This window comes from Cololabis saira, chromosome 1, assembly GCF_033807715.1.
Source record: "Cololabis saira isolate AMF1-May2022 chromosome 1, fColSai1.1, whole genome shotgun sequence".
Taxonomy (NCBI): domain Eukaryota; kingdom Metazoa; phylum Chordata; class Actinopteri; order Beloniformes; family Belonidae; genus Cololabis; species Cololabis saira.
Genome location: NC_084587.1, coordinates 18,736,165 through 18,879,500, shown reverse-complemented (window position 1 = coordinate 18,879,500; position 143,336 = coordinate 18,736,165). Strand labels below are relative to the sequence as shown.

The following is a 143,336-nucleotide window of genomic DNA, read 5'->3' as shown; positions in this document are numbered from 1 at the left end:
GAACTGCAGTTCCTCCACTGACCACCAGGGGGAGGCTGAACCAGTGAGTTGATTTCATCTATTGACCTCCATGTTAATGTTGAGCTGTGTAGCCGTTATTAAGGTGAGTTTTTATGCACCGCATTGGGGTAACTAAAGGATTAAGTGTGTGCATAATTACAGAGCCGGCGGCTCGCGCTTGTCATTTCAGCACGTAACACGTTTGACTCGACTTCTGATCAGTGAATAAACGCTGAGTAGAGCAGTTGTGGAAAAGCCTGTCAAACCTCTTTAATAGGTTATTTCCAACTCAGTGAATAACTGGACTGAAAATTGAGTGTCTAAGTTACCAAGAATAAGACTTGAGAGATGATCCAGATTTGGTAGATTTAAAGGGGACCCATTATGAAAAACATGTTTTCTCTTGCTTTAACATATATAAAGTGGTCTCCCCTCAGCCTGCCGACTCAGAGAAGGAGGAAAGCAACCAAATTCTGCAGTGTCTGTACAGCCGCCCGGATGAGCCGTCCAGTGTGATGTGGCTTCTACGAGCCATTCAGATTCTGCTCCCGTCGTTACGTAACGACGGGAGCGATGCGTGAAACCACGCCCACAACTAACTCTGGACGGAACAACAACAACAACAACTCTAGCCGGAGCTTCCGCCATTTTTTCGTAGCGGTGTATCGTGATGGCATCTGTTCGAACTAGACATGCGAATTGCTCTGTTGTTGGTTGTAAAAACCAACACAAGCGATGCTTTGTGCCCTCCCTTGCTACGCGTCATCAGGCAGCCAATCAGCACAGAGCCTCATTATCATAGCCCCGCTCACTCAGAATCCTGCATAGAGAATGAGGTTAGAGACTGGGAAGATAAAGACATGGCTCAGAGGCTGAATTTCTTATTTATTTAGCAAAAAAAATCAAAAGCTTGTTTTTAAGACATTCAAGGCCTGTTTAAAATAGGTATTAGATGCCATAATAGGTCCCCTTTAATAAAATAGCTGCATGCAAAAGGGTCAGAACATACATGAGGCGTCTCGATGCAGAATGACGATGAAACAGAGAAGCATACTGATTTTAAAGCGTAGAGGATGATATATTGTAATAGACAAAACATTGGTGTTCCCACCGCTAATCTTTTTTTGGGCCGAGGACTAATCAAGGCTATATTCTGAGCTTCTCAAGTATCTCTTATCAAGTATGGGAAACACTTTTTTCCCATCACAAGAGTGCAATCATTTTAATTTCAGATAGTTTTGACAGGTACTGCTAGAGTTTGGGTAGAAAGATAGCCAGGACTAACCGGAGGGACACCAGTTTCTACCTCTTGTAACAGCCATTTAGTTAAACGACCTTGGCCTCAGACAGTTTCAGGACCCTTTCAAGTTGACTAAGTGGAGAGCTAGCCAGCAAGCTGAAACGTCCCGCCAGATCCCCACTAGTCCGGTCTGGCAGCAATCGATTCAGGGACATTTAAAAATGAGGGTGTCTCTGAACTGATTTGATCAGAATTAATGTAAAGTAATAGTTAGTTAGCCTCATTAGTTAGTTATTGCTAAATTGTGGCATCTGAAGTAGGGGTAAAAATCAGTAGGAGGCTTCAAAATGACTCTTCAAAGAACTTGTAGGTGATGTCACAGGGGGGTTGTCCATTTCTTTTTAGACAGTCTCCATTGAGCTTTCCATTGATCACTTATGTCATCACCATCTGGTACAACAGCTGCACAACGAGGGACAAAAAAGCCACTAAAGACAGAGAAAAACATCATCAAGACCACCGGGAAAGTTGTCAACTTCCTGCCTGGACCACAACATTCAGCCAGGGTGTCATTTTTTTCCACACATCTGCCCTCAGGGAGGCGCTGTAGAGCTGATTGTTAACAGGTTGGATCCAGGTGATCCAGCACAGCTTTGTGCGCCTGATTTCCATGTATTCTTATTCATGCAATAAGAATAAAGATAATGTAAAGAAAGTATGGAGAATTAAGACGTATGAACATGTACGTCCCCACAGCTCGGTGCAGGTGTCAGAGACGGGTCGGTTTGTTTCTAAAAGCTGCTTCTAAAAACCGTGAACAGAAAATCAATAAAAGAACAGTCTGGATTCCCTTTCAGACAGACGGCAGAAGCCGCTGATGGAGTGACGAGGTCTTATCTGATGCATCCAGGACGGTACGGCTAATCCCTCAAAGTTTCTGGAGCCGCACAAACAAAGCAGACGCCTCTGGCGTTGACATAAATGATGACATAATTGCTGCACGATGTATCACCGGCACAAATGAGCAGCACAATCCATCAGCGCTCTCATCCAGGATGGGGACCGAATTCAGACAAAGAGATTTAAAGGCCTGTCTCAGTGGTCGCACTTCCTCTCCCACCGCGTCGTAAAAACTGGCAAGTGTATTGGATTTGTGAACGAGAGCCGGATAACTCCACAACTCAACTGGCTCCATGAAAACTTCTGAGACGACTTTACTCTGACTTCCAACAGCAATACCAGACCTGGAGGAGAAGGGAGGTCGGATCTGGGGGGGGGACTCACCCGCTGCTTGAACTCTTGCCTCTCCTCGATGGTCATCGCGTCTGCTTTGGCGATGACGGGAATGATGTTGACGGAGTGACTCAAGCGCTTCATGAACTCGACGTCCAACTGCCGGAGACTGGAACACAAAGACGGAGAATCAAACTGACTCAATTTGTTGATTTACATGCTGTGATTCTACAAGAAAGCTAATCTGCATCCTCCTAAGTGCTTAAACACTTTTTGGTCACGGTTCACCTCTCCGTATCTGTCAGTAAAAGATTCCCGAGCTGTTTAAAGTTTCCTCGAGTTCGATACTGAGCCCTCGGCTGGTCAGCCAAACCAGTCCACTGGCACCCAGAAGCAGTTTCTTCGAGGTAGTAGTTATCGAGACCGGTCTTGGTCTCAAGACCCCTTCTTTGCGGTCCTGGTCTTGTCTCAGACTCGGATAATTGAGATGCCGTTGCACACCACGGTGACAGAATCTGGTGATCAGCAGTTCTTCCTCTCATTAATGTACAGTTACTAAACTATTTGTATTTTGCATTTGATTGAATGTTTTGGTGCATCTGCATGTGTGTCTGTATTTAATTACAGTACTGTGTTTATAAAGGCCTTGTTTGAAGAAATATATGAATAATATTTGCATGCGTTGTGATTGATTAAGCATCAGGTCTATTTCAGTGATGCTGTTATACGGTGTAATCTGATTACTATAATGGTAAATAATGTAATTTCAAGTCGATAATTGTGTGTATCTTTAATATTTAAAATTCAGGTTTCATCTCCAAATTAAGTCCAATTTAAATCAGTAACATTTACTATTCATGACTTTTCTGAGGTGGAGGGGGGTGTTGGAGGCTGGTTATTCTGGTAGAGGACTTTGGGACTAGTTAGTCGTGTCAATCCCGCAAAGTGTAGAAATAGCGGTAGTGTAGTCGCCACACATATCTGATCTCAGCTGATGGATGGAAACATTTATAGTGAGTTCAACATCATCATCCACTTCTCTGTGTTATTGTGCTGCAGTTGAATACAACCTCATATGGAATCTAGCTGAACCAGGATGGTGCTGATGTTCTACAACTCACGCAAGATGATGAAATAACTAGGTTTGTTTTTGGTCTCGGTCTTGAGCTGAACTAGTCTGATCTTGATACTCTCTGGTCTTGGTAGTGTGTTGGGGCCTCATTTATAAAAGAGTGCGTAGGATTCATACTAAAAGTGTACGTGCGCTCAAAAGCCGAAAATGCCGTGCGCACAAAAAAATCCTGATTTATAAAACCGTGTGCACGCACACCTGCACGCAATGTTCTCTTTATAAATCACAGTCCATCTGGAAGGTTGCACACGTGAATTCGCCTCATACCCCGCCCTCTACATGCCCACTTTATACCATGAATGGTCAATGCAAAGAACTTCATGACTGTATTTGCATATAAATGAGCCTGCTGAGCATGCGCAGCGGCTGCCTGCAGTCTGTTTCTGCTGTGCGTCAGGATGAATGAGATGTGTCGAGCCACCGTGCCACTAAATTTCACGGAGACCGAGATCGAGATGTTGTGGATGAGGTGGAGGCCAGGAAAACCACATTATTTGGTGGTCAGAGTAGTGACATCACTAACAAAAAGAAAGCGAGTGAGTGGCAGCACGTCGTTGCTGCGCTAAACGCCGTGAGTGCCACCGACAGATCTGTGGCAGAAATAAAAAAGAAGTGGTGCGATCTGAAGGTGGAGGCCAAGAGGAGAGTGGCCCGGCACTTATTTGTTCTGTCCTCAGTCACTCTACAGTTGTCGCGGGGACGAGGAGGCTCCTGCACCATGGTTGAAGCACCAACAGCACCAGAGTGATCCAAGCGCATGGCGCAGCTGGAAGTGGTCGTGTCCTGACTGACGCTGAGCTTCAAACACAGAGGGATCAGCACTATTATATTATAAAGGTGCGTCCCAATACTCCCCCTCGCCCTCCTTTTCTTCCCTAACCCTAACTTTTGCGCGTTCCCGTGAAGGTAGTGGTGTCCCAATTCCTCTTTTCACCTAGGGGGAGGGGGCATAACGAGGGCTAGGGGCTGAGAATAGCCCCTTCAAATCGAGGGATTTCAGATGCTGACTTGGCGAGCGAGGGGGTATGAAAAAAAGAGGCTCTGCGTCGATTTGACTCGCCGACCGAAGGCAAACAGGCAGACTGGTCTCAGAGAAATAGAGAGAAATAATCCTGTGACTCGTCAGATTTGTTTTGGATGTTTCTGATATAATAGTCTTCAGAAACCACAAAGTAATCCAGCTGTTATCTGGGTAATTTACACACTTTCAGATAAAGTTGCGGAAGATCACGCCAGAATAAAGGGATTTATGGTTCCGCGTTACACCAACGCAGATCCTACGGCGGAGGTTACGCAACCTACGCCGTAGGCTCTGCGTCGATTTAACGCGGACCCAAGCTCCGGACCCGGCAGACAGAAATCTCTAAATTTCGGAGCAAATTTCTTAACAGGCGTAGCTACAACTGTTAGATTTAATCTATTAAACCAACATATTCCTAAATGATTTATTTCAGCCGGCGTGATTCTCAACAGAGCTGCGTCCCGGGAGAGAGTGTCCCTCCCGGGGCTGACGGAGCAGCCTGACCCAGCGATCACGTCTCTTCTCGGGCTGTGAGCTGAGGCTGCTCCCCGGGGGCGGCGGCTCTTCTCATCTCCGAAAACATCGGGTCAAATTTCTTAACAGGCGTTATTTGGATAAACTGAGCCCCGGTTGGGGATCTTAAGGTTACCATTATACCTGAAAAAATATTAAAACTTAATAAAGTGCCATATTAACAGCGCTACAGCTGAAATTAAAACAGCTTTTGGCTCTCAGCTTCCTGATCAGGGAAGGGATGAAAACGAGGGGTAGGGGGAGAATTGGGACAGGCACCTGGGCCAAGTGCCCTAGATCTCAAGTGCCCTAAAATCTCCCCCTTCTTTTTTAGGGCTTAGGGAAGAAAAGAAGTGCGAGTGGAGAAAAGAAGGGCGAGTGAAGGAGAATTGGGATTGGGCCTATGTCTGATATGTGATGACATTAAAAATATGACATGAATCTGGCTTCATTTCACTACCTCACCGTCTGCGTCGCCAGTTCAACCATATCTTCAAAATGTTTGTGTGCTAGGATCAAAGTTTGCGTAGAGATACGCACATTTTCCTGTTAGGTTTTTTTTTTTTAAATCCCAACCTTTGCGTAGAAGGTGGTGTGCGCATCTTTCAAGCCCTGTTTCGTGCACACGCAAGCTTTATAAATGAGGCCCCTGGTCTCGGTTTAGGCGGTCTTGACTACAAGTCTACTTCTAGGTTCAAGTGAACCAGACTAACTCTTTCTGTCAAAGAAAATAAAAACATCAGCACTTCTGCCCCCACATTGCCCCTAAGTGGATCCCTCGACTGTTGAGTCGAGCACATAAGCGCATCTCTTACTGAGTGTAACGTAATCTGAAAGTCTCTTGGCTCTAACTGTGTGGCAGGAAGTTTCAGGTTTGAAAGTCACATGTGTCGACGATGACAGCCGCCGCAGTTGACAACGAGCCAAAGAGCCCAGCGGTCAGTTCTGAGCTGAAGAGGCCGCAGGGATGATGCGCGTATCGTCTTTCAAGGCTTAGACTCTGGGAATTGATTTGCCATATGCCGCAATCTCGCTGAGATCTCATCGTAAGACAGAGGTTGCATTAAAAGTTTTATTGGACACTACACACTGTTGGTTTCGGTTACCCGGGCCTGGGAGGACAACAGAGACACACAGAAGGCTGTATCTGTTTATCCATTCAGGAGCAATTTCACAGCTTTCAGCAGCTGCTAACTGTGAGGTCCTCGGAGGATGTAAATAAAACGGGACATTTGAGTTTTGGCTTTATTTTTTTGTGTCTCTCGTTCTGCAGAAAGCTTCACTCACGAGTGTCCGGTCGGGGAGACGAAGTAGAGGCAGCAGTGCACTCTGGTGTCCGGGATGCGCTTCTTCCTGGTGATGTTGACCTCCTCCTTCAGGAACTTCTCAAACTGCTCGTTGATGTACTTGGAGATGGGCTCCCAGCTGCACAAGCAACGACAGAGAAAAGGAACTGTCATCACGTTCACGACAGCCGCCACAAGAGCTGCAATCTAGCGGAGCTGTCGCTCAGAGAGTCGGCTGTTTATCGTGAGGATTTAAGGATCTCACCAGTTGTCGTTGTTGATCTGGTCTCCAAACCCGGGCGTGTCGACCACCGTCAGCTTCATCTTCACCCCACCTTCCTCGATCACTGCACGAGAACACAACAGCTTTTGAGACTGGAGGTCGACTCGCGTTTGGAGCCAGAGGAACCAGAACGGATCTCGGTTCAGCATGAGCCTCTGTCAGTGGTTGACATGTTTTGACCTGTTTTGCCCCGCCTGTCTTCCATCTGCCCTGATTGTTCACACCTGTGTCTCGTTACCCCCTTGTGTATATCTGGTCTTGTCTTTCCCTTGCTCCTGGTGGTTCCGTACTGTTTGCTCCCTCCATGTTGTCCCATAGTTTTTGGATCCCTGTTTCTGGTTTTTTGGTCCTGTTAAGCAGCGCTTTGGTTTTTGGTTTCTGCAAAATAAACCCTGTTTTTTGCTGAACTCCTGCCTCTCGCTCTCCTGCATTTGGGTCCTCATCCAACCACTCCGTGACAGCCTCAAGTCAGACGGCCGGCGCTAACTGCGTGTTTGAATGAATGAATGAATAAATGAATGACTGCTTTTCCACTGGCGTTGTGTCGCCCAATCGCCGTTATGAACAAACAGCCACAGTTTAACTCTAACTCCCTTTTATTTTTGATAAATAGAGTTGAATCTGATCCTGAGATTACTTGACATTTACTCTTTTGCTTTGCTTCAACCAGTGGTGGACAGTAACGGAGTAAATTTACTTGAGTACTGTACTTAAGTACATATCCAGAGGATTTGTACTTTACTTGAGTATTAGATTTCTTTGGTACTTATTACTCTTACTTGAATACATTTCCAAGACAAATATTTTTACTTTTACTCGAGTAAATAAGGCTGAAAAGTACTCGTTACTTTCAGGTCTGCTCTTTTTTCTTCTTCCCTAAAATCCTGTTGGACAGAAGCTGTTTTTGTCAAAGGAGGAGACCTATCACAGTGCACGCTCTCCACTGGGATGTACGTAAAGCGGAAATACGTCAAGCCTCCTCAAAACGATACCGCCAAAGTAGCCTGCGTTTGTCAGGTTCATTTGGTTTCAGTTCATGATTGTTAATAAACTCTGCATCATCTGCTGTCGTCTTATGATCCCATTCATTTGTTTTTGGTGTTTCTGCAGGTTTTATATAACATTGTGGTTCTAAAAGCAGCACATCAGTGCAGCTGGTTTCAAAGAGTTAATTCTCAGAAACAAGAGTTAAAAGATCCTTAAATTAATTTAGAAAAAATATAGTAATTTACTGATGTGGAAAATAAGAAATGTACTCTTACTCTTACTTTTACTTAAAGTAAATTTAAAAGCATTTACTTTTGGATACTTAAGTACCTTTAAAAGCAAGTACTTTTCTACTCTTACTCGAGTAATATTTTGACTGAGTTACTTTTACTTGTAACGGAGTAAATTTTGACCAGTAGTATTTGTACTCTTACTCAAGTACTGGGGTCGAGTACTCTGTCCACCTCTGGCTTCAACTATGATATTTAAGTTTGCCGTTCAACCCACCTTTAGTGTCCCTGATGCATTTTTCAGCAACTAAAATGATAAATTTGAACAAAACTGATCAAAACTGTAATTTTTATGAATGATTTCTGAGGTGTCAATGATAAAAATCTGAGGGGATCACCGGCGGAAAATGTTTTACTACCTCTGATTGTGGATTTATTTCAGTCTGGCAACAGATGAATGATCCCAAAACAATAATCAGCGATAAAGTTTCACTCCTCAATAAAAGTGAGGGCTTTCTGAAGAAGAAACAAACACCTTTCAATCATGATGGAGATGTCATGATCATTACTTCGCTGGTTGTGGAGCTTGCAGTCGGTGCTTTTTACTTCAGTTCTGCCATAAATTAATTTCTGAGTCCATCAGTCGCAAACATTCCAACAGGTTAATCATTCCGAGCACGAACGCACCCAAAATCCAGCAAGGAATGTCTCCAACAGAAGCGGAGGAAGGATGCGGAAGTCATTCGTGCAGGAAAATCCTCTGACATCTTTGAAGTGGAGAAATGGTGCATGGAGCGGGGACTGATGAACAGCAGCACAGACAGAACGAGACGTTACTTCTGCCTCAGAGAACAGCGATAGCTGAGGCCGAAGGTTTCATGTCTCCCTTTCTGAGCACGACAACATGCACAACGCGGAGCGACAATAGCAGGGGTTGACGCATCCTCCCGCTTTCCCTGGTGATGGACAGCTTCATGAGCACAAGCTGAGAAGACGATACACACTGAAGTCAGATGCTTTCAAATTCCAAATTCAGTGGTGTTGAATGAAATTCATTTCCCCAAGACTGCAGATAAAACATTTATCAAACCGTATCGTGGCAGACTGTCGCCTCGCGGCTCCGCTTATCTCAGCAGGAAGATTGAACATTACCCGGATATTTGACCAGAAAAAGACTCCGATTCACAGCTCTGCTCCAAAACTATCCAATAAAATGCATCTTTGTTACCATGGAAATACAACTCCTGCAGATCCTTGGCTTTGCAGCCACAAATAGTTTTGGTTTTAATTCAGATCATATTAACAATCATGCCAAAAGAAAACTTGCATGATTTTAACAACAGTTGAGATTTTTTAATTAGTAGGGTCATAATGTTTCTCGCAGTATTTCAGCCGTGAAACCTTTTCCTTTCCCCTGAAAACTCCTCAGGGATTTTATATCACATGATCACCTGTGCCAATTAACCTCATTCGACTACTGTGAGATTTCCCACCAGGTACCTTTTCTTTTTTAGCATCACACACTTTCTTCTGCGGTCTCCAATTCTCCCTGCCCAACGAATCCAGGAGCTCGTCTACAACCTTTTAAACAAACAACAAGAAACTTGTTCTGATTTTATTGTATTTAACTCAGACTACTGACATCTTATATGTTATTTGTAAATCAGCTTTAAAAACACACTTTTTCTCTTTTTTGGCAAAATGTTATTTCAAACATATTCTAATGTTTTATTATTTTTTTAGTTTTAGTTTTATTTTTATTTTTTATTTCAATGTAGTTTTGTATTTTGTACTCATCTTATTCTATTTATTGTATCTTTATAATATATGCCTTTTATTCAGCCGTTTTTAACTGTACAGCATTTTGGTCAACTTTGGTTGTTTTAAACTGTGCTGTATAAATAAAGATTGAGTTCAGTTGAGTTGAGTTTGAAAGAACCTGAAGCTGCTTCATATCTGAAAAGAGTGAACTCCTCCTTTAATAGCTTCATCTTTTACTTGTCCTCCTCATCTGTCACTCAGCACCCCCTGACCTCTACCTGACCTCTACCTGACCTCTACCTGACCTCTACCTGACCTCTAGCTACCTGCGTCTGCAGTCCTGACCAGCTCCAGCACATATCCCACATGTTCCTCCACCTTCCTTCCCCTGACATTTCTGTCATGTCCTTTATTCTTTAGTGTAATTTTAACTGGACCATTGTGACTCCATTTCATCAAATCCTGAACTTTACAACAAAAAGTTCACAACTTCTAAATGTTTATTACCACATTGAAACGACCCTACTTAATGGTGTCACAGGATTCGTGATTCATCCGACGTACTTTCATTTCTTAAAAGACATTTTAAAAACGGGTGTGGATGGAAAAATGTTGTGCTTTTCTTCTCCGTTAGTTTATGTAACTTCTTAAAAGGCAGTCTGGATTTGTGAAATTATATGTTAGTACATATATATATATATATATATATATATATATATATATATATATATATATATATATATATATATATATATATATATATATATACATAGAGAGAGAGAGAGAGAGAGAGAGAGAGAGAGAGAGAGAGAGAGAGAGAGAGAGAGAGAGAGAGAGTACAGACCAAAAGTTTGGACACACCTTCTCAAACAAATGGGCAACTGTGTCCAAACTTTTGGTCTGTACTGTATAAATACTATATATATATATAATTATTAAATATTAGATGACAGGATCTGTTTCGTCGTACTCACCATGAGAAACTGACTTGATATCCACAGTTTTGGGGATCTTGTCGTCACGGGCCCAGCCTGCACTCTTCCTGCTCACCTGAGACTTGAACAAGGTGTTCACCAGAGTTGACTTCCCAAGGCCACTGTAACCTGAGGGAAACAGGAAGTGAGGTCAAAGAAACAGAGGGACACAAAGCACGACAGCGTAAAGGAAGTCCAGCGCGACCTACCGACTACCATGATGTTGAAGTCAAAGCCCGTCTTCATGGTCTTCCTCCTCATTTGCTCGATGATGGTGTCGATCCCGATGTACCCCAGCAGAGAGGACCCCCCCCCAGAGGTGTGGGAGCCTCCGTGGCCGTGACCTCCGCCGTGTGCGGGGGGGTGAGCCCCGGCGTGACCCGGGCCGCTGAGACCCAGAGCGTGGCTGGGGGCGTGGCTGGGGGCGTGGCTCCCGATGGGAACCGGGATGGCGCTGGGAGGGGCGGCGGAGACTCCCGGACCCTGGGGTGGGAAGGGGTTGGACGGGGAGGGGACGCCCACATTCGGGGGCTTGGCGGGGACGGCTGGCTTGGGTCTGACCTCCGGTGGAACTACGTCTGACATGTCTGCGAGGAAGGAGAAAGGCAGGGATGAACGACAACGACAGAAGATGGAGGAAGTAGGCCAGTGGAGCGGCGGCGGCCTCGGGGCTCGTTACTCAGGAACAGCTTTGTCCCTGCTGCTGTCTCTCTTTTAAAGGGGACCTATTATGGCATCTAATACCTATTTTAAACAGGCCTTGAATGTCTTAAAAACAAGCTTTGATTTTTTTTGCTAAATAAATTAGAAATTCAGCCTCTGAGCCATGTCTTTATCTTCCCAGTCTCTAACCTCATTATCTATAATTCAGTATTGTATTGCACCAATCACCACAACAAATTCCTTGTGTGTGTTTAACAACTTGGCAATAAACCCTTTTCTGATTCTGATTCTGATTCTGATTCTGATCTATGCAGGATGCAGTGGGCGGGGCTATGATAATGAGGCACTGTGCTGATTGGCTGCCTGAATGACGTGATACACCGCTACGGAAAAATGGCGGAAGCTCTGGCCGGTGGAGTTAGTTGTGGGCGTGGTTTCACGCATCGGAAAAAAGAAATCGCTTTTCCGTTACGTAACGACGGGAGCGGAATCTGAACGGCTCGTAGAAGCCACATCACACTGAATGGCTCATCCGGGCCTCTGTACAGACACTGTAGAATTTGGTTGCTTTCCTCCTTCTCTGAGTTGGCAGGCTGAGGGGAGACCACTTTATATATGTTAAACAAATCCTAACGCATTTTATTTATTGCTGAGGTCTATCCTGCTATTGTATTAACTTATGGTATTTATTTCTATTTATTAGAAACCCTGACCTTGGTTCTACCTCTATTTATTGTTATTTGCCTTGTGGGCAATATTTACTTTTATCCTGTTCAGTGAGCATTGTGGGTACCTGCCATGTCTGTCTTGTGCTGCCTTACCCTGTTCTCTGTATTTGTCATGTGTCAAATTAATGTCTGTAAAGATTGTGTGTGAGATTCCTTCTCCCATCTACTGCAAAACAAATCTACCTACGGATACTAATAAAGTCAACTTGAACTTGAACTCGAACTTGAGCTTGAACTCGTTCCACGCTGAGGAAACGGGTCGATTTCAAGAGTAAGCCCACTCGGAGATCCAGCAACGCAAAACATGTGGCTAATTTGTGTTGACATAATAGTCAAGATGTTTTCTGTTGAATTAATAAAGATAACTGTGCAACCTAATAAAGCCATATGTGGACAAGAGAGTAAATTCATATTCTAAGGTTTCATGTTTGCCTCAGTGAACAAAACAAACACAATATATCAGGCTATAAAAGGCTGCTGGGGGAGGGGTGATGGCGGCCGCCAGAGCAACAGCTCTTCTGCGTAAGAAATATGGCTGAGGGTGAAACTGCAAAAGGACAACAACCCTGAGGATTGCAGCAAATCTACAACAGACTCAGTACATTTACATGCACTAACAGAAATTGTTGCCTTAATCCGACCGATATTGAAGTTTTAAAATCCTTGTTTACACCTTAGCCAGGTTGTAGTCAAACTTAATTGAAGCTCTTGAGATCAAGCTGTTAGCGCCAGATAATGCGTCCTAATCAGAGTTATTCCAGCTTATACCACGTTCTGTGTGAATACTCGGTTCTGATTGGCTGGCAGGTGGAGGTTATAAGTGATAACCTACACCTGGAAAACAAGTCTGGTCAAATTGCCTGATAACTTTAATATCATTGCGCTGGATCAACTGCCAGAAGAAGAGCCGGCTACCGCAGGACGGCGACATGAGTGATTTTGTAAACTGGAAACTCGCTAGATCATGTCGGTGACGGGTCATCGCTGTGAGAGCAGCCTGCAGGCTGACTGGGCTCCATCAGTACAGGAGAGTACAACGCTCCGGGAAGCAGTGGCGAGGATCGCGACCCACAAACTTTAAATATTCGGCCATCAAATGCAACAATGATGGACATGCCAGTATCTCTTTCCAATTTCACAATTAATGGAAATGTAGCATTCAATTTTAAGTAGTTTCTACTTTGGGATAGCCGACCGTCTTGTTTCGTTTATTTATTTGAATGATTGATAATATTTGTAGCTTAATGAAACGTTTATTTATTTGAATGATTGATCATATTTGTAGCTTAATAAAAACAATTTAGGAAACTATCTGTGGACTTTGATTCTTTGAAACAAATATATTTACTGTTTGTTACTGATCTCCCGTTGCTAAGTCGTATCTCTGGTCCGTCCTAGTTACTGGAGTGTCCATTGCATAAGGACCTTATGGGACGGTAGTGATAGTTCCAGGTATTAGTCAGACCCTCAGGTGTTACTGTTAAAAACTACCAGGTTCCAACAGCTGCGGACGAGAGATAAAATAGTCCGCTCAGCCACTCAGCTGTGGCTTGTTATAAAACTAATGATTTCAACTGAAAACACATTAAAGCATGAATAACTGATTTAATATTTATATTTTTTGGTAAGTAACCGTGGTATAAACGGGTTAATGCCCTTCGAGGTGTACATTATCAGAAATATATGGGAAATATATGGGTGAAATATATGTGTGTTCACACCCCCGCGTCGTCCATATATTTCTAATGTACACCTCGTCGGGCATTATCCCGTACATGTGTACCAACCCAGCTTAACCAAGCTACTAACTGCCCCTTCTGGAAGTGACGAGCCGCGAGAGCGGGAATAACAACAGTCACGGCATCACAAAAACACGGTAGCAGAAGAAGAAGAGGGAGACTTTGCTGCATCTTACGTGCAACATGATCAGATTAGTATGTACGACATTTACAGAGCTGCTGCATCGTTAGCATCCAGTTTTTCGCATGTTGTTCTCCTCCTTCGCACTTGTTTACTAATTGTACCGGAGAAACGCCACCTAGCGTTGCGGAGTCGAACGCACTTCACTCAATAATCGATTTTCTTCTCACGCACCTATACTCAGATTTCTCTGAAACTCTGGTTTAGTCCTGAGCTAGATTATTGTCAATAGCTTGATTTAGATGTGAATGTAACCGCACTGAGAGAACCGCCCAAAGTCCAGCTTTCAAACTTAATTAAAATACTGTGGCGGGACCTCAAGAGAGCTGAGCATGAAAGAATACCCACAAAACCTCAGTGAGCTGAAGTAACGCCGTAAAGAAGGGGGGACCGAAACATCCCCACAACGACGCAGGAGGATGCTCACAAGCTAATCCTGCTTAGATAAAGGTTAACGTGGTTGTACAACCTGTTTCCCCCGCCAGGTTGAGGAACATGTGATATTACCTTGTTTATCTGAGGTTGTATTTACTACAGCTTAAGACCGTTTACAATGTCCTGATACATGAGAGCTGTTTTGATGATGACAGGCTCAGCTTTACAGTGTAAGTGTTATTATGCAACAGATGTTGGAGAATTAAAGTGTGAACACAAGTGAAATTAGCAAACTCTAACCATCTGGTGCCGGTTACGATGTTTGTGCGCAGCAGGAGGATTTTGCTCAATATAAAACCATTTAAACCCTGAAAGATGGTTAAACAGGGAAAAGTCAGCCATTTCCAACAAAAGCAGATACTTTAACTTAACTTCTCTTCTCTGCTTCAGTCGTATGTCTCTAGTTTCTTGGCAGGAGAACTAAAGGTTTTTCTGTAAAAAGTTTCCAGGGATATCTCAGTGTGTTGACCAACTCGCTTCAGAATCATCCACCAGAGAGCAATGACAAGTTTATGTGGTACAGATTTAACTGTTATTGTACAAAATAAAGAATCTGGGTAACGGTATCAGTATTATTATACCTGCAACATTTACCTAAACGTCAACAGATAATGAAACTAATAGAAATGCGACGGTTTCGTTACTGTGTCCACATAATTTCCTAACATTTGTGACCTGTACTTCTGGTCTGGATGAATTTTTGCCAATGTTTCATCTATAGGTGCTTAACTTCTAATAGTCAGCTGGCTGCACGTTCATGAGCCTCCTCTGACAGAAATGTCATGGATTTGGTGGCAAAGCTGAACCCCACAGCGCTGCTGAGGACACACTTTGGTTTACGGCCAAATGTGAAAGTGGAGCGTAGCTCAGAGGAGCGGATTTGACAGATTTGCAGCAGAAATGGACGTCACAGGCACATGACGCACAAAATGAACTGAATCAATCCTTACTCCCAGTTTATACAACAATAACTGCATTATTTATTGACTAAATGATCAAAAAATATATAAATAGGCAACAATTCAGTATTTTGTTAATTTTTTTTTTAAATAAAGAAAATTGTGAGTATTGTCAAAATGTCCAAATGTCTTAGGATTTGTCCCATTTGTCAAAGAAAACAAGACATTTAAAGAAGAGATGGGCCGATTGATCAGCTGGTGATGTAAATATGTATATATATATATATATATATATATATATATATATATATATATATATATATATATATATATATATGTGTGTGTGTGTGTGTGTGTGTGTGTGTGTGTGTGTGAATATATACATACATATATGTATACAGTATATATATATATAGAGCTGAGTCCCAATAAAATCACTATGGTGTTCAGTCTTCCTTCATAAATTCAAGAGAAGAAGAAGAAGGCGTATTGTACTTGCATGTCAATCACAGTTAGAGTTCTGCTGCATATAAACCCTTTATGCTGAGTTTACAGACTCAGCTGGGAACATCGGTGGGGAGTTGGCAGTCGCCTGTCTGCGCTTGATCATTATGTGTGAACAAGTCAAAGACTTGTCACTGAGCCATCGCAGATTGTAAACAAAAATCCATCCGTCCATCCATCCATTTTCTATACTTGTTTTATCCTTTGCAGGGTCATGGGGGTCTGCTGGAGCCTGTCCCAGCTAATTACAGGCGAGAGGCAGGAGTAAACAAATATCTAGCCTGGCAAATATCTGATGTTGCTGCCTGTCTTGGCCAGGACTCTCTTGTAAAAGAGATTATTAATCTCAACGAGACTTTCTCCTGGTTAAATAAAGGTTAAAAAAAAAAAAAAAAAAAAAAAAAATCTAATCAAGGTCAATAAGTTCACCGTGTGAAAGACAATTCAATAAAGCAACAGGGAAAAGCTGTAAACTTAAAAAAAAAAAAAAAAAAAAAACACTCCCTACCATATGTGACTACTATGTCATAACAAATGTTTGTTTGTCTTTTAAAAATCATCCCTAACTTCACCCTGGATCCTTTGAAGTCAATCCAAAGCAGATTGTAGCCATCTGTTAGCACAATAATCTCTTTTATCTGTAAGACATTAGTTATTATGCTCTCTTATCTTTTAATTCGTAGGTCTGATGTTAAATTAACCAATAATGTGTTTAAAGTGTGCTCAGAATGTAAAGTGATGACAGCTAGGCATTAACAAAATTTAAAAAATGACTCAATTTTGAGGCTTGCTTCTAGGTTTCATTTGGGAAACCACATGTTTCTGCACTTCCTGGATTGGGGTCAGATGACCAAGCCGGATGTAGCCCCTTAAAAACTGACACATTCCCTTCCACTGACACATTTAAAGTCCACCTCTACGGAAATCAGAATTGGCAGTCTCAAGTAATCATTTTGAAAGCTTCTGGGAACAATTTTTCACAGTTACTTCACATTTTAGAGAAACATAACCACAGCAATCCACTGTGACAGTGAGCCGTGGCTGAAATCCCACGTCTGCCCAGCGTGGAAACAGGAATCTCAGGCATCCCAACCCGGGAAGAAACCCAAGAACAGACCACTTGTGGTTAAAGATGTTTGTTCTGGGAGCCGAGCCCTTCGGTGAAACGGGCAGATGGAGAGTGTGAGAGATGTGATGCTGAGCCGATGTGCACATAACCTGCTTCCTCCAGGCTTGAGCAGCACGGAGCAGCCTGCTGCTGCTGCTGCTGCTGGGATCTCAGGCAGACTACACCTGTAGGTATCCACACCGGTCTTGGTCTCAAGACCACTTTTTTGTGGTCTTGGTCTTGTCTCGTTCTCGGGTCTCTCGGTCTCGCCATGTCTTGGACTCAAGATAATTGAGATGCCGTTGCACCAAGGTGACAGAATCTTGTGATCACCAGTTCTTCCTCTTGTTAATGTACAGTTTTGTAAACTATTTATATTTTGTATTTGATTTATGTGTGTCTGTATTTGATTACAGTTATGTGTTTATAACGGCCTTGTTTTTATAAATATATGAATAATATTTGCATATCGTTGTGATTGATTAAGCATCAGGTCCATTTCAGTGATGCTGATATACGGTGTAATTTGGCTACTATAATTATAAATAATGCAAGTTCAAGTCAATAAATGTGTCTTTAATATTTAAAATTCACGTTTCATCTACGAATTAAGTCTAATTTAAATCAGTAACATCTACTATTCATTACTTTTCTGAGGTGGAGGGGGGTGTTGGAGGCTGGTTATTTAGTTAGATGACTGTGGGACTAGTCTTGGTAGTGTCTTAGTCTTGGTCTTGAACTGAAGTAGTCTTGGTCTTGATACTCTCTGGTCTTGGTCTTGTCCTGGTCTCGGTTTAGGACGGTCTTACACTACAGGTTTGGGTCAAACACAGATGCAGATGTCTCCCATCATGGGAGACATCAAGTGAGATGGGAGTCCCATCTCACTTGCAGACTAACACATGTCACTGACGATTTTTTTGGTGCTTTCCTTAGTAATAATTATTAAAAAAAATACTAATAACGGTCACCAAACGCTTAAATCAAAGGACCCAGGGTTTTTTATATGCAGCATGGAGAAAAGGGCGACTTTCATGCATTTATTGGAGCGGATCTCCATCCCAGCCCCTCATTGTTCCAGCCCGACGGTAACGGCTAACTGCGGCTAAGCGGCTCCCTATTAACGGCCGTCGCACTCACCGTTAACCGGTTTAATCCGCTCTCTGGTGGGGTGGCGGGGGCAGCAGGGCTGGTTCTTCCCCGCACCGGTCTACAGTCGCTCCGGACCCGAGAAACAGCAATAAAACACTCAGCAGCGCGATGAAAGAGACGGTCATGTGATGAGCCTGGTACCTTTCCTCTTCAATGACCCCCTCCTCCTTCTCCTGTTGCCAAGGCGACGCGGGCGAGGGAGTGGGGAGATGCAGTGCACATGCGCAGTGAGACTTTACCTCAAACGGGCTTTTTGTACAGTGTCTGTTTTGAGCGGGGCAGGCTATTAATAGGTTCGTACTATATCACAATTAGATAAAAATAAGTCATATTGAGTCTTGAGATGAATTACATTTGGAGGTGAGGTGAAGAAAATGGGATGAAAGAATAAGAATAAGCTTTATTGGCCATGTATGAATATGCCAGACAGGGAATTTGTTTGGTTTTAGTTACAAACAGTAATAGACAAATGGCTCTTATTGATAATAACAATAATGATAAATTAATAATACTATAAAAAGTGCCTTTGCTGTTAACATAAAACTCAACTTATCATCATAACTAATTCAGGCCAATAAAGGTCAAGTACTCAATACCAAGTCCGATGACACCACCCATGACTCTTTATGTCAAACCATTCAAAAGTTATGGCAGAAAAGAGGAACTATCAAATATCGACCAATCAGAAAAATAGGCGGGGCTAATTTGCACCAATTATGGTCAAGGACTCAAAACCATGTCCGATGACACCACCCACGAGTCTTTATGTCAAACCATTCAAAAGTTATAGCAGAAAGTAGGAAATATCAAATATGGACCAACCAGATGATGGGGGGGGGGGGGGGGTGTCTAGCGTCGCCACGGTAACGCTTTTGACTGAGAAAAGTAATGCCCTTCGTCGCAGGATGGAGACGCACATTTTGATGTATAACACACCTGGGTGTACGTTACGGTTTGGGCCGCATTAATGGACGAAGGAATGGCATAAATTGCGCCAAAATTACACGATTAATTCAAAATGGCCGACTTCCTGTTCAGTTTCAGCCATGGCGCTACTTTTCTTTAAGTTGCGACATGATACAGGTATGTACCGATTTTCGTGCATGTACGTCAAACCGTATTGTGGGGCTTGAGGCACGAAGTTTTCTAGGGGGCGCTGTTGAGCCATTAGGCCACGCCCATTAATGCAATCCATTAAATATCACATTTTTCGCCAGGCGTGCAAAATGTGGTGACTTTTGGGACACGTTTAGGGGGGCAAAAAGGCCTTCATTTCGTCGGAAAAAAAAAAAAAAAACAAGGAAAAAGATTCCTACAGATACAATAGCACTGTAAGTGCTCGGGCCCTAATAATAATAATAATAATAACAATAATAACCACTTAATTCGTCAGTATATACATGGAAACACACTGAAATGTGTCCTCTGCTTTTTAACCCATCACTATTTAGACTAGTAGCAGTGGGCTGCCTTTATTCTGGCGCTGGCGAGCAGTTAGGGTTAAGGGCCTTGCTCAGGGACCCAAGGTGGTATATTTTGGTTGCCATCTTCAGGGCTTGAACCTGGATCCTCCAGACCCAAGCCCACCTCTGTAGTAACATATATACAATTTAAAAGTGAAAGGGGCAGCAGTGTGAGGTAGACATGGTTAATGAAAGGTGCATTGTTACAGCATATGATTGTGGTTATTATTATTATGAATTATTATTATTATTATTATTATTATTATTATTGCACAGTGATTGATCACTCTGAGACTCTATGAGTGATGAGAGTTCATCAGAGCAACAGCTTGGGGGAAGAAACTGTCTCTTACTCTGGAGGTTTTGGCGTACAGAGCTCTGTAGCGCCGTCCAGAGGGCAGGAGTTCAAACAGACTGTGTCCTGGGTTCATGGATGTATTATATTAAGGCCTGGGTGTCAGGGGCCTGCAGAGATGCTACCTGCCCGTTTCCTGGTCCTACAGTATGCGTTTGCCATTTGATGTGCAATTTGGTGTGTTAATTTCTTGCTGTTCCGTACCGTGGATGCATCAGAGGACCTTGTTTTTTTTTAATTTAGAAATAACTACAGTTCACAAATGCTAGATATTGAAACACATGCATGCATCCATCACTAATGTCATAACAGTTTTCAAGATTTTTCTTTTTGTTTGTCTTTGCTGAGAGTTGTCAGAGAAAGAACACATAAGTGTAACCTAATTTTGTTTGATTGTGTCTCTTATACCTTCATAAACAGCTTTGCGAGACATTTGGATGGACACTTGGCCATGGAAATCCTTGATCTGTGAATATGTTGTATACCAATTTAGAAAAAAACAAACAAAACAAAAGTTAAACAGTGACGCAAAATATACTTGAATGATTCAGTTATTATTATAGCATCACACTTCTTTTTTCTTTAAACCAGTCTTTTTAAAGCCTACTCATTAAAAAAAAATAAAATAAAAATAAAATAATGTACTATTAAGTTACACTTATAATCTCAACTTGTTTGGTAAATGCTGTGGGGATAAATTCAGCTAAATTCAACTTAAATATGATTTTCAATGGTGTAGTCAAATTATCCATCCATCCATCCATCCATCCATCCATCCATTTTCTTCTGCTCATCCGTTACCGGGTCGTGGGGGCAGCAGTCTTAGCAGAGTAGTTAATTTAATTTGAACTAAATGAAGTTTTAAATGCAGACGTAAAGAACATTAAAATTACAGTGAGATGCTTCCTACTCAGCAAAATGTACTTTGAACCATCTTAATTCAACAAGCAAAGCGTATCTGAATGGTAAAGAGTCCACATGGGAAAAACATGGCCCATGACCTGGGAGCTTCCCAGGTTTCCCATCTCAATCCAGTCATCCTTTTCATTTGTCTGCAGGTTACATTGTGGTCCTATATGGGACCATTACCATTTTCCCATTTCTTAACTTATACCTATACACTTTTATCCCTCATGGCCCCGTATTTGGCCCACTTAGGCTTCCCACCAAAAAAAACCCAAACCATAAGGGAGCCACACCATTTGCCCATTTCAAGCTCAGGCTCGCTCCGTACCCAGGTAGCCCAGTTTTAATCCAGATGTATCTCATGTGGACATGCAGGCAGGGCCCTTAGATAAAAATGATGCAATACAAACATTTATGAAATTATAAAATGACATGTTGTTAAAGATTCTCCAGGTGAATAAAAAAACACCAGGCAGAAATCTGCAGGTGCCAATCCCAGCTCACTAATACCCCTTTTCCACCAAACCGGTTCCACGGCTGGTTCTGATTCACAACTCGTTCAACTTGCTAAGGATGCTAAGGGCAGCCACATCATTACGTTGCTGCAAACGTCAGTTACGTTGCTGCGTTTGCATTGGCGGAATTGAAGCAACAACAACATATTTGCTGTAATACGGACTTGTTCCACGTAGCACCTCCATGGACCACATCTCTAAAAGACAGGTTGTCTCCTCTTCAGACCACTGCTGCTTTTCTGCATCCAGATTAATTCGTTGCCTATTTGAGAATGTCTCCGTCTCCCAGTCTTGCTATTGCCGTTGGTCTTAAAGCAGCACAATGTAACTTTCAGCTTTTGTTGAGTTTGGCGGCTCCTTTGGACAAAAGCGGTAGTGCTTTACCAGAAAGAACACTACATTTCCCATGAGCACCAGTGTGTACTGCCGGAAAACTCCTGTCCCTGTCGCATGCATTTGTTTTGATAGCGAATCAAGACGGGACGGACTTTAAAAACTACTTTTCTGTTTCACCAAGTGAACAGACGGAACCCAAAAAAAAGATGTTAAACTGCTGGAAAGGAACTGGAATTTACCGGGATACCTTAAACAAGGAAGCCAGGGAGCGGTATATGGAGAAAATAATGATTATTAACGGTTTGGGTTCATATGAAATCCCTATCAAAGAGTGGAGCTCCGATGAGGATTTACTGCCGCAGTTCTGCAGAACCCACATCTTAGGCTACCTTGTTTAGGAGTGTTTGGCAGCTGCTTTGGTAAATGTTTGACTCGCCATGTGTTTCAATAAATTAGTATAATAGTACAACATACATTACATGTTTTGTATTACTCTTACTTTTCGTTTCTTTTTTTTTTGACTGCTATATTATGCTGAAGAGGCTCCGAGGCGTGAGCAATATTTTTGTTTTCCTCGTGAGATTATTTTTTTCCTCTGCAGCTACAAATAAGAGTTAATATTCTTTCCTCAACAAACTAGTTTTATCTGAAGATTGGGGTTAATCGCAGCGCAGAGAGCTGGCCAGCAACTGCGTTTAGCTGGAGAAGAATCGGGAATAAAACCCGTGCGAATGATCCGACCCCGGTCTGTGTGAGTGTTTGTTTGTGGTTTACTGTGGAAGGTTATGTTTGGTCGTTACAGCCGCGATCCAACCGAGCCGACGACTCTTTGTTATCTCAGATACTCGGCCTCCGTGGTTCTGCCTCCGAGCAGGAAAGCGTTGAAAAGTTAAACCATTAGCGATCTTTTCCCCACGTCTGTTATGTGGAGCTGCTGCAGCCACAACGCAGCAACGGGTTACCAGCTTCTGCGGAGCTGCGCTCCACGCCCCGCCCATTTTCGTCTCGACTACGAATCGGGAAGGAGGGGGAAGTGACGTATGCCGTAAAGCAGTCAAAGCCGTAAAAATTTGTAGTTTTTTAGTGTGGCAGTTACATAGTGCCAGTGAAGGCGATACAGACCCCCTCAGATCATGACAGAGGTGTCATTAAACCTGTTGTAAGTTGATGTACCATCACAATGACTCTGGAAATATGATTAAGGTGGAAAGGTTACATAGTGCCGCTTTAATAACGCCGCCCCCTCCGCTGACGTAAGCGGTTCTTTCTTCTAGCCCAGCAAAAGCGGTTTTTCTGGCCTGGAGCCAGCCCCCGAATCTCGCGCTCAGAAGGCACGCCGATTTTTCCCAGTGGCCAGCCGCGGTACTGCAACAAAAAATCCCATGTGGCCCAGAAAGCTTTTTTCCCATAGACCGCAATAGTAAAAGAGAAGCCTCTAAAACTGTTCACAGGACACCTCCAGCTGTAATCACTGGCAATTACTAATCTTTGTATTCCATATTTTTAAGTCATGGACTTCATATCCGTCAAAAATGTTTTATAACGGCCAGAAAAGTCAAAGAAAAGTCTCTTTCTGGGTGTGACGTCACGGCTGATGTCACAGCCCTGTCCGTGCATTCCACGGATGTTTATATTAATATATATTATGTAATTATATTATATTAATACATTAATAATATATGTAATACTATACATGTAATAATATACATGAATTAATCTATTATATTAATACATATTATATTAATATTCGCGTCATTGCCCCGGGGCATGATGAGAGGCCCCAGAGCATGATGGGAGGTGACTCAACTGCGCATGCTCTATGGGCCCGTTAACACGGAAGTAAACCCGGAAGTCAGGAACTTTTTCGGCGTATGCGCTAGGTGAGCAAATTGCATTGAAATGAATGGGCGGCCATTTTTAGTGTCCCATCCAGTTCTATAATACATCCATGCCTGGAGCCAGTTCTTTGTCCGTGGAAACAGAAAGCCACGTTCCAAACTCAGCACTGGCCCAGAACCAGAACCAGAACCAGAACCAGAACCAGCCCTGGACCCGGTTTGGTGGAAAAGGGGTAAAGGTGCCAAAGATGGGGATCATCACCTCTAGAAACGGGTGCCGTGCGCCTCCGGGTTTGGAGTGGGAACGTCCACGTCTTGCTCAAGGGCAGTGGAAGACACATGCATTTAGTTTAACTGCTCTCTGCTGGTTGATGAATTCGTCAAGTTTTTCTTATCTTTGGAAAGTTGCAGCGTCTCTGAAACGAATCCAAATTCACTATTTTTCCCAGCTGACATTTTGGACAGGGGCGCAGCAGGAATGATGAACGACGGACACACGGATGGCTGAGTTTCTTAATGTTTTTCTGTTACTCCTCCACCACAAGTGTAATAAAAGTCGGTTGTGGGAGAAAAAAAAAGACAGTTTCCTTGAGAAATGCAGGAAAACAAAACTGAGTGACGCCTCATAAACGCAGTGGGCCGAAAATACAAGAAAAGACTGACCTTGTCTTGTCTAATGTCGCTTTATTTTTTATTTACGGTCATATTTTGGTTTTAAACACCAACTGATCCACCTCTGGGGCAGCTCCCATGTTTACTTTGTTGTGTAATCACTAAGCAGTTTGTACTGAGGCTAAATGTGAGGAAGATGCCTCATTTCTCCTCTCTCGCTTGTTTCCTTTAAGTCCATCCTGTGAAACTACATACTTCTTACGCAGCTTTGCAGAGTTTCTTTAGGGCATTAGAGGCAGAGCATTTTTTGTCTGTGCCACGGTACTCACATTTTATCTGAGAGTCGCTCTCCTTCTTCGCCTCTCTCTCTGCATATCGCCGTCGTGTTTCTGCGCCTCGGTGGAAACCCGCTCTGACATGTTTCCTCTGCTGTTCACCTCTGAAACCTACGCTGTCATGGCACTCTGGGGCCCGTCTGTTCCTCTGCTGATAAGCAGCCACGTCTTCGACCACCCCCCTCGTCTGAGCCCCCCCCTCACTCCCCCAGAGACACAGATAATTACTGAACATAGGCATCGTGATGATCCACTCACCCACGTACACCGAACCCGGGCAGCACATGGTGACGTAGTCGGAGTCGCCGGGTTCCTCCGCCACGAAGACTCTGATGTGTTTCTGCATCTGAGGTTGAGCTGCGGGTGTTGCCCCCCCCGGCCTCTGGTACGTTCTGCGCTGCGGCGGGTCGCACAGCCTGGCCGGGCTGCAGCCGGAGCCGTGGCTGCGTGCCACCGACGGGGGCCAGGAATGTTCCAGCGGCTCCGCCGCCGCCTCACAACAAGCCGGTGTTTCCAGAACCCCCGTTGGATTCAGACAGCCGACCTGCCCCTCTCTGTGGCCTTCCCGTTGCCCTGGAGACCCCCGATTGAAGCTGCGCTCGTGTGATCGAGGGTCGGGGTTCGCGAGGGGCCCGCTGAGCCAGGCGGCGCAATCAGGAGACAGGAGGGGGGTCTGAGCTGGCACCAGACACGTCTGCGGTCGATTTAATCTGTGTGCGCAGCGCGGAGCCTCTGTGTCCTGATCGATCTGTCCTGACTGGCAGCTGGGATGCTTTGATAAACAGCCAGGCCGACTCTCCACAGGCCTCGCATCCGTCTCAGCAGAATAACTCTGAGGCTTTAATGACAATCTGGGTTTCTGGGGAGGACTGAGGCTCCGAGGAGCGTTTGCTGGTGATGTCTGTGAATTGTTTTCCTTCATTAGTCTCTGGTGACCGGAGCTTTCTAGAGGAGGCGTGGGATCGTATCCCGTTTGATTGTCAAATCGTCTGTACGTCGGTACGGGACTTCTCCCGGCATGCATTGGCTCATGTGACTGGTTTCTGTTGGCGTGGTCTGAGGTTTGAGTGTGGCCTCCTCTTCTTCTTTGAAGGTTGGAAGAGGCAGTCTGCCCGTCACTCGACTGCTGTCTGACCTTCGGGGTCGTTTCGGGCCTCGCAGTGTCTTTAGTTTCACCAGCTGGCAGCCGGCAGGATTCGGTCTCTCTGCCGGTCCCAGGACGAACTCTTCTCAGCCCGGGGTGAGTAAAGTCCAGCAGAGCTTCCTGGTCCAGGACGTCGCGCTTCGACTCGCTGGACGGCTCCAGTCTGCTGTTGGAGATGGAAATGGACCGAGCTCGTCTCTCTCTGGCGACGGGAGAAGGCGTCCTCCCTCGTCGGCCGTCCGAGCTCGGGCCTCCGCCGAGGGACGTGGGAGACGGGCTCAGTCGGGGCGTGGGGACGGTCAGAGTAGGAGACACCCTCAGCTTCGGCTCCAGCTCCGGCCGGTGCAGCAGCGGTTGGAAACCGGTCAACTGGGAGGCGGCGAAGTAACGATAATTACTCGGCTCCAACGGGGAGATGGTGGGCTGGGAATCCAGCTGTGGAGCCAGAGAGATGCAGATGTTGGGCTTTACAGAGAAGGACTGTGTTTTGGATTTGGTCCTCGGAAGAGTTGAAGCTCTTTCTCCACTGTTTCTGCAGGAATCCCAGACAGATGTATCGGAGGAAACCGACTCCAACGATCTGGGAAGGAAACAATGGAAACTTTAAATAAAAAAAGTAAATCCACATCCACAAGCCATGTCGGGAATCAAACCACACGACAACCTACTTGTCAGCTCTCGACAGCTTCATGCTGAGCTTTTCAAGGATGAGCCCCTTCTCCTCGAACGATGGGATACGAATGGCTTTTTTCTTGATCACAGGAGACGACAGCGGAGACGACAAACAGACTTTCGGATGTTCATTTGTTTGTCTGCAGGAGGCCGATGCTTCTGACATCGACGGGGCCAGACGGCGAAAAACACTCATTCTGGTTGGCATGAGCTGCAAAGATACATGGGAAAAAATGGCTGTAGTGGAAAAAGATGAAACGATACAGTGGTTTTATCTGTGAAAATACTCTGCAAGTACGTATAGCTGACATATAGCAACACGCCCTTGTAACTAATCTGCAATGAACAGAAAGCAAACTTTTTTTGATATATTGCAGTTGAGGAAAAGCACAAACCTGATGCTGCGTCTCCGCTGCTGCTGAACTGAGCGAGTAAACAAGACGAGGAGGTCGCAGGAGACGGGGAGAAGCAGTAGGAAGCAGTCGGCATACAAGTGCCATTCTCTCCATTCCTCTGCACTGAGGCTCCTCTGTTTCCCTCCCACTCCAGTGGCCCGTTTGATCGGCTTCATGGGACGCTCCGAGGGCCAGATGCTGCTGTTTCGGGTCGCGAAACACGCTCGCATTGGAAATCCTACTCAAGCAAAAGCACGAAAGCATCCGCCAGGAGGTCCTGGAGTAGCGAGGGGTCAAGCCTCTGTGTATTGTTGCATTGAACAGGCCGTGCAGGTCGCAGCGGCAGCTGGGGGTCGGTGGGAGTTGGTGGCCCTCCAGCTGTTTGAGGAAATACTAAGTACCCCCATTTAGAGCTGAGCGATATGACTTCAAATCAATATCACGATAAATTGGACAGTTTTACCTCGATAACGATAAATCTACAATAACCATTAACCGGCAAAAAAACATCTATTTTCAGATTGGCTGATTGGTCGGTAACTCCAGACAGAGTGACTGTGCGCTGAAGTTAATTTCTTAGCGTGGGAAATGCCATGTGTGGCGTGAGAAAGTGTGAAGTTATTGAAATGCACGAGTCTCAAACTAGACGGCCCTGTTATGTCAGCCGCTTCTTTTTTTTCTTTTTAATACAAAACAGGTAACAGTACAAGTGCGCAAAACATAAAGGCATACAGGTACAGGACAAGAGGGGACACTAGAAAACAAACAAAAGAAAACAGAACAAAAAAACAAACAAAAAAAACAGTACAAAACAACAAAATCAATGTTTTTGCTCAGATTTCTTCTATGTGGCCGTGTATGTGGGTGTGTATGAGTATGATGGTTTCCTAGAGTGATGGTTATTTTAGGAGAGAGAGACAGCAGCCAAAAAAAAATAAAGCTAAATAAATAAATAAATAGGATAAATAAAATTAATAAATAAATAAATAAATAAATAAATAAATAAGGAAAAAATATTTTTAAAAAAGGTTTAAAAGGGGGGAGTCATTAACGCAGGAAGAAATGAGAGAGAAAGGGATGAGGGGGGAGAGAAGAGAAGAAGAAAAGAGAGAACAAAGGGAAATGTACACGTACAGTGTGTATGTATGCACACATACACACACACACACACACACACACACACACACACACACACACACACACACACACACACACACACACACACACACACACACACACACACACACACACACAGTGAAACTTGGCTACAACACGAACGATTATTTATTGTATGAACTTGAAACTAAGTTGAAACAACTCACATAATTACATTATGCATTTGAGAAAACTTGCTATCTTTTGTCAAAAGAACATAAAATTATACTTCAATTCAGATTTTTTAAGTTAGAATAACCCAACTATATTTATACCACTTACCTTTATAAGTTACATTAACTCATGTTTATAAGGCAGCAATTGAACTTAAAGTTGATAATTCATTTAACTAATATTATCAATAATTTATTTACTGGTCTCAACTAGTAAATTGAGACCAGTGGCCCTGCGATGGACTGGCGACGTGTCCAGGGTGAACCCGCCTGAATACGAGCTGGGATAGGCTCCAGCAGACCCCCGTGACCCCGCAAAGGATAAAAGCGGGTATAGATAATGGATGGATGGACGGTCTCAACTATTAATAGTAATTAATAAGTTCACCAGCTTCCACAGTACAAGCGCACCACCATCCACCATGTGTTTTCAGTTCTGCTCACAGCAGCTGGTTTAAGGAGTCAGCCGCTCAACTCCACTCCTACTTTAGTCCTGTGACCTTTTCTCTTTTCCATCTACTGGTTCGTGCAGCGAATGCAACGAGACGTGGCACCAGGTGGAGATGAAGATCAGGAGGAGACAGGATTGTGTTTGATGTCGTCTCCACTAACAGAAATGTATGCCATTGAGGACAGAAGAAGTTATTTCCTGCATGAACGTACTTCCCGGGAGGGTTCAGGAAGTGTAACCCGCCCCAGGATCTGCTGATCTGATGTCTTTCCTCTTCCATCACTGCCTGGTTTGTTCAGACTACTTTAGTTAGTAAAAAAAAAGGGAAAAAAATATTCAGCAGGTGCTGAACATCACGTAATCACCTCGTGTCCACCTTCCTACTCGTAGAGCATCATGGGTAGTGAAGATCCATTTTAATTTGCCTCCAAATAAATGAATTCAGTCGGATTTTAATCCCCTATACATCACATGAACTGCCTGTCTTAATATTAATGTTAATTTATTTATTCATCTATAACAATGTTATAACAAATAAACAAATATAAGAAATAAATTCTCAATAATACCAAACAGGACCGGTTCAGACCGCAACGGAGAGGTAGACCTGCAGAAAACATCACCTGTACCGGTCCAGGGTCAGGAAACCAACACCATCCACGCAAACTCTTCAATATTCCCCCGTCTGCCCACCGAAATCACCCGTCACATCTTTATTTATTCATTTCATTTTACTCCTTTTATTGAACCCGAGCTGCAACGTCTGGCGAATCAAATCCCTCGCTTGTCTGCACGAACCTGGCGACTAAAAGCTGATTCTGATGGTCCCCGTTAGGGCTCTTCGGGGGATCATCTCCTCATCGATCTGCCCTTCGTTACCACGTGAACAAGCCTCTGCTCGGAGGGTTTTTTAATTTCTCCCAGAGGAACAAATGAAAGATCAAAAGTGATGCAATATTTACAGCCAAGAAGAGGAGCTGGCGGAGAGAATCAGGTCAGGTGGCCTCTTTTAAACATCTTCTTAAACATATTCATTTGAAAGCTTTTAATGATTGTAACTCTTGAGTTTTATTGACTGACTGGAACGCCGCCCTGATGTCTTGAATCATATTTTATGGCTGTTTGTTTTCTTTTTTTGTTTCAACCAAGAGGTCCTACTTGAAGAATACTTTCATCCTCTGTTGTCTGATGCTGTTCATGTGCTCAGACATGTTTCTTCTATGATTGAATATTATTGCTTTTGATAACAGTGAGGTAAGTGATGATGAAATATGGAGCAATAGAAAAGTATAAAACAGTAAAAAGTTATTGAGAACAATAAATCTTGAGCTTTTTTTTTTCTTTTTTTTTATAAAGAAAATGCAGTAATTCACTGAGGCGTTCACTGAATCGTACACAAACCAAACCTGAAGAAGTGCTGCATTGGATTAAAACAGTTTTATTTCTGTATGAACAAAAGGGAGCATATGATCAGAAAATAAAGGTTGTTACACACCCAGTTTCCTCATCATGCTGTTGAGTGAAAAACAAACACTTTAAGCGTCACAATGTAGTATTTTTCAGATGATCCCAACATCTGGAATGAGTCGCTCGTGTTTATTCAGAGCTGTTTTACTTTTTTAAAGTTGTGACCCCCATTTTGGCACGGCGGTCCTCGGTAGCTGCCATGCCAACATCAGGGGAAATGGTGGGGGGTTTGAAACCCTCCCCAGTGGCAGCAAAGACATTTACTAAGAGTATTAGTGCCATGCAGGAGAAAAAAATATTTGAGAGGGGAAGATTTTTTTTTTAATTGTGCACTTCGAGAAAAAAGTCGAAATGTCAAGAAAAAAGTCGAAATGTTGAGATTAATGTTGAAAAACAATTTCGTGAATAAAGTCGAAATTGTACTTCAACATTAATCTCGACATTTCGATTTTTTTCTTGACATTTTGACTTTTTTCTCAACATTTCGACTTTTTTCTCCAAGTGCATAATGAAAAAAAAATCTTCCTCCTCTAAAATGTTATTTTTCTCCTGCCTGGCACTAATACTCTTCCGTAGACATTGCACTCGTATCGACTCACATAATTAAAATGCACATTATAAGTCACATGTCAAATGATTGTCAGACTACAAAAAGTATGTAAAAGTTGGCATGAGTAGAAGATGTCACGAAACACAACCCCACAACCCCCCCATCCCTCCCTCCTGCAGTCACTTCGCCATCTCTTCCTCCTCTCCTCGGTTTTGGCACGGTTTTGAGGCCCCCCGGTCCTGGCCTGGTCCCTGGTCCTGGTCCCTGGTTCCTGCACTGATACAAATATTGTACTTGATCTACTTAAAAAAAATAAGTCAACTTTTTGTATGAGATTATTATGTAGATCAAGAAACACTAGTCTTTGTATAAACTACTTAATTTTATGTATGTAAATGTTACATTTTGCAAGTACAGTCAACTTAATGTGTTAAGTTTACTTTATTTATCAAAATTAAGTTGACTTTAAAAAGAAAAGAAAAAAAGAAGAAAAAAAGAGAAAAAAAAGGAAAAAAAAAAGAAAAAACCAAAGGAAAAAATATGAAAAAAAGGAAAAAAAAGAAAAAAAATTAGGTTACTTTACTTGCAAAAATTAAGTTGACTTTACGTGCAAATGAATTTTGTACATACTAAAAATTGAGTAGTTTATACAAATATAGTCTTTCTTGATCTACATAAAAATCTGATGCGAAAAAGTTGCCTTAATTTTTTTAAAGTAGATCAAGCAAGATATTTTTTTACTGTGGTGTTCTACTTCAACAAATAAATCATGTTTCATCTAAACGTTGGTCAATCTGCCCAAGAGATTAAAATTGTTAAAGGAAAGGTAAATACAACAAGATCATGGCTTGTTGTTTGTGTGTAAATGAAAAGATTGCCTGGGATTCACATAAATACTGCTTGTTAAGGAAAAAATGCACAATATCTTGTTTTTTGAACAGATGCAGATTAAGTTCAAAACTAGATGTATTCATGTAAAGCAACAAACTTCATTTTTAATTGTTAATATCACAGATTTAAATATGTTATATTTACAAGCGCTTGGATTGATTTTTTTCAGTGTGGTCCCTGGTCCTGGTCCCTGGTCCCCCATTTCCATCTCCATCTCCATCTCCATCTCCATCTCCATCTCCATCTCCATCCTCAGATCAGGGCATTGTTGTCGTCGTCCCTGCAGTTCACGCTGGCCACCAGCGGGTGGTGCCGCACCGTCTTGCTGCTCCACCTGTGCGCGTCCTGCAGCCCGGGCTCGAGGAAGTACAGGCAGGCGCCGAAGCCCGCCAGCACCAGAACCGACACCAGCAGGTACAGGGGAACGAACCAGTCCAGGAACAGCCACGACATGGCGGCTGGAGGTGATGGAGACGGAGGAGGAGGAGAGGGATGAGGAGGATGAATGAGGGGGGAAGAGAAGGAGAGAGGATGGATGGACAGTTACTCCAGACCTCACAAACGCACATCAGCTGCAGTGAAACCTCAAAATAAAGCAAGAAAAGCCCAGGTGTGGCGGTGTTTACCTGTTACCTGCGCAGCTCGATCAGCGGGTCGCCTGGCTGTGTCTCCGACAGACAAGCAGCTGCATGCGGCTTCATCCTCCAGCTCCCCATTCACTCTGACGTCCAGGGGAGGAGGGGAGCGGGTTGCCATGGCGACGCCCAGGATGGAGATGGAGGGAGTGGGAGGAAAACTTATATAACTATAATCATTTTTTTCCCTCCCTGTTTTCATGGGTGGAGGGGGTGGTTTTTGGGGAGGTGGTTTAGGGTGTGGGGGGTGTTAAGCCCTTCAGATGTCTCTGCTCGCCGTCTCGCTGCATAAAATCAATTCACCTCCATTTAACACCAGGGCGATCACATAGTTTATGACATTGAGGAGGAGCCGGGAGAGGGTGGGGGGCTTTTTGTGTCGTTATGATTGGCTTTGACTGACAGCGGCTGCAGTATTTCATTGAGCCCCCCCTCACCCCCCTAGTGGCCTACATAATCTAAAGTTTTCAGTTGAGGTAGTTTTTTCCTCTAAAGTGCCGATTTTAGTTTATTCTGGCATCAGATTCTTGAAAAGCAGATGAGATGACATGAAGCGCTGAGATGCCCGTGAACATGTCACGCCCTGTTTGATATGATCATATCAATGGGTGTAGTCTAGTGGCTGCAGAGGTGAGCTTGGCTCTGGAGGACCCCGGTATGGCAACCAAGATGAACCACCTGGGGCCCTTGAGCAAGGCCTTAACCATAATTGCTCCATGGTGTGTGTCTCAGATGTAATTACAGTAGTAGTAATATAAACATCTGGCCTGGTGCTGCTGACTTGGCTACTTGATTTAATGGCTCATCTGCAAGTGTGAACACCTCGTAAGAAAACAAATGGAGAAAATTAAAAAGCTGAAGTTTTCCGTTCAAGTTTGTGCCACACAATGACAAAGAGGAAAGAGACCAGAATCAGAATCAAGTTTATGGCCACGTCAGGTCAGACAAGACATGGAATTTGATCTGGTTATTTTCGCTCACTCTACAGTAAATAGACAAACAGACAAATGACAGGAAGGTGCATTGTTACAGCATATGATTGTGTTATTATAATTATTATTATTATTACATGGTGATTGATTACTCTGGGTGTGAGGGGTCTGCAGAGATGCTACCTGCCCGTTTCCTGGTCCTGGACCGGTACAGGTCCTGGATAGATTGGAGGTTAGTCCCAACTACCGTATTGGCCCGAATATAAGACAGTGTTTTTTGCATTGAAATAAGACTGAAAAAGTGGGGGTCGTCTTACATTCGGGGTCTAGACGTTATACCCATTCACAACGCTAGATGGCGCCAGATATCTTTTTTTTTTTTTCTTTTTTTTTTTTAAATATTTTTATCCCGGTTTTTTTCCCATTTTTACCACCCCGTGCTCCTACCTACTGACAGTCCTGGGCATTGCCATCCTCTACCAACCCCGGGAGGGCCCTGCACTGAGCTCAGGTCTCCTCCTTAACCTGAGGAGTGAGCAGGCCGCATCTTTTCACCAGACAGGGTGGGGTTTCTCCGGCCGAATGTAGCGCGTGGATCCTCCCCACCCCATCTGGCGCCCCGGTCGGCCAGAGGGGGCATGTATAGCCCAGTACTGTGTGCATGTTTTTGTGAGGGTAGCTCCCATTAGCTACCCAGGGGAACACGGGGAGAACATACAAACTCCACTCAGAAAGATCCTTTCGCCAACCCCACCCATGGTGTGGGCACTGAAGTCATGGGGGGAACTAACACGCACTTCAGCACCCACAGCGTCCCCCGGCGGGAATCGAACCCAGGACCTTCTTGCTGTGAGACCGCTGCACTACCTGCTGCGCCACCGTGCCCCCTCGGCGCCAGATATCTTTAAAGCGAATGCTGAACTAAACTCCCCAGGCCAAAGCGAACCCCTGTCACGAAGAAGAAAAATAAAAATAGCGGTAGCACAAAGAAGAAAAATAAAAAATAGCGGTAAGAAAGAAAAGAGAAGAAAATAAGGGAAGAGATAACAGAAAAAGGAGAAACATAGCGACAATCTGGAGAAAAGTGAGTGGAAGTTCGGCAGGCTAACCGGCAGCTGAGGAGAAGTTATGATGCAAACTTCAAGATGATGATTTGAATGAGGCAAAATAACATGCTTTTTCTCTCAAATATATTTGTTTCAGATGTACTGTAATTATTTTCTGTATAAAAATTGAATTTGGTGTTCAAAAAGTGTTTTTTTAAACTTGAGTCTTGAAAAAGAGGGGGTCGTCTTATAATCAGGGTCGTCTTATATTCGGGCCAATACGGTATCCTCTCTGCAGACCTGATTGTCCGTTGCAGTCTGTGCCTCTTCTCTATAACCGCTCCAGATCAGCAATGGTTATATAGAAGAGCTGTCAGGAAATGGTGGAGTAGGACCCAGATGCAGAAGAGATGCAGGAGTTCCAAAAAAATAGTGATTTATTAGTTTATTAGTATTAGATTTATAGTCTGCTGAGCAGGATCCAAAAACCGGAATATGAATGTGACAAACCTGACCAGAAACATGGAGGTTAGAAACAGTACGGACCAGCCGGGAGCAAGGGAAAGACAAGACACAGAGGGGTTATCGAGACACAGGTGCAGACAATCGGGGCAGATGGGACACAGGGAAGTCAAGACAGAACTGAAACACAAAGACAAGGGGTTCAAAATAACTTCAAACAAACAACTTCACTCTGCAGTGAGGAAGATTATTAATGAAGATTATTCCCAAGTGGAAACCCAAGCAAAGAAAACCTGCTTGCTTGTTTTAGGTTTGAAAGAAACCCCAGGTCTCCAGGAACAAGGATCTTTGGACAGATGAGAGCAAAGGGAAGTTTTTCGGCACATCTGATGAAAGCCAAAGTCAGAATATCAACATTACACCAACTGTCAATCACAAAGGTGGTGACGTGGTCAGCCACGGGGCTGTGATGAGGAAAGCTGCTTTCGTCAATGAAAATTTTGACTAAATATCGTCGTCAGCGAACCTTTATCACCTGAGGAAAACGAGACGCAACGAAAATGCTGGTCATGTGATAACGATAACTAAATATATAATGCAATATCGTAGAGGAATAAAAACCAGACTAAAATGTAGATTACAAATTAAAAACTCTGCTAAAATGTGTCTTCATTTTCGTTGACCAAAATAACACGAGACGAAATGTTATAACAAAGATCCTTAATATCCATTTTTTAAGTTGTTTCCTCTGGTTTAGTCTTTAAACCAGTTTAGTCTTTAGATACACTTTCCTACGTGGAAAAGAAAACCAAATGTGTCGTTGGAAAAAGAAAAAGACGGGGAGAAATGTGGAAAAATAAATATGTTGTAAACTCAAATCACTGTATTCTTTAGTCTATAAGACTAAAGAATACAGTAACAATATATATAATAATATAATAAGATAACCTTGTTTGAATTGTAAAATGGGTTTGGCTAAATACAATCTTTGACTAAAATTAGACTAAAATGGACAATTCTGACTAAAATGCTCAGACTTTTAGTCGACTGAAACTTGAAACGACTAAAAAGTATGAACGTGACTAAAACTAATAAAAATTAAAATGATAGCTGGACCCAAAGACTGGACTAAATTGAAACAGGCTGCCAGAAACAACACTAGTGATGAGTCCAACATGAACTCCTTTGTACACCAGACTATTCCATATGGGGGAAATGTATATTATTTGGCCAAAATATTTACATTCAGAACTTAAGGAAACATCTGGATCAGACGTTTTCCCATCACAATTTTACCGAACTTACCAGGGATTTTTGTGAAGATTCAGGATATTAACAGAGTGGAAGTGGAACATGACTTTGAAGCTGTACAATAAAGTCAGAGTACAATAAATGGCCCATTTAGTCCTCCGACCAGTCGGATGGCCCCCCTGTCCAAGTCCGGCTCTACTGGAGGCTTTAACCCGTGTAGATTTGAAGTTTTCGTCTCCACTGTCGCCTCGTGCTTGTTCAGCACCAAAGTAAAGACTCGGAGCAATATTCTGGGCTCCTTGGACTGTTTTTATGAATTTTGAAGGCTTGGTGACCTGCAACCTCCCCCTCTGCCTGAAGGAAGCTGGTAAAACCTCCATGATCCTGAATATGAAGAAGCGTAGATGATGGATTTCTGAGTTTTGAGTCTGGACTCTACTGAAACTGGACGTGTCCTTGGTGTGAAGCCTTTATTTTGACGGGGCACAGACGGAGGTGAATTCAGATGAAGTCCAACACATTGATCATTTCTGTTACCTTCTTGACTCCACATAGTAAAAAAGCTTTGATGTCTGGATGTGCCGACTCTGACCTGAGCCTGACTGCTGCGTTTGATTTTATTTGATGTTCACAAAGAGATTTATTCATTTATTCTCATCCAGTGTTTATTTATTCCAAGTGCATCAGTTACCCGAAGACCTTCCCAGTAACATAAAAGTATGACTTTACGAGTGTTTTCCATTAATTTCCCTTAAAATATGATGTGATCTATATCTAACTAACAAGTAAGCTGATAACAGTTATAATTTCCTGTGCTTTTAATGAATGCTGCAGAGTAAAGTAAGATATTTACAGCTGAAGGTCTGAAGACATCTCTGACCCTGTTTATGAGACTATTACACACACAAAAAACAAATAAATGCAAAAAAGAAGTACATTCGAAGGGGTTCACATACTTTTTCTTGTCTCCATCACCACATGTTGACACCTATTTTTTATTTTTTTATTTGGATCAAGTACAAAATAAATCACATCCGCTGACTGATAATAGAAAACAACACGGCCTTGAATTTAGGTTATTTAATGAAAAAACGTCAAGTTAATCATTACGAGTCAAACAAGAGCTGACAACACGTGATAAATTTGGTTAAACACATAATTTAACGTTGTTCACCAGCTTGTTTCAAGGATCAGTCCACGTTACAGTCGTTTTCAAGATGAACAGATCCCGCTACACGGACAAGGGGAGCTACGCTAAAGCACCTGGAAGAGTGTAAACAGTTTAGTAGCAGCAGTTCAGTAGTTTTAACTTAGAAAAAGTGGATTAAATACAGGATATGTTTGCTATAATCTGGAGGTCTGAGCACCTGTTAGTTCTGCTGAGTTGGCCGGTGCTTTGGTCTGCAGGAAGTTCGACACAAACGGAGCCACGACCTCGGGCTCGTTCAGGTGGACGTGGTGATTGCCGGGAACCCTCACCACCTCGTTCTGGAGGGAGAGAGACACAAATATTCAAAGTTCAACCGGCTGCAGGTGACCTCTATTGGCTTCTATTGGGTCAAACTGACTTTTAAAGCAGATTCGTGGAGGAAGTAGTGACATTTTGTGGCCAAATTGTAGAATGCAACTAAATAAATACCAGCCCTCCAAAAAAAAAAAAGTTTCAAGGTCGCAGACACATTTCCACGGTGAGAGGTAGTGTTGTTTTTGGCAGCCTGTTTCAATTTTAGTTTTAGTCTAGTCTTTGGGTTGAGCTATCATTTTAGTTTTTATTAGTCATGTTTGTTCTCCTTTTAGTCGTGTCAAGTTTCAGTCGACTAAAAGTCTGAGCATTTTAGTCTTATTTTAGTCAGAATTGTCCAGGACCATTTTAGTAAAAGATTGTATTTAGCCAAACCCATTTTTCAAACAAACAAAGTTATCTTATTATATTATTGTTACCTTATAGACTCAAGAATACATTCATTCCAGATACAGAACAACATATTTATTTTTCGACATTTCTCCCCATGTTTTTCTTTTTCGATGACACATTGGGTTTTCTTTTCCACGTCTATGTAGGAAAGTGGATCCAAAGATCATCTCTTCTTCTTCTCCAGCCCCAGAGCAGATCCCCGCGTGGCCGGCCATCGGCCCCTTTCTCTATTTAACTTTGTTTTTAATTGACGTGAACCTGGAGCTCTGCGTTAACGGCATCAGCCTCTAACTCTGCAGCTGCATCTTCTGGATCTGATTCCCCGCTGTCGCGACTGGGATGGAGGACGTGACGTCACCCAGCAGTAGAACTAAACCAGAGGAAACTACTTCAAACAAGGATCTTTGTTAGAACATTTCGTCTCGTTTTGGTCAACGAAAATGAAGACACATTTTAGCAGAGTTTTTATTTTGTAATCTACATTTTAGTCTTGTTTTTATTTGTCTACGATATTGCATTATATATTTTAATTATCGTTATCGTCGCATGACCAGCATTTTCGTTATGTCTCGTCTCGTTTTCCTCAGGTGATAAAGGTTAGTTGACGACGATATTTAGTCATAATTTTCGTTGACGAAAGCAACTTTAGACACAACTGGTGCCAGCGACCCATCAGGAGTGTTGCTGCATTTGAATCCCGAGGGAATATAGTTGTACGTGGTCATCAAATCCTCGTGAAACCTTAAAGGCCTTTCAGGTGAGACATAAGTATGTTGAGGTTGTCTCTGCTCAGGAGATAAAAGGTGCACCAGGAGCCCAGAAGTTACTCGGTGACTGAAAAGCTTTCCGATAAGTGGTTAGCAGATGTCAAGGAAATTTTTCCACATTGTGGAGGTGAATACATTCATTCCAACTTCCAGGAAAAAAGGATGGAGGACGAGGGTCCACCATGTCCTCATACATGAACAGTTCACGATAGAAAAATAGGGGGAAACAAACAGCCGCTGTGAATCGCCACCATTCTAGTCAATGACAAATGTCGCCCAGCAGGGGCCGTGTCGCGGTTACGGACCGACCCCGAAACAACCTCCCGCTCTGCTACACTAAAATTAGATATCTATTTTGGCGCCAGACTGCATCAATTTACACACGACAGGTGGAGCTGTCATGAGTAGAGAGAAGGCAGTGGACTTTCAAAATAAAAGACCAACAGTGGGCTCCGACTCGTACATGGACCACCGGGCCCTCACGAGTCCAGAGGGGGCCCCTGAAGTCTGGGTTTCCCTGCTGCCTCGTGACCTGACCCCGGATCAGTGGTACTGGATGGATGGATGGACCCCATAAGGTATATATATTAATAAAGACCCTTTTCGGCATCTCTACAGTAGTCAGAGCTATCATTATAATTGCTATTATTATTATTATCATCATCATCATCATCATCATCATCATCATCATCATCATCGTCATTATTATTATTATTACTACTATTATCATTATTTAGGAGACTTATGATACTTCATTTGTTCTTTTTGTATATTCTATTCTGTTAAAAGGTGGGCAAGATAAGCTCTATGCTTCAAGCCCAGACCTTTTCGGTCAAAATAATCAAAATGTTGACCAGGGAAAAACCTGTGTTATCTTGTTTGTTGATTTTTATGTTTGTGATTGACGGAAATAAATATGAACTATCTAACTATCTACCTCCAACACACTGGTTCAACAGAGCATTTTATACTTCCACTACGCCACACTTAGACATCTGCACCATGCATCTTAGCATTTGTGCATTTATAATATATTCCCTTTACTGCAAAATAATATTTGTCAAGTGGTTTTCTTCACATCTATATTTCTGATGCTGCTGACGAAGATCACACAGTCCTTTCACGCATTATTGAGGACAAGACCACATCCTGTTCTCCGTCCTCGAGCGCTTTTATTCTTCTCCTCAGAATCAAAAGGACAACTGCTGAACTCGCTCATCAAGGATTTAAGCATTCATCTTCTAAAAAAGATCCTTTAAATGGCAATTTGGTTCCACACAATGTGCTTAAAGGACGTGGGATGACTCCCTGACGTCCGCTGAAATGGCTGATGGGAAACCGAACCACTCAAACTTGAATAGTCAGTTACTGTAGTGGCCATTAGTCGTGAAAAGATTACTGGATGGGAACTTTTTGCAGATTTAAACCCAGAAGTCTGAATACATCCTCAACTGAGGTTACCATGGTGATCTTTTTAAGTTAAAAGGAGGCTTTTCAGAGACAGAAAACTCCAGTTTTTGGCCCGCTAGCTCACTAACGCACAGTTCACATGCTGCAGTACATCAGAGCGATGTCCAAGTCTGCAGATTTTCTTTTGATATCCGAGTTGTAGATAAGAAATGCACTTTTTTTTATCTGCAGCCGACTTGAATTGAAAAAAGAAAAAAAACAAAGCAAACGATGCCCCTCCGGAGTTGCTCATCCTCCGTTCTCTCTCATCAGCACCACTTGACCAGGTTCCAGTATGTAGGTCAGTGTTTGGATTCACCGCTATTAGCATTTCTGCTGCCTCGGAGACGTTCGCATGCAGACGCCGCTGCCAGCGTGCAGCTGTCTGTCAGCTCGGCATAATTACACACAGGCTCTGCTGCCAAAAATAAAAACACCAGGACTCAAGAGGACCTATTTTGCTATTTTGCACAAACGGACTGGAAGAAAGCTGGACTCACATTTCCGTCCTTGTAGGCCTCAAGAAGTGCAGACACCAATTTCTCCTCTGTGTTGGGAAACATTCTCCCAAAGCCGCCGTCTGCTCTGTAAAAGAAACAAAAGAAACAAATATCGTGTGCAAGTTTAGTCTTTTGTGTTGCTGAATTATACATACGAGGAAATCCGGAAACAGAGGTGCGTCTTACAGAATAATCAGGACCGAGGCCCGTATCCTCGACCGCATCTCCAGACTCTGCTCCAAACTTATGCGCGCTATGTTTTTCTGGAAAAAACGTGAAACGATACTTCGTAAGCCGCAACAGCTCAGGGACTTCAGAAAACAGCTCCGATACTTCAGCAGCAAACTCACCAGATTAATCCGGAAATCTCGGGAGAACATCACTCCTGCAGGAGAGAAGGAAATCCATTACACCTCCGGCACCAGAGGAAGAGACGGATCAGAGAAGGCCGGGATAAACACGCGCCCATAATGTGTCCAGCATGCATAAGAATCTAGGCTGGTTATCTATGAGACAGAAGGTCTACTTATACTTTGTTACATTTTCTGAGGAATATACTGGTAACACGATCTCCGAAACAACTGTATGACAGATTATACTATAATTTTGCTCATTAATATCCCTATAAATATATATATGCTACATACCTAATAAATATATAACATATATTACATAATTATAACTATCCCTCTCATCATATAATATATACTACATAAATATCCATATAAATATCTAAACATATAAAATGTAGGTAGCAAAAATTTGTTTAAGATTCAGTTGAAACAATATCTTCTAAAATTTAATGAATTATGATTAGACATTTTGAAAGGAACAGAATGAAGTTTGAATAGAATTACAGGTAGTGTAAACCACATCACAATAAAGGTGAAAAGGGGTCAAGAATTCTAAGATAAGGTCATTTCAGGCAGGTTTTGTTTATGAAGGTGTTTTATTTGATTTCATTTCTATGTATTTATGTCTGAGAATGATGGTGATTTAGTTATCCTCTGTGTTGTTTGTGACTAAGGGAGTTGTGTCTATTATTGTTTTGTTTGTCATGTATAATGTATGTCTGTTATGTATTAAGTGTTTAAATGTGTGTGTACGTCGGACCCCAGGAAGAATAGCTAATGGGGATCCTAAATAAAACAAACCTCCTTCCACTTGGACTAAGGCTCGCTCCAGAAGGATCGTTGCAGACTCTTCTGACAGACTCTTGTTTCCAGCCAACAGCCTGGGGGGGTCACACACACACACACACACACACACACACACACACACACACACACACACACACACACACACACACACACACACACACACACACACACACACACACACACACACACACACACACACACACACACACACACACACACACACACACACACACACACACACACACACACACACACACACACACACACACACACACAGAGTGAGCGGCTGTGCGTCTTTTACGACTGCTGCAGCAGGAAGGTGGATTACCTCTCCACGGCCTTCTCGTGGGAGTAAACTCTCTTCTGCTTTCCTTCCATAGTTTTTTCAAACTGAATCATGTCCTCCAGCCCTTGTCGCAACACTTCAGGCATTTCTTTCTGCGGGGGAAGAAGGACGGAAATAATAAAGGACGGCGGGTGAACAGACAACAGCGTGCCGGCGCGCCGCTACTCTGTGACGGTTATTGGAAAAACGTAACGCAGAGGAATGATGGGAATCGTTCAGATGGGCCCGGAGGACAAAACTGCACCTCAACTCAATTTCATCGGTGATTGAAAAAACCTTTATTTAATGGAAAGTGTTTCAAAATGCCAAAACAAACATAAAAAAAAAAAGTATATATTTTGCTTTTGGACGACGCAGAATTCAATGTAATGAAGTCGTGAACCCTTTTAGTGTAAATCAAAGTAAAAGTGGCTGCAGGTCGCCGCCGGAGCTGCTCCAGCACTCAACGGAGAGGAGAAAAGATAGAAAGCAGAAACGCTCGATTTATTATTTTCCAGCAAAAACTCAAGTGTTTTTATTTCCTGAGATCAAAAAGAAGCTTTGTTTTGGCATAAATGTAAAATAAAGACTAAATTAAAGCCAGGAAAGACTAAATACACTCATAAAAATGTGATGATTTTGGAGTAAACGAAACATTTTCTGCATCATTACAGAAAAAAGCAACATCATTTTCTTCACTCTAAAAAAAGAAAGATTAGGTCGTAAAAACTCTTTAAGTGGCACAAAAATGATGTAGCAAGGAAAATGTTCTCACACTTCATTTACAGACAAATACAGTCTCTATGAAATATTGAAACAAAAACACTGGGGAAGACGAGTCTAGTTGTCGGGAGCTTGGCCAGCCGTCGGCATCGTTGCCTGCCGGATGAAACCAAGTGTCATTTCGCCCCGGGTGACATTACCACCTCCATCATTGTTCTTTTAAGGTATCCTAAAAGGTAATAGTTGGAGCTAAATACAGTGGGGCAAAAAAGTATTTAGTCAGCCACCAATTGTCTAAGTTCTCCAGCTTAAAAAGAGGAGAGAGGCCTGTGATTTTCATCATAGGTAACTTCAACTATGAGAGACATAAATGGGGGGAAAGAATCCAGAAAATCACGTTGTAGGATTTTTTTACCGAATTCATTGGTAAATTCCTTGGTAAAATAAGTATTTGGTCACCTACAAACAAGCAAGATTTCTGGCTTTCACAGACCTGTAACTTCTTCTTTAAGAGGCTCCTCTGTCCTCCACTCGTTACTAGGGCTGTTCGATTAATCGATTTTAAATCGTAATCGCGATTATGTAATTAGAACGATGTTAAAATGTGAAAATCGTAAAATCGATTTTTCACTTTTTTTTTTTTACCTTGTCTGCACACATATTAATGATTGATACCATATTAATGAATGATGGAAATACCTCTCAATACCTGCGACAAGTGCCCCATCGGAGAGGCTCTTTAGTGTAGGAGGGGGCGTTGGAACATGCCACCGGGCATCCCTCAAGCCAGATGCGGTAGACCGGCTCGTGTTCCTTGCAAAAAACTTGCAAATGTGAACAGCAAATGTAATGACTGACATTACACACCTCTACCTCCTTCATGGGTTGCATTATCATTTAGCATGCAAAGACCCAGTTTAGTTTAATTAGAAAATGTCTTGTTTTATTTAATTGGAAATATAACTAACTGTATGTTTGCAAGTGCTGATTTGCTGATTTTTTTTTTAAGAGATAAAACTTTAAATTTTATTATATTTTTTAAAACTTTTTTTCAACTTATTTTACAGAGTTTTGCACTTTATTCATTCATTTTTGGTTTAATAAGAGCAAAGTTTACACTTAAAGCCCAATGGGGCAAATGTTCAATAAAAAAACAGCATATTTGAAATCATTTTTTTGCCTTTTGTCAATTCACAAAATAATCGTAATCGTAATCGAAAATCGGATTTTGAGAGAAAAAAATCAAGATTTTATTTTTGGGCAAAATCGAACAGCCCTACTCGTTACCTGTATTAATGGCACCTGTTTTACCTCGTTATCAGTATAAAAGACACCTGTCCACAACCTCAAACAGTCACACTCCAAACTCCACTATGGCCAAGACCAAAGAGCTGTCAAAGAACGGGAAAAAACTAAATTGTAGACCAGCACCAGGCTGGGAAGACTGAATCTGCAATAGTTAAGCAGCTTGTTGTGAAGAAATTAACTGTGGGAGCAATTATTAGAAAATGGAAGACATACAAGATACTGATAATCTCCCTGGATCTGGGGCTCCACACAACATCTCACCCCATGGGGTAAAAATGATCACAAGAACGGTGATGATGATTTTTTTTTTTTCTTCATTTTGTCTCTCATAGTTGAGATATACCTGTGATTAAAATTACAGGCCTCTCATCTTTTTAAGTGGGAGAACTTGCACAACTGGTGTCTGACTAAATACTTTTTTGCCCCACTGTACAGGTTTTATTTTCTTTCTTTCCTTATTTTTGTGAAGCGGATGGCCTTGTTCAAACTAAACTGTTGCTATGGTAGCTGATTGATACCTGGCAGTGATGGAGGCCACGAGGAGAAGGCCAACCGCTTTGGACCGTGGCGTGGTGTCAGATACGAATCAATATGTGGGGTATTTTTGAGTTTGTGATCGACTGAGCAGGTTTTAACATTGAACATCTGTCATTTTTTGGAGTACGATACATATTTTTGTCTCGATATGCAAATAAATGGACTCGCAACTAAAGTTGCTTTCGTCAAGGAAACTTATGACTAAATATCATCGTCAACAAACCTTTATCACCTGAGGAAAACGAGACGAGACGCACCGAAAATGCAGGTCATATGACGTTAATTAAATATATAATGCAATATCGTAGATGAATAAAAACTAGACTAAAATGTAGATTACAAAATAAAAACTCTGCTAAAATGTGTCTTCATTTTCGTTGACCGAGACGAAATGTCATAACAAAGATCCTTAATATCCATTTTTTAAAGTTGTTTCCTCTGGTTTAGTCTTTAAACCAGTTTATTCTGTACATCTTTGGATACACTTTTTTACATAGACGTGGAAAAGAAAACCGAATGTGTTGTTGAAGAAGAAAAAGACGGGGAGAAATGCGGAAAAATAAATGTTGTAAACTCAAATTAGAGTCTTCTGTATCTGGAATGAATGTATTCTTGAGTCTATAAGGTAACAATAATATAATAAGATAACCTTGTTTGAATTGTAAAATGGGTTTGGCTAAATACAATCTTTGACTAAAACTAGACTATAATGGACAATTCTGACTAAAATAAGACTAAAATGCTCAGAGTTTTAGTCGGCTGAACCTTGACACGACTAAAAGGAGAATGAACGTGACTAAAACTAATGATAGCTTGACCCAAAGACTAGACTAAAACTAAAATTGAAACAGGCTGCCAAAAACAACACTACTGGCAACTCTGGACTTGCACGCGTCAAACTTTCATTACGGTAGTCATGATGTTGATACGGGGCTGCAGGGTTCAGTGTTCAGGGAGTGACTCAGAGCGAGTGGGACGCCGCAGAGAAAAGCAGAAAGTACCGTGTCTGTCGGTAAAAACCCGTAGGAGTCGAGCAGCACGAGGGCGTCCACCATCTCAGGATACACGGCGCTGAACTGTTGAGAACACACAGATGATGATGATGATGATGATGTTGCTGCGATGCCACAGCGAGACCTCTGCTACGCGTCAACTGGAGTACAGTGAATCATTTACCATCCCGCCTATGTTGCCCCCTGGAACGAAAGACAAAGAGAGCGGACGCGTCACGTAAAGCCGAGCAAACATCTGCCAGCATTAAAGCCTCCCCTCTCCAGCGGCACTCACCCATGCTGTGGCCGATGATGGAGAATTTGCTCCACTGCAGAGCTGTGGGAGTAATTTCACACATCATCAAGCAGGTTCAGCATCTCATCTCTAAAACACAGAGCTTTTTGCTTTAGTTTAAGGGGAAGCGTCGCTGCTTCAAATGCAACAGAGATGTTTTACAGCTCTCCCAATATGGATAAACTTAAATCAAATATTCATATTGGGGATTTTTCAATAGTAATGTATACTTTTGTAGTTGGAAACTGTTCGCCCAGCCATGCTGCGCGACTTTCAGCAGCCTCTTCTCCCCGGGACTGAGTTTAATTGAGCAAGCGTTCATCGCAGCGGTGGGCAGGCTCCGAGATCTCTGGGCGTTTGATCTCCGTTACTCCGGCTGTGAGAGATCAATAACTGATGTGTGTAACCGTAAATGTACGAGCGACACGCTTTTAATCATCCTAATTAGAGTCCCCCAGGGGCACTTAAGTTATTTTAATTGTGTTCAAACACGAAGTAGACACTATTACACACACCAAACCAAATAAATCTATTTCAGATGAACAGAACGTTTCATTGAAGTGGTTTTCTGAGGACGTAGAGATCTACGATCCATCGTCTCTCCTCGGAAAATTCTCTGATGATGCTTTTAAATTTAATAGATTTCATCGGCTCCTTTCAGGCGAGACTACGAGCTGACGTTAAAGTCCATCTTCTCCGTGAAGACAGTCAGTACGTGCACATGCAGCGATTCAAACTGGTTGGAGATCATTTGCACACATCGTACTGACTTTTAAACTGCATGTGAACACCTTAAGTCAGTCAAGTAATCTGATCAGACTGGATTCATCAACCCGCTTGCAGCACCTAGATAAGCCAGTCGCAACCGCCTTGTTAATGCCATGTGTACGGAGACATGGATATTACAGTCTGCGCATGCTCGAGAATTTCCCCCGGGTGGGGTTTTCCCCCGGGGGAGGGGATCCACCTGGAAGTGAAAGGAGACGACGCAGGACGCAACGCTGCTCAGTAGTAGCACCTTGGGGTGTCGTGTGACTGCTTCAGGGGTGTCGTCAAAATATTTCCTATTCTGACATTTCATATATAAATACTGTATTTTCGCGACCATACGGGCGCCGTGTGAAAAGGCCAAGCCTCAGTCTTGTGTCATATTTCTGTATTTAAAACACACACGGCGCACCGACCGAAACGGCACACACACAAGAACACACACACACACACACACACACACACACACACACACACAAGCACAGGAGTGTGCGTATTTAAAAATACAGCGGGAGCAAAACTTTGTTTGATTGTAGGCTACTTTATTTCAGTTTTTACATTAATCAAACCCATTAAGTCTCATCCTCTGTTTCTGCATTAAAGAGCTCCGCTAAATCAGCTGTGCCAGTCCGAATTCCTCGCTGTCAGAGTCACGTTCCGTGCCGTGCGGTGCCTCGGAAATGCACGCTTTTGCAAAAGCTCGCAAAATAATCCCAGCAGACACGTTAGCCCACGCATCAACAATCAATCTGCAAACTGTGGCATTAAAAAAACAAAATACGCCGTACCCTACGCCGTAGGCTGCGTCTATTTAACGCGGACCTAATGCCGCGTTCCATTTATCCTCGGAAGTGGGGATTTCCCAGTCCCCAGTCGGAATTTTCAACTGGAACGCCCCTCGAAGTGGGGTTTCCCACTGGGAAAGTGGGAGAGTCTTCACCACCCCCGAGTTACCATTCCAAGATGGCTGCCATTCCCAGTTCCCACTTCCGATTTCCGAGGTAAATGGAACGCGGCATAAACTCCGGAGGCGGCAGAAAGAAATCTCTAAATTTCGGAGCAAATTTCTTAACAGGCGTAGCTACAACTGTTAGATTTCATCTATTAAACCAACATCTTCCTAAATGATTTATTTCAGCCGGCGTGATTCTCAACAGAGCTGCGTCCCTGGAGAGAGTTTCTCTCCCGGGGCTGACGCAGCAGCCTGACCCGGCGGACACGTCTCTTCTCGGGCTGTGAGCTGAGGCTGCTCCCCGGGAGCGGCGGCTCTTCTCATCTCCGAAAACATCGGGTCAAATTTCTTAACAGGCGTTATTTGGATAAACTGAGCCCCGGTTGCGGATCTTAAGGTTACCTTTATACCTGAAAAAATATTAAAACTTAATAAAGTGCCATATTAACAGCGCTACAGCTGAAATAAAACAGCTTTTGGCTCTCAGCTTCCTGATCAGGTTAGGGATGAAAACGAGGGGGAGTAGGAGAAATGGGACAGGCACCTGGGCCAAGTGCCCTAGATCTCAAGTGCCCTAAAATCTCCCCCTTCTTTTTTAGGGGTTAGGGAAGAAAAGAAGTGCGAGTGGAGAAAAGAAGGGCGAGTGAAGGAGAATTGGGATTGGCCCTTAGAATGCACTTTTTCCTTGTTGTTAAGCGGAGGTCAACCGGAAGTGGCTCTTTGTTGAAATGGTTACCATGGTTACCTCGGGTACAGCGCCACCTAGCGTCACGGAGTCAGCCATGCTCTGGTTACAGTGGCTTATTCAATCTGATTCAGTCTGATCTCAGAACAGCATGTGTGATCAGATAAGTTGATCCAATCTTCTGCATGTCATTATCTGATCAGATCTCCAACCACCTTGAATCGCTGCATGTGCACGTACTGAGTTGATACGTGCTCTCTTTGATTATTGCAGAGGTTTATACGGGTCTGGACCGCTCATCCGTCACCACCTGCAGCTGGAGTAAAATGATGCTGCTCGTCTTTAACCGGGTTAGAGGACGAGGGACCGCATCACAAGTTATTATTAGCTTTAAAAGGCCTTCGACTGGTTTTTATTCAAACTCGTGCTCCAACCTTGTGGAGGGGCCCAAAACACAACTTTTGTGTCGGTTGCTCCTAAAACTACAGTCTATATACAACAAATTACAGTTTATATATAATAAACTATACTGAAACAAACACCACACAACATAAAAGGTCTGCTACAAACACAGACCCGCTATCAGATTACGGTAAATATGAAACGCTGCCGCTTCTAACAGGGTCAGGAACTACTGAGCCAGCAGTCCAGGAAGAGCCAATAAAAACTTTAGCCCAATTTGAGAACGGCTTTTAATTTTAGTCACATTCCAGTCTCGATGTTTGAGAGTTGTGTGATTTAAGAACTGCAGGTAAAATCTTTTCTTCGCTCTGATTGGATAACGCCTGAAGTGACACAGGTCTGTGAACCTTTACGCTGGCTGTGGAGACTCCACATCCATCTGTCTGGCCCTTCCTGAGATACGGCCTTGCACATTCACCCACGGCTCACCTGGACCGTCACGTGTTACAAACTGAAGACGCTAACTAATACAAACCCCCCAAAACCTTTATATTCTAAAGGATTATGAAGGCAAATAAAACAAAGTTTAATAGTTTGGTACCTGAAAAACTTCACTAAGGCTTTAAAGACTGTTACACAACAGGAAAACCCGTCATTTTTGAGCAGGAATCTTAAAAATAAGTCTCTTTAGAGAGAAAAGAGTTAATCAAACCAACATAAAGCCACTTGCGCCACCTACAGGCGGGGAAAAGCAGTTGGCTCAGGAGCCTTCAGCTGATATGTTTTTTTTTATTCATACTTATTCATACTTTTATTCATACATACATACAAACAGACATCAGCACCAACATAAATAATATATTACAACCAAAAGGTAGCAAGTAAAAATTATACAGTAATCAAAAAGCATATTGTGAATTTTGTCTTTCACGATCAATCAGAAATATTTTGAAGATGTAGCAAAGTGAGTTCTACTTTCCTATTTGTAGTTAACTAACTAACTAGTATTTACATATGAATAGAAGTCAATTAAGAAAACAGAAGTTTGGGAGAGATTGGGAGTTCCTTGCTTTATGAATATGAAATCTCCCCAAAAAGGAGCATTAGATTCATTATGAAGTTAAAACTAAATCATTACATTCAAACTTGACTACGACATCCTTGGGCCTAATTTGGATAGTGCTTTAGATTTATCCATGATACATTTCTCCAGTCTTCAGCTGATATAACGTCATAACTAATCCAGCGCTGATGTTGGACCATTATTTAACGAGCAGTAGGTTGTTTTGAGAAGGCTATTAAAAGATAAACTCAGCTTCTCCTAAAGGCTGAGCAGGTGATGATGTGGGATTCTGGTTTACTCTCAACTTTGATGGGAAATCCTAAACATAAAATAAAGGGAGGGGTGACTACAAGCTTCACTCCTGCAAAGCATAATAATGGAGAATAGAGGAGGACTGCTCCCCAGAGCAGAGAACGGGCCGGACAGCAAGAGGATGATGCCGCAACAAGATTCTTGATCATAATATAAGATGTGGGATACCGTTAAATAAGCCATGAAAAAAAGTCTTGTTTTTTAACAAAATAAAACAACTAAACATTAGATAAAGTTAAAATAATTAGGAAGGTTTAAATCATTTATATTATATATAAACTTTATATAGATAGATAATTAATTCAAGAGAAATTCACCAGGAAAACTTCCACATGGCGATTTGGTTTTAAAACATTGCTTCTCTAATCTTTGCTCATTTGCAGCGCCGAGCGCACTGTTGCACGCAAATAAATATGTTTGTTTAAACTAAAAGTCTCACTGTTCTTTGGTAAACGGGAACATTTGCACAGTAGTGATCATTTAAAGAGGGGTTTCTGATTGTCTGACCTTCCTAGAATAGACAAATTATTATTATTATTATTATCATTATTATTATTATTATTATTGTGTAATATTGATGCCTCTTGTGTTTTGCACTATCCCCTTTGCTGCTGTAATCTGGAAATTTCCCCTCTGGGGGACTATTAAAGGATTTCTTATCTTATCTTATCTTCTTATCTTATCTTAAATAAGCGTTCCTATTTTATATCTTTCTCATCAACAATAGTTTACATTAGAAACCAAAAGAAATTAAATTATCCAGGTAATCACAAGAAAGACTCAACGTTCTCCCCGGACACATGCCGATGCTTGATCTGGTGTCTCAACACACCTTTCTGGAGCTCACTCACCATCAATGACTCTGCGTATGTCCATCACATAGGAGGGAAAGGCGTACAGGACCCCAGGGGGCCGATGCGATGAGCAGCCGTGACCCACCAGATCCACCGCCACATATCTGCAATCTGGAGGAAAGACAAACAACAGTTTGTGAGTTTGATGGCGACGGCGTCGGCCGAAGGGCCAGTGCATCAATGCTTACTGTAGAAACCCAAACATCAAGCAGTTATGCAGGCTGGACACTAGGGCTGGGCGATATCACCTCAAATCAATATCACGATAAATCGGGCAGTTTTACCTCGATAACGATAAATGTACGATAACCCTTAGCGGGGAAAAAAACCATGTATCTTCAGATTGGCTGATTGGTGGGTAACTCCAGACAGCTGCTCTGAGCTGAGAGCTTAACCACGGCATCGTGCCGTGACTCGTTTGTAAGATAAGCTGTTGGAGTTACTGTGCTGTGAAGTTAATTTCTCAGCATGCCACATGTGGCGTGAGAGTGTGTGAACTTGTGTGTGAACTTGTTTAAATGTCTCTCACTAGAAAGCCCTGTTATGTCAGCTGCTGCTGTTTGAACCATCAGCCATTTTCTTGAGTTTCCCTTCTCTTTCAGACTGGATGGATGGAGTCACCTGATTACAGACATGCCTTCTTAAAAGGGGAATGAATCTAGCACACAGTCAAAACAGACAAAAATACATTTCTTTTTTTTTTATCAAAACACCAAATTTACCAACATGGGAAAATTGTTGTTGGTAATCACAGTGAATGTCGGTGATTATTTTCCTCCACTTCACCACTTTATGTGTTTCTGTGTTAAAGGGGTAAACTTGTGGAATAGTCTCTGTGATGAGATAAAAATGTGTAGTTCTATCCGCAAATTAAAAAAACATTTTAAACTTAGGGCAATAGATAAATATAAACTATGACCAAGAGCAGCTTTTCCTGTAAATCCTCTATATCACATGCTTTTTTGGTAATTGATCACTGTAATACTTTTTATTTTGATTTGTTGTGATGTGATGTATTGTAAAAAAGGGTAGGCATTAAATAAGCTACGGCTTCAGTCTACACCTTTTTTGGTTCATTTATTTATATATCCAGCTTTACTGTGGTGCATGTTTTCATTGACTAATGGACCAAAATAAAACTAACTAACTAACTAACTTTATCGATTACCTTTGGGCAGAAGAGGAAGGAGGGTGTTGAAGCTGCCACAGTTGTCGGCCCAGCCATGCAGGCAGAGAACTGGCCGGCCGTGATCAGGACCCCAGACTTTACCTCTGATCTCCCCCCACGGCACCGGTATGGAGAGCTCTGAAACTGGACACACAGTAAACTGAGAAAAAAAAGAGGTGGTTTCTCACTAAACTGACACAATTAGATGCTTCGCAGAAATGAAAACAACACATTTGATAACTGATTTGTTGATTAAAGAAAATCTCATCCTCTCAAAAGTATGAGATTTAAATCTTTACACCCACACTGAATGTTTTGAGTTGGTATTTTGAATATTTTGCTGCATTAGAGCTGCAATTAATGTCTTTTTTCACAAATTAAAAGATCATTTAAGTGGTCCCATCCATCCAAATGGCGCCTTATAACAACAATGGTGCCAACGGTGTTAACCGATGTCAAATTCCCTGTTTGATATGTTCAAACTTTGTCATTAAAGCTGATTCTGATCCATGCAATGATTTTTTTCTTTTTCCTTTTTTTTTAAAGACTTATCTTCTGCTCCTCTTGTTGTATATTCATATAATATTTTGTGTCATGATGTTTCAGGTGTAAATAAGTGAGTAAAGTTTATTTAAATAGCACTTTTAACGCGTCACAACAACCACAGATAAGAAATAAATGACAAGGATGCTTATTTCACTTCTCTTCAGTAATTAATGACGTAATTAATCACGTAAGATTCAATTCAGTTCAATTTAAGTCAAATCAAAGAAACACATCTCTTTTAAGGGAAAACAGATGGACCAAACTGTGCAGCTCTTTCACTATAAAATACTATATAATAATAATAAAAACACATTTTCTTTTCTAAAACTTAAACAACAGGAGATATTTTAGATGTTCTCAACGACAGAATAATTATGATAATTTCAGCTCCGCCATCTTTGCTATAAAAGGTTCTAACGTTGAACTAAATGACAACTAAAGCCACGAGGATGCAAACTTCATGAACATTTTAAATATGCTTTTTAATATAAATGTATGTCCTGGGACTTTATTCCCAGTTAGAAAAGGAGGTTAGAAAACATGCTTGATCATGTTTGATCATTCATTCCGCCACCGGCGGCTGCAAAAGTTACCTGCTTGCTTCACTGTGGTGGTTGTCATGTGTCTGACGCCTTTCAAGGCTCGAATCATCCCAGAAAATTCGATGAAAACTAAACTTTATTATTCAATATCCACAAATATAAACTTCCCTGTTTCTTCTACAACGTTGTTGACACACGCCCCGCCCACTCGGGTCAGCTTGAGCTGCTATTGGCTGGACTGGTGCGGAAGTGTGGCTCGTCCAATCAGCGTCCAGAGGAGGCGGGGTTTACCTTTCACCCAATGTGATGTCAGGAGACGCCGGGACCAGCGCTTCATCACACGCTGCTCAAAGGATGTGTTATATAACTTTAAAGTCTACCGTTCACACTTCCACAATAAACTACCAATTAAAAAAGTAATAAAAACTATGAAATAACCAAAATGTGTTATTTGATAATATTTTGTAGACTTATAATCTTCCATTCTGTCAGGGTATTGTGTTTCTCTGTGGCAGTACCGGCAGGCAACCACCAGAGGGCGCCCGGGAAGACTGCTGCAGGGCTGAGGGCTGATTCCCTGCAGGTGTGTTGCACACCTGCAACCCCTCAAGCCTCATTACACCTGCCAGTCACTCTCTACCTGAGTGTTAACCACAAATAAAAGAGGGAAAAAATTTATATTATACTTGCTTAAGATATGTTTAGATATTTATGTGGATATTTATGTAGTATATATTATATGTTGAGAGGGATAGTTATAATTATGTAATATATGTTATATATTTATTATGTATGTAGCATATGTATATTTATAGGGATATTTATGTAGTTTATATAGTGTATATTTATATATATTTATATAATATATATGTCTATATATTGATATAATATTTATGTAATATTTGTATTTTCTATATACTTTTCTATATACTTATATGGATAATTATGTAGTAATAGGCATGTTTACGTAGTATTTATATAGACTATATTTATATGGATATTGTGTAGATATAATAATAGCAATAATGTAAATTCATAGAGTTATAAAGGGGTAGGAATTAGGAAAAAGTGTATACTTCTTCCTACTCCTTTTCGAACGTATGTGCATATGAAGATGTTACTGTTTCTTTATTTTTTTAATTTTTTATATACATGTTCAAAATAAATTCATTCATTCATTCAAACCCCTCTGATATCCACTTGTCGGAAACCTCTTAGAACCACCAAGTCAGAACCCTCTGTCTGGATTCCTGTGACTGGTAAACTTCAAGCTTCACCACCGTCTTCGTCGCACTACCTGTCTGCCCTCCAACAGTCCTACACCAGTTTTCCTATCCACTTCTCCAGCTCTCAGCAGTCCTGACAAAACCACTCACCCTCCCTGGCGGACCCCCCATCACCCCATGTCGTTTACCGTGGACCACCACCGTTGGACTTTTCCTCCACTTCTTCTAAATAAACACCTTTTGAACGGATTTCTGAATGTTTCTCTACATGTGGGTCAGAGGCTTGAACACAAACATGATGCATTCAATGTTTTATTTATTTTTTAATGTTTCATCTTCATAAAGGAACAGTTGACCAATGACTATAAGTTCAAAAAAATGTCTTACAATATTGTAAAACATTACCAGAGTTCACAAAAATGAGAACATATATTATTTTATGACAAAAATGAAAAGGCTACAACAATCAATGGCGAAGATGATTATAAAATTATTGTGAATTCAAATTTAACACATACATTTACCCACAATCTCTAGTGTCCATGGTACCAGTAGAAGAGAATTAAAAAACATGCATTACCTGACTATCCTTGTGTGTGTTAAACTACTTGGCAATAAACGTCTTTCTGATTCTGATTCTCATATATCACATCATTCGGGACATTTTACTAGTACCGGGTTGGACCCTCTGTGGCCTTCAGGACTTTTCTAGTTCTTCCTAGAATAGATTCAACAAGGTGTTGGAAACATTGATCAGAGATTTTGCTCCATGTTGACGTGATAGCGTCACATCTATGATGTCATGGGAATCTCCCGGTTGGACTGAGATGGACTCACTGTGGTCACAGAGGGATGAATATGGTCGGCACTAAGCCGCCAAAAGTTTGCCAAGACAATATCTCCCACACCATTACGTAATTTGTAGTTCTTAGTTACCAGGAATGCACAGTGTAAACATGTATACGGTGGCAGGACCGGCCGGCTGGGCTGCGGTGCTGATTCGTCCCAAACACAGAGCGAGTGAATCATTTTGCAAATAGAAAAAAAAAAAAAACATTTGGGGTCAATGTCCAGTGCTTTTGAGAACCATAAGTCAAAATGGGGCAAAATAACACCTGAAACACTTTGCTTCGTGTCGTCAATGCCAGAATATTTCATGTGCCGTGAGGTTAAAAAAAAGTAACAAATGAAATGAAGCTGATGATGCTAAAGATGAAAGAATCTGGGTTGATATTGCAATAATGAGATAAAAGAATCCCAGCTTTGTCCTTCATTTGCATTTTATCTCCATTTCAACATTTTCTCAGTTTATGTTTTTTATGGTGTAGTTGTTTTTTTTAAAGTCAATGTCCAGAGGATATTTGATGGTGCTGGTGGTTTTACATCACATTGTCTTGTTTTCCATGCATGACTGATGATCCGAGTAAAATCAGATTTTAATACAAAACATGCCGCTGGTATTTTACATCAGAGATGAAAATAGAATGCTAATCTTTAAAGTGAAGCATCTGCATCAGAGTTTTATGATGTCAGGTAAAAGAAAACGAGACAGCTGGCTCCTGAGTTCAGGTACATTTATGTTAAAGACCCCACAAAGGAGGAAAGACTCCAACTTGTGTGTTTTATACCTCCTTTTGTCCATTTTACATCTTTGTTTTCTTTGCATCGTTCTCCAGTCACATGTCTATTTCTTGCCATTTTGACCCCATGATTTTTTTTGTTGCTTATTAAGACATTTAAAAGTCTTTGTCAGTAAGAAGATTGCCAAAGACATGCAGCTTTGGCAGATAAGAAAGATGAAGTCGCTCTGCAGAAAGCTTTGAAAGGAACTCGCAGCCAAGAGTTCAGTATCCGGGGTCCAAAAACGCTCCTGCACTCTACCAAGTCTGGGATTGAATGGTTTATTTTTTTAATGTTTCATCTTCATACAGGAACAGTAGATCAATGACTAAATTTAAAAAATATTTCTTACAATATTGTAAAACATTATCAAAGTTTACAAAAAGCTACATTGAAAGGAACACTACAGAGTCTGAGATCACACGGTTCCTCCTTCTGTTCTACTGAAAGGCAGGTGGAAAGGCACAAGAGTCTGAGTCATGTACTGTAATAAATGACAGTCGTGATTTGTAATCGTAAGAACTCCAATCTCTTCCATTTCATAGGCCAGTGATCTTGTATTCTCTGTGACAGGTAATGGAAGAAATGGTTGAAACGTTATCTTCCATGCTTTCTCTTTTAGTCCTACTAAACATCCTCAGTGTCTTCTCTTCAGTCCGTCTTAATCTGAGTGTTAACTTGGACTTTAAAAGCTATAGATAAGCCAACAAATGTGGACAAGTGCCAGAATCACCAGCAGATATCCTGAAAACAGCTTCCAAACGAGTTACTGCAACTAAAGGATAACTGAAAGGGTATCGTAGAGGAACAGGATGGACGCTTGTTCTGGAAAGATTGTAAATAATTATGTAATAATTGCTCGGGGGTCATGTTCTGGGTCTCTGGAAAGCGTCTAGAGACAACATCTGTTGTATTAGATGCTATACAAATAAAATTGAATTGAATTGAAAATTGAATTAAATAAGGTCATATTCATCAGAATTAGTTGTTTGACAGAGATATGGCTCGGCGGACATATTCTGGAGTCCACCAACTGGCTACCTGGCGGCTTTCAGATGATGCAAGAAGGCTGATTGTAAACAGAGCAGTGAGAGGAGCTGCAGTGCTGAACAAGTGATGGTGTAATCCAGAACGTTGTGAAGGAACGTTCCTGCACCCCGGATACTCAGCGGTTCTGCTGTCATTTAGTGTGCAACAGTATAATTTCCTTTTGGCGATTAATTAAACGGCCTATCGAACACGTATCCAGCCCCTTGTTGCCAATGACGATACCCATGTGACCTTGAGTGTTATGAAAAGAGCTGGAGAATAGATAGAGTTTGAGGAAGTATTCAATTAAGCTCACTTTAATTCAACTGATTTCTAATCAGTTCAGTTCACTTAAACTGATTTCAATTCAGTTCGGTTAAATTCAATTCAATTCAATTCAGTTCAGCTCAATTCAATTCAACTAAGTTCAATTCAATTCACTTAAAGGTAGTGTCCTTGATGTTGGAGAGCAGCAAGATTTGAAAGTGGCACCTCCTCTAAGCCCCGCCCCCTCCTCCCCCTCCCGTCAGCGCTCCGTCCAAAGCCACTCCCCCACAAACTTTGGGGAACGCGCATTTGCAGGAGTCGAATTTTCCAGGACATTTTGGACAACAAATTTTCAACAAAACTACCCCATGTCTCATTCAACTGTAAGCAAGGCCGGTTTTCAGGGGTGGGGGGCCCGGGGGGGGTCGTGGGCGTCATGAAGGCATCTGATTGGTTCTTTCCCCCCCTGCCAAGCCTCTGGTCCTGGACCAATCCGTTTCATTCGGACCGAATGAAACGGATTGGTTAGAGTTTTTACATGATTTAAGCTGGGAGGGGGAGGAGGGGGCGGGGCTTAGAGGAGGTGCCACTTTCAAATCTTGCTAGCTCTCAAACATCAAGGACCCTGCCTTTAAGTTCAGTTCACTTTAATTCAACTGATTTCAAATCAGTATAGTTCAGTTCCCTTAAACTGATTTCAATTCAGTTCATTTCAGTTCAATTCAGTTCAGTTCAATTCAATTCACTTAAGTTCAGTTCACTTTAATTCAACTGATTTCAAATCAGTTTAGTTCCATTCCCTTAAACTGATTTCAATTCAGTTCAGTTCAGTACAGTTCAGTTAAATTCAAATCAATTCAATTTGGTTAAGTTCACTTTAATTAAACTGATTTCAATACAGTTCAGTGCAGTTCACTTAAACTGATTTCAATTCAGTTCAGTTCAATTCAGTTCAGTTCAGTTCAATTCACTTAAGTTCAGTTCACTTTTATTCAACTGATTTCAAATCAGTTTAGTTCCATTCCCTTAAACTGATTTCAATTCAGTTCAGCTCAGTACAGTTCAGTTCAATTCAACTAATTTCAAATCAATTTAATTCAGTTTAATTCAATTCAATTCAGTTAAGTTCAATTCACTTTAATTCAACTGATTTCAATACAGTGCAATGCAGTTCACTTAAACTGATTTCAATTCAGTTCAATTCAATTCAACTAAGTTAAATTCAGTTAAATTCAATTAAGTTCAGTTCACTTTAATTCAGCTCAATTCAATCAGTTTAGTTCAGTTCACTTAAACTGATTTCAATTCAGTTTGGTTCAATACAGTTCAGCTCAGTTCAGTTCAATTCACTTTAATTCAACTGATTTCAATACAGTACAATGCAGTTCACTTAAACTGATTTCAATTCAGTTCAATTCAATTCAACTAAGTTAAATTCAGTTAAATTCAATTAAGTTCAGTTCACTTTAATTCAGCTCAATTCAATCAGTTTAGTTCAGTTCACTTAAACTGATTTCAATTCAGTTTGGTTCAATACAGTTCAGCTCAGTTCAGTTCAATTGAATTCAACTAATTTCAAATCAATTCAATTCGGTTAAGTTCACTTTAATTCAACTGATTTCAATACAGTTCAGTGCAGTTCACTTAAACTGATTTCAATTCAGTTCAGTTCAATTCAGTTCAGTTCAGCTCAGTTCAATTCAACTAAGTTAAGTTAAGTTCAATTCAGTTAAGTTCAGTTGACTTTAATTCAACTGATTGCAAATCAGTTTAGTTCAGTTCACTTAAACTGATTTCAATTCAGTTTGGTTCAATACAGTTCAGCTCAGTTCAGTTCAATTGAATTCAACTAATTTCAAATCAATTCAATTCGGTTAAGTTCACTTTAATTCAACTGATTTCAATTCAGTTCAGTTCAGCTCAGTTCAATTCAACTAAGTTAAGTTAAGTTCAATTCAGTTAAGTTCAGTTGACTTTAATTCGACTGATTGCAAATCAGTTTAGTTCAGTTCCCTTAAACTGATTTCAATTCAGTTCAGTTCAATTCAGTTCAGTTCAATTCAATTCACTTAAGTTCAGTTCACTTTAATTCAACTGATTTCAAATCAGTTTAGTTCCATTCCCTTAAACTGATTTCAATTCAGTTCAGTTCAGTACAGTTCAGTTCAATTCAACTAATTTCAAATCAATTCAATTCAGTTCAATTCAATTACGTTCAGTTAACTTTAATTCAACTGATTTCAATACAGTACAGAGCAGTTCACTTAAACTGACTTCAATTCAGTTTGGTTCAATTCAATTCAGTTCAGTTCAGTTCAGTACAGTTCAGTTCAATTCAACTAATTTCAAATCAATTCAATTCAGTTCAATTCAATTCAATTACGTTCAGTTAACTTTAATTCCACTGATTTCAATACAGTACAATGCAGTTCACGTAAACTGTTTTCAATTCAGTTGAATTCAATTCAACTAAGTTAAATTCAGTTGAATTCAATTCAATTAAGTTCAGTTCACTTTAATTCAGCTCAATTCAATCAGTTTAGTTCAGTTCACTTAAACTGATTTCAATTCAGTTCGGTTCAATACAGTTCAGCTCAGTTCAGTTCAATTGAATTCAACTAATTTCAAATCAATTCAATTTGGTTAAGTTCACTTTAATTAAACTGATTTCAATACAGTTCAGTGCAGTTCACTTAAACTGATTTCAATTCAGTTCAGTTTAATTCAATTCAATTAAGTTCAGTTCACTTTAATTCAACTGATTTCAATACAGTACAGTGCAGTTCACTTAAACTGACTTCAATTCAGTTTGGTTCAATTCAATTCGGTTAAGTTCAGTTCAATTCAATTCAATTCAACTAAGTTCAGTTTAATTCAATTCAATTCAGTTAAGTTCAATTCACTTTCATTCAACTGATTTCAATACAGCACAATGCAGTTCACTTAAACTGATTTCAATTCAGTTCAATTCAATTCAACTAAGTTAAATTCAGTTGAATTCAATTCAACTAAGTTCAGTTCACTTTAATTCAGCTCAATTCAATCAGTTTAGTTCAGTTCACTTAAACTGATTTCAAATCAATTCAATTCGGTTAAGTTCACTTTAATTCAACTGATTTCAATTCAGTTCAGTTCACTTTAATACAGCTGAATTCAAATCAGTTTAGTTCAGTTTAATTAAACAGATGTCAATCCAATTCAAGTGATTTTGATTCGGTTCAGTTCAATTCAGTTCAAAATGCCTTCCACTTGGATGTCGGCCTAGTGTTTCATGAATTGTTAAAAGTAAAAAAAGTGTTTAGACTTTAGTCTGTCTTTTATGAGTCTACCCTAAAAATAAACGTATCATCTTTGCTGGACGTCATCGTAGAGGACAAAAACATCATGTTTCTCCTTTAACTTGGTCATGCAGCTAAATTTAATAGCCGTGACAACATGAGTCCTAAACACAAACACCTCGATATTTCTGAGATATTTAATAAAGGTTTTTTTTACTACCATTACAGTTAATGGCGTCAATGACAGATGTTTTACTGATATAAGGTTGCATCAATCATGCGCACGTATCCCTCAAACAGGTGTCTGCATGAGTGGGTCAGCAAAGAAAGACAGAAACAAACTCAAACATTGTCGTATGATCATCTGCATCATGAGTGCAGGACGTCGTCTTTTGTGCAGGACAGAAAATAAAAGTGACACGGAGTCACATCCGAGACGACGGTCGCAACAGAATGAGAGGTTTCCAGGTTGAACCCGGAGCTGCTGGAAACATTTTAAGAGACGTGCAGAGAAAGAGAGAGAGAGAGGTGGACTGATGGGAGAGGTGGAAAAATTGGATGTCTGGTCAGAGGGAGGGAGTATAAAAGGTCAGCTTTGAGGGGGAAAGTCAGGCCAAGGAGAATTTGGATAACCACACAGGATATTTTACTGCTGCGCAGGTTGGTGCTGACTCTCTTACTTGCCTTGCAGGTTAATACTTTAATAAAATGTGCTAATTTCAGTTATAAAGGAGAATAACAAAACTGACAAGTGGAAAAGTGAAGACAAAATTAAATATTGCTCAGATAAAGAAAAGATTATTTTCAGAAAATTGGACAATTTGAATGTTCTTGATATTCACTTTAAGGCCTTTTAAAGTAGAAAAGATGCTGAATTAAAACAAAAAATCGTCAGTATTTCCAAAACTGTTGTTTGCTCAATAAAACAAACAATAAACAATAAAATTAGGAGACAATTAAAAGAAAATATTAACATCAAAGGTGAAATAATTAATTGCGCCGCAGCTTTAAGAGCACAGAAATGAGCCGTGCGTCTGGTTTCCATTGCATGAAGTTTACCGGGCTGCATGGAGTTGACATCAGGCGCTCGCCGAAGGGCAGAGTAGCCGCCGTCCGGCAACGAGCCGCCCTTGAACGGAGCGGCTCTTGACCCGAGGCCGTCAAATCAAAGCAGTCCCAAACAACACATCACTTTATCCTCCTTTCATGAGTGTTTTCTGATGTTTCCATTCAACTCATTCCCACCAGATCGTCTCTCCACGCACCAATGGCGGACTTTGACATGGTTCTGAAGTGCTGGGGTCCAGTGGAGGCCGATTACACCACTCACGGCGGGCTGGTTCTTTCCCGGTCAGTAGAACTGGAGGGATAAGGTCGTTCCCCTTCCTATCACTTGGATGCTTCCCAAAGCTTCAGATACAGGAGACCCTCCTAGTGATTGTTTAAATGCTTTTGCTTCTGTGTATGCACACTTCCTCTCTCCGGTAACCTTTCACGACGCCACTGATGTTGTTGAATTATTTGTAGATTGGTGATGCAACAGCTCGCTCTGCATCCAGACGTGTTAAAGCGTCTGCATTACCACCAGCGTGATTTCAATTGTTAACATAACAGATTCATCTTCCTACGTTTCTGTTCAAGTTGACAGAAGCAGGGCGCCGTGTGACAAATGAAACTATGAGTGATGATGCGTTTGAACAGGTGCGGGACATAAACCCAGTTCGGTCTGACCTTATCAAGTCTGCCAGGAACAAAGTGGCCGGTACCGGACTGCTGGACGGAAGTCTGCGGCCATAAAACAGGCTCACGGGTGTTGTTGTTTTATTTTAAAGTTTATTCACAGAGCACCCGGACACCCAGGCGCTGTTTCCCAAGTTTGCCGGCATCGGCCAGGGCGACCTGGCCGGCAACGCGGCTGTTGCCGCCCACGGCGCCACGGTGCTGAAGAAACTGGGCGAGCTGCTGAAGGCCAAGGGCAACCACGGGGCCATCCTCAAACCCCTGGCCACCACCCACGCCACAAAGCACAAGATCCCCCTTAAGAACTTCGAGGTGAGGCTTGGCGACCGGCGCCCTCCACGTTGCTAGGTGACCTTCGACCGGACTAAACCCGCCCGTTGTTCTTTCACCTCCAGCTGATCGCCGACGTGATCGCTAAGGTCATGGGGGAGAAGGCCGGGCTGGACGCCGCCGGGCAGACGGCACTGAAGAACGTGATGGGCATCGTCGTCGCTGACATGAACGTCACTTACAAAGAGCTGGGATTCGCCGGCTAAGCCGGAGTCCCGACTCCCGAGTCATGCTGGGAATAAACAACCTCTTATCTTCATTTAAAAGCAACTTTATAATCTTCCGTATGAGTCACAACATAGATCATTGTTAGATTACTAAAATAACATAATCAATACTATTATTTATATATATCTATATATAGATATATATAAAATAATTTCTTAACTTGACTGCTTTGAAAATGAATAGATTTTCTAGGTTTTTCTTCCAAATTACTGGCAAACAAGTTTAATGTGGCGTAGGTCGTTGTCTTGTCTTATAAATCCTTCTGTTGCTCTTTTCTCTTCCTATATTTGGTCACATCCCAGTGTTTTATTTGCTGAATTTAATAAAAATCATACATAACAACACAGATGGTGTGGTTTTTTTCTTTTTTGTTCAGTGACCCGAGTTCAGAAAAATCATTGAAATGATGCTTCGTCATCACGTTTGATGCATAAAAATTCACACACGTCTCTTTTCAGTCACGTGACCTTCAGATGTGACTCTGGCCGTTAATACACGGGACCATTGAGGCTCTTATCATTCCTGCATCCTGTGGGCTTCCGAACCTCCGCTTAAAAAGCCTTTTCTACTTTAAATCTCACCCCATATTTAAACCAAGAGGTTATTTCTTTTCCCATTTACAATCTTACATAAATAATTCCAGCTTTTACTTGTATCTTCTCGTCCGTTTTACAGGCAATTTAAGACCCCCATATTTCAGTATTGTTGCTAATACTCATAGCTTGATTGATCGATTGATTTAACCGCGTCTCCGGGAGGAAATGAGGCCAAATTCTGCAAAAACACATTTGGCAGAATTAGTCACGCGACGCTTGAGGTGGTTTTCATCGTCACCTCTGTAAAGCATGAAATGGTTTCTGGTTCACACGTGGGTTGGAGAGTGTCCGTTTGGACCCCAGCACGGGTCTTCTCGCTACAGTCCAAGAACATTCATCACCAGTGACAGTAAACTCGGGACTGCTGACTTGTCCAGGATGTACCCTTCCTCTCGCTGGACGACAGCTGGCAGCTCCTCCCGCCAACTCACAGGGATGCAGTGGAAGTGGAGCGCGGGAAGAACCTGTTCTGGTAGGAAAGCCAACCACAACAGCAGTGAAAAAAAACATTGGACCTTTATACACCATAGACGGGAGACTGTCCTTGGATGTTTTTGTGTCCTTAGCAGAACGCTCTAATCACATTTCCACATGGTGATCACATAATTTATCTCAATAAGTGGAAAGAAATGATAATTTCTGTCCCGAGTGGTCAAGTGTTTGGTCCTATAAGGACAGACGTGGGAGAGAGAGTCGGTGATATCAGCGTTATCGCTGACATTCCCGCTTGTTGTCCTCCCAGTTCCTCACTTGATGCCAAAACAGTGTTTGGTTAACTCGTCTGATGGATGATAACCTTTTATTAGCGCGGGGGTGTGTGTTAATGCGTGCATGCAGACGTGACAACAGACACGCTTTTATTTCCCTCTGAGGGAGACGCCCCTTTGACGACCAAGTGGAGGTCGAACGCTTGCTGTCACTCGACAGGACAACATTTGTCCATTTGAGGGTCAAGAGGACAAACGGTGGAGAGAAAGACAGTCAGGACTGAGCTTTGCAGTGGGATTAAAGTTTGATTCAGCTGGTTTTCCTTGACACTGTTTGGCTTAAGGCTTTTCTACCACTAGGGGAGGTTTTACCTGCCATTGTTTGTGTAATACTTGGTTGGGGGTCATGTTCTGGGTCTCTGGAAAGCGCCTATAGACAACTTGTATTGTAACAGACGCTATATTAATAAAATAAAGGTCATAAATGGAGGGTTCATGACAAAAATAATCATTACAGATATTGCTGTGGCTGCTGGAAGATTTGTTGTCCAGAAGACGCTATGACATGAGAATATGGGTTATAGATGACTAAATTCATTTTTTACATTTATTTCCTTGCAATGAACTATAGATATCTGATGTTTTGTCGAGTCAACTTCGTCCATCCATCACCTACTGCATCTTCTGGAGCCTATCCGTGCAGGCAAGGCAGGCTTACACCGAAAAAGAACCAAGAAACCAACAGTGCAACCAACCATCTAAGAAACCAACAGAGCAACCAACCAACCATCTAAGAAACCAACAGAGCAACCAAGCAAGCAACTATTACTGCTTTAGGACTGTGGAGAAAAAACACAAGAACATACTAAAAACCAAACAGAAACCTAACTGCTGCAGCTTCGTTTATTCTCAATTGATAAAATCGTCCACTTTTGAATTTCACGACGCAAAACACATGTAACAATGGTTGATTTGACGGATTCATAATTCCCCCAAAATGATTGTTGCTTAACCTAATGTAACTGGTGGTGGTTAGCTTCTGCATTGTGTATTATAGATGACTGGACTCAAATGTTCAATTATCCAATTTTATTTCCGTTCCCTTTCCCCGAATACATCACAGAAGAAAATACAAAAAATATTCAAAAATACAGTTTTAGCTTGCATTTTGACATACTATCCCAAAGTGTGAAAAAAAAAATACATACATATAAAAAAAAAGGTGCAATTACAATTTATTTTACGTCATTTTGCCATTGCAGTTTGTAGACTTCTATCACAACAGACATAATTAAAAAAAAAAGTTTTTGAGTTATTTTTCCTCGAGTTTCTATTTGCTTACCGGTATACTTTTTAATTTTTGTGGTTAATTCTTTTTTTTTTTTTCTAAATGAATGGCATTGAAGACCAGGTGAGAGAGAAACAGCATTTCTATTCTTCTGTATGTCAAACACATATAGTTCAGTTCATAAACATGTGTAGAAATAAATAAATAAAAAGTCAAACAAAAGAAACAAAAAGTTCAATTTAACACAATTAACTGAATAAAAACACATCTTTGAATCATCACTTTTCCAAATTAATATATATTTCTTTAAATGTTGGACGCCCTTCCTGACACAACCCTCTGGTTTATCCGGGCACGGTACCAACACTATGAGAGCACAAGCTTGTGACCCATTAATGGGCACAGCAACGGGGGCTCCGGTGTCCTGCTCTGTCAGGCGACACGATTGATCCCTCCGATCTACATTTACGCAAAAATATGGAAATATTGACTTAACACAAAATATACCGTTTCATTTTAAGGTTTCAGTATAACTAAGATACATTTCATAGATGATTTTATTGACCAATGGTCATTTATTCTATTAGATTGAGACAAAATATACCCTAAAGTATCTACAAACCACAAAAAAACGTTATATGCACGTATAAATTATTACAAAGCTAAAACAGTGCAATTATTAATATCGACATCCAGACGTAACGTTAGCAGGGATGCAGAAGGCTGCTGAAGGTGGATGACATCAAAGCAGGAATTACAGGAATCGTTAAACTCCTCTGCAAACATCGACCCCACATGAAGTCCAGAGAAAACTCCCCCGCCTCCTCTCGTCTCCCGGGCCCGACCATCCTTCACCTCCTGTCTTGCGAAGCTGTCTGTGGACAGAACATCAGCAGATATTTATCAAAAGGTTAAGTTCTTGCTTCAGAGCCATCATTGTGAACTGGCACCAATTAACTGGGACACAGCGCATGGCTGCACCAGGTGTCCATTCGCCTGCACCAGCAGTTTACGACCCGTCTGTGTTTTTATTTACAGTTAACTCCATTTATACCCCGGGATAACGTCCATCGCGGGTGCCAAGATGCTTTTGCACAGAAGACAAGCAGCCTTACTCTCAAAACCATGTTCATTCGTCATTAAATGTGATCTGATCTTCACCTAAGACACGATAACAGACTTAAGCTAAGTGATTGTTTTTAATAAATCATTCCCCTGCACAGAACCGCTTCAGCTCATCTATAGGATTTCTGGTGTGAACTCCGTCCAAGGTCATCTGGGAAACTCCAAAAGGGAGATGATCTCTTTCTTAAACCAATCTCTGGTGGATTTACTAAAATCTGGGAATAATGTGATCCCACACCATGATGCTCCCTCAACCGTACTTCCCTGTTAGGATGATGCTTTAATGTAAGTGAAGTCTATGAGGGATGAAAAATGACAAAACAACAATATAAAAACAAATAAATACACATCTAAATTAAGGCCTATTATGCATAAATAAAAATTTTAAACAAAAATTACTAAATGTATTATACATAAATGTATAAATGCATAGATACATTAATAACGTTTTGGTCATGAAATAGGCAAATTCTTTTTTTGTATTTGTCTATTTATGTATTTTATCATTTATTGTGTATTTATACATTCATGTGTATTTATTTTTAAATGTGTAATTATTTATTTTCATATTCATTTATTTATGCATTTATACATTTTTATATTCATGAATATATATGTGTATTTGATTTTTTTAATTTATTTGTTGTTTTGTCATTTTTCGTCCCTCATAGAACTATACCCTTAAATGTTGTGGCCATCTTGGAAAGTATTCTTTCCAAATGATTCAACTCTTATTTTATCAGTTCAGAAAACATTTTCCGTGATTGTGAAGATGCTCTTTGGCAGACCTCGGCCGAACAGACGCAGCAGCTTCCTCCTGCATGCGCTGCCCCGGACATCCTGCCCGTTTGCTGCTTACATATGGTAGACTCATGAACGCAGACGTTCGCCAGATCTAATTATGTCTTTAAGAGGCCGTTAGCTGTTACTCCTGACTTGTTGAGGATCCTGCGTTGAGAGTCATTTTTGTTGGCCATCCACTTTCTAGGAAAAGTAGCCAAACTCGCCGTTTGGCGATGAATACTTGAACACTCTGAGACGACGCTATATGTCCTTTTCCAGTCTTCTGCAGATCAGCTAGTCTTGATTGCAACCTGCATCCTGAGACCTTTTTCTGGCAATGTCTCATCAACAGATGCTTATGAACAGAAAACATCATCAAAGTACTTATGGCTTCATTAACTGGACTTCAGGTTTAAAAACAAATGACTCCAACCAGCTTGACACTATTAGTATGAATGTCTAAAAAGATAATCAATAAAAACACAATAACATATTTTTGTTGATTGCTATCTGCTGAATGACGATCTGATCACATTTTAGGTCACAATAAAGTATCACCTCCTTCAGGAAACCTTCTTTGTTCGCCTCTTGAATCTAATCATCCTTCAGGATGTTGTGCTGGGATCAATTTCCGGATCAAACACAAAGAAAGCGTGTCGGCAAACGGGAAAAATCTCAGTTGTAATCACCTGTAATAAAGCGGTCGGGTTGAGAGTGAATGCTGCCATTTGTCTCAGATAAATGTTCAAGTAGATGTCAGAGTGCAGCGGTTGCTTTAATAATGGCATCGATGGCAGAGACGTCTGTAAACACAAGCAGAACTAATATCACTAATGGACTTTTATTGGGGGGGTTTGTGTTAACAGTAGACGCACTGTGACGTCCCCACATCATCGGAGAGGGGCTGGAACGTGTTATATGAGCAAGTAGCAAAGATAATGAGTGGGCACTTTCACCCACCGTGAAGTATTGGGACACGCACACGCACACACACACACACACGCACACACACACTTCCTGCTATGAAGGAGGCGTGGACAATGTCAAATCCAACTGAATCGGACGATCGCATTCTAGCACACAGCTGCGCTAGAAAATGTCAGGGCTGAAATTAACGTGTGAAAAGAGCTTAAATGCTTCACGGGAATCAAATGTAATTGGCGTTCGGGGTTGGGGGTGGTTGTGGGGGGGTTTCCTGCCCTCGGCTGACTCCTTGTCCTCGTCTGAAGCCACGGCAGTATTCGGTTAAGCTGTACTATTGCACTGATGATAACCTGGCTATTAATAGTGCAAGTGCGTTAGCGGTCGCATGCAGACGTGACACCAGACACACGCCTCACCCCCCGGCGCCTCACCCCCTTCTCAAGAGACACAAGTGAGGTCATGCGGTCACCGCTTCTCAACAGAGCTGCGCTGCTTTCATTTTTAAACATTAAATCTTTGGCATAAAGGATTGTTAAAAATAACATTGGTTTCTTATACGCAACTCTTAAGTACAGAAAATAGAGACAACGTTTACATTCTAGGGGACGTCATACCTGGCCGGAGCTAATCGAAGCTCGGCTGCTCGAAGTCTGGCGGCAGAGTGCATCGGGTCAGGTTTGACAGGTACAGGGCGGTGGTGACGGGGACGAGGCCGGACGCCGCCTTCAGGATGGTCAGCAGCCTCCCGGCAGCGCTGTTTACGCCTTCCGGTGTCTGCAGACAACACCAGATTGAAGGGTTAAACACAGATAAAATATAAAAATATATAAATACTGAGCTGCATTATAAATAAGAACAAGCCGTTAGTTTTGGGTCTGCAGAGTTGAGGCTCGTTTTAATGCTTTCCAGACTTTTCTTTCAGCATATAAACTGTGATTGAACATCTGCATGAAAAAAGGTCATGAAAACAACAACGGATGACTTGGGTTTTAATTCTTTATAGCTGTGTATTCTGTCAGCGCTAGGCCTGTGTTGAAAAAAGTCGATTCTAAATCAATTCTCATTAACTCCTAAAAATCGATTCGTACGTCTAAAGATCTTATCTTATCGCCCAGTGAACTTTAATCCCAGTAGTTGCATCATTTAATTCATGGATGCATGAATCAAAGTTCAATACTAGTATTATAGTATATACTAGTATATGTTGCATAACTACACAGTCATAATTCAGGTAACAAAAAAACATTTTTAATAACACTAACCCAAATTGACATCAGATTGAATTTAAATGAATTGTGATAAATTGATTCTGAATCTTAAGAATCAGAATCTTGACATTTGAATCGATCCCCAGCTCTAGTCAGCAGCTCCCAGTAGTAAAACACACGAATGTAAGTCACCATAAATAAAATCCATCAGTTGACCGAAGTTTGAGTCGCATACTTGGACTCTCTGGCTTTCATTTTTCTCTGAAGTTAGATTTAAGGAGTCTTCGGCGTTTGTGGCACAAACCTGATCCTCCGCGAACAGCAGGGGGCAGTGGAGCGACGCCGCCAGCTTCCGGACCGCATCCAGGCGCTCAGTGGGGACCAAGGAATTACGAGCTACGAGACAGCAGCATAAATAATAATAAACAACAACAATAATAATAATAATAATAATAATTAAAGCTGCAAGCAGCAATGAACGGGCCCTTGCACCCTTGTGCACGTTCAGGTGTGCTGCAGTGGAAATGCTTGTATGACTTGCATGTAGATGTCTTCAGGCCTGGACATTTAGCGGATGACACCACCCACGACTCTCTATATCAAACCATTTAAAAGTTATGGCAGAAAGTAGGAACTATCAGATATCGACCAATCAGATGAAGGGGCGGGGCTAATTTGCACCAATTATGTTCAAGGACTCAAAACCGAGTCAGATGACACCACCCACGAGTCTTTATGTCAAACCATTCAAAAGTTATGGCAGAAAGTAGGAACTATCAAATATGGACCAATCAGGTGAAGGGGGGGGGCGCGCTTTTTGGCGTCCATCGTCGCCACGGTAACGTTTTTGACTGAGAAAAGTAATGTGCGTCGCCGCAGGATCGAGACGCACATTTTGATGTATAACACACCTGGGTGCACGTTACGGTTTGGGTGAGGAAGCGGTCGAAGAAATGGCATAAATTGTGCCAAAATAACACGATTAATTCAAAATGGCCGACTTCCTGTTCGTTTCGGCCATGGCGCCAAGAGACTTTTCTTTAAGTTGCGACATGATACAGGTGTGTACCAATTTTCGTGCATGTACGTCAAACCGTATTGTGGGGCTTGAGGCTTGTGGCCATTAGGCCACGCCCATTAATGAAAACCATTAAATATAAAAATTTTCGCCAGGACTGGCTTGCGTGCAAAATTTGGTGACTTTTGGGGCACGTTTAGGGGGGCAAAAAGGCCCTCATTTCGTCGGAAGAAAAATAAAAATGAGGAAAACCAGAATAAACAAAAAAAAAAAACATCTCCTACAGATACAATAGGGCCTTCGCACTATCAGTGCTCGGGCCCTAATAATGTGTGTATATTCAAAGGGATTTTAATTGGCTGCTATACCATTAGTGACCATGAAGCAGACTTTTCCAAGGAAATATCCTGGGTCCAAATATTTCCGGGCCTCTTCTGCCGAATGGAGACTATGAAGATACAAAAGTAAACAAAGTTAACTCTGGAGCCTCCATCATAATGAAACCGTGATACATCATAGTGCAAAAGAGTGTTTTAAAAATTGGGTTTGGCATCCAGAGAGATCTGCGCTGTAACCTGCTCTCTTTATCGAGCGTCATCCCCACAAACGTGTTGGAAAGACTCGGGGAGAAAAGTATGGACTGGGAAGCTACCTGAGCTCGGAGGTCAGATTGATGATGAAGGCGACCAGGTCGATCCTTGGACGAGTCTCATTGTTCTCCATCGGCAGAGGGAAGCTCTTCGCCAGCCTCCTGATGGTCACCACAAAAAAAACAAACAAAAATTATGTCGTCCGTGTTTATTTACGGTTTTATTATCAGCTGGAAACGTCTGATTTCATTAAACAGTCTGCCGCTGAGCTTTAAACTTGTAATGACAACAACTAGGGCTGTTCGATTAATCGATTTTAAATCGTAATCGCGATTATGTAATTAGAACGATGTTAAAACGTGAAAATCGTAAAATCGATTTTTCCCCTTTTTTTTTTTTTTTTTACCTTGTCTGCACACATATTAATGATTGATACCATATTAATGATTGATGGAAATACCTCTCAATACCTGCGACAAGTGCCCCATCGGAGAGGCTCTTTAGTGTAGGGGGCGTTGGAACATGCCACCGGGCATCCCTCAAGCCAGATGCGGTAGACCGGCTCGTGTTCCTTGCAAAAAACTTGCAAATGTGAATAGCAAATGTAATGACTGACATTACACACCTCTACCTCCTTCATGGGTTGCATTATTATTTAGCATGCAAAGACCCAGTTTAGTTTAATTAGAAAATGTCTTGTTTTATTTAATTGGAAATATAACTTACTGTATGTTTGCAAGTGTTGATTAGCTGATTTTTTTTTTCCAGAGATAAAACTTTATATTTTATTATATTTTTTAAAACTTTTTTTCAACTTATTTTACAGAGTTTTTCACTTTATTCATTCATTCATGGTTTAATAAGAGCAATGTTTGCACTTAAAGCCCAATGGGGCAAATGTTCAATTAAAAAAAACAGCATATTTGAAATCATTTCTTTGCCTTTTGTCAATTCACAAAATAATCGTAATTGTAATCGAAAATCGGATTTTGAGAGAAAAAAAAAAATCGAGATTTTATTTTTGGGCAAAATCGAACAGCCCTAACAACAACTGTTTCTCTCTCACAGGCAGGCTGATTAAAGCGAGCGTTTTCCAGGAAGGACGGTTTGCAGGATGAGATAAGAGCTACTCACACATTCACCGTGATGCTGGTCTTCTTCACCAGAGCCTCAGCTAAACGCTGCTGGAAGTTTTCCTCGCTCTCCACCAACTGGAGAGAAAATAGTAGTTCAAGGTCACGATAGGAGCTTTTTAACAGTCAAGCATTCGTTCAAGTGTACTTTAGGGAGTTTATATTTGAACTAAAATTCTTCTTCTGCCAGTTTTTTGTCCCCCTTTAGAAGGTCACTAGAATAGATCACCTGTCTCCATCTCCTGACTTCAGCACCTCCTTCTGTAGCACCAGCCAACTGCATCTCCAGCATCTTTCTACCAGTGTGTACGAGCTAGGGCTGGGCGATTTTGGACAAAAATAAAATCCCGATTTTTTTCTCTGAAAACCCGATTTTCGATTTCGATTTTTTTGGTAAAACTACAAAAGACAATGGAATAAATTGTTTAAAATATTTTATCTTTTTTTTTAAAGAAAAATAGCAAACAAATTTCCTTATTGGGAATGAAGTGCAATTGAAAGATACTGTTAATCCTCCTTGAGTAAGTAAAGTGACAACATTTACAATTTTCTTGACCAAACAAAGATGACTAGACGAGCTCTGTCTGTAATGCAGCCAGCTGCAAAAAAGGAAAATCGATTTTCCGATTTTCCTTTTTTAACATCGATTTTGATTAATAAACCCGATTTAGATTTAAAATCGATTAATCGCACAGCCCTAGTAGGAGCCATTTCTTAATTATTTGTTTTGCCACTAGAGGAGGGAGTGTCAGTCACACAGGTAATCAGCAGCTGCACACTCACAGGTGTTAAAGTTTGGTGATTATTAGCGGTCAGGGCAGAGCGGTGGTGAAGGCACATGTTTTTACCATAACTCAGGATTTGTGTTCAAGTCAGCTATTTCTATTTTTCTGAACTAAGCCTGTGGAATATGGGAACGTCACCCAAAGAGAAACAACGTCTGGACAGTGTAATTAATAGGACTGGAATATGCTTAAAGGACCTTCCTAACCACTGCTCTAATTAAGTTTTGTTTTGAGATAGTCACCACTAGTGCGTTCACCATTCCTCTTCTTTATGTGTTCGAACCGCCTCGATCTAGCTTCCCTCCCTTTGCCTTCATGGCGTCTAACTCAGGCCGCTCCTCTGATGTGTTAATTTTTAATCCCGTCCTGTCTCGTAAAACTTAACATCTTCATTTCTGCAAGACCTAGAGAGGGACTGGTCTCACTACTATACTATATTATTTTTAAATAAGTTATCTGAGAAACAACGGAGGTCCTTCAATGTCCACTTTGCAGCAAATTAACTTCAGCTTCATGACATTGTTCAAGTTCTTTTTGCAACAGCTACAGTTCAATTGTATTTATATAGAATCTATTACAACAGAAGTTGTATCTAGGTGCTTTCCAGAGACCCAGAACATAATTCATAAGATACAGTTGTGTGAAAAAGTGTTTGCTCCCTTCCTGATTTCTTTTTTTCATGTTTGTCACACTCATGTTTCAGATCAAACAAATTTAAATATTAGACAAAGATAACAAGTTAACACAAAATGCAGTTTTTTTCCAGACCCCCCCCTTAATAATAAAAACCTTCATTTAAAAACACCACCCTCCAAAAAGTACCACAAGTGTTATATTGATTTCAATTTATTTCAGTCTAATTCAGTACAATAATACTTTAATACTCCCATAAGGGTAGGCCTGGGCGATTTTGGACAAAAATAAAATCCCGATTTTTTTTCTCTGTAAACCCGATTTTCGATTTTTTTGGTAAAACTACAAAAGACAATGGAATAAATTGTTTCAAATATTTTATCTTTATTTTTAAAGAAAAATAGCAAACAATTTCCCTATTGGGAATGAAGTGCAATTGAAAGATACTGTAAATCCTCCTTGAGTTTAGTAAAGTGACAACATTTACAATTTTCTTGACCAAACAAAGATGACTAGACGAGCTCTGTCTGTAATGCAGCCAGCTGCAAAAAAGGATTTTCCAATTTTCCTTTTTTTAACATCGATTGTGATTAATAAATCCGATTTAGATTTAAAATCGATTAATTGCACAGCCCTACATAAGGGAAGTGATATTTCTAAGTTTCTAAGCCCCAGGTACTCTGATAACCACTGGCATGTTCCACATCCTTTGCTCTTCCTTTAACTCTTAGTATTTGTCAATTTTCGTGTTTCTTCTTCCTGATTTTGCCGTCTCAAGGGATTACTACAGCTACACTAATGTTTCTTTTGGATTTTGTTGCCCATCACATACACAACTGGTCAGCCATCACCCCGTTTATCAGTCTGTACCTGGAAGTCCTGCAGGATCTTTGCTCTTTCACTCATCAGCACTCTTGGATGTATCGCCCATCTTGACTTTGGGATTTCCAAGCCAAAACACAGTACAGATGTTCCTCTACACAGTTTGCCTTTTCCTGCCAGCATCTTACATCCCACTATGAAGCACCAGATTGTCTCCGGGGCATCTTTGCAGTCTGCAGCATCTCGGTTGCTGATGTAACTTTCACCAGTTTACACAAAATATGTATGATTGTAACACATTCTGTGGCCACTATTCTCCCATCATTCCAGCAATGGGTCCTTTAAACTTTTGCTCTTATCTGACCGTAAAACCATATGTTGTGAACTTGAAACCCCTCAGGACTAGACTTGTAGTTCTCGAGGCCGGTCTTGGTCTCAAGACCACTTTTTTGTGGTCTTCCAATCCAATCCAATCCACTTTATTTGTATAGCACATTTTAAAAACAACAAGGTTAACAAAGTGCTGCACAATGAGTAAAATAAAACATGATAAAATAGTAAAAAACTAAAAACAGAGTAAAATAGTTAAGAGCACAGAAAAGCACAAAATAAAAACACACCAGACAGACAACAACCAGTGATTCATAAACATAAAAGACAGGACAGAGACCACACAACTCTCACGCTGGATTAAAAGCCAAAGAATAAAAATACGAAAAAAATACGTCTTGGTCTTGTCATGGGTCTCTCGGTCCCGCCATGTTCAGACTGCATTTGTAAATCATTTGTTCTTAAATTGCTTGCCTGTTGTTCATGTTGTTAATGTACAGTTTTGTAAACTATTTATATTTTGCATTTGATTTAATGTTTTGGTGCATGTGCGTAAGTGTGTGTGTGTGTGTGTGTGTTTAATTACAGTTATGTGTTTATAACGCCCTTGTTTGAATAAATATATGGCATCATTGGCCAATAATATTTGCATATCATGATTGCTTAAGCATCAGGTCGGGTGTAATTTGGCTACTATAATTATAAATAATGCAATTTCAAGTCAATAATTGTGTGTATCTTTAATATTTAAAATTCAAGTTTCATCTACAAATCAAGTACAATTTAAATCAGTAACATTTACTATTCCTGACTTTTCTGAGGTGGAGGGGGGTGTTGGAGGCTGGTTATTCTGGTAGAGGACTTTGGGACGAGTTAGTCGTGTAAATCCTCCAATAGTGTACAAATAGCGGTAGTTCAGTCGCCACACATATCTGATCTCAGCTGATGGATGAAAACATTTATAGTGAGTTCAACATAAGACATCCTCTTCTCTGTGTTATTGTGCTGCAGTTGAAAACAACCTCATATGGAAACTAGCTGAACCAGGATGGAGCTGATGTTCTACAACTCATGCAAGATGATGAAATAACTAGGTTTGTTTTTGGTCTCAGCTTTGAGCTGAACTAGTCTGATCTCGGTCTTGACTTGGTCTTGATACACTCTGGTCTTGGTAGTGTCTTGGACTTGGCGGTCTTGACTACAAGTCTACTCAGGATGTCTGGTTCTGTCAGTAGAGTTTGGGTTGAGCTATACTGTACTTCAAAATAAAAGCATGTTTTGAAAAACAAAGCTAAAATAACAAAAATGTAAATATGAACTGTGAACTGGAGTTACACTAATGGACTGTATTGTTTAAGGGAAACAAAAACTTTTAAACAGACTAGACATTATTATCATTGCACACTTTGTTTATGTAATATTATTCAGTCAGTCAGTGAAATCAGTGGAAAATGCATGCTAAATGTGGCTAAAGCTTTTATTAACCACTATCAAAATGTTTGCGAAAAGGAAAGTCCTCATTTTTAAAATCTAATACTTTGAATCCAATTTGACTGCAGATAGTTTCATATATCGTTTTTTTTTTTTTTTTTTTACACGCAAAAAACAGCAAGTATATGTGGGCTCCTAGTTTCATCTAAAGCCTGAATTATGGTTCTGCGTTAAATCGACGCAGTCCCTACGCCGTAGTCTCTGCGTCGGTGTAACGCGGAACCATAAATCAGCCTTAAGGGCTCAAAGACGGACTGCAACCAAAACAAACTCACCAAAATGTTGGCCGTATTCAGTCCAGGGAGTTTACTAAACGGCTTCATCAGCGACATTATCTCGGGCAAAACAGCCTCTTGGGCGGCGTCAGATCTGCGAATTTAAGGAAGAAAAACTAACTTTGTTGGGAGTCTCACGTCTCCATCCCGCGCTTCTTCCTTTGAACGTGCGTCTGACGTCATCACGTTCGCGGCTATAACCGGTTGCTGTAACATGAGCTCCATCTAGAGGCCGAATGCGGAACTACAACTGAACATCACGGTCTGCTGCATGATTGAGATTTATGTTTTATTATTAATGTAAGAAAAGATATATACTAGCTTAAAGTTTTTTAAAGTAAATATACAAAAACTCCTAGTCTGACTTAGTCTGCCGCCAGAGTGCTTACAAACACCAGGAAACTGGACCATATTTTGGCCATGGTCATGAAATCACTACACTGGCTTCCAGTGAGTCAAAGGATAGAGTTTAAAATCTTACTGCTGGTCTACAAAGACCTGAATGGTCTTGGACCAAAATACATGCTTGATCTGTTAGTTCCTATGAAGCTCCCAGACCCCTGAGGTTCATCTGGATCTGGTTTGTTGTGGTTCCCAAGAACCAGAACCAAGCAAGGTGAGGCAGTTCAGTTATTCTGCTCCTCACCGGTGGAACAAACTCCCTGTAGACCTGAGGTCTGCTCCAACTGTCAGCTCCTTTAAATCAGGCCTAAAAACATTACTGTTTACTGAAGCTTACTCCTAAATTAAATACTTACCTGCTGAACTCTACTGCCCTTACTTTTTAACAACTTGTGCTTTCTATTATTTTACCTCTAATCATTTTTTTTATTCTATCTTATTTCATTGTATTATTCCTTATTTCTTTTTCCCTTTTTAATTGACTTGTTACTGTTTAATTGTCTTGCTGCTTTTCATGTTGATGTAAAGCACTTTCAATTACCTTGTGTTGAATTGCGCTTTACAAATAAACTAGCTTTGCCTTATTACCTAAACACCTTGTGAGTAACGTATATGTTATAATATAATAGTGAACTGTATGTGAGAGGCAGTGGGATAGTGCAGTGGCAATGTATTTGGATGTTGTCCAGATTTACCTCTGTCCCAGGAGACACTGATGTGAATGGACTACTGGAAAAAGACATGCAAGGACAATATAGGACTACTGGAATGCAACCATGCGTGAGGATACATGCAGAGGATGGGGGACCTATGGATATCCCAGAACAATCTGGAAATCAAACTTCCAAATCAAATATAACTGGAGATCAATGGGGGTACACCACTGCTACAGCAGGGGAGAGCCAGGATGCAAGCTCCCAAAATACTAAACCCTATCAAAATATCTCAAGCTGGATGAGTCCCTTATTTCATCCACCAGTAATAAGGTACTCTATAGCAGTGTTTCCCAACCCTGGTCCTCGAGGCACCCCTTCCTGCATGTTTTAGATGTTTCCCTTCATCATCACACCTGATTCTAATTAATTGTCCTAATTAGCTTGTTATCAAGGTCTTGACACTTCTGTTGATGACACAGCCACTTGTATCACGGTGTGCTGAAGCAGGGAAACATCTAAAACATGCAGGAAGGGGTGCCTCGAGGACCAGGGTTGGGAAACACTGCTCTATAGTAATAGGGCCACAGAAAGAGGTGGACGCCACTGGTATCAAGACAAGGAAGCATAGTATGAGGTGCCGTGAGGGACATAATTCTGAATTAGCGTTCATAAACACATGAAGCCAACTCTTTTACACACTATACTGAAAACCTCTCACACTCACTTGTGAAATCTCTCATACACACAGGTGAAATGCTCTTATACAGGGGTGTCCAAAGTCGGTCCTCGAAGGCCGCAATCCTGCATGTTTTAGTTGTTTCCCTGCATCAACACACCTGATTCTAATTAACGGTCGTCACCACCTTGTCAGCAAAGTCTGGATAGTTCTGTTGATGACCAAGCTCCTTGTATCACGGTTTGATTAAAAATAAATAAATAAATTACATCTAAAACATGCAGGACACCGGCCCTCGAGGACCGACTTTGGACACCCCTGCTCTAATACATACAACTGGAAATGTATCCACTCACATATACAACTGAAATGTGCTCACAGATAGGCTACTACTGAAACGCTCTTATACAAACTAGCGAAATCTGCTCATATATACACAGTTGAAAATCTTTCCCTCATACACAAACACTGGTGAAATTCTCACAAACTGAAAATCCTCTCTCTCTCTCACACACACACACACACACACACACACACACACACACACACACACACACACACACACACACACACACACACACACACGTGAAATTCTCTCACACTCTCTCTCTCCCTCCGCTCTAATTCGTTGCAGACTGTGGAGGATCTGCTGCTAGAGAAGGAGCTGGAAGTTGAACTTTTATGACTTCCTGGGGGATCTTGAAGCAACATTTGAAATGCTGTCATGGGGTTCAATCTGGATCTCCTCTTCCTCATCACCAGCTTTATTTTGAGCCTCCTCTCCATTTTGATTTTCATCATCCTTTTGATCATGGGCTGCAGCTTTATTGCCTACAGCAGGAGTTTCACTTTTCACTCCATCATTGTCAACAAATTCATCTTGAACCTGTTCATTTTGTTCAGTGTCATCAAGCACAGCACTTTGAACTTCAGTCAATCACTTTGTTGTAACAGCAATTAATCACAGACATTCAACATTTTAGCTTGATACCATATATCATGCTTTTGTGCTTCATCATCAGGCAATAAACCCAACAAAACCTTATGCACTTGATGTGTTTCTTCAGACAAACCCAAATACTTGTTAAATTCACCTTTAACCTCATTTACCTGCTTTTTTTCACTCATCAATACCATAATAGCTTATTTTAGTTTAGACAGTTTATTTTAGTCTTTCTTTCCTTTTACAACTTGTCTATTTTTTCCAATAAAGCCTTGGCTGTTAATTTCACCTCACGCCTTTTCTCTTTCTCAGTATGTGTTTTCAACTCTCCACCCACATTAATATCAGTTTCACTCTCAAAATGTTAGTCCATATTTTTCTCTTTCGTCATGTAAACCGCAAAAAAAGTTGTATGAGCGCAACAGCAACTCTTGACGCGCAAGTTTATTCAAGGCCGTTGCGAGTCTGCTACCAGTGCATTGGATTTACGCATACCGTACCATTATGTGTGCACACAAACACAATATTTACAATGGCCATTCACAGACATCCGCGCTGATCCACATACCCCAATGGTGCGTCGGTCGGCATTTGATGATCTGACAGTCTTTATCAACGTAACAATATGTGTAAATAAAGTAGAAAACCCGCAACTTAACACAAAGCACAGTCAAAAACTGTTTGCTTCCCCTCTCATCAGCAACACCTGTGTCAAATTATAATCAATTTAAATAACCTGGCATGCCTCCGCTGTCAGTGTCAGCTCTCATAGATAAATAAATACAGCCCCCTAGCCGTTTGGAAGAAGAACTTACCAAAGAATAAAATAAAATATGATTCCTACAGTTATATAATATTTATCCATCCAATGAGCTGTTAAGTTAAGAAAGAAAGAGATTTGGCATAGATCATAACTATCTTCTGTGAAACTGAAATTGAAACAACTGATCATTTGTTATTCCATTGCAAATAATCTGGGACATTTTGGGAAGATTTGCAAGACTGGTTGTCAACCAAAATCCAACTTGCTCCCCTCACAAAGGAAAATGTTGTATTTTGGTATCAACATAAAAGACACTAACTGTGATCTGATTGGGAACAACCTGATACTCTTGGGCAAATTCTTCATTCACGCATCCAAATAGACAAAAACAAAACCACTTTTCTCTGTTTTTTAAAGGACTCCTCTGGATAATCACTTCAGTTCTTTGAAACTTGTGGAAAAGAAACATGCAATACCAATACGGACATATTATGCTCTTATTATACTCTTGTGGTGCCGAAGAACGGGAGTCGGAGGCGGAGTATGAATGTTGAAGGAAGGCGCGAGCCGTTTATTAACATCAGCCATTCAAATCACAACAACACTGAACCGGAAGCGTAACGTCCGTCACCGCGCCCTATCCGGGCGGAACCACATTAACCCGCAGAGGGTTCCTAAGTGAATTATGTAACCCACTACACCAGCCCCCCCAGAATTCACCCATAGTCAAAATCCCCTAGCCGCGGGGGAACGACAGCCCGACCCCTACGGGTGCGAAAAACCGGGGTCGAGGGGGGCGGGGTCGAGGGGGGCGGGGTCGAAGGTGCGGCCGCACCAACCGCCGAGCCGGGGGGCCAACGCGCCAACAGCGGCGCGGGCCTCTCAACCGGGGGCAGGGACGAGGGCCCAGGGGGGCGGCCCCTACGAGGGGCTTGTGCCAACTCCAATGGCCGGGAAATGTCCACGTGGGCCGGCTTAACCCTATCCACCGAGACAGTCTCAGGCCTACCGCCCATGTCCACAACCAAGCTCTTAACCCCGTGCTGCAGGACCCTAAACGGCCCGTCGTAGGGAGGGCGCAGGGGGCCGCGGTGGGCATCATGGCGAACGAACACGAAATCCGTCGAGCGCAGACTGGGGGGCACCTTGAAGGCGGGGGAGCCGTGCTGTGATGTGGGGATGGGCGTGAACGCCCCAGCGGCCTCCAGCAGGGCGGCGCGCTGCGTGGCTGCCGACCAGGGGGCAGTGGCGCTCGGGATGAAATCCCCCGGAACTCGCAGGGTCTGCCCGTAGACCAACTCAGCAGAAGAGGACTGCAGGTCCTCCTTGGGGGCACACCTCAGGCCCAGGAGGACCCATGGGAGTTTATCCACCCAGTTGCCATCCGTTAAGCTCGCGCGGAGGGCTGCCTTCATCGAACGGTGGAACCTCTCCACCAGGCCGTTCGCCTGGGGGTGGTAGGCCGTGGTGCGGTGTAGTTTGACCCCCAAACCGTCCGCGACCGCGTTCCATAGCTCCGCAGTAAACTGCGGGCCGCGGTCCGAGGAGAGGTCGGAGGGGGTCCCGAAACGCGCAACCCACGTCCCGATGAATGCCCGGGCCACGTCGGAAGAGGTTGTCGAGGCGAGGGGAATGGCCTCGGGCCAACGCGTCGTCCTGTCGACCACCGTGAGGAGATAGGTGAAGCCCTGCGAAGGGGGCAGCGGACCAACCAGGTCGACGTGAACGTGGTCGAACCTCCGCTCGGGAACAGTGAAGGTTTCAAAGGGGGCCCTGGTGTGACGGTGCACCTTAGCCCGCTGGCAGGCCACACACGCGTCGACCCACGCCCTCACGTCCTTCTTCAGCCCTTGCCACACAAACTTCTGAGAAACCAACCTAACGGTCGGCTTCCTGCCAGGGTGGGAGAGATTGTGCACCGCCTCGAAAACGCCCCGCCTCCAGTCAGCAGGAACCAGCGGTCGAGGCTGGCCAGTAGAGAGGTCACACCACAGTCTGACACCCGAGTCACCGACCGCGACCTCCTCCAGGCGCAACCCGGTGTCGGAGGCCCTGAGGGCCTGGATCCCGCGGTCCGAGGCCTGGTCCGCGCCCATGCCGGCGTAGTCGACGCCCAACTGGACCGCCCCTACAATCGCCCTGGAGAGGCAGTCCGCGACCACGTTGTCCTTACCGGCGACGTGTCGGACGTCGGTGGTGTACTCTGATATAAACGCCAACTGGCGCTGCTGGCGGGCAGACCACGGTTCAGCCACTTTAGACATGGAGAACGTGAGGGGTTTGTGGTCCACGAAAGCCGTAAACTCCCGACCCTCCAGGAGGAAACGGAAGTGGCGGATTGCCAGGAAGAGGGCCAGGAGTTCCCTGTCGAACGCACTGTATTTACGCTCTCTGGGGGTCAACTGGCGGCTGAAAAAGGCGAGCGGCTGCCAGGCGCCTCCGACCCACTGCTCATGCACTGCGCCGACGGCGTAATCCGACGCGTCAGTTGTGACTGCCACCGGGGCCCCAGGTGCCGGGTGAGCCAGCAGAGCCGCCTGGCTCAGGGCAGCCTTGGTGGCCTCGAATGCGGCCTCCCTCTCGGCCGTCCAGTCGACGGCCTGGTTGGCGGACTTGCCTTTGAGAGCCTCGTACAGCAGGCGCATGGTGTGGGCCGCCCGGCGGATGAACCGGTGATAAAATGTCACCATCCCGAGAAATTCCCGGAGCGCCCCAGCGGTAACCGGGCGGGGAAAAGCAGCAACGGCCTCCACCTTCGACGGAAGGGGGGCGGCCCCGTCCTTGTTGATGAGGTGCCCCAGGAAGTGGATTGAGGGCAACCCGAACTGGCACTTAGCCGGGTTCACGATGAGGCCGTGCTCGCTGAGCCGTGTGAAGAGGCCCCGGAGGTGCGCCAGGTGCTCCCCCTCCGAGGAGCTGGCGACGAGAATGTCGTCCAGGTAGACGAAAACGTAAGGCATGTCCCTGAGCGCCGAGTCCATCAGCCGTTGGAAGGACTGAGCCGCATTCTTAAGTCCAAACGGCATGCGTAGAAACTCGAATAAGCCAAACGGCGTGACTACGGCCGTCTTAGGGACGTCAGCGGGACGCACGGGGACCTGGTGGTAACCACGCACCAGGTCCACCTTAGAAAAAATCAGCTTACCCGCCAGGTGCACGGAGAAGTCCTGGATGTGCGGGACCGGGTAGCGATCGGGAGTAGTGGCGTCATTCAAACGGCGGTAATCGCCGCACGGCCGCCACCCACCCCCTGGCTTGGGGGCGATGTGGAGCGGCGACGCCCACGGGCTGTCCGAACGCCGAACGATGCCAAGGCGCTCCATGTTGGCGAACTCAGACCTGGCGACCTCGAGCCTCTCGGGGTTGAGCCGCCGGGCCCTAGCATGGACCGGGGGGCCCTCGGTCACGATGTGGTGCTCCACACCATGTTTAGTCGTGGCAGCAGAGAAGGTGGGTTCCGTCAGGCTGGGAAACTCACCGAGGAGGATCTGGTACTTGTCCCCCTCCGAGAGCGAGCCGGAGAGCCCACTGCAGGTCGCCTCCCCAGAAACACACGCAATCGTGGAGAAAGTCAGCGCGTCAACAAGGCGGCCGTTCTTGACGTCCACCAGCAAACCGTGCGCGCACAAAAAATCAGCGCCGACGAGGGGGAAAGATATGTCAGCAGTGACGAAGTCCCACGTGAATCGCTGACCCCCAAAACACAAGTCCACGGTCCTCGTGCCGTAGGAGCGGATAGGGGTGTTGTCTGCAGACGTCAGTGGCGGCCCCTGGGAACCACCGGCGGTGTCGTCCGCCGTAGCCGGCAGCACGCTCCGCTGTGCGCCGGTGTCGCAGAGGAACTTGAGTCCAGAGATGGCGTCTCGGACAAACAACAGCCGGTTCGTCGTGCCTGCGCTCACGGCTGCTACTGAGCGCAGGCTCTGGCGTTTCCCGCCGCGTAGGTACAGGGGGGACGGCACTTGCTCGCCTTAGCGCCAAAGCGTGCATGGTAATAGCACATACCAGAGCCGGCGCCGCCGTCAGCAGCAGTGAGTCCCTTCTTGGTCGGCGTGTCGCCACCCGCAGGTGCAGAGCTGCGTGTCAGGGCCAGCACCTCCGGGGTGCAACGTTGAGCAGCCAGGAAAAAACGATCAGCCTCCTCGGCCAGGGCGCGGGGCTCCGTAATAACAGTGTTGGCCAGAGCTGTCTGAACGCGAGGAGGCATGTGGCGGAGGAACAGCTCAACAAAAAGAAAGTTGGGCTCCTCTGCCCCCAGCAGGTTCAACATCACCTCCATCAGCTCGGAAGGTTTGCTGTCCCCAAGTCCCTGGATTGCAAACAGCCGTCTGGCCCGTTCTGCCCGCGACAGCTCAAAAGTCTTGAGGAGGTAAGCTCTAAAAGCCTCATATTTATTCCGGGCTGGAGGGGTGGTGATGAAACTCACCGACCTGGTCGCAGTGGAACTCCCCAGCGCCGAGACAACGTGGTAATAGCGCGCATCGTCGTCTGTGACGTTGCGGAGCGCGAACTGCGCCTCGGTCTGGGCGAACCATGCCGCCGCTGATGTCTCCCAAAACTCCGGCAACTTCAGAAAAGTAGCGTTGTTTGCCATGTTCGGTTCAGTCTCTGAGTCTTCAGCGAGACTGACGTCGGGGTCACCAGTGTGGTGCCGAAGAACGGGAGTCGGAGGCGGAGTATGAATGTTGAAGGAAGGCGCGAGCCGTTTATTAACATCAGCCATTCAAATCACAACAACACTGAACCGGAAGCGTAACGTCCGTCACCGCGCCCTATCCGGGCGGAACCACATTAACCCGCAGAGGGTTCCTAAGTGAATTATGTAACCCACTACACCCTTATATATATAATATACAGGTGAAGGTCTGAAAATTGTAATATATTGCAAAACTTCACTCGTAGTAAATTCAACTAAAGGTGAAACAAATATATCATTAAACTCAACAGTGCTTTTGCACATGGAATATTGGCAGAAAGCTTTCACTGCCGTGATGGGAAAAGTGAGTAAAGTTGTTGCTTCAGTCAGAGTTGTTCTGGGCTGCTGAGAAGACTTTGCTCTATCAAGCAATCAACACCTGTAAAAAAAAAAAAGAAGTGCCCTAACCAAACCATTTCCGTTTCAACTGACATTTTCAGTTGTTTGTGAGAGGATTTCACCAGTGTGTGTATGAGGGAAACATTTTCAACTGTATATATGAGCAGATTTCACTAGTTTGTTTAAGAGCATTTCAGTAGTATCTGTGAGCACATTTGAGTGGATACATTTCCAGTTGTATGTATATATTTCACCTGTGTGTAAGAGATTTCACGAGTGTGAAAGGTTTTCAGTATAGTGTGTAAAAGAGTTGGATTTCATGTGTTTATGAACGCTAATTCATAATTATATTCCCTGACGGCACCTCATAAGGAAGCTCCTCATGATGCTTGGAGTCCCCCAGTCAAGGTGGGAGATACCTCCACAGATCTAATAATCTAACTTTTATGTCCGTTTATGTACACGTTCTACCGGCTATTAAAGCAGCACTATGTAACTTTTCCACCTTAATATAATATTTCCAGAGTCATTGTGATGGTACATCAACTTCCAACAGGTTTAATGACACCTCTGTCATGGTCTGAGGGGTCTGTATCGCCTTCACTGGCACTATGTAACTTTGAGGAGCATGGTAGGAACCCTTCCACACTACTGGTAAAGCACTACCACTTTTGTCCAAAGGAGCCGCCAAACTCAACAAAAGCTGAAAGCTACATTGTGCTGCTTTAAGCTTTCACTTTTCAAATTATAAATTTAAATGAACCTTTGAGACACCCCAACTCTGAGTGTACTGAAGTAACCCTCTCTGATGTCATCCATAAGTGTTTTTGAAACATTTTTTCTTGTATTTGTTGCAAATGGGAAGAAGAAACACGTCGACCCGATTGGACAGGACTCCGTTTCAAGTGTTGTTGCAGTTGCAAAATCATAAATGACCACCGGATTTAGCCGATGCTCTGCTTCAACCTGAGAACCTTCCAGGACAACCCACGGCCCGTTTATACAAGAGAACAAAATGCATGTTCTGTAAATTATGAAAGAAAATGACAGTTCAGAAGTAAATAGTTAAATAATGACAGCCAGGCATTGGCTGAGCTGACCGCCAATCAAAAGCCAACACCTCCAATTACACATAGTCAATGCTTTATATAATTAATTCTAATATGGTACAAAAACAACTCATTTTTGGAGCCTAATCCCAGTGATCACTCTATAAACTTCAATTTATAATACTCAACATCAGTGCCTTTAGTTATTCAAACTGTAAAAAACAAATTAGAGGGCAATCTTTACCACGCGTATTTCAACAGAAGCAGAGCATTTTATTCACGTAGTTGTGGCACAGTGAAGTCGACCCACGGCCACGAAGTAGTCCAGACTTTATCACAGCAACAACAAAAAAGAAAAGCAAGTCATCCTAACTCTAATAGGTCCACATGTGAGTGGAAATATTCAGAGGACTTCTACCAGAAGAATAAGTGACTTTATTTTCAAAGTACACACTCATCACCGAATCTTTTAGGATGTGGGTCAGATTGAGGCTGTCGTGGCTCGGAGGCGACGGGTCAAAAACTGGGCGCGCCTTCAGTCCGTCACAGCTCGGTTTTGGGATGACGAGGGTCGTCACGGCGACCGAACCTGCGGCTCTTCCAAGGATGATGGAACGGGGAAAACTGTATTGACACGAAAAGTCCAACCAATAATAATAATAATAAAAAACAGCACTTCATGTGACAGAAAATAAAAACAGCTGTCTGTTTTATCTCTTTTCCCTTGATTCTGCTTAAGTGTATGTAAAGTTGTCAAGATGGCATTAAAAAAAAAAAAAAAACTGAATGAGTCGGCCGCCCCCGTGTCAGTCTTGCTTCATGTATCCTTATAAAAGTTTCTGTTTCCTTGATCCTCACCGTCCACATGTACATGTTCCACTTTGGACATGAATACAGAGTTGACATTCAAATGCACCCACACCAGCACACTCATCTTTCCATGCTCCGCTTTTACTAAACAATATATCCAATTCAGAGATCTAACATTCATATCTCCCCCGACTCCCGCTCCCCCTCGGAGCTGGAGCGCCGGTCCCGCTCGTACGAGAGGGATCGCTCCCGATCTTTGCTCCTGGTCCTGGTCCTGTCCGGGGAGGCGGACCGTTCCTTGTCCCCCCAGTCTCCGTGTTCCCCTCCGTCCACGCGGCAGCCGTCGGCCGCGCCCTCTTTCCACTTCTCCTGGGACGGCGAGCGCTCTTTGTCGCGGTTGTGGGATGATCCGTCTCCAGAAGACCTAAGAAAAATGATTAAAAAAAAAAAGATCTTGGAAAGCTTGCAGAGCTTTAACAGATTTTTTTTCCCTCAGCAGGTTCTTTGCACAAACAAAAAGTTTATTCTCCACAGGCATTTTCAGACTGCTCAGTTCTGCAGTTTAATCACCGACAGGGATGTTGAAGTCATGTTAAGAGTAGACGGGTAAAATATTATCAACCCTAAAAACTATATCTAATAAATACTGGCTTTAGTTGTTTTGTGATGCCAGCTGTTTGCATTCAGGTTTTCAACCCTGCATTTATCTATATCGTTGGAATATGTGAACTCTTAGCCTCAACTGAGTATCTGGTTGTTTCTGCAGGGCTTCGTTCCTCTACCACCACATTCTCCTCTTTAATCTGTGTTTGCTTTGGTGGAAATGGTCCTCGTGTCAGCGTCAGAGTTGAGCTGTATCCCGTTCATTTGGTCTTCTGCATGTGTACGCTGCATTGTACTGGCCTGAATCACCTCAAACCTTGTTCTAACACAGTGCTTCTCAACCCTGGTCCTCGTGGGCCCCTGTCCTGCATGTTTTACATGTTTCCCTGCACCAAAACACCTGATTCTAATTAATGGTCCTCATTAGCTTGTTATCAAGGTCTGCACAACTCTGTTGATGACACAGGTAGTTGTATCACAGTGTGCTGAAGCAAGGTAGCATCTAAAACATGCAGGACAGGGGCCCACGAGGACCAGGATTGAGAAACACTGTTTGAACATATTGTTTTATAGCCGTATAGTCCCGGGAGGTGGTAACGGGAGCGTAGCAGAGGTAAAAGAAAGAACAAAGAAGCATAATTAATTTCCAGCGTGAACCAGATATATCATATTTGACACATGACCTTCTAGGACCGAAGGACCTGCTGCTCAGTGAGACATGAGGCGGTCTTCTAACTCCCTTCTCAACAGAAAACATCATCAGTGTCTGTGTTTATGAGTACTTGTAGTTGTTATGATATTACAAACTGAGGCATAATATTGCCACCTGAAGAAAAGCGAGTAAAAATAGTTTACAGTGTTTCTCATAAATACAGGTCAACACGTGGACATAAATAAAAATCATTGTTTACAGCAGAGTCTGAAAGACAAATAAACTCATCTTTGGAGACAAACCGTCTCCCTTCGCTGTTCAAACAAAGAATCACCCAGTTAAAGTGTGACTTCAATAAAACTGGACATACTGAAGGAGTTCTGTTAGTAGTGGAGGTTTTCTGAGAGCAGAATCCCTGAAACCTCTGAGGTCTCAGTGATGAGCGGCATCGTCACCTCTTTCTTTTGTGTCTGTGGGAGTGGGAGCGCGAGCGGTGTCTCTCCTTGTGTCGATGCTTCCTGTCTCGGTCTCTGTCCCTGTCTCTGTCCCGATCCGCCCCGTCTTCTCTGGAACGAGAGGAGCGGTGGCGTCTCGAGCGGTGGGATGATGAACTGCCTCCATCCCTGAGTGAAGAGTATCGAGAAGACATTTTTAAAAATCGCTGCGAGAAAGGTGGAGTCGGCAAACTGAATTTTCCCAACTGGCAGCAGTTTTATAACCCAAATACACTAAAGCTACAAGTTTCACTCAGACATACCTGTGTCGGTCTCCGCTTCTAGATCTTGATCTAGTAAAAACAAAAAAACAGAGGTTAAACCCAGACGATACAAACCTCGTCATCGTGCACCAACAGCTGAGCTTAAGTCTTCTTTACCTCCTTCGCTCTCTTTCTCGTTCTCTGTCCCACTGACTCTGTCGTTCCCGCTCCCTCTCTCGTTCGCGCTCCACCTCCCACTGACGCTCTCGTTCGTCTTCTTTTTCTCGTTCCTCTCGTCTTCTCACGCGCATTCTTTCTTGTTTCTCTGTAACAGCTTTCTGGATTCAAAAAAATAAATCAACATCAATCAAATGAATAAAAAGTTCAGGAAAGGGATGTTTGCGCAACAGAACTAGTTCTAATAACTTCAACGGCATCTTACTCTTAGCTTTTCAAGTTTCTCGCGGATTTCGATGAAACCGATGTGCAGTTTGCCGCCGAAGTGGTCGGCCAGGCGCCGGTCGTTGTCGTGGAGACCCAGGTAGGCGGAGCAGACCTCACACACGCGGAGTTTCTGCTGCTGGAAGCTGGAGGCGGGCATCGAGTTTCTGTACACATCCTGCAGGAACCAGGATTAGAGTTTTAGGAGGCAGGGGAACAAACTTGATTACGTGAAACATTTTTAAATTTTAACGGTGATCCTGGGATGCAAAAAAAAAAGAAACACATTTCTGACCTCTGCTTCCTTCTTTAAGGCCCGGGTCTTCTCCACCTTCTCCAGCAACTGCTGGGCTTCGTCCACGTTGCCCTCGCCGCCCAGCGTCTCCGCCTTGGCCAGCAGCTTGCCGATCTCTTCGTTCAGCTCATGGACGCGCTCAGCCTTTTTAATGGGAAAAAAAACAGACACGTAAACGGCGAGAACCCACTGGGGGCGCAGATTTGTGAATGGTACTCGGCAGCTGCTCGTTCTCTGTCATAAAGATCATCTGCAACGTCTTAAGCCTGAGTTATGGTTCTGCGTCAAAACAACGCCGTCGTGAACCCTTCGGACTTCTCTGTCACTCCATTTTGCCGCGGTGCAGTACCCCCCGTGACCGCTAATTCGCGATCTTTTCCTGAATGGTATATCTGACTTTTTCCAGTCACAGTGAATCAAAGAGATAAGGACAACTTATCAAAAACTTATAACAAAAAAAAACAAAAAAAACACATACACGAAGAAAAGAGCGCTGAAAGTTCACGACTGCTTCAAACCAGAAACCGGAAACGCGTTGCTACCAAGCGAACCAATCACAGCCCTCTCCGTCCGCGTTTGGTCTGCGTCGCCTCGACGCGTAGTTACAATTTTTGGGAGGTGCACATCAGTGAGGTCGCGTACCACACGGCGTAAGCACAGCGTCGTTTTGACGCAGAACCATAACTCAGCCTTTAGTGTTTGTCACCTTTGCAGCCACTTCGGCGCTGATCTCGTCTTGCGTCTCGGCCAGTCTCTTCTTGGCCAGCTCGGTTCTGCGGTCGCAGTCAGCGATGAAAGACTGGAGGTGTTCGGCAGCCTTTGACCAAAAAATAAAACATCAGATAACTAAGCAAAGCTACAGCGTGTTGAGAAGAGGAGAAAGAGAGGAAGGGGAAGTCTTATTTTTGCATTTTCGTCCAGTGAACATTAATCCCACTAGTCACGCAATTTCATTTACGTATTCATGTAATGTGAAACTACCAAACAGTGAACATGGTGTCAAGTTTAATACTAGATCCAATATGTTGCATAATTTAAGTCATGTAATACAGGTAGCAGCTAAAAAAAAAAATCATCAAAAACATTAACCCAAATCGATATTGGAAGGAATCATGATAATGGATTCTGAATCTTATCGAATCGGAATTGAATTGATTCTGGGCACTTGAATCGATCCCCAGCCCTACTGTGCATGTGAATCAAGAAGGCCAAATTAATGTGTGTTTGAAAGAAAGTGATGAAAGGTTCTGCAAGGTAGACAGTAGAAAATAAATGTGTGTGGGTAGGACACAGATGTATTCAGACAGTCCTGCTGTGCTAAGAGGGTTCATGTAGTGTAGAGTTTGCAGGATTCTTAAGCAATAAATAAATAAATAAATAATGCATTTCCTGAAAACATAACTGCTTAGTCTGGAAAAATAAATATTTGTGTTGCAAAGAGAAGAAACAGGATGACAAACACGGTTTAGAAAGAAACCGATGTTCATAATGGCTCTCATGTGGAGCAAGTTATCAGCCAGCTGTTGGAAGCCACACAGCGAGAGAACGGCTGAGATCCACCTCTGGACAGTTTCACCAAGAGCTGGACGTGATTCTGAGGAAGTAAGGGCTAAAAGCCGCCACATCATGCTGCGTTTCTAAACGGTCTGGCTGACTGCGGATAGAGGAACAGTGCATGTGGTGCGTGTGTGTGAACTTACATCAAGTTCGAAGAAGTACTCCTGCTCCTTGGAAGCGATCTCGTAGTCGGCTCTGAGGGCCAAGTCGTGGACTTTTACACACTCTCCCAGGTCCATCCTCTGCAGGAAACAAGAGCGGCAAATTAGTTTGTGTCGTCCTGCGTCATTTTAGGTGCAACTTTAATTACGTGGTATTTATAATTTCCTCCTTCCTAAATGTCCTCCTGGACAGTTGCATCATCACTGACATCAAATGAAGACGTACAGATGAGAGAAGTAAAGAGCTAAAGCGTGATAAAGCAAGGACTTCTTTCTTGATTGGCTCTGTTCTTAAGCAAATTAAAATTAAAAGGTCAAACTTTAACAGAGTTATTTTGTTATGGTCTTATGATCTACCTTTTTTTTTTTTTTAAATACATCATTTAAAATGCATATAAAGTCACAATCAAACCTAATTAAAAACCCGACAACCGACACAAAACCAATTAAAAAATAAATGTGCTACTTATGACCTTATACTTATGGGAGCGTAAACCATATAGATGAATGTTAATGTAGATGCATCTTCAGCACGGTTGTTTATTAATGAAGATAATCAAATCTTATTTGTTAAGCACTTTTAAAAACAACCACAGTTGACCAAAGTGCTGTATAGAAGAAGAAATAAAAGGATAAAGAAAATATAATTAGTTGCACCTGCAGTTAAACGCCAACGAGTCAAGCTTTGGCCAAGTTGTAGTGGGAAACTTATCTAATAATGTATTTTGCAAAAATGCCTTCGAAATGCAGATCATATGCCAAATTTTCACCGCCCACCTGAAGTTAGAGAACAGAAAATTTGATTTAATACTTAGGGGTGGATGAACATCTGGCTAATGCTCTCCAATACCGGGAATACTGAACTCATGCTCTTGGTATTCTACATGTTTAACTTGTTACCTTAATGCTTTAAAGCCCGTAGTATTGGATAGACTACGTCAGAATAATCCATCTTAGTCCTACTTCTGACACGGATACCAGGGCTTTTTATTTCAGTCGATATCAATCCAATACTAGTGATGTGTGGAAGAGACTGAAGGACTTTCCCACATCTTAAAATATCACTTTCATCTGAGGGAATATTCCTAAACCTCTTGCAACAGTTGCTACTGTTTTAGCAGATTATCACACACACACATACTGTATAGTGACCTCATCTTACTTGTAAGTTCACGCTCCTTGACCAAAACATATTTTTAGCATATTCCAGCCCAAAAAAACCCACACCAAATCTAATTCAAACTACATTTGGAAGCGGTTTGAATCAAATTTCAATCTGATTTGCACAGATGTGTCTCAATCTGAACGGTCTGGCTGCTCAAACTGGATTTCAAACGGTTTTTTTTTTGTTTCATTTGTAGCGTGACACAAACAATGACTATGTCAACCAGGGTGATGGAAGTGACGGGCGGGTTCCTGCATTACCAAGCAGCCAACATGGCTGTATCCCTCAGCTCCCTGCAAGCCACTTACTAAGATATGCATTCCCAGTCACACTGGATCCAGATGTCACTGCAGTTATCAAAAATGAATGCAGGTCCCAATGTAACACTGGTCCTGTCCAAAAAGGCACAATTGATCATTTGAATATTGTTTTCTTCTTTTATAAAACAAAAAGGACTTCTTATGCCCTATTCACATGGGAGTAATATTACATTGGGAAATTCAAAAATGACACCCCGACGGCTGGATTTGATGCAGTGCAGTTGCATGGGATAAGCAAAGTCTCTGTTTTATCATACAGAGATATGAATCCCAGGACTTAGTAGTCGAGATGTTGTATTTTGATAAATAAATCACCATTCATTTAAACCGCCTATTGTATTGAATCTAGAGCTGGACCTCAGTGACGACCTGTCATATTTTGACAGGCAACAAAACCTGAAAAATGACACACAGGCCAGTATGGTTAAGTTGCCATGGTAGCAGGAATGTGAACCGTACAAATAACTGGAGCTTTTATTGAAGTCTAAAAGGTTTTGTGCTGTCACACTAGACTGAGATTAATGAAAAATGTAGTTGTTTATTACATGTGGCTATGTATCTCTAAATGAAGCTCAATGTTGACTAAATTAGTTATTTTATCCACCATAAATGTATACTTTGGCTACACGTGATGGATAAATGCCAATATCATTATAGATTCAAGATGCTTTATTTATCCCGAGGGAAATTGCTGTGCAACTGTTGCAGTACACGGTGGGGAAGTAATACAGGATTTATATTAGGGCTGCAATGATTCCTCAAGTACCTCGTGTAACTCGATTACAAAAAATGATCGAGAAAGTTCCTCTGACTCGAAGCCTCGTTTAAATGAAAAATAAATTTAAACTAACGCACGGATTCCTTTTAATTTGACAACATGCTAACACACATGTGTCCAGTGTCCATGTGAACAGTTTAGCTGCACAGACGCCGGACCGGGACTGACAACAGTGCAGATGAGAAAATGCAGCAAAGCAAAAGAAATAAGTGAAAGAGACAGAAGATGCTGAAGGTGTGGGATTATTTTAAATTAAAAATGAAGGTCTTGGTCCACATGGTGTAAAACTCTTGTTCCGAGTCCCGGTCCACAGCCAAGCATTTCTGCTTAAACTTTGTTCTGAATGTGAAGTTGCACAATTTAAAAGTGATGTTTAAGAATATTTTTTACTTTTGATACTAAATAAGCTCTTTTTTGTTTGTCTCGGGAAATGTTACGTTTGAAATAATTGTATTTATTTTTATTGGAAAATTTAACAAACAGTTTACTAGTTTGCATAATATGTAAATAAATGTCAATAATTCTCATAAAAGAAACAAATTGGTTGTTTTTATTAAGTGATCTGACTTGTTTTCTATTGTATATTTATAATGGGGCTTTAATTAAACAAAAGTAAGCTTAATCCGATTATTGATTAATCGATGGAATATTTGATAGAATAAATCGATCACCAAAATATTCGATAGCTGCAGCCCTATGTATTGCATCACCCACTTTAGACAAGGCAAGTTTATTTGTATAGCACAATTCAACACAAGGTAATTCAAAGTGCTTTACATCAACTTTAAAAGGGGCAAAACACATTAAACAGTAAATAACAAATACAATGAAATAAAATGAAAGAAAAAGTAAAACAATAAAAAGCACAAGTTGTTAAAAAGTAAGGGCAGTAGAGTACAGCAGGTAAGTATTTAATTTAAGAGTAAGCTTCAGTAAACAGTAATGTATTTAGGCCTGATTTAAAGGAGCTGACAGTTGGAGCAGACCTCAGGTCTACAGGAAGTTTGTTCCACCTGTGAGGAGCAGAATAACTGAACGCTGTCTCACCTTGCTTGCTTCTGGTTCTGGAACCACAACAAACCAGATCCAGATGAACTCAGGGGTCTGGGAGCTTCATAGGAAACTAACAGATCAACCATGTATTTTGGTCCAAGACCATTCAGTGCTTTGTAGACCAGCAGTAAGATTTTAAACTCTATCCTTTGACTCACTGGAAGCCAGTGTAGTGATTTCATGACTGGTGTAATGTGGTCCAGTTTCCTGGTGTTTGTAAGGACTCTGGCAGCAAAGTTCTGGATCAGCTGCCTGATTGATTTCTTTTTAAGGGCTGTAAAGATGCCTTTGCAATAATCCAACCTACTGAAAATGAATGCATGAATAAGTTTTTCCATGTCTTGTTTAGACAGAAACCCCTTAATTCTAGCAATGTTTTTCAGGTGGTAATAGGCCGATTTAGAGATAAACTTTAGATGGCTGTTGAAGTTCAGGTCTGAGTCAATTACACCAAGATTTCTGGCTTGATTTGTAGCTGTCAATGACATGGAGCCAAGGTGAGCGCTGATCTTTTCCCTTTCATTTTTAGGGACAAAAATGCTCACCTCTGTCTTTTCTGCATTTAGCTGGAGAAAATTCTGCAACATCCACTCATTGATTTGATGAATACAGTTACTCAATGAGACTAGGGGACTGTAGTCATGTGGTGACACTGAAATATAGAGTTGTGTGTTATCGGCATAAGTATGGTATGGACTCATGGTTTCCAATTGACACAAAAAAGGCCCTATCTTGCAAGTAATATTTGAACCTTTGAAGCACAGTGCCAGTAAGTCCCACCCACTTTTCCAATCTGCTGAGTAGTATGTTATGATCAACATTAACTTATAAATCACATGTTTGGGGTATTCACACTGGACAAATATCACAGGTGTCCACTAAAAACCAATACAAATTACTGAAGATCCCCCAGATACTTCTGAGTCCCATCATGTGAATTACATTAAATAAATAATTAAAGTACATTGGCTCTGTGTAAACGTGGTACTCACAGTGCCTGACAGGATGTCATGAGGACACGAGTCCAAAAGGTGGCTCTTGCAGACTTGGTCATCTGTGAATTTGATTCTCTGTCTCATGGTGTCTCCTGTAACGGCAGGAAATCAGAGCAACATGAGTTAAGAGTCTGGCTTTGTGAAATAACTTCAGCATTACAAAAAGGAGGATAAAAAAACATGATTAATCACTTTAAAAGAAAGAGTTGCACCAAGTGTTGTTTATTTGTAACCTTAAAGATTAACAGCTTGGGGAGACAGACACTCCGTTTTAAGAATGATACAAATAAAACTGCCTTTTATTTATTTTATTTAACCAGGAAGATCCCATTGGGATTAAAAACCTCTTTTCCAAGGGAGACCTGGCCAAGATAGCCAACAGCAATTACAACACAGTTATTAATTATGTTTATGTACCAATAACTGATGTATTATTTTTACAAGAATATCTTTGTATCTTGGAAATCTGAGGAGGTCTCAGGGTTTTATTGTGTTTTTTCTTTTTTTAGGTTATTATATGTATTATATGTGTAATTTATAGTTGTTTTGCTGTGTGACTGGGCCCCTATTCATAAGCTACAGTTATCTTCTGGGGAGTCCCACTTTACAAACTAATTGATTGATTGTTATCTGTATATGTGTTTTTAAATTATTTGTAATAAACTCTGTGAATGAGTTACACATGACAGATAAAACACCAACAGATAAAATACTATTAAAATTAAATTAAAAAAAAGCAAGCAAATCACAAAAAGACAGGTACATGTAATGGAGTCGGACACAAGTATTTTGAATTTAGATTTAAAAAGTACTCAAAGAAATTAACCCAGTTAGCCTCTTAGTCATCTAGTAATGTGTTCCAGGCTGAAGGAGCAGAATAAACAAAAGGTTTTTATGGCTTATTAGGCTTTTATGTGGCTTATAAAAAGCGTACCCTTGCTTATATTAGTATAAAAATGTTTGTAAAAGTGACATACAACAGGTAGCTTAGCGGTTAGCTAGCTGCTCAGCACGCCTCTGCGGGCAGTTAGCTCTGTGGCTAAAGGCTGATTTATGGTTCCGCGTTAAATCGACGCAGAGCCAACGGCGTAGGGGACGCGTCGACGCGCACCGTACGCAGCGCGTCGACGCGTCCCCTACGCCGTTGGTTACGCCGTAACCCTACGGCGTAGCCTCTGCGTCGATTTAACGCAGAACCATAAACCAGGCTTACTGCTAACAACAACTCAACAAAAACAGTCCAAAGTGTGGGATCCGAACCCCGGACCCCGGCTGGCTCACCGTCTCTGCCGGTGCCCATGAGCTGGTCCAGCATGGCTCGCATCTGCGCCTGGGCCGACATGTCCGGTCCGGAGCCAGATCAAGACTTTGCACAGGTGGATGACGTCAGCGCGGCTCGGAGCTGGTCACGTGGGTTAATTATCTCACTAAATGTTTGTGGAAATGAGGACCAAATAAGTCCGGCGTTGACATAATACGTGGATTTGTCAGCCGGCGTGCTGGAAGTTATCAAGTTTTTGTGCAGCGTGCTCTATTTCCGCCTCGCCACTTCCTCTTTAAGCGCGCGGCCGCGGAGCTCGACCCCGAGGAAGAGGCACGCTCCCGCCACACTCTGGATGGAAGTTAAAAAAACTACTTTCAAATTGATATTTAGGGCCCGAGCACTTACATTCAGAGCCGGATTAAATAAATGGACTACACTAGGCAGACTGTGATTTTTGGGCCCCCCTCCATCGATGTTATTTATGAATTGAAATCTTAAACTTACCAAAGTTACTAATAAAAGTTAATTCACATTTTACATAGCATAGTCATAGTCAAGTTGGTTCTTTGTATTCCAAAATAAGTTGTGTGTTGTATATTAAACAGTCTATCAGACTATTTTTTTATTTTTTTTATTTATACGTTATTACACCGCTCTAAATGCTATAAAATTATCCTTATCTTATCGATTGCGAGTATCATTGTTAAGGTATAAGTACCAGTAAATCACCAATAGGTGTCAGCATTGCTATGTAAACAGAGTAAAAAAAAAAAAAAAGCGACATTTTTGGGTTTTTCGGGTCGGATCGGGTGTCTATATGCGCAATTTTAACTCTCCAATTAGCAAAATACTGGATACCTTCCCCTGCCTCATCATCATCTCTTGCCTCGACGCGGGGCCCTACGGCTGCTTGAGACCCGGTCGAATCGGTGATTTTTGTAACAAATTTATCAACCGAGCCTTTCAGAGAGGCATTAAACTCTTCCATTTTCTTTCGTTTTTTTCTTTTTTCATCCCCTGATGGAAATTTCCTGAATCTGTCTCGTTCTCTCGACATTGTGTGACAGTTTGTTCCACACTCCACCCGTCTGGATCAGAGCAGCTCGTGTCTGCGCTTGGTCTGACACAGTTGTATTGAACAACAGACACGCGAATCATTGCACATATATTTATTGATATGCACAGACTAGTAAACATTTAGGTCTGTAATGGAATGTGACTGTTGATATTTATAAGGGAAAAAAGGGAAAAAAAACAAAAAAAAAAGGCCCATAGCGCGAGGCCCCTTGGGGCGCGAGGCCCCGTGTGGTTGCACGGTTCGCACACCCCTTGCGGCGGCCCTGTGCATATGTATGCGTATATATATGTATGTATACTAAATATAGTAATATAGTAATAATGCACATATATATATATGCCTTAGGTTTTTACCGGCATGGTATCAACCATTAATGTGTGCAGACAAAATAAATAAATAAATATATATATATATATATTTTTTTTTTGTCCCTCTGTCTGGGCCCCTCCCCTGTCAATCGGGCCCTCGCGGTTTTCAGAAAAGTATTTAATTTAAGAGTATGCTTAAATAACAAATAAATGAAATAAAATGATAAGAAAAGAGGTAAAATAATAAAAATCACAAGTTGTTAAAAATAGGGGCAGTAGAGTACAGGTAAGTATTTAATTTAAGAGTAAGCTTCAGTAAACAGTAATGTTTTTAGCCCTGATTTAAAGGAGCTGACAGTTGGAGCAGACCTCAGGTCTACAGGAAGTTTGTTCCACCGGTGAGGAGCAGAATAACTGAACGCTGCCTCACCTTGCTTGGTTCTGGTTCTTGGCAACCACAACAAACCAGATCCAGATGAACCTCAGGGGTGTGGGAGCTTCATAGGGAACTAACAGATCAAGCATGTATTTTGGTCCAAGACCATTCAGTGCTTTGTAGACCAGCAGTAAGATTTTAAACTCTATCCTTTGACTCACTGGAAGCCAGTGTAGCGATGTCATGACTGGTGTAATATGGTCCAATTTCCTGGTGTTTGTAAGGACTCTGCGTTCTGGATCAGCTGCAGCTGCATGATTGATTTCTTGTTAAGGCCTGTAAACATTCCATTGCAATAATCCAACCTACTGAAAATGAATGCATGAATATGTTTTTCCATGTCTTGTTTAATACATACATAGTCAAACTAATTAAATACATTTGTTTTTCAGAAGGTTTCTGAACCAGAATCAGAATCAGGTTTATTCGGCCAAGTCAGGTCAAACAAGACAGGGAATTTGACTCCGGTTGTTTCGCTCACTGTACAGTAAATAGACAAATGACAGCTCTTATTAACATACAATTTAAAAAAAAGTGAAAGGTGCCGCAGTATGAGGTAGACATGATTATTGAAAGGTGCATTGTTACAGCGTATGATTCTAGTTATTATTATTATTATTATTATTATTATTATTATTATTATTATTATTATTATTATTATTATTATTATTATTATTATTATTATTATTATTATTATTATTATTATTATTACTGCACAGTGGTTGATTACTCTGAGACTCTGAGTGATGAGAGTTCTTCAGAGCAACAGCTTGGGGGAAGAAACTGTCTCTGAGTCTGGAGATTTTGGTGTACAGAGGGGATTAGTTCAAACAGACTGTGTCCTGGGTGTGAAGGGTCTGCAGAGATGTTACCTGTCCGTTTCCTGGTCCTGGACAGGTACAGGTCCTGGATAGATGGAAAGTTTACTAGTCCATCAAAGAAAAAAAATTATATATACAAACAAGACAAATAATCATCCACTGTCACACTCAGCATAGTCGATTTATAATCACAAACTACCATAACATGCTTGTTATCAAATAGTGGGAGGAAACTGGCATACCTGGAGAAAACCCATGCAGAACAAAGCATAAAATGCTGGAAAATAATGTGCAATATCATTCACTGCAACGTGCAATTATGTAAATATCCGTCTGTAAATATCCATCTGTTATTTTATATACAAGTATTTTTTATTATTATTATTGTATATACCAGTACTGTTTATAGTGTTTATAGTGTAATATTATTATTGTATTATTATTATTATTTCTATTGGTGCCTCTTGTTTTGCACTATCCCCTTCGCTGCTGTACACTGTGAATTTCCCCGCTGTGGGACTAATAAGGGTATATCTTATCTTATCTTATCTTATCTTAAAAACCCTTTACACACTCAAAATTAAAACTGATATTTTAAATCTACCATGCAACTCTGTTAATTATAATAATTGATTAAATAACTCTTCCTTTCTTCTGGAATTTATTTCTATAATTTTTGAATATAGTTTGCTTTTATCGTAGATATTACTAATATTTAAAAACAAACATGTATAGAGATTAATTTAAGGAATTAGCCTGCCTTTAAACGTAGGCTTAAAACCTTCCTCTCTTATGTTTAGAGTCAGCTATGCTGATGTTACTGTGTTCTGGGATGTTTTGCTGTTCTTTTGTTTCTCCGATGCTGATGTTTTCTGATGTTTGTGTTTTATTTTATGATGTGTTATATCTGATCACTTTTATCTCTGTTTTTTTGTGTTGTGAAGCGTCATTAGATGACCGTTGTTGTGATTTGATGCTATACAAATAAATTAAATTGAAATTGAATTGAATATATTATTTTTGCCATAAAGTGACGTTTCAGTTAAGGTGTGCCAGGCAAACGGCCAGCCACGCCCACAGAGGTGACGTCACACACTGCAGCTGGAAAAATGGCGTTCGGTGGTTTTCTGCGGCTCCCGCTGCGAGTTTCCATCAGGAATACGGGATTAATGACCCGTAAACCCGGTTCGAAGACATCCGCCGTATTCAGAAACGTTCAGAGCAGGCCTGTGGTGTCTACAGCGTCGGGGGCCATCCTCCCGAAGCCGGATAAAGTGAGTGTTTTTCTGTGATAGTTATGGTGAAAAAAACCTGACAAGAAATATCATAGTCGGGGCGTGGCCATTGATTGACAGCTGTCCTGGCGAATAGGAACGCACTATGCAGTCTGGAGGCGGCGAATTAGCCAATGAGCGTTTAGGTGTACAAATGTCGAGGCACTTGCAGGAAGTACTCTTTTCCTTCTTAGTTGTGTACAATCTATCGTTTTGTCAGTCGCTTTTTGATTAAGGTTATGTTTTATGTTTATGTTTTTTTTTATGGGTTTGAGAATTTGGTATCTGGAATGTTTTTCCAGATACCAGATTACATTTCATTATTTCTATTGTGTTTTTGCGTTTAAAATTACACTTTATGATCAGGTGTGCGTTTTTAAGGCAGGAAAATCTCCAAATATTTATTTATTTTTGTTGAAAATCTGCAAATATCATGCAATAACCAGGATTTAAGGTAATTTCTCTCTAAATAAAGTTTTTTTTTAAATAGTTTTATTCGTAGAAGTACCGGTAGTTATTTGAGTCATATTGACTTTTTTGGTCAAAAAAATTCAATAAAATATTAATTGTCCCAAACCTTCAATTAAAAAATCATCAATTCCCGGAGGGAAAGTAAGTAAATCATCAATTTAATAGATTAATAATGATGTATCCACTGCATTATCCCAGTTATTCTTCTTTAATTTACAAAATATATATAAATTATTCAATTTAGAGCCAAAATAAAAACAAATTAACAATGTCCAGCTTCGTTTTTCCAAAGTAATCATGGATGTAAATTGTACAATATCATTACAGTGATATTTAAACTCCTGTATTTGTCTGCAGCAGAAGTAGTTGCTCATAGTCCAAAATCCAGACCAAAATCCTTCTTGACAACCTGAGGTTGGGCTTGCGGCTTAATCTTCCCATTTTCCTGATTCTGCAGACGCCTTTCGGTCTCATCCGCATGACAGCGGTGGTGATCCCTTTCCTCTATGTGGGAACTCTGATCAGCAAGAACTTTGCAGCTCTCTTGGAGGAGCATGACATCTTTGTCCCTGAAGATGACGATGACGACGATTGAGCTTTACGTTTGCAACATAATAAGAGGTAAGAGCTATGTGCCACACCTTATACATTGTTTAAACATGCATGAGACCTTTTCACGGGGTATTATCTTGTGTAAAGGGTGTGCCAGCAGCATGTTAACCCATTAATAGCTGAGATGTGCCATTTGCAACATGCTTGTAGCAATAAAAATTGGTAATGGACAACTTTTTTACCCACAGGGTGCTTTTGTAATATCAACCAAAAGAATACCAGCCAGCGCAGAGAAGATGGGGAAGAGGAGGCACCTTGACTTTCAAATAAATCCTCTCCCTCCACTCATCTTTTTCCTTGGTCCTATGATATTTATCTCGTCTTCCAGAAATCTCATATCATGTGTGGCCGTGAAAACTATTGGCTACGGCTTCACTCCTGTTTGCATGTTTCTGCGTGCCAACTGAATAAACAGAGTCTTTTACGTGTGGAAAAAACTTTATTTAATTTAAACAGCCTGAAGTCAAGTCATGAAAACAAATGACTACGATTTAATATATTGTATAATTACATTTAAATAATGCTTTATATTGGCTGGCAGTTTATCAGGGAGTATTTAAGTATTTTTATCTGCTGGTTGATCAGGTTTTTCTTGCTTCCTCCTGGAGAGCAGCGTTGGCCAGTCTCAGGTGTTCATTGAGGGAGCTCATCTCCAGCTGGCTCCGACCCCTCGTGTTGCTCAGCTCTACGTACGCCTCCTTAAAACGCTGGTATGCCTCTTCTTTCTCCTGGAACAGAGACGACAGTGATCGGTGAATCAAAACGGAGCTGTGAAACCTCAGTTCGAGGTGTTACACACCTCAATTAGAAAACGTGCAGTTTTTATCAGGACTGAAAATGTAAATGCAACCTCAGATTAACAACATGTCACTCATTATTTATTTAACAAAAATCAGTCTGTAAAAACTGAAATCACCTTTACTACTTTCATAGGACTAAAGATGTTGATTGACAGATGATCATTTTTTCTAAAAACAGAAGTTTTAGGAGTTTGTAGTACTCAGGTCTGTGTTTACACAACGCCGAGAGGGAACAACATAAGCATTAATCTTAAACCTGATATACTCTGCATGATTTTGGCCTGTTGCAGACAAAAATTGACTGATTCATGGGGATATATTTCATCCATTCGGTGGTCCTACATTGTACACTGCGTGGCTGACGACGGCCATCACAGTGATCTTGTGAGAAAAGATTGGCTGTGATAATTTTCTGATAGCCTCAGAGATCCAATCATCAATTAATGCAACATTAAATGACATATTAGATTAGATCTTTATTGTCATTGTTATATAACAACGAAATTAAAACTGCCATCAGTCGGTGCTAAAAAAATAAATAAATACTACAGCATATAAAACTATACTATATTAATGCAAACTGCCTCTTCTCCATACCTGGGATCAAGGCCACATTATCCCCCTTTTCCATTTCTTTTGAAGTACTGTTGGGACACGAGCAACTAAAATGCAGCTCATTATCTTGTTTTGCTTATCGGTGATCACTAAGCGTCGGTGTATGCAGAAGGGGCTATGCTACATCCACTGTAGCTCATAATTCAGGGGACCCAAGATTAAGCAGGTAGAAGATGTGAAGTGTGTGGGAGCTCTTAGAGAAGCAATTGCCACCTCTCAAGTGTGGTAAGTTTAATAAGGCAGTTTAGAGTTCAGCAGTGAGAAACAATAACAAGTAGAAACCTACAGGACAGTTTTACCCATCTTTTCAAAAAATGGAAATCCCAGCAGTTTCATCCCCAAGATCTGACTGCAACGCTCAGAGAAATTGTAAAGACCCAACAACATCTCAGAGTATAGCCTGAGTTTGAATGTAAAGTGGGAGTTCTTCACAGCAAAATTAGAAAAGAAAAACGGAAGAAAATGAAGGAAACTGCAAAGTCCTTAAATTCTCACTGCTTGTGGATTTTTTGAAATTAGTTAAAAAAAAAAAATCCTAATGAACTAACATCTCATGTTGCAGTTTATTTGAGGTTGTATTTAGTTGATTTTAAGACCTGGTAATGATGAGATTTACCATCTTTATTATCACGTCCTGCATGTGTAAAACCTTGAAACTGAAAGAGGACGTCCTTTCTTTTTCAGACCATTTCACGTAGAAGTTTATCATTTTAGGGGTTGGCTTGCAAACATACCTTGGTAAGAGATTGCACTTCATTTTGTAGACAGCTCATTTCTTTTTTAAGATACTCCACTTCATTCTCCTTTGCCCTTAACAGCATCTGCAAAAAGACAAGTTGTAACAATTTGCAAAAAAAACAGACTGTTTTTACACTGTTGTTTTGGAAAATCCCTGGATTTGAAGGCTGTTTTATCAATAACTTTGTCTACAAGTCTGTTTTCAGAAGTTTGAATTGAACTTATTTGTGAAATACAAGTACAGCGAAATAATAACTACAATCAGTAACATCAATTTTTAACAAAAATTGATTCAGACATGCAATAAACATATGTAGGTTCTTCATCCATGCACCATCTTACCACCAAGTAAAATTACATTTCAAAATATTTGCACAACTTTGGAGGGACAGAGATAAAAGAGAAAGATGATGATGATGAAACAATACAGTACACAAGAATAAAAATTGTAAAGTAGGGAAATACTTAACTCTTTTTAAAAAGGAATTAAGTAATTTAGCCAACATGGCAAATTGGCATAAATGTTAAGATGTAAAACTCACATTTTTGCATGAAAAATCTGAAAAAAATAAGCCTATTATTATTTTTTTTAAATTTTATTTAATTTCATTTTTTTTTAAACAGTCACTAAGATACAGACTTAAATGACTAAATGCTTTTAATTTTGAATGGAAAGTCACCGTTGGTTTGGGATCTCTGGAATCCTTTAGAGGTGGAGCAGTGAAACAACACGTACTTATACTTTTTTTGTATATAGTTTTGAATTAAGGTGTGGTTTTTTTGTCGCTTTTTCCCAATTTTTTTCTTATTCAATATAACTTGCTGATTCTTTTTGTCGGACAAGAATATTTAGGTTTTTAAATACGTGACACATTCTTGTCCGACGAAAAGAATCAGCAAGTTAAAAGTAAAGCCATGGACAAAATGAACTTTATGAAATCCTTATTCAATATATATTAGATTTATATTAGAGAGACTGAATTCCCCGTATGTGTCCATGAATAATAAAGCTGATCCTGAGTTCCGCCAGCAGGCGGCAGCATCTGCTTCATCACGACGCGTCTGACGCTCAACGCAAATGAGGCCAAATGAGATGAAAGTGGAGCAGATGCTGATGCAGCTGCAGGAACCGGTGACGCGGGACGGGACGGTTACTCTTGGTTTACTTAAGTAGGTGCAGTTTAAAGGATGTTTTTGTGGTTCCAGCGATGACTGTAATATCAAGTTAATCCTGCAAGTGGGAGATAAGAGTGTTGTACTTTTCACTTCCACGCAAGGAAGACTGGGAACCACTTTCAATACCTCTAACTCTGACGGTGTACGATCCGTGTTGCCAAGGGATACCACATCCGACCTCTGACCTGTGATGAAGTAACGCATTCGACTTATCTCCTCCGCCAGTTTGTTTTTAAGTTCCTGAAAAACAGATTTATTTATTTATTTAGAAAGAAAACCTCAAAAGCAGTTGGCGGGGGGTGTAGGTGATTGTGCTGCGAGTCCAGAGACCTGGTTCTCCCTCTGCAGCTGCTCCAGCTCTCCCTGCTTGCGGCTCAGCTCGCCCTCCCTGCTCCTGCCGCTTTGCTCGACGCGGCTCAGATCCAGGCAGGTCTGGGAGTAGCGCTGCGACAGCACATTCAGTTCGCCGTGCAGGACGTCCGCCTGAGGCCTGACGCACAAAACACACAGGTTCTGGTTTAAGCTGTGAGGCAGCGTCACGTAAAAAAAAGCGTCGCCGCAGAGCGGAGAGCGTCTCACGCCTGCGGCGAAGGCCTGAGAGGAAGTAGCTGTCGAGGGCTGATAACGGAGGGTCTAGGATGAACGTACATGTGTGCTGCTCCTCCACACAGCCTCCTGGCGTTCTCCAGCTCCTCCCTGTGAGCTGCTCTCAGCGCCTCCACTGCTGCGATGTCAAAAAAAGGAGATCAATCAATATTCAGGTATTGAATAACCCGTAAAAGGCGTTGGCTCCCGGCTAACCCTTAGCAGTGGCTTCGCCCTCCTCCTGCACCCTCCGGTCCTTCTCCTCCAGCAGCTCCCGTATCTCCCTGGCATGTTTCTCCTGCAGCTCCTGCAGCTCCCGGCGGTGGGACACCTCCATGGCTTCCAGCCTGGTCCTGCAGGGGGCCCCGGGGCCGCAGGGGCTGTCCACCTCCGTCCCCAGGGCCGCCCGCCCCCTCCTGAGGCTCTCCACCTGCTTTCGAAGAGAGGCCGCCTGAGAAAGAGCGGAGGGAAGATTCAGGCCCTCGTCACCTTCGCAGGTGAAACCTACCAGGAATCACTCGCTCACCTCTTTGTGAAGAGCTTCAGCGGTGTTGGTTCGGACGGTTTCAGCGCCGTTCACCGGGAGAGGAGCCTCCTCAGACCCAGATGTGATAGTCTGGGAACCAGCAACAGATTGTTTGGGCTCTCTGGGGTTCGGGTGATAATGTTGGGGGGTGGACTGATACGCTTGGGCTCCAATGAGCGACTGCGCAGTCACGTCCTCAAATGACAGCGTCTCAAATTCTGTCCACTTCCTGTTGACCTCAGAGTCCGTGGTTTCGGCGGCAGGAACAGGAACGCCGCCCCTCTTCAGGTCCATGGAGTCCCACCTGCTGCCCATCTCGCCGGGAGGGGCTCCCTCCTCAAACCACCGGTTCCTCTCCTCCAGTCGCTTGGCTTGCTCGCGGTCCCAGCCCTTCGCTTCTTCCCTGCGACCGGCCGGAGACGAGTCTACAGGCCGGCGGCGGTGGCGGCGGCGGTCCTCCCGGTCCGAGTTTGCACTGCCGCAAGTGGCAGGTTCATCGCCGGAGTCCCTGCAGGTGAACCGAGCAGGCGGTTGGCATGACGACGGCCTGCAGGAGATGGGGTTCTCTTTCTCGCTGCTGGAATCTGATTGGCTGAGGTCAGAACAGCAGGGGGGGGGGGGGTAAATACAGAAGGGTAGAGTTACACATCTGAAGAGCGACAGAGGGGGGTCACAGCAGGCGGACAGCAAAATCACAGAAATATTCAGGCCCGTTGAACATTACAACATCAGAGAAATTTGATAGATATCTAACAGTGGCGGCTGGTCGCAATTGACCTTGGCAAACATCGGGGTGTAACGGTACACAGAAGTCACGGTTAGGTACAAGCTTGGTACAATGGGGAAAAAAGAAAGGTAGAAAATAATATTTTGGTCCTTGAATTAAAAAAAAATGTAACCATCCAACAATGGCTTATTGGTCAAAAGTTTTAGTGAAGCAGTTCAGTTATGCTGCAGTGGAAAAAGAAAAGTGAACCTAAAGTAGGGGTTTAACATTTCAACAAGTCCACTGTTATTTTGTATTGTTTTTTTCTTCCTGGTTTGGGTTCAGTTTATTTTCCACATTAGAGAGAAGAAAACCATTAACATTTCCATTGTTCTGTCTGGAATGTATATTATTTGAAAAGATAACGTTCCTTTCTTTCAGATATTTGCTAATATACAAAATCAATCAATATTATTTCAAAAGCACGTGTTATTTAACCTATTTAAAACAAACTATTTGATATTTGAACTGATTTTCTAAAAAAGACGGGGAATAAATTGTACTTCTAAAAAGTACGTCACGATACTGATCACTGATTCGTTGCTGATAACTGTGAGTTTCTGGGACGAACACGACTGCGTCCCTTTAAGGATTTTAATTCAAACCAATTAAAAGAGATCGTGCTTTTCACATGTTCGAGAGCTTACACTGGATTCTTACTTCCGGAAGTAAATAAAATAAAATAAAAAACATTTTGGAACCAAATGAATTTAAACAACATTTAATTACTATAGACAGTCGCCCACAGACTGAAATAACACCTCCTTTTAATAATTATTTGCATCTTACATGTTTTTTTATTTTATTTTTATTTTTTATATTTCATCTCTTGATTTGATGGGGGCGGCGCCCTAGCGCCCCCTACTGACCAGCCGCCACTGATATCTAAGTAGTTATCACCTATAACACGAAATTGTAATAGTCTACATTCAACAGTATATTTCAAACCCTTAAAATCAAGTCATTGTTAAATACTGTGTACATTTCAAATGTTACAAGATGTATTTCCAAGCAATCATCGTCTCAAATGTGTCATCAAAAAGAAGCTTCAGAAAACCTTTGGCTGACGTCACCTCACACGTAAACTCACTGCGGGATGTCCTGGATCGCCTGCTTCAGCAACTTCACCCAGTTTCGACGGATCCTTGATGTCACGGCAGACAGAGTGAACTCTGCTCTTTTTGTCTGGAGGTCAAAGGAAACACGTGCACGTAAAGTCAAACAGGAAGTGGCTTTCACATGTAACTGAGAGGTGTCTGGTGGTGGTCTTTAAAACGCCAAACAAAGCTCAGGTACGTACTTGTATCTGCAGTCCGTAGTTCTTGTCCACGTCACAATCAGACACTTTCACGCAGGACGTCAGATCAATCTCTCCGTCCAAATCGTCTGACTGCAGCATGAAGAGATGAAGAGAGTCAGACAAGGCTGCAACCAGAACTAATAGTCCTGTAATGTCATTTAAATGGGTTGAATTTGAGGTCCTACCTCTTCAGCCTCCGAGTCTCTGTAGTATCTCAGTGAAGTGTCACCAAGAACAAACCAATGTTTCCTCCACTGGAGAAAACACAGTTAATGTGATTAAGCGTTAAACCTTTAAAAGTGACAAAGTCACATGTGGAATTCTGGGTATTTTACGGGGAAAAACTTCATGTTTGTGGTGAAGACTCTGATGTTCAGTATTTAGCAGATATCTACTGTATATGTCTGTTTGATTTTAGGTGGTTGATGTTTGATTTAGATGCAAAAGATTTGCGGATATCTCAGTTATGTGTACGTATTTATCAAAAGCAACATTTCAAAATCTGTCATTCAGACTCACAAGAGCCAATGATCTTCTGACTGGGTTTTGGATTCATTGTCAATATATAAGATACAGTATTTATATTTATAACACGTGTCCAGTACTGTTGTAGTACCAGGACCGTGACATTCTGATCGTATCTGTTGTGAAAGGAAAGATTTATCGTCAGGTATGATCAGTGGTGTTAATCTGTCATCACTTAATATGCTTAATCACTCTTAAGATAATATGATTTATTATTCTGTTGATTGTTCAAACAGACCCGGCCACCCGGCTCTGGGTTTACTGGAGCAGCTGGGACGACCCAGAGAAGGATAATGGTGATCCGCCTCGGTCATGGAAGGTGGCTGCTTCTGGCAGTGGGAGCATTCAGAGGCTACTGGCTGGTGTTCGCCAACTAGTGGCCTTTGGGCTTCGGCAGGTGAGCCACCTAGCTGAACCATAGGTATAGTCTATAAATGCCTGCGGTAGCTCTGGCAGAGCTAGGTTGGAGCTTTCCTTTTTTGTCCTGCCAGTGCCAATTTAGATCTAACTTTGGAAACATCTCAATCAAGGAGAGGTGGGCAAAATTAATGAGACGTAATAACAATTAGCATCATGGGCCAGTTGTTAAAAAAATGTAATCTGGATCAAAGTGATCCGGATTTGGAAATCCCATTTTATGCTATCCAGGATCAGGTAATCCGTTTTAGTTTCATGCCGGTTTTTCAAAGCAACATTGGATTGGATCACCCTGATCCAGATACACAGTGTTCAAGATTACCAAATCCGGATTACCAGTGCTCTAAATGGGACAACATATCACAATGTGGCCTACCAGCTATGTAAAGAACAACAGATAGAAGAGCCAACATGGGGTCACTTTAAGTGTATTGTCTTGCACAACATCGCTGAAGAACCAGACCAACCTCTGGCGTTCTGTCAGAATGAGGGGCTGACTGAACGTGTAGTAAGGGATGCAATAGTTAGAAATTATTTTTGACAGGTTCATCTCTGATGATTGTTTCTTTGATATTAATATACAGTGATGAATTACAGAAAAATTGAATATATTATTTTTGTTTGTTATTGAAATCTGTTTGGGGGATTATTTTATGGTGACAAGATAATTAGGGCCCGAGCACTTGCAGTGCGAAGGCCCTATTGTATTTGCAGGAATTTTTATTATTATTATTATGGGCATGCCAAGTAGTGGCATGACCATATTGCAATCGTCCAGAATGGCCCAAAGGGCAATGTTGCTAGCATTTTGCTAACAAGCTAAAGTCGCAAAAGTCCCACTGCGCACCAGCGGGTGTACAGAATGACCCCGCTCGGATGTGGAAAAAAAAAATCCCCAAAAACTAAAACACGGCCGGAAAAATGAGGAAAAACATGAAAATGAAGGCGATATATTAGTATCTAGAAAAGGTTTCCCTTTTTTCTTATTATTATTCTTATTCCGCACTTTTTTTCGTCCGTTAATACGGCCCGAACCGGAACGTGCACCCATGCATGGCATACATCGTTGGATGCGTCTCCATCATGCCTCGATGGGCATTACTTTTCTCCGTAATAGGGGTTACCGTGGCAACGCTAGTTGCCAAAAAGCAAAGAAAAAGGCGAAAATTCCCACGCTTATTGCTCGGCCGAACTTTATCGTAGAGACATCGTTCAAACTTTCAAACACTCGGCCCGATTGTCCCTAACCGACCGTACAACCTTATTATGCCAAGTATTACAGTTTTTGTGATATTGACCTTTCATTTTTTTTTTTTTTCCGTTTGACTTTGGAGGCTTGTTGCTAGGCAACAGGTTATCGTAGAGACATCGTACAAATGTTTCCCGACTCGGCACGCTGTGGACTTCAACATAATCAAATTTCATGAAGCTGGGATTTAAGGAAATTTTATGTCAAAATCCAGGCCACATGGCCCCATTCATTCGGATGGGGCTTTTTACCATGGTGAAAAAAAAACCTATCCGTTAACATAGCCTGAACCGGAACATGCACCCATACATGGCATACATCGTTGGATGCGTCTCCATCATGCCTCGATGGGCATTACTTTTCTCCGTAATAGGGGTTACCGTGGCAACGCTAGTTGCCAAAAAGCAAAAAAAAAGGCGAAAATTCCCACGCTTATTGCTCGGCCGAACTTTATCGTAGAGACATCGTTCAAACTTTCAAACGCTCGGCCCGATTGTCCCTAACCGACCGTACAACCTTATTATGCCAAGTATTACAGTTTTTGTGATATTGACCTTTCATTTTTTTTTTTTTTTCCGTTTGACTTTGGACGCTTGTTGCTAGGCAACAGGTTATTGTAGAGACATCGTACAAATGTTTCCCGACTCGGCAGGCTGTGGACTTCAACATACTCAAATTTCATGAAGCTGGGATTTAAGGAAATTTTATGTCAAAATCCAGGCCACATGGCCCCATTCATTCGGATGGGGCTTTTTACCATGGTGAAAAAAAAACCTATCCGTTAACATAGCCTGAACCGGAACATGCACCCATACATGGCATACATCGTTGGATGCGTCTCCATCGTTCCTTGATGGGCATTACTTTTCTCAGTAAAATGTGTCACCGTGGCAACGCTAGACGCCAAAAAGCAAAGAAAAAGGCGAAAATTCGGACGCTTATTGCTCGGCCGAACTTTATCGTAGAGACATGGTTGAAACTTTCAAACACTCGGCCCGATTGGCACTAACGGACCCTACAACCTCATTATGCTAATTACTACAGTTTTCGCAATATTGACTTTTCATTTTTTGTTAAATTTCTGTTTGAATTTGGACGCTTGTTGCTAGGCAACAGGTTATCGTAGAGACATCGTACAAATGTCCCCTGACTCGGCACGCTGTGGACTTCAACATAATCAAATTTCATGAAGCTGGGATTTAAGGAAATTTTATGTCAAAATCCAGGCCACATGGCCCCATTCATTCGGATGGGGCTTTTTACCATGGGGCGGGGCCGTCATCACCCTACTCACCAATGATTGGTCGGGGGGCGGGCCGTCATCACCCTACTCACCACTGATTGGTCGGGGGGCGGGGCCAGCAGACGTTTGAATCAGGAAGCGGGACTCTCTATGTCAAACCATTCCAAAGTTATAGCAGAAAATCGGGACAACCAATCAGAAGAAGGGGCGGGGCTAATTAAGGCCAACTAAGCTTAAGGACTCATTACAGAATCCCATGACACCACCCATGACTTCCTATGTCAAACCATTCAAAAGTTATGGCAGATAAAAGTATTCTAGGGGGGGCTGTTGAGCCGTTAGGCCACGCCCATTAATGCAAACCATGAAATATCAAATTTATCACCAAGTCTGGCTTGCATGCAAAATTTGGTGACTTTTGGAGAACTATCAAATATGGACCAATCACATGAAGGGGGGGGGCGCGCACTTTAATTTCTATTTTATTTTTACTTTACTATACTGAAAGGCTTAATTAGTAGCCTATGTTTACTTTATCTACTTTATCACTGTAACGGTTAAACAAGTCAAGTGCAAAATATAAATAAAAGTATTTACACTAAATGATACAAATGTTGTATTATTTGACCAATTTTAAAGTTTTTCAACATTTTCCTCCTGAAATCCACCTTGAAATCCTACCCCCTGTTGGGATCAGGATAATCCTGTTTTTTTGGATCAAACTTATCCAAATCCTACTGGAAAGTTTTGAAGAACACAAACTGAAGGTTTGATCCAGATTAAAACTAGGATTGGATTGCGTGATCTAATCCGATTTCAGAATCCTTCTTTCCCTTTTGAACAACCCATTTTCAAAATTTGATCCAATCCGATAACCAAAATCCGATCAGATTACCTTTGAACAACTGGCCCCATAGGTTAATAGTTCGTTGTAGCTGAATTAAGGGTCATATGGGGGATGTTTGGATTACATTTTGGGGTGTAGTTAAGATGAAGTCCCTCACAGGTCAGAAAGTTGGTCTCCAAAACCCCTTCAGAAACCTTTGGGCGACACCAGAGAAGGTTTGTCCAGACCTTTCTTATACAGGCTATTGTTGTAAATCAACCCTAAACCTTAGCGGCAAAAAGTGTGTAAGGGGGTGGGTACCCACCAAAACCAGATGATGGTTAAAGAGATGTAAACTCATAGTTGATAAGGAAGCAGCAGGATTGTTTGTCTGTGTTATCTTGACTAACGTCTCAATGCATAAAAGCAAACCCCAAAGTGTATGATGCCTGGTTCTGGTGTCCGGTGTTGACATTCTGTTTGGTCAACGATGCTTTTGAGATATGACCTGAAACCTGGCAAAGCAAGGCAACTCTGCTCCGTTCTGGCACTCAAATATGTAAAAATAACCTCTAGCGCTCTTTGAATGTGGATCGACTGTCAGGCTCTGAAACTGTGGCTTGTGACAGAAATCAGCATTGAAACAGTAACCTCTTTTTAACTCAAGTATATAAGAAAGACATTTTCAAAACATCCATTTACCTTGCCTTGTTCATCCAGTCTGGACATCCAACCCTTCGATCGGCAACATCTGCAAAAGAAGCGTTAAAGCAGTTTGGAAAGACTCTGCTGTGGTTTTTCTGTCTAATATCTCACTGTGACGCTACCAGGAAGCGGAAGCTGCCAGCAGCAGACAAAGTACATAACCCTGAATCAGGCATAAAGAGACGAGCAAAAAAGAGTAGCGTGTGAACGATGCGAAACATCCCCCAGAATGGGAACTTAGAAATAGGAAGATGTGTAGTTTAAATGAGATGAAAAACAGGAAGTTGTAAAACGTTTGTCGAAATACTTATAAACACACAATAAATCAACTGTTGCAGCAGCAACAGTAAACCTGACAAATGCTCACCGTGCACCACGTTGAGTCCGATGTCAGCCATGTGATCCAGAGAAAGAAAAACAGAAATGACCAAAAAAAAGCATCATATGAAGAAAAAAGAGGAAGTGATAGAAGTATGATAACACGTGGCAATGAAATAGCAGCAATAACAACGACTCAGCAATAATAAAGCGGCCCAAAACTATCTCAATCTATTAAATAAAGATGATTATTCACACGAACATCCTGCTCTGAAACATAGAATGCCCAGTAAGGCACTTTTCCAGCTAAACATCTGGTGAAAGAGAGAGAATAAGCCTCTACGAGCTGATTTAGAGTAAAAATGACCCATTTTCCTCCAGACGCTCAACAGATGCAGACAATACTAGGACCATGGACACCTGTGTCTGCAGGTGCTCGGGAGGAACTCGCTCCGTCACCCTCAGACATCTCTGTGTTCCACTTCGATCACCTGGGATCTGTATTGGCGGAAAAAAATTTGTTGGTTTCTGGTAAAGCATATATGAAGAAAACACCTTGATTTATTGCATCTTACCTGTGCATGAAGAGATGCTGTTGACTCCCTCTGAGATGATCGTTCGTTATCGGAGTCGCAACATTTCTCTCGTCTCTCTCGGCCCCTCTGCCTGCCCCTCCCTCTCTCCTCTGACTCGAGTCTTGAGCTGTAGACGTTTGATTCCTCTTGGTACCTTTCAGATGGGAATGTTTCATTGACACACTGTGAAATGCAGGTACAACTCATACCTTTTCATTTTCTTGCTGAATGTTCCCCGACCAGTCCTCACGCTTTGAATAGTTTTATAGCATTCTTCTGGTTTTACACTTGAAGAAACCCACCATTTCATACCACCGACCTGTGTGTCCTCAGTCTCGGGTCCCTGCATGGGCTGGGACTCTGGTTTCTCCACCTCAGCTTCGGAAAGTCTTCCTCTGACTCCACCTGGATCTTGGGTATGTCAGCCAGTAAGATATAGTCCTCCATAGTCATCGCCACCTTAGAAAGGTAAACACTTCATGTGATTTCATGTGATGCACATAGGGTTGCCACCCGTCCCGTAAAATACGGAATTGTCCTTTATTTGAGAAAAAAATGTTGCGTCCCGTATTGAACTAATACGGGACACGATTTGTACCGTATTTTCCTTAACTTTTACACCATATTCTAGTTGAATTATGGAAATAAATTAACTTTTACACCATATTCTAGTTGAATTATTGAAATACATTAACTTTTACACCATATTCTAGTTGAAATATTGAAATAAATTAACTTTTACACCATATTCTAGTTGAATTATTGAAATAAATTAACTTTTACACCATATTCTAGTTGAATTATTGAAATAAATTAACCTTTACACCATATTCTAGTTGAATTATTGAAATAAGTTAACCTTTACACCATATTCTAGTTGAATTATTGAAATAAGTTAACTTTTACACCATATTCAAGTTGAATTATTGAAATAAATTAACTTTTACACCATATTCTAGTTGAATTATTGAAATAAATTAACTTTTACACCATATTCTAGTTGAATTATTGAAATAAATTAACTTTTACACCATATTCTAGTTGACTATTGAAATAAGTTAACTTTTACACCAAATTCTAGTTGAATTATTGAAAAAAGTTAACTTTTACACCAAATTCTAGTTGAATTATTTAAATAAGTTAACTTTTACACCATATTCTACACCTTGGCTGATATGGACATACGTAGCATAGGAGGATATTTCAGCTGCTAGTATGGTTGTCTGTCTGTACAGTCATGCAAGTTCAATGCTATTAAAGCACTTTAAACTTTAAATCAAAGCATTTTGTTTTTTCATATAAAATAAACACATTTTTATTCAGTTTAGAAGTTTTGGGGCTTTTTTTTTGGCTCCTGCGCTGCTGAAATCAGGGCGTCCCTTATTTCTATTTCTGAAAGGTGGCAACCCTAGATGCACCAGACATTTGTGATGTTTGTTTTTCTTTAGCTTGGCAGATACCCCTACAAGGATGGAGGTTAAGTCTTTATTTTGCATCCCAGTCTTTTGTTTGGTCCCTCTCTTGATTTATCTTTCGTCGTTAGTTTGTTAGTCACCTCTGTTGTGATGTCCCCCGTAGCTATCTGAGCTAGCTTCATTATCATTAATGTACAATAAAGAAATACCAATCCATCAACAAGAGACAACCAGAACTGGAATCACAATTTACTTTAGCCTTGTATTGTCGATAGCTGGGATGGGAGACTGCAATAGCTAGTAACAGACACAGTAGAAACTGCCTCTGGACACCATTGGATAGGCACACAACCAGTCAGAAAAATGAAGCACATGATGTGGACAGGCCAGCAAACATCAATAGTGGTGTGCAGTGGAGTAAGAACTGATGTTGCTGTAATTGCAATTCTGCAGCCATGGGTTGTTTGGAATAGTGGTTCTTGGAAACCTCCTATATGAGTCATCACATTAAGCCCACCTCCTTCCCATGGCGATTGGTTCAGTACATTCTGTACTGGTGAAATGGCTTTGAGTGGGAAGGGAAACAAGACCAGACCAGAAGTGAATGGGTATGGCTGGCCAGGGTAACAGTTTTTGTTTTATGCTTTCACAAACTGCAGTTCCCTGCTTTAGACACTAGGAGGGATTGATGACAGAGGTTGTACATATGTGGAAACTAAGCGAAAAGGTCACTTTTGCACACATCAAACACAATAGCAGATATCTACTGTATAACACAATAAAGTGGGGGCACTTTGGCCATTTATTGCACCTTGGAGAACAGTGTTGCAAGTAAATGACACAACAGGTTCATACATAAGTTGGGGTACCAGACCTATTGTACAAATACCCCCTTTCCACCAAACCGGTTTCAGGGCTGGTTTTCTGGGCCACTGCTTAGTTTGGAACCGGGCTTTCTGTTTCCTCTGGCAAAGAACTGGGTCTGGGATATAAAACCCGGTTCCAAGGTAGCACCAACTCTTTGCTGGGTTAGAGGAAAGAACTGCTTATGTAAGCGGAGGGGGCGGAGTTATTAAGACCAATGGCAATAGCAAGACTGCGAAACGGCGACATTTTCAAATAAGCAACAAATTAATATGTATGCAGCAAAGCAGCAGTGGTCTGAGGAGGAGACAACCTGTCTTTTAGCGATCAGGTCCACAGAGGGTGCTACGCGGACCGAGCCCGCAATAGCCGGATTTTTAGCACCAATGCAAACGCAGTGACGTAATGACGTTTACAGTGACGTAATGACGTTTACAGTGACGTAATGACGTGGCTCCCCTTAGCACCCTGACCTATGGAAAAATCAAACCGGTTCTCAGCTGGTTCGCAAGTTGAACGAGTTGTGAACCAGAACCAGCCCTGGAACCGGTTTGCTGGGAAAAGGGATAAAAGAGAACTTTGGCAAAGGGAAATGAATAAACTTTAACACCGTTCCTTCTGCAGAGATTCTATAGTATTTGCGATCCTTCAATCATTTAAGTCTTCTGATAGGAAAAACAATCGAAATAAGAAATGTAAGGTGTGAATGCCAACGTATTAAAATATTTCTGCTCTGTGATGATCCTTTTTCTCTTACTATGTTTATTATGCTGGATGGCCTTGTGTAACTTGTCTTTTCCTTTCGTGTACGGTGCAGTGACCTTTTGAAAATATATGACTAATAATACTTAAAACTCTATTGACACAAGCTCTAATTCAAGTATCTCTGTTTTTAAGTATCTTAATATTTTTAATCCATTTCATTTTGATAATCAGACTGTAAGAAGGTGTTACAATAATCCATCCAAACACCTGATACACGTACCTCCTCAGGGTCTACAGCGGCCTTTTTGGGTTCAGAGATCAGTAAGGCATCCATGCCTCTCCTCATGTTGCTCCGGCTTCTGTCGGTGCTGACATTTTCACCCGTCTCAATGGCCATATTAGTCTCCGTGGCGACAACATTTGATAGTGAACCACCGAGAACCTGAGAGTCTGCACGCCGCCTTGAGGAGGAGGACCCATGTGAGGGAGGGAGACTAAGTAAAGAGTGGGAAGACCCTTGCCAAGAGCCTTGAGAGCGACTCATCCTGCTGTCCCTGGAGTTGGGCTCCAGGCTGTAGCTGTTCCTGGTTGGTGATATGTCACGACTGTTGTGAGTTTGAGTGTTGGTCAAACTGCTGACAGCTGTTCTAGTTCGAGGCGATGCTCGAGATCCTTCGTATGAAATCTGCTGAAGAGCTGAAGAGCCACGGCGGGAGATGGACTCCAGATTTCTGTACAGTTTCTCAGAATCCAAGCTGTGTCTGTTCGAAGACCGTGATGGACTTCTCAACTCCTGGCTGCAACCTCTTTGACTATCATATTCTCTGCTCTGTGACAGTAAAGAGTCTGTTCGACGGTGGGAATGGGTGGTCCTTGAAGGGGATAAGGTTCGGGAAGCTGGGGATGATCTCCTGCATGCCGGACTGGACCTGCCTGAGGTGTGGTGTGAAGGCCTGTGGGATGGAAGCTGAGAGGAGCCGTGAGACGAGTCCCGAGACCGAGTCGGACTCCTGCAGAGGGAACTCCTCCTCTGTGGTCCCGGAGGGGATTCAGTTACCCTGTAGCGGTCTGGACTCACAGAACTGTGGCGCGTTGGAGAATTTGTCAGCGAGTCGGCACCCCGTCTGAAGTTGGAGTGGTACGTGTACCTCTGCGGGGATTCACTCCTCCAAGTTTCCTGCATGTACGTCTCCGGGTTTCTTCTCTGGGACGGCAGTCCGAGACTGATGTTCCTGTAGGGGACGCAGGCTTTGGGCTCGGGGACATAGTTGCTCGGGAGCGGATGTCCCTTCTCGTAGTAACGATATGAGCGCTTGTTGACCTCCTCCATCTGCTGCACACCGTCACCTCTTCTGTCAGGGGAAAAATAGCCGCTCTCTTTTTCTCTTTCTCTTCTGGATTCTGAAAAACACACAAGGCAATAATCGTTTTCTTAATAGGTCGCTTCAAGAAAGGATAAGCAGAAATATCGTGGATGACATTTCTGTAGTTTTGCGTGAGAATTCATGATGTTATTTTGACTTAAGTCATGACCAAGATGTGGCATTGTAAAGGCACTGTAGTAATGCCACCAGTAATGCCACGGCGTATAAAGCTTCCATGTTTGCAAAAGAGCCACTGATAAAACACTGAAGAGTTGTGGTGGTCTTGCAGCTATTTTATTACCCCCTTGTCCCACTACAGATGCACTGTTACCCCTTTTCCACCAAACCGGTTCCCGAGCTGGTTCCGGGCCAGTGCTGTTGCTGGTTCAAAACTCATTCAACTTGCAAACTAGCTGAGAACTGGTTTGTTTTTCCATAGCTCGGGTGCTAAGGGGAGCCACATCATGACGTCACTGCAAACATCAGTTACGTCGTTGCGTTTGCATTGGCATGAAAATTAAAGCAACAACAACGTATTTGCTCTAATACGGACTTGGTCCGCGTAGCACCCTCCAGTTTCACCTGGACTTCCTCCGTGGATCATATCGCTAAAAAAAAGGTTGTCTCCTCCACAGACCACTGCTGCTTTGCTGTATCTATATTCATTTGTCGCTTATTTGAAAATGTCGCCGTCTCGCAGTCTTGCTATTGCCGTTGGTCTCAACAACTCCACCCCCTCCGCTTAAGTAAGCGGTTCTTTCCTCTGGCGCAGCAAAGAGTTGGTGCTACCTTGGAACCGATTTTTTTTTCTGTCCCAGAGCCAGTTCTTTGTCAGTGGAAACAGAAAGCCCGGTTCCAAACTCAGCACTGACCCAGAACCAGCCCTGGAACCGGTTTGGTGGAAAAGGGGTATTTGTCATGCCTTGCTCGTGAACATTCTTGTGCTGCCACCAGGTGGTCAGAGTGATATTGATACATAAGGTAGCTTTAAAAGGTGTATGTAACCAACCGGAGGCTTGGCGGGACCTGTCTCTTCCTCTCCTTTCATCCATCCAGGAGCTTTCGGTGTCTTGGGGAGGAGACGGGTCCAGTCGAGTCATTTCTCTCCGGTCTCCACGAGACCTCTCTGAGCTGTGAGACCTGCTCCTCTCTGAACTGTCCCACTGAACCGGAGAGCTGGAAGAAGTAAAAGACAGCTTTTTCCAATACATGGATAACTGAATCTGAGTCATGTAAATACAGGTTAAATGTATCTATTCTAGTTTCCTCAGGTGAGCACCTAAAGACCATTTTACATGGAGACTTTTGCAGACCATGGTATGGATGCTCCTCTGTTAAAGGAGCTTGAGGCTCCTTTTAAGAAATGAGACTCTCTATCGCCACCCTTCACCAAAACGGCTGTTGGGGGTACTGCAGCCAACAGTGAAGCCGGCACGGGAGAACGGGGAGAACGTGCATGTAGCGTCATGTGACGTCACATCCGCAGCCCAGCGCGGGAAATTCGGGACCGACTTGCATTACATTTTGCAAATAAAAAAAACAGCCTCAAGCTCCTTTAAGGGCATATATTTTGTAGCTGTATGGGTAGATGTTTTACAATTCATTGATTGCAAAAAGGATTACAAAATGTGATTTGTGTTGCCACAGAAATGTTTTCCTGTATGGATTAATTCATATTAAATGGACTTTGGCTCACTGAATACATTTTATGTTTCTTGTTCATCGGAAAACTGCCAATAAATACATAAAAGAAGAAGAAGATGATAAGGAAAAGGAAGGGGAAAAAAGAATAAAAACCAATCAAAGTGATTCACTCTTGAAGAGAGCAGAAATAGTTGTTGCTTCTCTGTTTGCTATTTGCATACATTGCAGTGTTAGTGATGAATGACAAGAGATGACTTTACTACTACTACTACTACTACTACTGCTACTGCTACTACTATTGTCATTTAGCAGATGCTTTTATCCAGAGCGACTTACATCTGAGAGAACAACACAAGCGAGAAATCACATAGGAGCGTCCAACATGAATGTTTGTAGTTGGACACAGTTGCTGCCATGCCAGTGCTAGGTCTTAAAATTCACCATCATAATATAATCATGGCATAAGTGCATGCAGCTTTCTCAGTGCTGAGTCATCTTCTAACTAATTCTGATGAGGAGAGAAGTTTACTAGATGCAGAAGTGCTCCTTAAAGAGCTGAGTCTTTAGCTTAGCTGTAGATCGGACAGAGTTTAGTAGGTCTGTAGCAAGGCCAGTGCTACGGGGCCCGACCGACAGGATAGAGAGGACACGGAGTTTTGTGCAGAACCCTTTATTCGCCAAACACCGCCACACGTGCACAAGCACAGCTCCAGCAGCTCCTTCTCAGTCCGACCCAGCTGCAGTCTCCCAGTCCTCCTTATCAAGGCTGGCAGGGTGGAGAGGCTGATGGGCCACACCTGTGTCCCGTCAGCCTGAGTGGCTGCAGCTCCTCCACCCTGCCACAAGGTCGTTCCACCATTGGGGAACAATGGAGGAGAAGAGTCTAGCTACCCCAAACCCCAAAAGGTGCATTTCCACAGGGGGTTCCAGGTAGTTTTTCAGGGCCTGGACTGTTGAGGCACATCTCCATTACCAGTACCGGCCCTGCAAAAGTGGCCTTCAGGAACCTTTATTGGGCAGTAAATGTTCAGTAATAATGACCTGGTTGTGTCCACGTTCAGCCCTCACGTGAACATAAACCACATGAAAACAACAAATTTGAATCCTTTGGACCAGAAACATTTTAGTGTGAGTCAAATTTAATGAAGATGAAAATTACAAAAAATAAACAATTGATGAACCACAAGCCTTGTTTGCGCATACCGCTAATAAAGGGGTGCGGCGGGGGGTTTACTTTCAATAGCTAAATCGAGGTGTAGGTTGAAAAAGCAAACAAAAATGCAAGAAACATCTCCGTCCCCTCCTTGTTTACGTCTTTTTCTTTCCCTTTTGCCGTTTGCTTACAGCAAAAAAGGCACATTACTGCCACCACGTGGTCAGCTGTGGTATTTGTTCGGTCAGTGGTTCTCGTGTGGTTGCTACAGCGTAATGGAGACACGCTGGCTGAAGAGGCCTTGGTAGACGGAGTCCCGCCTGGCGGTCGTACCCCGAACCCCGGGACCCATACAGTTTCATGAAGATTATTGTTGTGGGACCATTTCTGATCATGGAGACATGTGGCAAAGATTTTAGCCCCGTAAAACTACTCTTGATTGGCCTGCTGGTGGAAATGGACCTGAGCCGTTCAGATTTATCACCTCAGGAAATTGTACCAACATTTAAAAGAAAAAGGGTGATTTGTCATCTGTTTTTTTTTCAGCACTATATAGCTGGTTAACTTCATTATTTCACCCACTCAGATCAACTATTTAATTAGATTAGCAAATGGTTCTCATAAATTCTTAAGCGTTGTGTAATTAAGCTAATGTCCTTGATCAGCTTATGTAGATATAGGTCAAATGTTAGTGAAGGGTGTCTCTAAAATCAGGCTACAGTTACCTGGATTGTGTGTCCGCGTCACAGTTCTCGAATTCCCACTCAGGACTCAGGCTTCGCACCAAACTCCACTCGTAGGTCCAGCCACCGCTGGCGTCATCGCTACTTGCGCTAGCGGTCGCCTCAGACTGTGGACGCTTATCACCTTCATCTGCCTCCTGGATTTTGAAGCATAAAAATACTTTTTTTGTTATTCAAACCAAAACACTAAGAACCAAATTTGGCCTTTGGTGGCAGAAACTGAGACTTGAACGTATGACACACCTAAAACTGTTTTGGGAGCCTGGTAAAAGCCAACATACCCTCCCCGGGTGATGACTGGGGTTAAAGTTCAAAGTCACAGGAACAAGACGATTCCCAGCACAGACACAGATCCATTTGCACCTAAAACCCACGAAAACTAAACATGAAGACACGTATCTCACGTACTTACGGCTACTCGCCCTCCTTAAGCCGGACCTGCTGAGGCCTGTGCAGCCGTCCTCCTTCCACCTCACCTTCAGCTGAGCCGGCACATTTAGACTGAACAGGAGTAACTCAAGCTAGTCTCTGTTCATGCTCATCATTATTTCATTGCTCCAGTGCTTTTGCATCACCAGAACCGCCCACTTTGTGTCCCTCTCGTTTTTATCCCCGTCCCGCGTTCAGTCCTACTCTTTCATCAACACACGGACTAGTAAAGTGATTTTACATATTTTTTTCCTTATTGATGTTGTAATAGCAGAAATGTGCTGTTTTAAAGAACGCAGTGTTTTATTTCTTCTTTGATTAAGACCATTAGTGATATTTTACATTGAAGGGTCGTTTTAGTGTGATTAGACGGGCCTCGGGCTCCTTGAGGCCTGTATGAAGATCAGATCAGATTTCAGCCTTCTCCCCCGAGGAATGCAACAGGCTTTCATTTATTAATGACCCAGAATCAAATGCCATGTTGGTGTGTTGTTCATCTCCCACCTCCACGGTAGTTTCACCTGTGTTGTCAGGTGACATATCCACCTAACTGCACAACTTGGTCGAACTGCTTTGTTATTCTTTACAATTTTTCTCACAATGACATCATCCTCGATGTTTAATCTTACGCCAATGCCGGCAGGAACGGACTCCGCCCAACCCTGGGTAATTAAAAAGAGAGCATTAAAAACCAGAACAACCACAGGTGGCAGTCATATAGGAAACACTCTCCATATAATATTAATTATAACAATAATACATCAGATCTATATCTGATGTATCCTGCCTATAGTGGCTGATAATGACCCCAATTGATCAATCAACCGGCAGGCTAAGCATGGGAGATACTAAAACTGTCCGACGCGCACATTAATATAATAATCCACTGTCCAAACAATAAACTCAAGTTTAAAAAGGGTTTACTATTTCGGTGCATCAATTATCACAATACAATCCAATACTTGTAATAAATATGTGCAAAAATAGCTTGAACAATGAGCAATCAATGAGTGTGAGTTGATATCATAATACAAAATGCGTGCGGTCAACAAAGTATGCTCTCTCCCAGCTCACCCCACCTCCATAAGCCAGCCAGCCTGCAGACGCGAGCGGAAGAGAAGCCTTATTTGTATACGCCCAAAGACCACCCACAGAGACACTCCTATGACAAGGAGCCACTGAGGTGCCTTCATTCATTAAACCCATCACCCAATCCAGTGCTCAATACTAATGAATTCGGCTCCTACACTGCCCTCTGGGAGACAATACAGGGTTCCCAAGTGCTAATGAAATCGATTTAAGAACTAATTTGTGTCCACCTCCATCAAACCTCCATCAAGCTCCTTGAGGCCAAAGGGCGTGCAATAATTTTTCATTTATTTATTTTTTATAATGTGTTTTATTATGGGTATTTTTTTTAGCAAGTTTCAATTAGTGTATGCGTGTGTTTGTAATTGTTGTTTCTCACTGTAGCTGCCAAGGCATTTATGGCTCAGCTGTTAAGTCCAAGACAAATTTCCCCAAGTGGGACAATAAAGTATATTGAATTGAATTGAATCTATATAGCCCTTTTCAGGGAACTCAAAGAAGCAAACAATACAGCAAAATAGAAGACGGCAAGTCAGAATAAGTAGAATAAAGTTAAAAGAGGTTTGAAGAGGTGAGTTTTGAACATTGATTTGAAGGTCTGAGGTTAGTTTCTGATGTGTAGTGAGGGGGATCCCAGAGGGTTGAGGTAGCAGGAGTGAAGGTGCCCCCCCATGGTTTGGTGTTTGGTCTTGTTGATGGGTGGGTTGGAGTCAGCGGATCACCGATGCCAGGGGGGGAAGAGGTGCAGAAGGTTAACGATATTGGAGGTGGGAAGAGTTTTTCGAGCTCTGTAGGTGATGATTCTCTGATCGCTGAATAGTCAGTCACTGTACAGAAGGCATCTTCAATTCATCTTAACAACACAGCTTCATTGTAAAAGTCGACTGGGTATTTCATAATGAAACAGTGAGGTCCAGTAAATGTGACCAATCAAGAGCCACTCGCCCCAAGTTACCCACAATTTGCTGTGCAGTGAGTTTCCTGAAGAATGTTAATAGGCCGAAACGTTTTCGCAGAAATTCAGAATAATGATTTATAGTACCTGCTGATGTTGATCTCCTGGCTGTGCAACATCTGCATGAGCTGCAGTAGTGCTCGTGAGATGCATGTGATTCGGCCGCAAGCAGGAGCTGCAGCGGGAGGGGTCAAAGGTGTTGGGCTGGAACCGGCAGCAATAAAGGTCTTCAACAGGGGCCGCCATGTCGATCCTGTCCTGTCTGCGTCTGGGCGGGTGTCCTTGAGCACCTCAGTGCTCCATCGGCTTTTTATTGACAGGTTCTTTAGTTCATTCACATTTACATGGTAAAATCACAAACAAAATCATTTAAGACTTGTTAGAATTAGTCTAATGGATTAAAGGTTAATTAAAGCTGCAAGCAGCGATTAACGGGCCCTCGTGCGTGCAATTTTCACCATTAAAGGTCGAGGACTCAAAACTAAGTCCGATGACACCACCCGCGACTCTGTATGTCATACCATTCAAATGTTATGGCAGAAAATAGGATCTATCAAATATCGACCAATCAGATGAAGGGGGGGAATGCTTTTTGGCATCTATCGTCGCCACGGTAACGCTTTTGACTGAGAAAAGTAATGTGCATCGTCACAGGATCGAGATGCCCATTTTGATGTATAACACATCTGGTTGCACGTTACGGTTCGGGCCGCATTAACGGACGAAGAAATGGCATAAATTGTGCCAAAATTACACGATTAATTCAAAATGGCCGACTTCCTGTTCGGTTTCGGCCATGGCGCCAAGAGACTTTTCTTTAAGTGCGGACATGATACAGGTGTGTACCGATTTTCGTGCATGTACGTCAAACCGTATTGTGGGGCTTGAGGCACAAAGTTTTCTAGGGGGCGCTGTTGAGCCATTAGGCCACGCCCATTAATGCAAACCATTAAATATCACATTTTTCGCCAGGCCTGGCTTGTGTGCAAAATTTGGTGACTTTTGGGGCACGTTTAGGGGGGCAAAAAGGCCCTCATTTCGTTGGAAGAAAAACGAGAAAAACAAGAAAAACAAAAACTCCTACAGATACAATAGGGCCTTTGCACTGTAAGTGCTAGGGCCCTAATTATTCAAATGGGATTTGAATTGTGTGAAAGAGGCAGAACTGCAATAAAAGGATTTTGCTGTTTTACTACAAACATCTTTTTGAGTCAAGCCTTCACGTTTATGGGTGTTAGTACCCTCAGTTACTCAAATATCCTGTTTTACTGAATGGAAATAGACTGCTATACTACTACTGTGCCTGTTTCGCATGCACATCAGAATATCTGATACAGAGTAATGAAGCCTTTTACCTCAGTAACGTGATCCAACGCTGCATTTTCTACAAACATTTTCAATCCACAAGGAGCTCCTTAACTGTCAGCCATGTGCCCTGGGCACCAAAATGAAAATGGTCCAGTTTGACTACTATGTTGTGAGTCGGTTGGGGTCCTTTTTTTCATTGGCTCCCACATGGGTCCAAATGAAGGGAGCAGGTCCTATCAGGTGTCATCATCTTTAGAAAGTGAAACGTAGCACTGACTCTTCTAAACAGACGGACGGTGGTGGGACGCTACACAGATGGTTGTACTGGCAGGGAATTCACTAGAGGTTGTGGTAAAAGAGTATAGACGCATAGGGGCGTCATCTGGGAATCTTCAAAAGTGTGGCGTAAAATCCTTGTAATGCTGATATAGGAAGCTGAGTTAAAGGAAAGCAACTACAAATATCTAAAGACATGAGTCGATGGTTTGGGGAGATGCCCACTGGGACGGTGTGTCGGGTGGAGACAACCCAAATATATGTGATTTCTTAAAAGAAAAATGGTTTATTAACATATCCAAGCATGGAGCTGAAAGAACACGAAATGAAGCTGGTCTTACCGGTATTTAGAAGTTCTTCTCCATCACATTTGATGAAATGACTGGATCACCTTCAGCTGGTCGTCAAGGTCTACACAGGTCTGCTAGTGGTCCACGATTCTGAACCAGGTGTGTTATTGGAGGGTTGAATAACCCCGATATACCAGGTTAGGCAGTCATGTGACCGGTTTTCATGGGTGGGGTAGCGTAGCTGTTTGTTAAGCTGGTAAAATGCGTTACAGCACCAATAACAACCGCTAGACCGGTGCGTATATAGTAGATGTGAGGTGCGGTATGTGGTTGGCAGTTTTTGATAATGGGCTATATTTGGATACAAGAGCAGGTGAATCAATGAGACACAGGTGGCAAAATCAGGAGGAAGGCAGAAGGAGAAAGACGACCCGACAGAAGTGGAAGTAACTGAACACAAACAGAAAAAAAAAAATAATTTAAAATGTAGTGGAAATTTGTTCCTTGATCAAAGAAGAGGACCGTCCTCGTCTCTGCTACTCTGGAGCTGCATGATACATGTACATGCACATATAACCATACCCAGGTACGGGAACCGTTGCTGCTAAGAACAGTTAAGGTTAATGGTGGGTCCTCATCAGCAACTGCAGTTGGGTGTGTTTGTCTGCATTACTTACTATAACTAAGAAAATACAAGCTACTGTACTACCTCGTCTGTACTTTCACACTCTTGCAGCAACAAATAAAAACTTTAGATGTACAAAGTTTTCCATAAAGTTGGAGTGATTTCAGAAACACTCCTCTTTTCGTTTACAATCATTTCATAGAAGCAATGCGTTATTGCATTTGTCATCAGCTTCTGGTTCAGGAATGAAGAAGCCTTCCTCGTATCCATCATGACCAGCTTCCTCCGTACTGACCCGTTGCACCATGGGATGCAGTTTACAAGGTGGACTGGTACCACAACTTCCAAGCGTTTTTCAGATGGTGCAATACAGTTATGGTGCAATTTAGTTCCTTCACATACTGAACAATACATTCTGGCAAAATCATTACACAGATGTAATTATATTATGCAGATGAGGTGACCTTGTATTTATAAAGCTGTGTTTTATAAGTAACTGGTTTATTCCAGGTACTTATCTCATTCGTTGGTCTGTTCCCAAGAAGTTCTCATCTCTCACCCTCCAAGCTCCATGCTTCTCTTAAAACCCCATCTTCTACACATCTTCCACCGGTAGGCTCTCAGTCATGGTTAAGTGATGGTCGATAACCCCCATTTTTGACATCTAATATGCTTTTTTCTATTGATTTAATTGAATCAGCACTTAATCCCAGCTCTCTAACTGTAGTTCAGCTTGATTTTTGTTCCTCAGTTGTAATTCGTTTTGGATAAAATGGCTATTAAATGAGTATAAACTATGTGATTTGGTCTGCAACTTCAATAATGTGGGAGCTATTCAGTTATCTGTTTTTGCTATGTTATATTTTTTACGTCTCTGTCTGTTTTGCATAATTAGTTCAGTCAGTCCTATTGTTTCAGTCTATTTGAGTTGCAGCTATATGCTTTTATTTTAAAAGGTGGTGGGCAATTTGGGCACAGCTGATGTTACTTAATTGATTCAGACTTCAGACAGCTTCAATATCCGCCTTAGGAAAGAATCAGAGTCAACATTTTAACATCTTGCTGTATTGTTCATCACTCCATCCTGTGGTTGCTATCTGATCTGCGTTAGAAATGCTCAACTGGTGCCTCTCAGTGGCCGTTTGAATTAATTGTTGGAAACAAATAGCCACTACAAATAGCATCAAACAAAAGAATACAAAAAGTGACATCAATCTTCCCATTCAAGACTTTTCTTCCGTCCACCAAAGTGACAGATGGAAAGCGATCCAGGTTTGAGGTCGGGCTTCACAATGCAGCTCGGTCAGAGCACCGACGTTTTCCCCAGCCGGAGATTTCATAGATTGAATAAACCACATAATGGGGCTTTTTTTTTTTTTTGTCTCTGCAGGGGCAGTTCGGTGCACGCAAACATACTAGTTTACCGCTCAGGGATGAAGATGAACCGAGGCAAAAGTGTGCTCCATTTTAATCCCTCTCTGGTGCCGGCTGCGAACTCACACACACACAAACACACACACTCAAACACACATCAAAACTTACTGCTTCCCATCTGCTTGTAGATTCAACTGTGCTCCTCAAAATATCCAGAAAGAGCTCTTTAGTCTGTGTGATGTAAAAATGATTAGTGAGGCCCAAAGAGGTTGGACCCACTTCACATTTCGGAGCAAGCCCCCACTTTGTGATGATTAATTACAGTTCTCTAAGCCTACATTTCGCCAAGGAGCGCTATGTGCTGCTACGACACAGGAGTGTAATTAAACATTTTGGCACATGAAATGACAATTAAGTGGAGATATTTTTGTCCTCTGCTTGTGTGACACATGCGCGCTCTGCAGCTACAGTCAGCTGCTCTGGCAGGAGTTGTTGTAATTAGAAAATGGAGACTGTATCCATGGAAATGCAGGCTGAAAGTTCAACTCGTGCAAAAAAGAGAAAAACTCCACTAAGAGCAAGGTAATCATTTAATAACTGCTTTATAGCATTATCCTTCCTGATGACTCAGTAAGGAGTGCATTTACAAAATTTAAACCTGCAAAGGTGAAGCAAAAGGACACACGGTGGCTATAAATAAGTGTAAATGATCAAAATGAGAGTGTGATAGAGTGAAACAAATAAAGCAGGGATGAAAAACAGTCTGAGCTGGATTGTATAATCTTGATATAAAGAGTTTAAATTACCAAAATAAACTGTTAAAAGCCCACATAAAAAACTCACAAAATGACTAAAACAAGACATCGTTACTTCAAAATTCTGCAAAACATCTGCATAATTTGCAGTTGTTTGTTCAGATTCGTTCATTTTTTGCGCTGAAAAGGACAGCAGGACGACCTTTTACAAATTGGTGTCCATTCTGTCATACTCTGAGAACAAAAGCTGTTTTATAAGTTAAAATAGGAAAGCAAACGCAAGATATTTGACTTAATGTTTCCAGGTTACAAACGTGCTCATTAAATATATTTCCTTAGTTTCATCCACCCGGCCGAGATTCACGAACATGTGAGCGTGTTCGTCCACGTGCTTGGCCTTCAGCACGTTTTACGTCAGAGTTACAAATCTTTTCATGTGCCATTGATTACTTTTCTCTGCATCACTCTGTTAACTGGCATAGACATGACATAGTCATACTACAAATTTAAATAGCAGCCATAACAGAGGCTTCTGTAACATCAAAACACTTAGCCCTGCACAACAAGCCATCACTGGATCCTTGAATGAAAGAAAGGAACAAGCATCTCCCAGCTCTGCTGCTTCCTCTAACCCAAGGCAAGTATTGATCATAACCAGCAATCCTGTTCACAACCTTTTGAACCAAACAACTTTTGTCCTCTCTGTCACTGGCAGATCAACCAACCCATGCATTTTATAAATCTATATCCAATCATTTACATTTTTTTTAAAGCATCCTATGTAGAAACATCACTAGTCACCACATGGGATCATGAAGGTCTGCTGTGTTGGGAGAAGAGCAACTGGCATTACTGTGCTAATGACTGGGGACGCTCCGGCACGTTATGTAATCCTAATGGTAACAGGACAAACCCCCTGTGGTGTCGCCTATGAAGAGTTTTATGAAGAGTGTTTTCAATGTAATGTGATTTATATGTAGCTTTATATTCACTGGATCAAATTTCATGTATTGCTACTGAAATTACTACTGAAATTAGTGGAGCCAGAGGTGAAACAAGGACGAGTGGAGGTCCTCTGGTCTGGTGGGTTTCTCTGTGGGTAGTGAATACAAGTAGTTAATACAAGCTGACTAAGTGAGCTTTCAGCAACCGGTGGCTTGGCTAAACCTTAACCGTATGCTTACATGTACATGACGAAAACCCCCTGAGCGTCTCTGTCTGTTCGCTTCCAGGAGCATTGCTTTCTTCCAAGTTGGGAAATTTTCAACTTCAACGGTTCGACTCAAGCGTCAACCAATCGAATTGCGGCTATGCAGCAATCCCTAGCTAATAAAATCGTACATTGGTGCGGGCCAGTTTTAAAGTGCTTATTTATGCAAGAAATTTGATGTGGTTGTTTATGATATAACAAAGGTATGTCAGAAGCATGGGTGGGTGGATGGATGGATGGATGGATTTTTTTTGTCTGTCTAAAAAATAGTACTGAGATGCAGATTGTTGGCTAGTTGAGAAGAAACAGTGAAAGTCTTGTGTTTGTGTTTAACCCTTAAAGAACAACATTGTTTCTGACTGTAATGTTGAGTCTAATTATATTGCATTTAATCATGCAATAAGAGTGAATTATGACCCCCCCTCCCCTCAACTGACCTGCTTTTCTAGAAACATGTTGACCTGGATTGGACCAAAGTGAGAAATGAGGCGGCTGCCTGCTTATAAGTAAATTGGCTCTCGTGGCGTTTGGGGGTAGCTGTCCGGCGAGTCCGTGGAGACGACTGGCACTACGGAAAATAGCTCCCATCAGCTGCTCATCAACTTCAAAAAAGACCAAAGGGAGGAGTTATTACATCACTACTGGGCGCTCTGGCAGCGACTCCCGTCACTGACCCCCTTCATCGAGTCTTTCTGTGGAAAAAACATGCTTTTCTGCGTCAGAGTTGAAGCGGTGTCGTGTCCTGAAATGACAAAAGGGCCTTCAAGATCCTACCTACAGTACCTAGATCGGTGCTATTTTCATACATAGATGACTGTGTTGGCACTGAGGGAGGGCTTCCTTTTACCTGGATCAGTGTCACGTTCTGCTTTTGAAAAATGCTGTCAGTTTTTGACATTTACAATATGTTCGCAGGAAGTGGAGGCTGTTATTCAGCTGATATTCATTCATCAAATGCCAAAATAAATAGGCCAAAACTGTTGTTTCAATTCAGGCTGAGATAACAAATGCCAACTTGGACTCCAAAGTCACTCCGTGCACCCACTTAGGTATCCCCAATCCCTGATTTGTGTCCACACCGAGCGCATCGTGGTTGCACCCCAACGCCCACCTGTTGTCCAACACAGCTCGGAGAAAGGAGTTTTAAAAATAAACTGTGCAGGGACAGAGCGGTTGCATGTGTGAGAGACAGAACAGAGGGAGGTGAAAATTATGTTTCCATGGAAACTGAAGATTTGTGTCTAATTGGTAAAAAAAAAAAGAGGGCTGAAATAAGAAACGAGAAAAAAGCCGGACCCACACAGCAACGAGGAAATGCTTGGATGCTGCGATGCTCAATTTCTTATTCGCCTTACCTACATAGGCATGAAGATGTTGTAACGTGTAAAAAACACTTCTGGCTGCAGTTGTTTGTTTTGAATCTTTATAAGAAGATAAAGCTGCAGAGGTAAGTGTTACACACGGGTGGTACTCACGTTTATTCATCGTCCCCCACAAACACGGATCACAACCAACCAGCCTACCAGGGGAAAATCACTCTCTTCATGAGTAACGTCAATAGTTACATAGTTACAGCTTCATACGTATCGACATCAGGCCATCGCTGGTAAAAACAGCGGCCAGACAGACACCCCCAAACAGAAAAAATAGATGTCAGATATATATATGTATGTGTAGTAATGTGTCAAGGATGTGGAGGATAGGACCCAGATGCGGTTGACCAGGAGGCAGGAGTTCCAAAAATAGTGATTTATTTAATTTTAACAAAACCAAAAGTGCTGCTGAGCAGGATTCAAAAACCAGAACATGAACTTGATAAAAATCCAAAGGAACCTGACATGACACATGGAGGAAGGAAACAGTACGGATCAGCAGGGAGCAAGGTGTTGCTAAGACAAGATACGCACAGAAGTCTTGACGAGACACAGGTGCAGACAATCAGGGCAGATGGGAACAAGGGAAGCCAAAACGTAAGTGAAACAAAGACACAGGATTCAGAATAAAACAGGAACTAAATAACAAAACTGTGATGTAACGGAGTCTTGAGAACTAAAGATGGACCACAAGTTCCCTGAAGAGTGCCTTTGAAACTTGTATCTTGGGGCTGCAACTCTATTTTTTATAGGGGTTGTTTCACCCAATCCCAGTTAATCTAAAAATGGACAACTGGTTGAAACACGCTGACCTAACCTGAGTCAAGGAAGGGCAGCTGTTTTAGCTCGTTTTAGCCCTCGGTGGCCTGAGGTGCTAGAATCTCTCCATCCATTCTCATCTCAAACCCATGTATGCAGAGGTCTTTGAGATCCAAAAAAAGCCTCAGCTCAAACGAAAGGAGCCCCAAAACCAAACCCCATCACAAACAAACTACAAGTAGTGGATAAGAGTTCACAGGCAAGTCATTAACCCACTTAAAGGGGTCAATTGGACGCCCATTTACCATAATTTCCTATGATTCTTTAGGGTCTTCATAAAAAGTCACTCTTGTGGAAAAACCCATTAATGCTCTTTTAATATGTTGTGCAACTCGGGTAGCTTGGCTGTCCAGTTATCGAAGGCTAATGATAATTCTATTAAAGAATTATTAATAATTAATAAAGTGGACTATTTATCAAATTGTATTATCAAAAATGATAATTCTCGTAGGGGCACCACCCCCGATGCCTTACTTCGGAGGAAATTGTGATAACTAAACAGCAGAAAATCAGTCTCATTATGATTTGAATTATCCTGCAGAACAGCAAATCTTACTATATCTTACAGAATAACAGTGAAGGCGTGATATCCGAACACTAGGCTCTGCTTAAACAAATCAATTTGTGACCAAATCTTGCATGAAATAACAACAACCACTCATTAAAAAATCAATCAGAATTTATTTACATACGGGTATCAAAGAAGATGTAAATGGATACCCAATAAATCCCGATGGCAGAACTTAAGTATTATAAAACAATGAATTAACTAGAAAAACATCAATAGAAAAATATGACATGAAAGTTAAATGCATGGAATGGAAAAAAGAAATCAAAGCAATAATAAAAATGATATCACGAACATGTACAGTTTAAAATATTGCAGTGTTTAGGGTGGTATTTTAAAGATGGCGGAACTCTGTGGTATTTAAGCATGGACGCGCCCTCTGGGCCACGTGCAATCGGACCGGATGGCGAACGCAGCATTTAAAACGTGCCTACGGCAGAAAACAATGACTACCAAATAATCAAACATGATAATGATAACAATGATGATGTAATCTCAGCTCTGAACGCAGATTTAGCTCTGTAACACTCCCAGTTAAACTCATACACCCAGGTCTCAAAACCTCACGCCTCCTCAGGTCTCCGGGTGCCGATCAGGGGTTCCTGCCGGGTCTTTGGTCGGAGTCCGATCCCAGAGAGTCCTCCCGCCTCTCCCGCTCCTCCTCCTGACTCTGGAATCACGAGAGGACGGGGGTACAGCTGAAGCAGCCGGCGCTCCAGCCCCGGTCCGGAGGCTATCACGTCGTCTCGGGGGTGCGCGGGGCCAGTCTACTTCTTCTGAGTGCTGGTGCCCGTCGGCCTGAGCGCGTGGCCCCGGGACGGGCGGCGGGATGCGTCTCGGTTCTGCGCGGGGCAGGCTGTCCACAGGTCCTTTCAGGTGAAGTTTAAGAGCAGAGAGAGAGGTTACAACAGAGGAACGGGTCTCACCCTGGGCCGGGGCCGAGCTTCGAAGCGGCTTCCCCCCCCTTTCCAGCTCCCAGGGACCGGGGATACGTGAAGCAGGACTCTGGATGAAAAGTTGAGACCGAGAGCTGATGGGGGCGGCTCCGCGCACCGCGGCTTCAACGGGCTGCAGGTCCAACGGAGCGGCCCGATGGGGGCCTTACACCTTCCCCCAGCCGGGGGGAGAACGGAAGATGGGATCTTGGCCCAGAGCCAAACGATCCAGCTCGGATGAGATCTAGTGGAGAAGGAAAGAGATGCAGCCGGCGCTGTCTGCGCCGCGGGCCCTCGCTGATCCTCCGACCAGACCACGCCGCAGATCCCCCCCTTTGGGGGGGGGGAAGGCCGTGGTCCCTTTGGCCCGGAGCCAAAAAGACGTCCTGACCCACTGGTTGATGAAGGAAGAAGAGAACGATGAACGCGCAGCGCTGCGTTTTGATCCTACGCGCGTTGTGGTGACGTCATCGGTGCCTCATTGCGATTGGATGCGCGCCGCTTGTAGGCGCCACCCCCCCCACGCAAGGCATGCTGGGGGTTGTAGTTCCTGGCCAGGCTGCCATTTTTGGAGGCACATTACAGCCGATTTTCAGCTGAGTCGTTTCAAAGTTGAATGTACACATTCACAAAATGTTCATACATTTTATAAGTTCACATGGGCACATGGGCGAGCACAACAAATATGTTCTTTCCAACAAGGTGAATACCTGGACTGAAACCGAGTGTCTAAATTACCAAGAATAAAAATTGAGAAATTATCCAGATTTCAGTAGATTTAACTAAACAGTTGCATGTAAACGGGTCAGAACATAAATGAGGCGTCTCGATGCAGAATGACAATGAAACAAAGGAAGCAAACTGATGTTAAGGCACAAAGGATTATTCATTCTTACAATTCGAGTAAACAAAAACATTGGTCAGTGGTCAGTTTTAATCTTTTTTGAGCAGACTGCTGGTCCGTACACTTTGTTGGGCCAAGGCTATATTTTGCTGCTCTCAGCAGTTTTGGTTTTATCAAGTGGCCAAGGCCAAAATTTCAGAGTCACTAAAATACTTAGAGATTAAAAATCCTCAATGATAGTGTTAAAAAAAAAAAAACCTTTTTTATACCCTGTCAAAATCAGCTGAGGCAGAACTACATCACTTTGACAGCAATCTCAGGACAACCAGATTTCAGAAAGAGGATTTTCAAATAGCAATTAAAAAAACAACACTTACTCATTATAGGATGGATGTGTACACACACGTCCAACACACCATTATCTTAAAATAACAACACAACAAAAGTGAATTTTGCACACCTTTAGCTCTGGGTGACGCAAACACAATGCACATGATAACAAACGTTAATATGAGACAAATACCGGTATATATTTTTTTTAAATCACAATGTTGATCAAAAATAATTTGCTAACTCCGAAACAAACATTACAAACTACAAACTACAAACTACAATATGTTGCAATGGACTACTGGAACTCTAACCAGGCTATAAATATGTCAGTAACATGTTTATTTCAACACTTTAACATGAAAGTCAGAGGGGATTGATCCCCTAGTGGCCATGTGATGAACTGCAGTTGTCACTTCTCCTGCACTGACTTCAGCCTTGGATTTATTAGAAGATATTAGCCGGAACTGGACACTCGTGATCTCCTCACTTTGGACGGAACCGGGTTCAATCCTGAGACGGCTGGAGCCACTCAAGAGGAGAGGCCCAAAATACCTGTCTAAAAACTCATTGAGAGTTATAGAAGTGGCTTGAAAAGGTTGTGAAGGGTCTTTTTTGTCCGGACCAGTTTAATAGTTTTGTTTTAAAGATTCTGTTGAATCACAGTTCAAAAGCTTCGTCTGACTTTCCTCAGTAAATTCAATAAATCATTACGATGAATTTGAGTTATTTAAGGGACCACAAAACAACTTATCTGTTTGCTGATCATTTCTGAATTTAATCATAAATGAATCTATCTATAATAATAATAATTATTATTAAAGCTGCAAGCAGCGATGAATGGGCCCTCACACCCTTGTGCACGTTCAGGCATGCTGCAGTGGAAGCGCTTGTATGACTTGCATGTAGATTCTTCAGGCCTGGACATTTAGCGGATGACACCAGCCACGACTCTCTATATCAAACCATTCAAAAGTTATGGCAGAAAGTAGGAGCTATCAGATATCGACCAATCAGATGAAGGGGCGGGGCTAATTTGCAGAAATTATGTTCAAGGACCATGTCTGATGACACCACCCACGACTCTGTATGTCATACCATTCAAAAGTTATGGCAGAAAATAGGAACAATCACATATCGACCAATCAGAAGAAGGGGCGGGGCTAATTCATGCCAATGAAGGTCAAGTACTCAATACCGAGTCCGATGACACCACCCACATGTCTTTATCACAACCCGTTCAAAAGTTATGGCAAAAAGTAGGAACTATCACATATGGACCAATCAGATGAAGGGGGGGCGCGCTTTTTGGCATCTAGCGTCGCCACGGTAACGATTTTGACTGAGAAAAGCAATGCGCGTCGTTGCAGGATGGAGACGCACATTTTGATGTTTAACACAGCTGGGTGCACATTACGGTTGGGGCCGTATTAATTCCCGCATTAATTTTGGCATAAATTGCGCCAAAATTACACGATTAATTAAAAGTGGCTGACTTCCTGTTCGGTTTCGGCCATGGCGCCAAGAGACTTTTCTTTAAGTTGCAACATGCTACAGGTGTGTACCAATTTTCGTGCATGTACGTCAAACCGTATTGTGGGACTTGATGCACAAAGTTTTCTAGGGGGGGCTGTTGAGCCATCAGGCCACGCCCATTAATGCAAACCATGAAATATCAAATTTATCGCCAGGCCTGGCTTGCGTGCAAAATTTAGTGACCTTTGGGGAACTATCAAATATGGACCAATCAGATGAAGGGGGGGTGCGCTTTTTGGCATCTAGTGTCGCCACGGTAACGCTTTTGAAAGAGAAAAGTAATGCGTGTCGTCGCAGGATGGAGACGCACATTTTGATGTATAACACACCTGGGTGCACGTTACGGTGTGGGCCGTATTAACTGCCGAAGGAATGGCATAAATTGCGCCAAAATTACACGATTAATTCAAAATGGTCGACTTCCTGTTCAGTTTCGGCCATGGCGCCCAGAGACTTTTCTTTAAGTTGCGACATGCTACAGATGTGTACCAATTTTCGTGCATGTACGTCAAACCGTATTGTGGGGCTTGTTGCACTATCTATCTATCTAGTAAACAATTTGTAAAGGAAAATAAATAAATATTATAAAGTCAAATAAAGTGTAAAATCTTGCAACTTCTTAATACCTGAACATTTTTTTTTACTTGAGACATTTCTTCACAGTCACTTTAAAAATCCGGGTTCCAGGAACCACAGAAGACTTTAAAACCGCTGTTATGTAACCTGAATTGAATAAGACATACCACAGCAATCTCGCTGGAGTAAATCTCGCTGCGGCCTTATCACCTCTTGTGCCGCGACATTGCGTGTAAAATCTGCAGAGAAGAAGGAAAACAAACGGAGAGTCGGAGCGGCAGCACAAGTTCATCGCTCGTTTGCATTGCCTAAAGAAGGAAGAATAAGTGAGAACTCATGTTAAATACCTCAGATGCAGTTTATTTATGTAATAAACTCTATTTCCTGTGATGTCACAAAGGGACACGGTGGATTGGTGCTGTAACTTCTCTCCTCTGGGACCTTGAGCATCTTCAGGGGTCGTCTAGTCCTCCATGTTCAGTGCAAATAAACAAGTGTGGAAAATATTACTTCTGGCCTTTGAATATAAACATTTTTGATCAAGATCTTTTCTTTGTCCCTCGTGCCGATACTTGGATTTGGACCGGAGCTTAGCATTTGCAGAGAAATCACTCAAATTTGATTTGAGGGCTGACGGAGCCAGTGCGTGTTGGAGACTTGTTTCAGCCGATGGCTGAGTGTTTACCATGCCGCCATCTGTTTATGTGCTGATTACAGACCAGGGAGGAGTCTTTGTATCCACATGTGATAATCCCAAGAGTCATCTGCTGTCTGGCTGCCAGTCCGCTGGACACGCTCACCTGCACCAAAAACAAGCCTCAAACACAGAAGTGGATGTGTATTAACAAATTATATGAACAGGATGAGCGATGACGTTAGATACCATGGTTAACCGGGTTAGAAATGAGAATCCTGATAAATGTGAGAATCTCTCGCTCAACCTTTATTTCTGCTTCCTTTCAATGACTTTTATCCCTTTTAATGCCAAATGTGTCATACTGGATACATGAATTTCTGAGACCTTCGTACCAATAGTCCCCCCAAATTTTTTTTACACATCCATCCATTTTCTATACCCGCTTTATCCTTTGCAGGGTCATGGGGGTCTGCTGGAGCCTATCCCAGCTCATCACAGGCGAGAGGCAGGCGTTCACCTGGACAGGTCCCCAGTCCATCGCAGGGCCAAATACATACAAACAACCAGACACATTCACACTCACACCTACGGACAATTTAGAATCACCAGTTAACCTACTGTACCACGCATGTTTTTGGGCTGTGGGAGGAAGCCGGAGTAACCGGAAGGAAACCACGCAAACACGGAAAGAACATGCAAACTCCACACAGAAAGACCCCCGCTGGGCCAGGGAGTCGAGGGAACCTTCTCACTGTGAGGCAACACCACAGTGCTGCCCTTTTTTTTTTTTACACAATTTAAGAAAATAAAAGTAAAATAAAGTCATAATAAACAAATAGATTAAAAAAAATTACCCACTGCTTTGATAATGATTATTTGAAAACGGTTAAAGACAAAATTGGGGGTGTTTTTAATTTCAAAATACACTTCAAATAAAAAGATACATTTAAAAAAAGGCTTTTCTGTGTATTATTATTTAAAAAGTGAAGATAAAATGATTTTTATCTTAGAGCACACTGGATTTACGTTGTTTTGAGCAATTCATTGATAAACTTTTAATCTTATTGGAGCTCCAGTGATGCACCAAACATGGAAAAAACAACAACAAACAATCTGAATTCACCGATGTTTAAAACATATTCTTATTAATTTGCTTTTGTGTTTTCATAATGACATGCACCCTGACTTTCCTCAATAAAGGAAACTATGATAAAAGCGACTCTTGTGTTGATGCTGGTTTTTCGATCTTTACTTATAATAAAAAGATCTCTGGGCAGCACAGTGGCTTGGTGGTTACCACTGTTGCCTCACACCAAGAAGGTCCCCGGTTCCCTCCGGTTACTCCAGCTTCCTCCCACAGTCCAAAAATGCATATTAGGTATAATGATTCATAGATGATTCTAAATTGCCTGTAGGTGTGAGTATGTCTGGTTGTGTGTATATATGTGGCCCTGCGATGGACTGGTAACCTGCTCCAGCAGACCCCTGTGACCCTGCAAAGGATAAAGCGGTTATGGATAATGGATGGATGGAAAAAGATCTCTGCTTACGAAAACTCAGCGAGGACAAACATCTGCTCCGTGGTCGACGGGAACTAACGGCATTCAACGCTAAGTTGTGTCGGCCGGTTTGCAGTTTGACATCAGAGTGCGGTTATATATATATATTCTTTGTATTGCACTCAAAATATCACTCAATGCCTGTTGAAAGGGGTGTGAAATCAATTGAACTGACCAAGCGAACATATCCCATAATGCATTGGTTAGTAATAAAGTAAACTCGCAGTAGTGCCCAACTTGTCAAACCAACATATACTCGCATATGATTCCCTTTTCCCAACATTTGTGTTTTTAAACTCTTTGGCTGAGGAGGAGTAGTAGTAGTAGTAGTAGTTTTATTTGGTTGATCAGTATCAATTGATACAATACATTGCATTTCATTTCGTTTTGTAGGAAAGAAATAATAAAAAAAAGAAGTAAAAAAAAAGAAGTAAACGTCACGAAGGGACATGTCTTTCTCTTGAAGGACACGCCTTAAGTCGGCAAATCAAAGAGACGAAGGGACAACGTCCAGTCTCTGAGCTGTCTGTCACCTGATTGTCAGTGGAAGAAAGACTCCAAGTGGATCTTCCAAAGGGAGACGGGACTCTTCTGTATCTCATCATCTCCCCGACATCCATGTGACCTCATGCCCCAAGGTGGTTCTGGGCAACCGGCCGGCCTCTCCCCACTACGTTGGCGCCAACTCTAGCTCCAATCCCTGCTCCCAGTCTAGTTACAGCTCTGGTACTAAATCCAGTTCAAGTTCGTGACCCAGCACCAACTCCAGCACCTGACCAGTTCTTGACTCAGATTGAGTTCAAGCACCTTACCCATCTCTAGTTCTGACCCCGACCCAGCGCCTGTTCCTTACTACTGTCCATTTTTCTGTCCCAGTCCCAGCACCTGTCTCAGTCTCAGTCCCTTTCTCAGCCTAACATCAGTCCCATTTGTATCTCATTGCCACGCCCTGGACCTGGTTCAGTCTCTATCCCCATGTCAGTCCCTTCCTCTGCCATCAGTCCATCTCTCTTGTCTAGTTCTAGTTTCTCCTTCCATCTCAGTCTCTGTTCCTATCTTTGTCCCTGTCCCAGTACCCATCCCAGTCCCTTATCTAGTGTCAGACACCGTGGACGTCCCAGTGTCAGATGTCCCCCCGTCCAGCCGTCCTCCTGGCTGCCATCCAACATGGCCTCTAATACTCTGCCAGCCTCCTGGCTACTGTCCAAAGTGGCCTCTTTTGTCCCCGCTGTCTCCTGGCAGCGCTCCACAGAGGCGTTCCTCCCCTTTTTCGTTGCTGTCTGGACCGTCCACCACCCACCCAACGATTTTACTTTGTCTCCTGTTGTGAAACATCTGAAAACTGTTTGCAATTTGTTGATTTCTGTTTCTTCAGGAGTGTTTTTTAGGTCTCTGTTCGGTGTTTCATTACCTTCTTCGGTCTTCTTCTTGTAGTTGTCTCTCTTGATTAAAGCCCATCTGACCATCACTGTTCCACACGTACCTCTCCTTCTCCTTTTTGTTTTGGATTTCCTCATTCTTTGGATTACCTGCTGTTGGTGACCTTAAGAGTTATTATAAAGGAAATTTTTAACAGACCTCCACCTTGGCAGTAGTTTGTTCAGGTTCAGTTTGGCGACTGCTTGGGAAACAGTTCACACAACTTAGAGAAGAAAAAAAGCATGGTCTGGTTAATAGTGATCTTTTTTTTTTTTTTTTACTTTTTATTTATGATTTTTTTTTTTTAAGTGTAATGAAATTCCAGTGACTGACTTAAATTTGCACAAAGTGACGTGAATATGTGGAAATCTGACAGCATCATTCTCCTCTGCCATTGTTTTTATTTGTTGGCCTGCATTGAATGCGACGCCTCATGTCAGTTGCATCGCTCCCCCTTATTTTGTTTCGTTGGAGGTGCGTACGTTAATATTTCAGCCGCATTCGGTTTCAATTTTGCTATTTTAAAGTAATGGAAGTATCTATCTACCTATATATCTATGGATCAATAAAAAAAATAAATCAAAAATCCAATTCAAACAGAAAGCCACATGAAATTAATGAACTTCTAATCACACAAAATATTTCATGGATAAAATAGCTGATAACCATAACTCTGACTAACCGTGACAATTCCCAGTTGGATTTATAGTCATGAAGGGACAACACCAGCATCCTCCACCTCCATGCTGCATTCATCTGCTTGCTGTCCTGGCAGCAACGATTAGCTCTTCCTTAACAGTGTTTTATGAATGTTCACTTTCAAACTCTGATGCAACTTATAATAAATTATAATTTAATAACTTCTATTAAGACTCATGTTGGCTAGAGACTCGACTGCTATAGGCTGGCTGCAAAAGCGGGTCAATCTCCACTGACCTCCATGTTGAAATGTCCAACTTTAGAGCAGACATAAACATACTTACAGCCTGCTTTGAAAAATCCATTTTGGTCTCAATCGTTTGATTTCACACCCATGATGACTCTAAGGGGTGTGAATTTTTTTTTGTACCACGCCAGAAGAGTTTATATCAAGCAATCAATTTATTTCTAACGAGTCTGGGCATCTCTGCTAAGACTGCTGCTCCCGCGACCCGGTTCCGGATAAGCAGAAGAAGATTAACGCGTCGGCTAAATGTCGACAAATTAAATCCCGCAGTAAATGTAAATGTCTGCTGGTTGCGCTGTAGATATTTCGGGCGTGATTCAGGTGAAGGACCTGGGGGCAAAGCTAACTTTGATTGACATGCAGCGGGATGTTCTTGTCGTCTTTATGAGCAACATGGCTGTGTGGTGAAGCTGGTTGCATGCTTTTGGGTATATGTTTCGGAGTGTGCAAACGCCTTAACCAAACCGCTAGCCAACTGATAGCTGATTACACGCTTTACTGGCGACCACTTGGTCCACTGGACGACTGACTGACTGACTGACTGACTGACTGACTGACTGAACCAAGCTCTGCTGGTCCTCGTTTTGGATGTCTTTTCAAAAGCAGCATCTGAGATGGAGAGATTAGATCAGAATGAATGTAAGGTAACTTTGGTCAGCTGAGCTAAAATAGCCATTCTTGGATTAACTGGAGTTGGGCGGAGTCAACTCCTGCCAGCATGGTGTCGTCCAGAGAACCGGGCTTCACCTAGACTCTTTAGAAACCTGTGACAGCGGGTTTGTCCAGTTCTGCTTGTACAGTCTGTGGTCTAAACGCATTATGAAATACCTCCAACAGACACTTACAAATTTCCACGGAGAGCGTCAATATTCGTTGCCTTTAGTTTATAGTTTTGCTTGATGGAAAATTACTGAGTGCTTTACCATGAAAAGGTACAACCTATCTCTTTTACCCCTTTTCCACCAAACCCGTTCCAGGGCTGGTTCTGGGCCAGTGCTGAGTTTGGAACTGGGCTTTCTGTTTCCACTGACAAAGAACTGGCTCTGGGCCAGAAAAAAAACAGTTCCAAGGTAACACCAACTCTTTGCTGGGCCATAGGAAAGAACCGCTTACGTAAGCGGAGGGGGCGGAGTTGTTAAGACCAACGGCAATAGCAATACTGGGAGACGGAGACATTTTCAAATAAGCGACAAATTAATATGGATGCAGCAAAGCAGCAGTGGTCTGAGGAGGAGACAACATGTATTTTAGAGATACAGTATGATCCACGGAGGGTGCTACGTGGACCACGTCCGTATTACAGCAAATATGTTGATGTTGCTTCAACTTTCGCGCCAATGCAAACGCAGCGACATAACTGAAGTTTACAGTGACGTAATGACGTGTCACCCCTTAGCACCCCGAGCTATGGAAAAACAAACCGCTTCTCAGCTCGTTAGCAAGTTGAACGAGTTGTGAACCAGAACCAGCACTGGAACCGGTTTGGTGGAAAAGGAGTATGTGTATTTGTTATCTGAGGTACGACTGCGAAAGTGTAGCCATGAATACTCCTTTCCATCAACCCACAACCACAT

The 143,336-nt window shown here is 42.3% G+C and overlaps 7 protein-coding genes across 15 annotated transcripts in view; 2 read left to right on the top strand and 5 right to left on the bottom strand.

Moving 5' to 3' along the window:
- septin3 (septin 3) overlaps positions 1-25,102 on the bottom strand; it is a 29,457-nt gene extending 4,355 nt beyond the window's left edge. The window contains exons 1-6 of one of the 3 annotated variants that reach the window (XM_061716808.1): positions 24,688-25,102; positions 10,870-11,247; positions 10,661-10,789; positions 6,691-6,772; positions 6,427-6,564; positions 2,525-2,642 (exon numbers count right to left, since the gene is read on the bottom strand). In XM_061716808.1, coding sequence (XP_061572792.1) covers positions 2,525-2,642; positions 6,427-6,564; positions 6,691-6,772; positions 10,661-10,789; positions 10,870-11,247; positions 24,688-24,775 — 933 coding nt within the window. In that variant the 5' untranslated portion in view covers positions 24,776-25,102. Of the gene's footprint in view, positions 1-2,524; positions 2,643-6,426; positions 6,565-6,690; positions 6,773-10,660; positions 10,790-10,869; positions 11,248-18,057; positions 18,242-24,423; positions 24,558-24,687 lie in introns of those variants that run through there. The other 2 variants (XM_061716825.1, XM_061716817.1) reach the window with 2 other exon arrangements.
- Positions 25,103-36,285: 11,183 nt separating this feature from the next.
- On the bottom strand, positions 36,286-53,123 carry serhl (serine hydrolase like). Of its 2 annotated transcripts, XM_061730394.1 has the most exons (13): positions 52,968-53,123; positions 51,829-51,972; positions 50,658-50,771; positions 45,625-45,666; positions 45,514-45,533; positions 45,339-45,413; positions 41,773-41,882; positions 41,439-41,518; positions 40,635-40,669; positions 40,471-40,547; positions 40,285-40,369; positions 37,021-37,141; positions 36,286-36,916 (listed from the first exon to the last, which is right to left on the bottom strand). In XM_061730394.1, the coding sequence occupies exons 1-13, from the start codon at positions 53,023-53,025 to the stop codon at positions 36,903-36,905; spliced, it is 975 nt and encodes a 324-aa protein (XP_061586378.1). In that variant the 5' UTR covers positions 53,026-53,123; the 3' UTR covers positions 36,286-36,902. The 2 variants fall into 2 exon arrangements, with proteins under 2 accessions (XP_061586378.1, XP_061586368.1); XM_061730384.1 differs by having other exon boundaries at positions 36,286-37,141.
- A 7,724-nt stretch (positions 53,124-60,847) lies between these two features.
- mb (myoglobin) lies at positions 60,848-62,978 on the top strand. The gene is made up of 4 exons (XM_061716794.1): positions 60,848-60,996; positions 61,585-61,686; positions 62,169-62,388; positions 62,472-62,978. Exons 2-4 carry the CDS (start codon positions 61,604-61,606, stop codon positions 62,610-62,612), a joined length of 444 nt encoding a protein of 147 aa, XP_061572778.1. The 5' UTR covers positions 60,848-60,996; positions 61,585-61,603; the 3' UTR covers positions 62,613-62,978.
- A 2,033-nt stretch (positions 62,979-65,011) lies between these two features.
- pane1 (proliferation associated nuclear element) lies at positions 65,012-76,507 on the bottom strand. Of its 4 annotated transcripts, none has more exons than XR_009775441.1 (8): positions 76,343-76,507; positions 72,008-72,084; positions 70,936-71,034; positions 70,652-70,731; positions 69,570-69,661; positions 68,653-68,831; positions 67,823-67,936; positions 65,012-66,100 (listed from the first exon to the last, which is right to left on the bottom strand). XR_009775441.1 is itself a non-coding variant. In XM_061716765.1 (7 exons), exons 1-6 carry the CDS (start codon positions 76,397-76,399, stop codon positions 68,682-68,684), a joined length of 555 nt encoding a protein of 184 aa, XP_061572749.1. In that variant the 5' UTR covers positions 76,400-76,507; the 3' UTR covers positions 65,012-66,100; positions 68,672-68,681. The 4 variants fall into 4 exon arrangements, 2 of the variants coding, with proteins under 2 accessions (XP_061572749.1, XP_061572764.1); XR_009775492.1 differs by having other exon boundaries at positions 68,672-68,831; XM_061716765.1 differs by lacking the exon at positions 67,823-67,936 and having other exon boundaries at positions 68,672-68,831.
- Positions 76,508-86,118: 9,611 nt separating this feature from the next.
- On the bottom strand, positions 86,119-96,953 carry zgc:158803 (LUC7 domain-containing protein). Its single transcript, XM_061716752.1, has 10 exons — positions 96,675-96,953; positions 95,391-95,485; positions 91,065-91,163; positions 90,071-90,181; positions 89,365-89,508; positions 89,071-89,247; positions 88,806-88,966; positions 88,689-88,718; positions 88,387-88,554; positions 86,119-87,100 (listed from the first exon to the last, which is right to left on the bottom strand). The coding sequence occupies exons 1-10, from the start codon at positions 96,733-96,735 to the stop codon at positions 86,854-86,856; spliced, it is 1,293 nt and encodes a 430-aa protein (XP_061572736.1). The 5' UTR covers positions 96,736-96,953; the 3' UTR covers positions 86,119-86,853.
- A 3,430-nt stretch (positions 96,954-100,383) lies between these two features.
- On the top strand, positions 100,384-102,094 carry smdt1b (single-pass membrane protein with aspartate-rich tail 1b). The gene is made up of 3 exons (XM_061716741.1): positions 100,384-100,574; positions 101,503-101,666; positions 101,846-102,094. The coding sequence occupies exons 1-2, from the start codon at positions 100,410-100,412 to the stop codon at positions 101,638-101,640; spliced, it is 303 nt and encodes a 100-aa protein (XP_061572725.1). The 5' UTR covers positions 100,384-100,409; the 3' UTR covers positions 101,641-101,666; positions 101,846-102,094.
- On the bottom strand, positions 102,077-113,264 carry LOC133430220 (TRIO and F-actin-binding protein-like). Of its 3 annotated transcripts, none has more exons than XM_061716704.1 (11): positions 113,126-113,264; positions 108,349-108,417; positions 108,164-108,253; positions 107,954-108,048; positions 106,098-106,689; positions 105,788-106,022; positions 105,635-105,710; positions 105,317-105,476; positions 105,113-105,226; positions 103,807-103,893; positions 102,077-102,385 (listed from the first exon to the last, which is right to left on the bottom strand). In XM_061716704.1, exons 1-11 carry the CDS (start codon positions 113,150-113,152, stop codon positions 102,239-102,241), a joined length of 1,692 nt encoding a protein of 563 aa, XP_061572688.1. In that variant the 5' UTR covers positions 113,153-113,264; the 3' UTR covers positions 102,077-102,238. The 3 variants fall into 3 exon arrangements, with proteins under 3 accessions (XP_061572688.1, XP_061572697.1, XP_061572712.1); XM_061716713.1 differs by having other exon boundaries at positions 105,635-105,707; XM_061716728.1 differs by having other exon boundaries at positions 105,788-106,001.
- Positions 113,265-143,336: the final 30,072 nt, after the last annotated feature.

Bases quoted from the DNA above. Each gene is read 5' to 3' on its own strand.
- zgc:158803 (XM_061716752.1), bottom strand. From the start codon at position 96,735: ATGTCGGCCCAGGCGCAGATGCGAGCCATGCTGGACCAGCTCATGGGC. The intron at 95,486-96,674 runs GTGAGCCAGCCG...CTGCCGTTACAG, and splicing joins CATGGGCACCGGCAGAGACG to GAGACACCATGAGACAGAGA. The intron at 89,248-89,364 runs GTCAGAAATGTG...TGGTTCCTGCAG, and splicing joins CCTTAAAGAAGGAAGCAGAG to GATGTGTACAGAAACTCGAT.
- pane1 (XM_061716765.1), bottom strand. From the start codon at position 76,399: ATGTCGCTGATGAAGCCGTTTAGTAAACTCCCTGGACTGAATACGGCC. The intron at 69,662-70,651 runs GTATAGCAGCCA...GCTGTCTCGTAG, and splicing joins CTGCTTCATGGTCACTAATG to CTCGTAATTCCTTGGTCCCC. The intron at 68,832-69,569 runs GTTTGTGCCACA...TGTTGTCTGCAG, and splicing joins TGCTGTTCGCGGAGGATCAG to ACACCGGAAGGCGTAAACAG.
- mb (XM_061716794.1), top strand. From the start codon at position 61,604: ATGGCGGACTTTGACATGGTTCTGAAGTGCTGGGGTCCAGTGGAGGCC. The intron at 61,687-62,168 runs GTCAGTAGAACT...TTTATTTTAAAG, and splicing joins GGCGGGCTGGTTCTTTCCCG to TTTATTCACAGAGCACCCGG. The intron at 62,389-62,471 runs GTGAGGCTTGGC...TTTCACCTCCAG, and splicing joins TCCCCCTTAAGAACTTCGAG to CTGATCGCCGACGTGATCGC.
- serhl (XM_061730384.1), bottom strand. From the start codon at position 53,025: ATGATTCGAGCCTTGAAAGGCGTCAGACACATGACAACCACCACAGTG. The intron at 40,670-41,438 runs GTTTGTTTTATT...TCTCTCCTGCAG, and splicing joins CTTAGTCCAAGTGGAAGGAG to GAGTGATGTTCTCCCGAGAT. The intron at 40,548-40,634 runs GTGAGTTTGCTG...CGTTTTTTCCAG, and splicing joins GAGATTTCCGGATTAATCTG to AAAAACATAGCGCGCATAAG.
- LOC133430220 (XM_061716704.1), bottom strand. From the start codon at position 113,152: ATGTCCAGACTGGATGAACAAGGCAAG. The intron at 106,023-106,097 runs GTGAGCGAGTGA...GCTCTTTCTCAG, and splicing joins CTGAAGCTCTTCACAAAGAG to GCGGCCTCTCTTCGAAAGCA. The intron at 103,894-105,112 runs GTATTGAAAGTG...GTCTTTTTGCAG, and splicing joins GTACACCGTCAGAGTTAGAG to ATGCTGTTAAGGGCAAAGGA.
- smdt1b (XM_061716741.1), top strand. From the start codon at position 100,410: ATGGCGTTCGGTGGTTTTCTGCGGCTCCCGCTGCGAGTTTCCATCAGG. The intron at 100,575-101,502 runs GTGAGTGTTTTT...CTGATTCTGCAG, and splicing joins TCCTCCCGAAGCCGGATAAA to ACGCCTTTCGGTCTCATCCG.